The sequence below is a fragment of the Adiantum capillus-veneris genome, chromosome 6 (genome assembly GCF_014529385.1).
Source record: "Adiantum capillus-veneris isolate H3 chromosome 6, ASM1452938v2, whole genome shotgun sequence".
Classification (NCBI taxonomy): Eukaryota; Viridiplantae; Streptophyta; class Polypodiopsida; order Polypodiales; family Pteridaceae; genus Adiantum; species Adiantum capillus-veneris.
In genome coordinates this window covers 139,262,754-139,406,932 of record NC_140936.1, presented here as the reverse complement: position 1 = coordinate 139,406,932, position 144,179 = coordinate 139,262,754, and the positions used below count along the sequence as shown (strand labels likewise).

General features: G+C 42.4%; 1 protein-coding gene and 1 pseudogene across 1 annotated transcript; one reads left to right on the top strand and one right to left on the bottom strand.

The window, feature by feature from the left end:
• Window positions 1–16,672: 16,672 nt before the first annotated feature.
• LOC147456371 (mitochondrial import receptor subunit TOM5 homolog pseudogene) lies at window positions 16,673–16,840 on the bottom strand (annotated as a pseudogene).
• Window positions 16,841–25,732: 8,892 nt separating this feature from the next.
• On the top strand, window positions 25,733–85,767 carry LOC147456370 (putative DUF21 domain-containing protein At3g13070, chloroplastic). Its single transcript, XM_086514884.1, has 14 exons — window positions 25,733–26,513; window positions 55,962–56,059; window positions 56,138–56,231; window positions 56,313–56,390; window positions 56,607–56,710; window positions 56,968–57,049; window positions 61,422–61,561; window positions 61,647–61,725; window positions 61,820–61,883; window positions 62,403–62,494; window positions 62,575–62,640; window positions 83,724–83,840; window positions 83,916–84,089; window positions 85,042–85,767. Exons 1-14 carry the CDS (start codon window positions 25,875–25,877, stop codon window positions 85,627–85,629), a joined length of 2,415 nt encoding a protein of 804 aa, XP_086371010.1. The 5' UTR covers window positions 25,733–25,874; the 3' UTR covers window positions 85,630–85,767.
• Window positions 85,768–144,179: the final 58,412 nt, after the last annotated feature.

Here is a 144,179-nt window from a genome sequence, read left to right as displayed (position 1 = left end):
CGTGGTGTATCCATCTAGAGATGGTGTAGCAGGTGGTCCTTGGCATCGCCCTCACAAGTGGTATTAGAGCGCAGTTTCTATCCTTGGCTAGATAAAGATTTTAGTAGAGGTTTTGTAGGAAGAGAGTGAGGTATGGACAGAAAATTGCATGGAACTCTCAAGAAGAAGAAGTTAGCAAAAACATTGTGCAAGATCAAATGAATATAAAATGGAAAGGAACTCTCAAGAAGGAGTTCTCAGAATTGTGTAAGAGAAAAGGCTGTAGAAACTCTAGAAGAGAAAAGGAGACCATGCTAGAACATTTTGTCCACCTCATCTTTCATGCAAAAGAGATTGTTTCTTTTGAAAACAAAATCAGTGAACACATTTAGTGCAAGGTAGAGCAAGAGAATCTCCCTTGAAAGTACTCAGACCAGTGAGCTTTGGTAAGAAATTTTTGTAGCAAAATCAGAGTCAATAAAACTGTTTTGAAAATTACAATATTTAAGGAATAAAGAAACACAAAAATAAAAGAAGATTGTTCAAGACGAGTTCAAATCTAATTTTCTAATTAAGAGTCTACAACTCGAGGCTCGGCCCATGGGTAAGGAGTTAAGAGCATCATTGGGCTAGTAGGTCCACTATTTTCACAAACAAGGAGGACATAGACCTTCCTTTCAACTTAAAAGATCACCCTAGGTCTCATTCAATTTTGTGTACGCAAGATGGAAAATATATATACAAAATTTTAGGGATGGAGTGGTTGAGAAAAAATCAAGTTATTGCAATCAAGGAAACGTAACATTTTCATACAATTAAAGGGAACGAGATACAAGTACAAAAGAGAAGAGTAGTTAAAGTTAATCGATTGATCAAGAGACTTAACAAACGTCTATTCAAGTGTTTGATCAACTTAAAAAATCCCAAGAAGGAATCACCAAGTTTAGAATCTAAAAGATATCATGATATATTCCCAAAATAGAAGACATATGAAACTAAGAATAAACTTTAGTATATCTGTGAAGTGGAATCAGAGAAAGAAGGACTCAAGAAAAGTAGCAAGACCTTAATGTACGATGAAACTTGTTAAGAGATACAGCAAAAATAGGTTTTTTTACTAAAAGTCAATAAGCACATCCATCACATGATCACAAAAGAAACTATCACAAGCAGGGCACATATTAGTAGGCATTTTATCCATACAAAGAATTCGATGTGAAATTGTTGCATTGATCTCTCTAGTATGAGGTGAGAAGTTAAAGGGCGCTCTAAGAGGTAAACCAAAGTGAGGGTAAAGATATATCTTTCGATGAGGAAGGAATTGTGCAATAAAAAAGACTCGTTCAAAAAAACCCCGATGCATTGACCTCATCACCCAGTAATGTCAAGAACCCAATCCATAGCTTCAATTACCATAGCCAAGTAGACATTGTTGCGAAAGTGATCCCAACCGCAAAGTGTCACCCTTGTTATGCCACGAAACGTCCACCATTTGGTTTGTTTTACTAAAGTTCCCAAGTGAGGAAAGAGCATGCACTCATATCGCTCCATAAAATCTCTTCTTAGAGATTCACTTACTTGTTGAATATGAGGAATGACAAGAGATAAAACAACCTCTTGGCACCAATCCATAAAGTAAGGTAATGAGCAAAGAGCCACCCTAAACGATTAAAAGAGACGATCATAAGAGGTTCTTGACAAACAAATGGGAAGAAAAGAGAAAGATGAAGGTAAGAATATTGTGAGAGGTGAGGATATTTTGTGCCTTATATAGATGAGTTGTCTAGCAAAGACTCAATTAGCGTTACTTAGAAGTTTAAGAGGTAACTTGCGGCTGAAGATTCACCACCTTCCTTTATTGTTCCGAGCTGAGGATAGCTCTTTCTTTTTGTTGGGGAGTTTGTAAGGGCCTCCTCCTAACCTTACGCATGGCCAACACATCTAAGCCACCGACTCAAAAGAAGAAGAAAATAATAATAAGAATATTTGAATAAATTTGGGCTAAGTCCAAGCATCCTAGTCTACTCACAAGACGCTTTTGGTTTACACCATGGGAACATGGGCATAACCAATGCATGAGACGTTAGCTTTTCATCTCAAGAAAAATAGAATAAAGAAAAAGATGATGAAAAAAAAAGGAAAAGGAAAAGATAAGAAAAAAGGAAAACATAAGATAAGGATAAGGTGAGTAGGTAACTTGTTGAAAAAGTTTTGAAAAGCAATATAAGCTATCACCATAAGTAAAAAAAGAAGTTATCGATAAGGAAGATAAGCTATTAAGATAAAAGAAGACACTTATCTGAAATGTGCAAAAAAAAGAGGGCTTCTCTTCTCATTTTACACTTCTCTCCTTCATTTTTCAATGTGCAAACTTGAGAGTAAGCTTGAGAAAGCCATAACTAAGCCTCTTTCACATATACACCTCCTACACACACACCCTATCCAAGAGAAGCCATGTCCAAAACCCTAATCAAGTTTGTCAAAACTTGATCTTCTTCTTGACATTACACTCTCCCTATCCTCTCTCCTAACCCTCAAGCTTTCCATAGCTTGAATCTCGTTTATCTCATTAATTTCTTTCTCTCAATCCAAGCAAAACTGGTGGTCTTCAAGTGAAGGTGAAGAGAGAGAGAGAGAGAGAGAGAGAGAGAGAGAGAGCCGACTACGTCCAAAGCAAGGAGACAACTATACCATACACACACTAAGATAACGTTTTCTTGTTCTTTTTATGCTATTTCATTTGCTTAAAAGTGATTTACCTTTCATGCTTAAGCTTTACAAGCAAGCCTTTTCTTGTTTGCTTGGGAAGAAGAACAGCTTCTTAATTCCTATGGGATTTGATGGGGGATGGGGTCCTTTCTGGCTGGGACTGATAGCCGTTGGTCTATATTTTGAGCTCAGGTTCATTCAATGCACTGGAATTGGGATTGGATGGGAGTGAGTCCCGATAAAGTGGTGAGACTCGCGGATGCGTCTAGAAAACGGCTAGTCCGGGTAGGCTTGATGCCGACGGGAATGAAGGAAGGAAAATTTATCCAAGAAGGGATCAAATAAGGGAGGAAGATGTCATTTACTTAGGAACTCTTCTAAATATTTGGTAAAAAGAAACCTTGGAAAGACTAGGAACCTAAATGGGCTATCCCGCAATTGTCCTCATCAGCCGGACCTTTGCTCTGCTTCTCGGAATATTTATTTAAAAGGTACTTAAGGTAGATTAATTGTAAGTCTTTTTGAAACAACTAAAAGAAAAATAAGAATTGGAAATTGTGTCGTCTCCACACGTGGCAGAGGAAACATGATACTTGAGTCCTGGGACGAGGATAGGGATATGCGTGCAGAAGTATACGTGATTGCTTGAAAGATAACTAGATAACTTTAATATACTAAAGAAAAAAGGAAGTAAAACATTCTGAAAACGAGAAAGGTGGGAACGACCTGATAAATGCACACTTGCAACGGTATGCAACAGTTTGCATGCTGCTTTCAAATGTCTCAAATGTTTTCTTAGTTTGATATTTTTGGAATACAGTTTTTTCTAGTATCATAGTGCTACCTTGGAAAGGTGCATTTACCAAACGGTTTGGTGGGAGGGTGGATTCCAAAGGGTTAATTTGTTGGTAAGAAAGTTGAACCCAATTTTATGTTTCCATTAAACGAGGAAAGGGATTCAGATCTATGGAGTGGGGATCAAACTAAGGTATGAGGCACTCATGTAGCTAGTAAATACACTCATCTTAAGGGAACGCATTGACGGCTGTGCTCGGTCATAAAAAAAAGTGGAAGTGATCTTGAACCGAGGGTAAATTAGAAAACTCTACCATTTGAGCCAAGAAGGTAGAGTATAAATTTAGTCTGATGGCTTCGATTGGAAATTTTTTAATAGATAAGGAAAGATATTTTGGGGTTAAGGGTTCCATATGAGAAAAAATTAATGTTATCACCCCCTTGGAGTTGGCATCAAAGAGCAGGAGGAGTCTTGTCTTGGTGTTGGTCTCAAGCGGGGGAAATGTCAAGAATCATGGTGTATCCATTTGGAGATGGTGCAGTCGAAGGTCCTTGGCATGGCCCTCACATTAACTTTCTCTTTATAGAATTTTTCTCTTGAGGTGAGCAGGTCCACACTATTACCTTAGGCTTTTTGGCCCAAACAAGAGTGTCTCCTTGAAAGTAGCCTTGAATAGTGATTAACTCATTTGATCCTACCGATCCTGTAACCTTTGATTGTCAAGGTTGAGCTTGTGATTGGTGTATCCAAATGGGATCTTTGACTTTGATGTGCTATTTGGATACACACTTGGTTGATTCTTTTTGGGTTCTTTTGGAGGCTCTGTTGCGATGGAAACTTTGATTGATAAAAAATTTTCTTAGGTTTTCATTGCATTGTTGATAGTGTGGCTCTTAATGTAGAGGCTATGTAGGAAGTTTGACAAAGACTCGTTGAAGGTAAAGTTGACTTGCGAGGTTGACTGCTTGAGTGTTTGCTTTTAGCTTTACCTATTTTTGATATGGTTAGTCGTTCCTTTTTTGCTTGGGTTTGAAATCCTTATTGGGAGTATTTCTATTGTTGCTGTCAAAAGAAGATGCTCATCCGGTTGTTTTCCAAGACGAGACTCTCTATGAGTGATGGAAATCGATTATTTAGAAAGTATCCTTGAACTCCGTGACACTCAGCTTGAGTACGGCTTCTATCATACCAAAGCTAGGAATCGGCATTTTAGAACTTGAGTGCACTATTTCTTCTATACCTTTGATTGGCGGTTTCCCCATCGTTATCCACGTGCCATAAGACATTAGATTCTTTGTGGCAAAATGACCTATCATAGCTAAGCATGTAATTTTGAGTCCTGTTTCTCCACGTACACTGAGTTTGATCATTGCAGGAGACAAGAAATATTTTGTCTTGTTCTTGTTTTGATCTTGAGTTTGTTGAGCATCCGATGTGGAACTTGGAAACTCTAGTTATTCATCTGCCTTCAGCAGTGCATTCTCTGGAGTCAGCTTCTTTGAATCAACTACTATTGATTCTCCAAGTATGCCAATGATGACGTATCCATGTGGTTGTTTTTATTTCTTTCTTTGTACTTTTGCATCACGATTCATGACACAGCTATCTACCTTTGGGCACGGATATGTCAACCATTGCCGGCTTCTTGAGCTTAAGCTCTAGTCACCACATTCATAAGAACCGTGTTTTCTACCTAAGATCTGCTTAAAGAAGGTACAACATTCATTGTTGTTTTTCCCTTGTTGTTTGAGTATTTTGGACTATTAGGAATGAGGTGTGAAACATCACATTCTAGACAATATCCAAAGATCTCTACATTCTTCATTCCATGAGGACATATTCTTTCCCAATGATTGCCTTAGTCAAAATCCAGATGTCGACAATGAACAGAGGCCTACAACAACATCAAAGACTCCTATAAACAGGCCCAATTGGGAATCAAATGAACAATGGAGTCTTCACAGTCAAAGAAGGACAACCCAACCAACGCGAATGCAAATTCAAAGATGATAAAATAGTTATGGAAAAAGAAACCTTCAATGCCAACATGGTCCTTCACTAATCCTCTTTTTGAGGATTCAAGCTTACTTTTACCTGAAGAAATGTTTGTAGTAAGCACAAGAATGTGAAAAGTCAAGTCTCCAGGGTGCAAAAGACACTCTTTGGCATAGTCAAAGTCGGGCTGCTGAGCCATAAAATGAGCAAAGCATTAGTCCCAAATCTTCAAGTCATATTAAACTCTGTGCTAAGAGTCATAGTTATTAGGCTTACGCTCAAGCTGTAGAGTTGAGGATATCTAAAGTCATGTTGCTCATGTTGGATGAGATGAGCAGAAGAGTCGAAGTCTATTAACTTACAATTGGTGGAGTGTCGTAGAGTCCAACACTCACGCATAGTGCACAGTAAGATGAGAGCACATATTCTCGTCAACGAAAACCATTCTTAAAGGGGTGCCAGCTTGCAAAGCCATGTCAAATGATTTTATAGCTACACCATCTTTTTGAATAACCCCTCAAAATCATTCTTGCACAACATATTGTTTCCCATGCATTTTTGTGTATGCATAAATAGGATATCCCATCATTGGACATATGCATTAGACACTCTTTTTTTGCTTCCACCTATGCACCTTGAGTGGACTACAACAGGCAAACCAATGTTCCATCATGCTACCCTCTCATATTTGTTGCCTTTTTAATTCCATATCTATCAGCAAATAATCCCTTCATTACTTTATTAATATTTCCCATGCTAATAAGTCCTCCAATAATGCGCGTATCCCAAAGGCACTTTTTTCCCACTAGGTTTTTTCCCTTTGGTCATCCAGGTATTAGACCCTAATTTAGAACCTCATCATTCTACTTCCCTTGTACATACTTTTCATAAATAAACATCAGCCTCATCATTATGCTATTACAACGGACAAATGCTACATCATCTCTCACATCAGACATATTCAGACCAATGAAGATGCTGCAACAAAGTAAACCTCATTGACAAATTCAACGACAAATGAAGAAGATCAACCAATCAAAAACCTTCCACAGCCTCCACGGACACTTTTCGACATTGCCCGAGGACGGGCACTAAAATAGGAAGGGGGGAATGTTAACTGAGTCAACGTCAGTTACAAAAGCTGCTAAAGACCGAAGACGTACGGATGTACATCGAGGATGAATACAATGAAACAATAAAGATTGAAATTACATATTTTTTACGTTTTCCCAAAATGGTCACGTATTGTAAATTCCCGAATTATTTCAAGCCATTGTAATATTTTAATGTGTTACAGGCTCAATGGGAGTTCCAAGATGTAAAGAATAGGTCAGCTACTGTGCCTAGGTTGCAGATTCAGTAAGTGGTGAGCCCTAAAGGCCTTGGGCGGTCGGACATTGCATATTTTTACCCTAGGTACATAAGGCAGTGTGTAAATGAAATTAGGGTTCTCAACTCATTTGTTGAGAGCACTCTTTGGTGAAAGCTCTTGAGGTGTGTGGCTATGGAGTCCTTGAGCTTCTCCTTGCTCATGAGACTTGATTAACACTAATCAATGATTCATTCTCTCTCACTATGCCTCTCTCTTACTTCTTATGATTGCTTATGATGCTTAGATTAACTAGACCTTAACTAATTAGTGGTTAATCCCTCTCTAATCTTGTGTGATTGCCCTCTTTTGCTTGCGTGTGCATGTAGATTTGATTGGAGTGTGGTGCTCGATAGATCTATGTGTGTGTGCTTGTGATTAGTGTGTTGCATGATAGGATCAGTGTCGTGTGCGTTTTGCAATTGTAGTGTGTGTGATTGGGTTGATTGAAGGTGAAGAGAAGTGGATATGGAGATTGCCCTTCATTGTGGCTTAGCTCCTCCATAGGCCAAGAGGCTCACCTCATAGAGTTAACCATTCATGTTGCCACGATTACCTCACTAACCGTGTGAGTGTTTCCATGCCCTAACCGGGTAGCTCATCCCTCCGGATTGATAATTTTGTTGGTCATTGGAACTATTGCAACAATGGGACCCCCAACAGTTGGTTCTTAAGGTGGCTCTCCTTTGTAAGGCTTTAATAGGCTCACATGAAAAGCATTGTGTATGAGCCAATGGCTGGGCAACTTGAGTTGATAGGCCATCTCATTGATTGGCCTAAGAATCTGGAAGGGATCATAGTACCTTTTTGCTAACTTAGCATAGTATTTTTGGTGTCCCGTAGGATTCTTGCCCGTCGTGTGCCTTAATCGAGCCTTAGAAAATTTGAGTAAGACCCAATCATTTTCTTAAAGGCTTGGGCTCTTCTGTGCTTATCAGTAGCAGCCTTTTGCCTTTGCTGTGAGATAGAGATAGCATCCTTAATCTTTTGGAAAGATTCTTGTAGGTCTCGGCTATACTCATCTGCAGCGAAGATCTTCCCATGTACCTTAAGTAGCAGGGGACTTTTTTATCTTCCCTCAATTACCTCAAAAGGTGCTTTTCCCGTGGAAGTATGTACAGTGTTATTGTAGGCATACTCCACTAAGGGTAAGTACTTCTCCCATTGGGATCTTTGATCTACTTCCGTTACATAGGCTTTTAGTAGATCGAGAATTGTTAGGTTAGCTATTTCACTTTGGCCATCCGTTTGCGGGTGATAGGCCAAAGAGAAATTTAGCCTTGTTCCTAAATTCTCAAAGGGATCCTTCCATAAATTACTGATCATTCTAGGATCTCTATCCGACACTATAGACATTGGCAAGCCATGGTACTTGAAGATTTGTGAAATGAAGAGGGTTGCCATTTGATGGGCTTTGATAGTCTTTTTGACAGGTATAAAATGAGCTTCTTTACTGAACCTGTCTACTATTGTCCATATTCCCATATTTCCATGGATAGACTTAGGCAATCCAAAGATAAAATCCATGCATATGCTCTCCCATGGTGAATTAGGGATTGGCAAAGGTTGAAGCAATCCAGGTTGCTTTCCTCTATCAAACTTCGTCTTTTCGCATAGGGTAAAGGGGCCAATAAAAAACCACCCCCCTTTAATGGGACCCTGGACTCCCCAAGTTTAAAATTGTAAAGGTCCAATGTAGGGACACAAGTGGCCTTGTGGTGAGGTGCTTAGCTCAACCCAACTTAAATCATTGCCGTTGGATTTGGGTTCAAGCCTTGTTGGTTGCCATGTCCCATAATAACCCCCTTGTGTGGCTTTCCACTCACGTCCATTTTTGTTACACAAAAAATCTTCGAGGACGTTGTGCGTCGCTGTAGAAGCACCGCTCATGGGCGAGATTTTTACTGTAGGTAGGCGTTGATGAGCTCTTCCAATTGTGCTCATCTAACCTGAAAACGGTGGAGTATGCTGACTGCAATTTGTGAAGCCCCTTAGGTGGCCTTAAGTTGGGGGTTTTACCCTACCACACATTAGAAACATACTCTTCTATGTTTGTTTTCATGGTAGGCCAATAGAAATATGTTTCAATCCCCTTTAGGGTAGACTGAATCCCTCTAAGCCCCGCATAAGGAGGAGCATGAGATTTATACAATACTTTCTCACGAAGTGAGTTAGTAACGCATAGTCTATTGCCATAGAGAAGATAACCATCTTGTAAAGTAAATAGTTCCTCTTTCTTCCCTAGTGCAAGGGTTGAAATCACATCTCTAAAATCGGGATCAATAGCATACTCATTTATCATAGAAGATAGATCATTATGATTTGCTATGGAAACCGCATTCACTCTCGGCCATCTTGAGAGTGCATCGTCTACTTGATTATGCTTGCCAGCAATGTGAGCAATATGAAAATGAAATTGCGAAAGGAAATTTGCCCACCTCATTTGTTTGTTGGAGAGATTGGTCTGCGTCATGAAGTACTTAAGACTTTGGTGATCCGTTCGCAGAATGAAAGGAGTCCCCAATAAATAGTGCTTCCATGAGTCTAAGGCATGTAGAACTGCGAGGAGTTCCTTTTCATATATGCCTAGAGCTTGCTCAACAGCCTTTGACTTTCATAGCCTATGGCGTGCCCTTCTTGGAGCAAAACAGCTCCAAGGCAATCACCACAAGCATCACATTGGACCTCAAATGGTTTTGAGAGATCCAGTAATGTAAGCACAGGTTGAGAGATAAGCTTTTCAAAAGCATTGTTCTCCTTAGCATACCATGTATACCTAACGCTTTTCTTTGTTAGGTCATGTAATGGTTCCGCAATTTGTGAGAACTTTTCTATGAAGTGTCTATAGTATGCACACATACCTATAAAGCTTCTTAGTTCATGAAGATTCCTTGGTTTAGGCCATCCTTTTATTACCTCCAACTTTGATGGATCCATTTGGATGCCATCTTGAGAGATAATGTGACCTAAATATTGGAGCTCTTGTAAGAAAATTCACTTTTCTTTCGATTAACATAAAGTTTATTCTCTCTTAGAACTTGAAATATTACCTGGAGGTATTGCTTGTGTTCGTCTAATGAATTAGAGTAGATGATGATATCATCAAAGAACACTCCAGTAAAGGTTCGATGAGGCCTGAATAGCTTCTCCATCAAGTGGTTGAATCTGGCTGGTGCATTAGTCAAGCCAAAAGGCATGACAATGTATTTGTAAAGACCAAATGTAGTGCGAAATGCGGTCTTTACGAGGTCTTGATCAACTATCCTTATTTGATGATAGCCACTTTTTAGGTGAATCCTACTGAAGTAGGTGGACCCTTGTAGCTTATCAAATAGGTATTCTACCCGTGGAACGGGAAACCTATTTTTGATAGTGATCCTATTTAGTGCTCTATAGTTGACACACATACGATATGTGTTGTCTTTCTTTTGCACTAGTAGCACAGGAGAACAAAATGGAGATGAGCTAGGCCTAACCATGCCTTCTCAACTAACTCATGCACTTGCCGCATAATCTCCTCTTGTTGAGCTTGAGAAACTCTATAAGGAGGTTTGCTAGGCAGTGAACTTCCTGGAAGTAGTTCAATTGCATGGTCATCATTGCCTCATTTAGGAGGTAGCTCACAAGGGATGTCGTCAATTAAGACATCTTGAAACCCCTTGAGAAAATTGGATAACTCTAATTCCTTTTGATTGTATATTTTATTTTGCTAAAACATTAGGTTCATTTTGAGAGTCTTTAACAAAAATCATGTACACGGAAATAGAGCTCTTTATTAACTTATTGAAAGCTTGCGTATGTACAATGGGTATGGTGTTACCCATTTGCTTGGCATCTATGTACATATTTTTTTCCAACCTAAAGGAGATTCTCCTTTCAAGGAATTTAACATTGGTAGCCATGCGATCAAACCATGGTGCCCCTAGGATTACATCCTCATGCTTGAGAGGAGAGATAAAGAAGTCCTCTTTGTCCAAATAGCTTTGGACATGGAGCCTCAATTTCCCAATTGAGGGAGTGATTGAAGCTTCTTGCCCCTTGAAAGCACCGTCTGTGGGTAGGACATCTCCCATCTCGTAAGCTTGTATGCCTAGCTTGGTGGCCAACTCTGTGGATATGAAATTGTGAGTAGAACCAAGGTCAAAGAGAATAAAAGCATCATGTTCTCTTACCTTTCCCCAAGCATGGCATAGAGGAGATCCTTTGTGGTGAGTTTCCTCCTCTTGGATTTCGACCAAGGTAGCTCTAGGAGGCTCATGGCGGGTGTTCTTTTGGGGACAAGCACGGTATGCATGCCCTTGCTCTCCGCACTTGAAACAACGGTTATCCTTGCTATAACACTCAAGCTCTTCAGGAGAGAGTTTATTTTTGCCTTTGTGAACTCCCTTCTCTTTAGCTTTGTTGGAATTGCCCTTAAGAGATTTTTGGACATTGTCCTTCCCCTTAGGCTCATTGGAACCCTTGTTTTCCGTGGCCTTGAAATTTCTTTTAGCCCCCGTTTGGAAATTGATTCAAGAAGCCACCATAGTATGGTGTATCACCGCCGATATGGTGTGTGGCCTTTGGGAGTTGACATACTCCGCCATTTCTTCAATTAAGCCCGCACAAAATTGTTGCTTTTGCTCTCCAAAATCCAACTTCTTAAAGACAGTGGCTTTGAGTTGGAATTCCCAAAACTTGTCTACATATTTGTGAATGGATTCGTAGGGAGAGAGCTTCAAGCTTCGCCATTCGGTGAGTACTTTGTCTTTGGCATCGGTGGCCAAAAACTACTTCATAATGGAAGCTCTTGAAGCTTTCCATGTTCGTGGAGCTTTACCGTTGGCCTGTAGGCTAGACCACCATTGTCTAGCGGACTTTTGAAAGTGCATAGCTATATGGCGTAGCTTAGAGGACTCCGTGAAGCCCTCATCTCCAAACTCCACATCGAATTGTTGGATAAAGGCCAAGACTTTGTCCGTAGCACCAAAGGTGCCATCGTAGGTAAGAAAACAGATGCTCTTCCCTCCCTCTTTCTATACAAAGGCAGGCGCACTGCAAGGCTGAAAAATCCCTATTCTACTTACTCACATGCAATTAATAATACCAACCATTTATAGCTAGCTTGAGGACCTCCCTTCTTGAGCAAGAAAAGAGAAACCTTGTGCTCTGATACCAATGTAACATTTAATGGCCTAGAAACTTGTGTGTAGTAGAAAATAGCATGAACATAGTGAGCATTTCATTAGAATAGATTCCTAATGAGAATTTTAAGAGTGCTTGGGTGGAGAGAGCAACAAAAATCATAACACCTAGTTAGATAGCATGAACAATACTTCAAAAGAGAGACAAATTAAGCAATTGACAACAGTTGAGGACCGGATTTGCATGGAGCCAGTCCCCCCTCCAAAAGGCTTTGTATTATGGTTTCTCCCATCAAGAGAGACATTTTACAATACAATTCTTTGTGTTCCTTCAATACTAGCTAGTGCAATGAAGATGGAAACTTCAAGCACTAAGCACAACATCAATTCCCTCATGGTCTCAGACCCAAGACCTCATACACCTTCGAAGATGGTGAGAGCTAGCAGGGTATGAGAGTAGATTGAGAGGAAGAAGGAGTAGTCTTACGAGAAAGATGTACATCTCCTCACATAATCACTCATATTAGCATAGCTTAGCTTAGTAATTAGCATGGTAGAGGAGATGAGCATGCATTGAAGCTTGGCTCTTGGTTGGATTTGCATCACAAAGCCGAGAGTTGTTGGTGTAGGCCTCCCTTCTCACAAGCTTGGAGTAGGTGGTAAGCTTTCCATTAAAGCTTGAGAAGGAGAGAGAGAGAGAGTCTTCTTGCTCCACAAATAGATTGTGTGAGTGTGTAAGTGAATAATGCCTTTGAAAAATCAGCCCCCTCTCTCTCTTGGTCGACCCCTCTTGCTATTTGTTCATGCTCACTCCCTATTGGACCTCCCCAGGCTCATCCAATGGAAATTAAGCAGCATAAGTGATAGCCTTTTGACATGTGTCCCCCTTTCCCCTTTTGTGAGAGCTTTTACTAATTAATCAATGCAACTAAACCCTCATTGGACCCCTTTGTCTCATGGGCAATAGGAATCAGGCAAGCCATTGGGTTGTTGAATGCTCATTGGACCCCTAGGGAGACTATGCAATAGCCTTCTAGAGAGCTTAATTCTTATTGGTTCTTTTATTAAGTGTTTTTAAATTAATTAAACTAGACTTACTCTAGCCTAATTCTCATTGGTCCAACTCCAAGGCCATCCAATAGGATTTGAGTACACATTGTGGGCATCTGGGCTAGGGAGCTGACATGCGTCCCTCTTTCCCCTTGTGTACAAAGGAAGCTTGTGTTTGTGTGTGTGTGTGTGTGTGTGTGTGTGTGTGTGTGTGTGTGTGTGTGTGTGTGTGTGTGTGTGTGTGTGTGTGTGTGTGTGTGTGTGTGTGTGTGTGTGTGAGTTTCTGTCTCATCCCCTACTTCTTGGGCTCGCCCCCTCCTTTGTAGGCCTTGAGAAAGACTTTTGGGACACACACAAAGAATCCAATTTCCCTAGGCTTTTGACCTTAGGACACCACCTTTGAATCTTGGAACCTTAGCATTTGGAAGTCTTAATGGGCTAAACCTTAGGGTCTTTTAAGCCCATTGTTGCACATTGCTCTTTTGCAGATGCCCCCCATTTCGATCCCTATTTTCCCTCCTTTGGATCCCTATTGTGGCCGGTCTGCTAGCTTAACCAATATTCTAGCTTTTTCTCCCCTGGCAATTCCCCATATTAAATGATTAGTTTAACATGAGAAAATCATTTAGGAGAATTAGATATTGATTATTATGACATTAGAAAACCCTAGTGATGGATGATTTTTCATGGTTAAGACTCACTCAATACTCTCAAGATAGTCTTTGACAAGCGCAACTTGTCTTAGTGCAACTTATCCCTTTTTGTCCCTGGTCAGCAGGTCTCTCAAAAGTTAGGTTTGTGTGACCCCTTGGTCTATGGACACTAATGTTGGGTACCCTAAAAGTTTGAAATTTGGAAACGTGAAAACATTTGGCTCACAAACTTTTATCTTGGCTTTATTTGACTCAATTTGGAGTTGTGTATCAAAAGCTAGAGCAATTTTGTCCAACTGCGCTGACAATATCACTCAAAACAGTCTCAAGACCAGGACACATGAACTTTTTCTTGTACTTTGGTCTCCAAATGGTATCTTTGGCTCAAAATTGAGATATAAGATATACTCAAGTATATCTACAAGCTCATCAAATCAGATAACCCCACTATGAAGAGGTACATGGATCGCGATCCATAACCCTCTATCAATTTTTGACTTCAGATTTGGACAGTAGCTAGACAAGGTCATCTACATGCTTTGTATCAAATTTCATCAATTTTTGAGGTTGGGGAACATGCATCACAATCATGTTTTTCCACTTCTGGACTTGATCTCTAGAGGGCTTGTTACAATCCATGTCTGCAAGCTATATCTCAAATCTTTTTGAACTTAAAATTGTTTTGAAAGATCAAATGCTAAACCATATGTTTGCTCTAAGATTTTTAGTATGTCTTCCATTTTGATGCCTTTTGACACAAATTTGCTCATTTTTTTCCAAAATTGGACTTGGAGATATGTTACCTTATATATGCACTACAAGATGGAAAGTTTCAGATCAAGCTCTCACCATGGGTACATAGATCACGATCCATGTTTGGAGGCCAAATGACTTTTCTTAGTATCATTAGGATTAGCATGATTACTAGATGTTATGGTATCGAACGTTTTGGATTTCGATCTTTGGATTGAAAATTAGGTCAATTTGCATAATTTTGGAATTTTGACTTGGATTTTGATGTTCAAATGAGATAAAAATTTGGGATTAGGCTAGAAATAGCATATAGAACAAAGTGACTAGGTTCTTGCTCAAAAATTTGGGAAAGGTGCATGGATTGTGATCCATGTTTTGAGAGCTTTTGAACCCAAATTTAAACTACTTATAGATGAAGGCATTTCTAAGCTGAGGAATCCTAGACCCCGAGAGAGTTTTCATGAGAAATCCCCAAAATTGAGAAAAATAGGGAAAATTAAGATATTCAAAATCAGAAGGCACTGAGAGCATTTTTAGAGAGAAAACCTTATGGCAGCTTCTTTTGTATGACTACAATATAATTGGAGGTTTGTTTTGCATTGTTCATTAAACCTTGTTTCTTCTCTCTCTCTCTCTCTCTCTCTCTCTCTCTCTCTCTCTCTCTCTCTCTCTCTCTCTCTCTCTCTCTCTCTCTCTCTCTCTCTCTCTATGTCAGCATGTAGTGCTAGAGAGTTCACATTTAAGAACAACAATTTGAACACCACATTAAACATGTTCAAAAGTAGCATGTTTGTGATTGTTCTCCCATTCTAGCTATATGTGTAGTCCATCCAACATAAGCGTAGAAAGGGGACTTTGATTGAGGAAAGTTCACATTCAAACAAAACCTATGATGGTGATCACGGGCCAGCTTCATTCCCATATTGCAAGGAAGACTTTTAAGCTACACGGATGATCTTCCAATAAATAGGAGCACCCAAGAAGTACAAGAAGACAAAAATGCTATCCACTACATCCACAAGAAAAGAGATAATAATTCTCTCTAGTAATGCACGTTGGAAAGGATTGCTAGAGAGAGAGAGAGAGAGAGAGAGAGAAACGATCCAAAAAAACAAGAGCATTCAAAGGCTCATCAAGCTTTCAAGCTAATTTGTGGATTTGAATGGCCTTATTCTCTCTCATGTTTATTGAATGTCATTAGTTTTTTAGCACAAAAAAAGAGAGCAATTAGAATTATGTCGTGCATCACATGCCACATGCATTGCTAGAGGGAGAAACATACCTTGCTAGCTAGATACTTCACAGATTCTTTGCAGTAGTGCAACTAATGGACCTCGTGACAAGAAGCAAAACTATGCAGTTAGTAATCGATCTTTGCCTACACTGACCAAACCTAAGAAATGTGGGCTAACTCAGCCCACATTTCTCAGGTCTGGTCAAGGTAGGCAGACATCGATTACCAGCATTCGGGAAAGGTTTGCCTTAGCTTAGCCTAGAGCTGGTTGAAAATCGAGATTATTCGGTTGCAAACCATGGTAAAAGGAAGAAAAATCGATAAAATATACATGAATAAATACTTCAAAAATCTTGTTAATTTCAAAAATTCTATTGGTGTTTTTGGTTTTCATCCTGACAAGGATCTGTTTATGAAAAAAAAGACTTTTTCGAACACTGACCCAGCTAATTGTCCCACCACCCGTGGCTCTGTCGAGGCATCTTGCAACCATAAGATGACTACACCTTAATATCTGTATGCCAATGGCCACAAAAGCTCCTCTACATACATCTTTGCTACTGCCACTTTACCTATTCTCCTAGCAGTTACTGACTCCTACAATTGGGAGCAATAATTGCTTTCGCAATTGGCAACTCCTACAATCGGCGGCATCTAACCCCTTTTTTTCATATCAACTCTTTTTTTTGACATACTCTTGTGTACACGTGCGGTGCCTTAGAGAGAGAAACACTGAAGCAAAACCAACTACCTTACTTGTAAGGAGTCAAAAACAAATATTGATATTGGTTCCCAGTCCATACCATGTCATACAAATATCTTGTAGACCATCCATACTACTGCATTTGCTAGATTCATTAGTCAATGACCAACAAGAAGTGGGATGTTCATTGGTATAATTGAACCAAGTCCTCAAGGACTTCAAGTCCTCAAGGACTTCAAGTCCAAATGTTTTCCAAGGGCAAAATGACATGGCATCTATTCCTGTGAAAGACTTCACCATGAAGTTGCTCAATTAGACATGAGATCACCATAGTTCCACGTGAGAATGATTCCTCCCCCAAACATTATAAGAGCCTTTAACAGCCTCATGTTGGTGGCAAATTTGTCATCGTTTCCAAACTTGGTTGCTACTAGGTGCTTCAACATTTGTAGCATGTTGAGTTGTGCCTTAGCCATGACACAGACCCCCCCCCTCTCTCAGCGCACGCCGGCATGCGTTGCTAGAGAGAGAGAGAGAGAGAGAGAGAGAGAGAGAGAGAGAGAGAGAGAGAGGAGATCTCCCAATAAACATGATTGTCTAGAGCCTCGTAAAGCTTTAGAGGTTATTTTTTCCCCTTATTCTTGTCCCATATCGTGTAATTTTTTTGGTCTTATTCTTGTGGCGTGTGCTACCATAGAGAGAGAGAGAGAGAGAGAGAGAGAGAGAGAGAGAGAGAGAGAGAGAGAGAGAGAGAGAGAGAGAGAGAGAGAGAGAGAGAGAGAGAGAGAGAGAGAGAGAGAGAGAGAGAGAGAGAGAGAGAGAGAGAGAGAGACGTTGTAGCACGAACGCCATTGGGTTTGCAAGGGAAGTTGCATTCTGGTGCTCTGAGAAGGCACAACATGGTCAGTAGCACGCACAAACACACAAGCGTGTGCAGTTGTTCTAAAACGCCTGGACTTTGGCAGGAACTAGCACAATTGGGGAAGGCCAAGAAGAAGCCTTTAGGCCAACATCTCAACCTTTAAGTCAAAGGCTAGGATGGCAACAAAGTTTTCTTTTGAATCAAGCAGTCAACACAGTTGAGAAAGCTAATAAATGCATATTGTGAAAGGAAGTCTATTGATTTAAATCCTATTAACTTCCTCTTTTATGGGAGGCCATTGATAGGTAAACACTCACCCGCAAAGCTGGAGATGGAAGAAGGAGATGAGATAGATGCTATGCTCCATCAGACTAGGGGTTTCTCTCCGTGAATGGGCTTGTCTTTATCTTGGATTTTTTTGTTAGATTTCAACTACAGTTATCCCGTCTAGCGAGTTTCTGTTAAAGTCTTCATTCGTAATCCTATTCTAATTCTAGAGATTGTAAATATAGATGGACCTCACCAAATGTGATGTAACTGGAACTACCCACTTACTTTTGATGTAAATGTGTATTGCCCATGGAAACTAAGCTTAAGACCAATTTTAAGAAGTCTCAGGTATAAATGTCAAAATGTAAGTGAGAAACCAAAATGTAAGTGAGAAACCAAAATTTTTTAAGCTTTAGAAGAGCTCTCTGTATCTGTGAAGAAGAAAAAGAGAAAAGAAACTTTGTAATCGGCATATCTTGCAATCCGGTAATCCAAATCAAGTTCCGTCAAGTGCATTGTGTTTCTCTCCTCTTGCTCTATCAATTAAACTTAATCTTCTATTTTAGTGATATTTTCAATTGTAAATACTAATCTTTTGGTAGGAGGTTGTTCCTAGACCTTAGGAGGTGATGTTAGACCAATTCTGTTTACTTTTTGTTGATATACAAATTGATAAATCGCAATTTATGTACCCCTCAAAAATGGGATTGCAAGGTTCAAATGTGTTCTATTAGCCCTTTCCTATAGTCTCCTCAAGTTTTGTAGCATTTTGAGCTCATTTAGCTAAGAAACAATCTCGTGATTAGTTGGCATAAGTATTGATCATTTATCTCTAACAAGACTGATTGTTGATTGTTCTTGTGCCTTTTCTAAGAAAGTTCACTTTGTTGGGTATGACAAACTCAATGCATCTCCGTACCCCATCTAGGATGCTTCGTTGAGTATTGACATTGTGTATGTTAGTGTCAGATAGCTATGCTATAGACATCCATCATAGTGATCCACTAACATTGGTGTCGTTACTGAGGATTCAATCTTATGATGGTTGAGTGACCTTGTCTCTATACTTGTGTTCATTTAGGCTTAAAACCCATTCCATTTCAGTAAGCAACATAGTGAAGAAATAGGGTTTTGTCACTTGATATAGAACTTTAGGAGTTGAGGACTAGCTAGCTCTTTCATTTGGTAGCAAAGAGTGTTGTGATTGAATGAAAACATAGCAATTTACTCATCAGTTTTCTCATTGCTTTCAGAGTGTTGTGAATTCAACCACCATTAGCCGTTTTTTCAAGTTTTGTTCATTTCATAGCACTCTATCATTTCAAGTCCATAGAAGTAGGTTGAGTAGATAAAACACCACCAATTTGAGCTACAAAACTTAGAGAAAACTTGGGCCAAACCCATATTTTGGGCAAAAAGATCATAAGTCTCTAAAAGATGAAGAAGTGTTGAGAAACAAGGCAAATCAAATCTAAATTACAACCAATTGATAAAGTTAGCTTCCATATAGACTGCGAAACATGCCTAAGAAGTTTGGTTGCACTCTAAAAAAATGGTTGGAATGTGATTCATGTACCATATAACAAAAACAGAAAAAAAAAATCCAATCATGAATCCTCATCACTTACAAACAAAAAATTCCAGCTTCAAAGTATGGGTTTCTCTCTCTAGGAATATTAGAAAGCAATAGTTATTTCTTATGGAATAGAGTACGAGCACACATTCGCCATAATGAATTTTGGCAAGGGCAACAATCTTGACATTATTTTGGGACGTTTGTTCATGCAATAGCTCAAAACCAAGTGACAACCAAGATAAACCTAAAATACCACTCTTGTAAAGATATCACAAAGACACCAGTTGAGGAATTTGACTCAAGTACCAAGGGTGAATCAAAGATTCTTGAATGGCTACAATCAAAGAAATCCATATGAATGTGTGGTGCATTTGAATGTGAAGATCTAAAAAGGGAAGATTGTATGTTGGAGAGGAATGTAGAGGACAAAGTGTATGTCCGAACACCTTATTTTGAACATATTTTTGAACCCTTTTGGGAGTAGATACTTGCCACACTAAACATATGTAAAAACAAAGTAACTCCTATTATGGTTTGTGACAAAGACATGTATGATCTAATTTCCCTTCGAATGGTGTACACAATATAAGAGAGCCCAAATGACACCAAAGAGAGGAACGTTGAAAATGAAATAAAGTGTAGATGAGTGCAGGATGAAAGAGATCTCTCCTAAGATGATGGTTTGTGACAAAGAATAGTTTCTTGTTTATGTTGAGTGTCTTGAAAGGAGCTAATGAGAACTTTGAAGACAAAGAAATTGGGATAAGCAACTATGTCAAGGATTGTGCTGCAAAAACACAAATCATGAGAGCAGATCAACAACATGAAAATGCCATCATCGATATACTTGAAGAATCAACAACATTAGTTTTTGGAGAAACTAACTCCAAATTCTCTGCAACTGAACACAGATGAAGAAGTAATGTTGCCCAATTCAACACAAGATGTCCAACAAAGTCAAAATCAAGAGAAGAAAAGAAAATACAAAAGATCAATTATTTCTTACATTGATCAAATTCAGCTTATGCAAAAAACAAAACTCAAAGTCACATGTTCAGCTATAATAGATCCTTGTGCTACAAAGAATTTAATGTCTTATAACACTTGGATAATGATGGCAAAACCATCAACCAAAGAGTTGGAAGAAATAGAGTACACAAGTTCTAAGACACGAATTACTAGCTTTGGTGTGGTAGAAGCCATACTCAAGTTGAGTTATGGGGCATTTATTAGACACATTCTACATCATAAACTTCCCTTACATCAAAGAGAGACTAGTCCTAACAAAAAGCTATATAAAATCATCTTTGGACAACAACAAAGAGCATCAACAACAACAACAATGACAGTCCTGGAAGCATCTCAAGTCCATGCAAAAAACACATAACCATTTGTAGCAGAAAAAGGTAAAATTAAATCAAACACTGAAGCAGATCAACTTCGCTGGTCACCTTTATGTTCAACAAGTCCCCATCAAACTTCATACGAAGCCTCATAAAAAACCAAACCCCAATAATGCAATGGAAACCTAAGAAAAAAGTTTGTAAACCGAAATTTCCAACGCAACAAAGCCTCCGAAGAAATTAAAAAAGAGTTAACAAGTGTTGTTATCCACAAGATCACATTAAAGTCAAAGATTTAGTTTGGATACAGTCACAAGAACAAATTCAAAAACCAAAGGTAATAGGGTGGGTAGCATCTAAAGAGTCAATCACTGCTCAAGGCTATTTTTACAAAAACACCTATATTTGGGCCAAAATACCGAAGGCAATAGCCTATAAATACTCATCCCTAGATGAACATTCCACAAAGAACAAGCAGAGCTATCAATGCATAAAAGGCCAAAGAAAATACCTTCAAAGAAAGAAGCAATGAGGCAAATATGGTTATCAAAGTCAGAAGTCTAGCAAAGTACCCAAAAGTCAAAACAAGGTACAAATGCGAGAGTAGGCCAGGCACTTGTGCCCGCCCCCCCGGCTCACTAAAGTAGAAATACCAGTCAAGCTACTTGAAGCACAATGACTCTATGAGGGTAACTCTCAAATGCGGTTATCTAAAGTAGTAGCTCAACTTGGAACCATGAAGAACACTCATGTAGCACAAATCCCTAACCAAGGCAACCAACCACCACCAAGGGTAGCACAACCTCGAGATGGATCCCTTGTCCTCTACTACAAGAGAAAGCAAGGCTTTTACAATAGTAATATGCGCATATGGATACCAAATCCTACGGTCCATCCACACAATGAGATAGTAAGGCACTTGCAAAATATAGTCACACAAAGACCTAGAACAAAGTGGGGTTCCAAACCGATGTTAGAAAGTCAACTTTAGAGAACCAACCCACATATGCAACTTCTTTTGGGATGAAAAAATTGTCAAAAATGGCATTACACACGCTAGTGTGTGTAACCAATAGACAAATTTTGACACAATAATAAGATAAGACTAGTGATGTAGAAAATAGGGAGAAAATAACAATGTCCAATTTAATAACAAGGCTTATGATACAATAATTTGTAATTCCATGGCCATGTTTGCCAATCCCTTTTTCTACCCATAATACCATTCTATGCAAGCATTATCCTTGTTACCTACAACCATCATAAGCCCAAAAACTTAATTAGTGTTCAATTGGATTATAGGCATCTTAGAAATAATGCACTTGTTATTGATGTCAACATAGCTTGGACTATAAGCTTAAAGGAAACTTGATTAGCCACATCTAGAGAGCTCTTGCTGAAGAAGTAAGGGCCAAGCAGTAAATCTTCCAACTGTAAGCTCTGTGGATTTCATACACACGCCTTTAAATAATATAAGAGAGGTGGGTCCATTTCTTACAATCTTGGGTCGGTTTGGATGGAAGCTTCTTTGTGTAAGGAGTGGGGTGATAAAATAAGAATGGAGGAAGACCTTGCTAGTCAAGTAGTTGGAGTAACTCACACATGTGGTAGGCCATGTCAGGACGTACCATTTAGCTTTGATCCCCCAAAAAGAATCCATCTTTGTTCATGATGAGCTACCTATGCCTTGTCGGTCATGCTGATATAAATGAGCATAAGAATCAAAGTATATATATTTTAAATCTAATGAAGTGAAGGAGAAAAGTCCAAAAGAAGTGGAGAAGCTCCTACATCAAAAACCCTTCTTAAAAACGTGGAAATTATGAGATGTCTTTTGCTATCACATGTGCTACATTTGTTCCTTGAAGCATCCATCAACTCCATTTTTCACACTGCATGATTTGCTTGACAATTTTCATATATGCATATAGAGTGTCCAAGAATTGGCATTTGCATTAGACACTCTTATTTTTTTCCCAAGCAATCACCTTGCATGAACATATACTCAAACGACAACTTTAAGAGCACACTTTTTTCCCACCATGTTTTTTTCCTTTGTTCATCCAAGTTTTAGACCCCAATTTCAAAACACTCATCATCATCCTCTTGTAAATTGTACATATTACCTCTACATAGTACATTAACGACAAGGAACTTGCTCCTAGTGCTCAACGGAAAAAAACTCAAATGGAGGCACACAGACTCAAGGTATGCTTTGCCAAGAGAAGACTGAGGCTTCAAAGTAAAAAACATGAGCCCATAAGAAAGAATGGAAAACAGATGAAGAGGCATTCAAGTCAACTTTGAAGAAAAGAAGTGTACTCTAGAGACCTCCAAGCCATCCAAAATTCTTTAATAGATGATGTTAAACAAGCAAACGATTTAACCAAAACCTCAAAAACAAAAACATAGAGCTAACAAAGGCTACAACATTGGTGAAAAAGTCAGAGAGCTAGAAGCAGTAGAAAATGAAGTCAGAATACAACATGATCGAACTAGTCATTGACTCAAAGTGACATCTAATGTGTGTTAGCAAGATCAAGAATCAAAGACGGATGGATTCACTTATAGAAAGTGCCAACAAATAGGAGTACGAGAGAAAAAAACAAAATTAAGTCAATTTTAGTACTAACTTGTGTTCTTGTGATCTAAATTTTCATTGAACTTCACCAATAGGCTTAAATTAATAAGTAGAACCAAAAGCACGAGTCTAACTCCCAACCTCTGAAATGGTTGGATCGAAATCCATGTACCCATTTTTACCTTCTCTGCCAATCTATACACTTGTCCCCAGGGTTAGTTTAAGTCTACCAGTGAAGTTTGGCTTGAAATTGCACTATTTATCTCTAATCTTGTCTTATGATCAATTTATTCTTGTCCATGATGCAAAAAGAGGATTTCAGTCACTTACGTTGTGGTTAGTTTTGAATGTACCTTACACGATTCCTTGACGACAAACAATGTATGGACTAACCAAAACATGCCAAGGTAGACATCACACAAGGAAGGGGGGAGTGTCATCCATTGAAACGAAGTTTTGAAGCTCTTTAGGAAAATTCAACCAACCCAAAGACCAGCCTGCACATGGTCATGCCAAGGGACGACACGAGCTAGGAAAAGGGAACGTTTAAAGATGCCGACCACAAATATCTCATCTAGCTAATTTTTGTTTAAGTCTTCATTTGTAATCCTATTCTGATTCTACAGATTGTAAATATAAATGGAGCTCACAAAAATGCGAAGTAACTAGAACTAACCTCTCACTTTTGATGTAAATGTATATTTCCCATGGGAACTAAGCTTAAGACCAATTTTAAGAAGTCCTAGCTGTAAAGGTCAAATTATAAATGAGAAACCAAGTTTTTTGAAGCTTTAAAAGAACTCTTTGTATGTGTGAAGAAGCAAGAGAGCAAAGCAAATTTCAATTGACATATCTTGCAATCTAGTAATCCAAATCAAGTTCCGTTAAGTGCATCGTGTTTCTCTTGTCTTACTCTATCATTTGAATGTGTTCACTATCAGCTTGATGAAGGTTCATGACTATGCTTTGTGAGTCTTAATTACTATTTTTGTGATATTTGCAAGTGTAAATGCTAATTTTTTGGTAGGAAGCTGTTCCTAAACCTTAGGAGGTGATGTTAGACCACTTTTGTTCACTTTTTGTTGACCTAAAATTTGATAAATTGTAATTTATTTACCTCTAAAAAATGGGAATACAAGGTCTAGATGTGTGTTATTAGCCCTTGCCTATCGTCTCTTAGAGTTATGTAGCATTTCGAGCTCATTTAACTGAGAAACGATTGTGTGATTAGTTTGCATGATGATTGCTTTGATGTGTGTGCTTTCGCATTTGCTAAAGGCAAGTGTAGCAAAGAGTGAGGCCTACATCTAACCATAAAAAGAAGAGCATATAAGAACCCATACACAAGTAGTGGGTTGTGATGCACAAGACCTCCACACTCGTAGCCTCACCAAGTCGCCGCTCACAAGAGCTCTGCACAAGGGCCCACACTTCACGATAATAACGTGTCTCCACTTTCCTCTTGAGGCCCTGTCCCTTCTCAATTCAGCATCACTTGCTCATTGCCCACCTTCAATTAACCCACACCATCAAATCGGTGCCCATTCTATGTATTGCCTCCCCAAAGTCTGAAATTTGAGCTGTCTATGTGTAGAATAGTAGCTAGTGCTACTAAAAGTCCAACTTTCACACCATCTCTATGACTCTTGAGGTCGATGGAGAGTAATAGATTTTACTCTAGAGAGATGACATGCTCTAGGTGGAGACGATCATTCACTGCAATGTAGACTTTTGGCCACGAGAAACGATAAGTTAAGATTTGTACATCTTTGCTTCTTCTCCTCTAAGGTCTGTCTGGCATGTCAAAATGGAAATCAAGTCATTTACCTATGTAAGGTTGTGAAATGAAAAGACTCATGGTGGACAAACTAAAACCCAAAGAATATTTCAATTATTCACATGGAAAGAAATGTAAAATCAGAGTAAATAATAATAAAATTTTGATTGTCTTCCTATGTTGTAAAAAGCCAAAAATTGAATCGAGGGTAGGGTAAAGGGGCCATTAGAAAAAGACGTTTCTCTGTTTAGGGACCCATCAATCAAATATGGACATGTCAATCCCTAATTTTATGAGATGTTTGTCTCTAGTTTAGAGACAAGTGGAGCTAAAGCTTCTGCGGATAATAGAGTGATCTGCACATCTAAAGTGTCCATCAATTTGACCTGGCAATTGTGGCTCCAATGCACACTTGTTGTACATTTGGAAAATTCAAGGCGGTCCACCCCATGTCTTGAACCCACAATCACCCTGTCGCAAGCCATGTGCACTAACCACTATACCTCACATCGTTCAATGAAATATATGGGACTTGAGTATGTCATATTGTAAATGCGAGCAGATTTGAAAATTCGGGGCCAATTTTGTAAAGTCGGTTCACCTCCACGGTGCTAAATCCGATGGGCCCATGATTGATGCCGCCCCGCCCCACCCCCCACCCCCTCCCTTTCCCCCTTTCCCCTCCACCATTGATCCCATTTGAACATGCCCGTGTGTTATATAGGGGCTGAGCCCACAACGAAGGAAAAGAGCATTTTGATGGTGTCGATGAATGGATGGTCCGCTTGCCACGTCAGACCGTTTTCATCTCGCCTAGAGATCGAGAGAGAGAGAGGAGCTTTCCGTCGTATCGTAGTAGCTGCTGTGCCCCCCCCCCTTCTCTCTCTCTCTCTCTCTCTCACACACACACACACACACACACACACACACACACACAGACAGGTGCGCGTTGCTATACTGGCTAGTCATGGGCTGGGTGTTGTTTTCAATGTAGGCTGGATGACAGGTTATGGCCGTGAAAGATTTCGGTGCCTGTGATACTCTTTTTCGCCATGTGCAAGCTTCAGCTCTCTGAATTTTCAGCTCCTCCTTCCAGCCATTATGCAGTGTGTTCAAGCTATCCAGGGCCTTTCCTCTCCAGGAATACCGGTTTATGGCTTCTCTTCACTCGCTTGGATCTCCGCTACCCATGCTCGGGTAGGTTCAGGTATGTACGTGAGCAGAAAACAAGAACATCGCATGCAGGGGATTGTCTTTTCGTTTTTGAGATACCACAACGCAAGCAACTGGGCAAAGATAGAGGGAGGTAGAGAATACGGGAGCGAGCCACGCTCTTCCTGCAAATGGAACCTATCTCTATGCAAAATCACTGGCAGGGGAAGCTCTATGCCCATTACTGCAACACCTTTGAACCGCCAGCACATTGAAGATGGACATGGCAGATCATGGATTGATCAGGCGGGGCATGTGGTATTGAGGGCATCGTTGCTCGCTGTTGCATGTGCTGCATTTATTTTTTCCAAAAAAATGGCACTGGCTGCAGCGGTTGCTGATCCTGGTATGGTGGGGCTTTCTTCATTGCTACAGCAATTCAAGAATGGGCTCAGCTCGCTTTGGCCAAAACTTGTTCAGGTGTTGGAGGTTTTCAGGGATCAAGGAGTGCTGCTGTCTATTTTATTGGGGTTGTCGGCCTTTTTCTCAATGGCAGAAACATCCATTACAACACTTTGGCCCTGGAAGGTTTGTATTTTCTGGAGTGCATGGGATTGTATGCCATTTATGGGTACTAAATCTTGATTTGTCATATTAATAAATTTATTGATTAGCAAGTTCACACTGCTACAATGGGAATTACAATAGCCTGAAGGTGGGGGAGATCTCTTCTGTGAAGTCACGGGCTCTTGGTCCCATTCTAGTGCTTAGCAATTTATTGTCATTGCTTGTAGTGGTCTAGTTGTCCTCGTGATGGTCATTTTTGAAGTTAGCAAGTCTCTCTTCATCTATCAACATAGTGTAGGAAATTTTTTATTGGAGAAACTCGTTTGATTAAAAACAGATATTAGCTTAAAGCACTTTTAGTAAAGGACATCTTTTTAGTGATTCCATTTGTTATATTCCTTCGGCCTAGGTTTCCTGGACGTATTCTTGACAAGATCTACATCTGATATGCACATGGTATACACAGCTTCCAGCAATACTTATTTAGAGTACTCCCCGATTAGAATGAATAGCATTTTTAGTCTCCAGGTGTGTTTCGGTTTTTTGAGGTAACTGGGTAGGGCAAATTTGCCAAGTATCTATAAAAGAAACCTAGCGCTAGCACTTTCTGCCAGAAGAGGCAGTAGAAGCTCCAGTAACTTGCCGTGCACCTTCTAAGCAAGACCGATAGGAGACCTAGCGTTTTCAGCCAACAGAAGCAGAAGAGCCTAACGTTTTCATCGGCAGAACAGCCTAGCGTTTTGCTACAGATCAAGTGGCGTTTTCAGTTTGCAGCACTTAGCCTAGCGTTTACAGATTCCGGCGTTAGATCAGCCCAAGCACATCAACGTTTTCAGTTTTCAGCACATAGACACAACAGATCCAGCCCCTAGCATCGCATCTCGCCTACCCACAGCAGATCATCGCCGTACTGACAGATCAGCCAACGTTTTCAGATTCAGCCCGCTGTCCGCAGTTTTCAGCATCTGCGTTTTCAGCACATTGTTGTCGTGTCGTCGCCATCGCCGTCCTCGCCGACACAATGTCAGAGATCAGCAGAAAGTCAGCGCTTTGCAGATTGCAGATTTCAGTCCCTAACGTTTTCAGATTTCAGCCCGTCCTCATCGTTGTCGTCGACATCATCGGCAAGTTCATTGCATCTAGACCATTGTACTAGATTTGTCCAATCAATAGCATAGACCTCTCTCCCCATAGAGAGGGGGGCCCTTGGAGAGGGTTTGAGAATCGTCTGGTATCGTATTCTTTTCTCTCTCTCTCTCTCTCAGTATCAGCACCTTAAGTCACAATAACATTCACTTTCTTTGTGATCATTGCACTCTTTCACTAAAGGAACGGAAGGCTCTCCCTTCCGTAAGTAAAAGGAACCCTTGAGCACAGTTCGGAGCACTCATCTTGAGCAAAGTCAACATTCACTTCCGTTGCACCTTACACAAAGAGTGGTGTCCCTTTCGGTTTTTATTTTTATATTAACACTTGAGCAAAGTTACAGTGCCCGCGGGTCCTCTCTCCTCGAAAGCTCGTCAGCAATCTAAGCCGGAGAGTGGCCCTGGGGTTCAATTTAAAGGTCCTAAGGGCTCTCAAAAGCAGTTACATGAAAATCTTCAAACTCAAAAGTACTTGGCCCCAAAAGCTGCAAGCGCTATTTGCGGAATTTTCGTACAGTCCCGTAAAACGCAAAGTGTCCGTACGGACTGCCACGTCATCAGCGCAAAACACGGAGCGTTCGTACAGTTGCCACATCATTCGCCTTTACGTGATTTCTCTTTTTTTGATTCCTCTAGTTGTCCGTAGGGCCTCGTCAGTCAACAGTAAAAAGCCATGAGGTGGCGGTTTTATTTGTCGATCAGCTTTACAAGTTGTATGGTCTGCCAGAGGATTTCGTCAGTGATCGAGATATTAAGTTCATTGGCCGATTTTGGTGAGATGTGTTTGCTCATCTTCAGACGAAGTTGAGTATGTCGTCTTCTGACTATTCCATGTCGAACAGACAAACTGAGAGGATGAATCAGACGTTAGAGGACATGTTGAGAGCTTATGTCTCTCATAGGCAGTTTGATTGGGAAAGGTATCTTCCACAATTAGAGTTCGCCTACAATAGTAGCAAGCATTCTGCCACTGTAGCCCATTCATGTTGATGTATGGATTCGAGCCTAAATCCCCGATTGCTATTGGCTTAGAGAAAGTCAAGAAACGCAAAGCTCGTGATTTCTTGTATGACATGCAAGAAATGCTCGAATTGGCTAAGGATAGTATAAGTACGGCTCGTGATCGAGTCACTACTTATGCCAATCAAAAGAGGTCTCCCAGGACTTTAGAGGTGGGATAATGGGTCTGTCTGAAGATACTCAAGGATTCCAAGACCATGTGAACGGGAAAGCATTATACGCTTTCAACTGTCACAAAACGGGAGCGTACACGAGCACTTAGAAATCTGAAAATTATAATACTTTGCAAAAGGGAGAGAAGGGAGAAGATCGACACAGTATTGGGGACCACAAGATGGGCTGGTCCCCCCCGTTAAGAGTATTCTTTTATTCAGGGAGAATTCTTATACAAGCACGAGAACCCGAGGAAACCCCTCCGTTCTGTAATCTTAGACCCGTAGGTCGTGCTTTCCCGTAAAGGGCTTGGGCACAAGGCCGTTCCTTCCCGTGAGGGACTTAGGCGCGAAGCCGTAGTTTCCCGTAAAGGGCCTTCCCGTAAGACGGGAGATTCCTGCAAAACAAATCACACAGAGTAACAATTCTCAATGCGTATCAACACCTTATACCTGTCGCTCCTTGCTCGGAGAATCGACCTCCGTACTCAGTCGTCACGCGAACACTTGCAGTTTCCGTTGCCAGTCTTTGCTCCAGAATCCCCAAACTGAAACGTTGGCTACCCTTTTATAGGGTCTGACACCCGGCAGGAATAGGGGTCCAAAAGCAGAGCTTGGCGCTCCTAGAGAGAGGAGAGAGAAAATTGCGTTTTGTAGAGGGAGGAGAGAGAGAGATCGCAATTCAGCCCCCCCTGCGTTGGTTTTAGCGCTGGCTTTTTTATAAGAGCCTTACTTGCTTTATTTTATTAATAAAGGGACCGGTCACTTAAAAGTGACCGGTCACTTTATAAAATAAAGTGTGAACCTATTCAAACTTTAAAAACTCACTCAGTTAGTGAAAACAATGCTACACGGACACATTCCAGGCGTCCTCACTTTATAAAATAAAGTGTGAACCTGTTCAAGCTTTAAAAACTCACTCAGTTAGTGAAAACAATGCTACACGGACACATTCCAGGCGTCCCCGGGTGCAGGACATGACACAGATGCAATGCAGACACAGACTCCTCGCGGGAAAACATCTGTCCTCCCGCGACTGTTCCTGCTTTTCGTAAAAAGCTTCATTGAACCTATCTTTATTCTTGTGCTTGCGTTCTTACGTGTATTTTCTTACTCAGTTCGGATTTCCTCCTTAGCCTACGGGATGCCCCCTTACTGATGCACCCGTCACCCATCATGTGACGCATGAGGGGCACTCGAAACCCGGCCCTTTCCATTGAACTTACGGAAACTCCTTCGCGATGTTTACCGTCACCCATCAAATGACACATCAGAGTTGTCCGTTCCTGATGGCAGTTCCTGTAGCTACAATCTTTCAACAGTTCACATAATAAAATATCATAAAAAAGAGATTTAATCATTAAAAATAGGAAAATAGTCCAATTAGCAACATCCCTTTGGCTTCTAAACAGTTGACCTCAACTGTAGTGCTTGGACATATACCTCTAGTATCTTGGGATAAGCTGCTAATTCCTCCTGTGTCATCCACTGAGCATCTAGATTCGAATAGTTCTTAAACTTAACCAAATACTTCCGTGTTATCTTTCCGGATTTGAGAGACCGCTCCTGATGATTTACTATCTGCTCCGGTTGGAGTATTTCTTCTGTTTCCTCAACCTCAGGAGGTTCCTCAGCACTAGGCTGGCTCGGAGGCGGTCCCACATACGGCCGGAGTAAACTGACATGGAAAGCATTATGGATCTTCCAATTAGGCGGTAGCTCTAATCGGAAAGTGACATCATTCACTCGCTCAATGATCTTAAACGGCCCATAATAACGGGTAGAAAGTTTTACCACTTTCCCCTTATGAGACGCTTGTTTCTTAAGTCTTGCCTTCTCAAACTTGAGTAAGACTAACTGTCTGACTGTTAAGTCTAGATTCCTTCTGTGCTTGTCTGCAGCTTTCTTATGCTTTTCCTGAGAGCGTAGAATAGCTCTCCTAACTTGCCCGTAGGCTGTGTCCAAGTCCCGGACAAATTCATCCGCTGCAAAGATCTTATCCTTAGTTAAAAGGATGGGTGGAAGCAAAGGCTTACCATAGAGAATCTCAAAAGGTGCTTTCCCCGTCGATGAATGTATGGTATTGTTATACGCATACTCGACAAGAGGCAAATATTTCTCCCAGTCAGATTACCGATCTGACACATAAGCTTTTAACATATCCAATAGTGTGGAATTGGCTATCTCACTTTGCCCGTCCGTTTGAGGATGGTAGGCAAATGAAAAATTCAGCTTTGTACCAAGATTATCCATCAAGGCACGCCAAAAATTTCCTGTCATGCGAGGATCTCGATCACTCACAATAGACTTAGGCATTCCATGATGCTTAAAGATCTGTGCTAGAAAGACCCTAGCCATATGATCTGCTTTGATCGTTTTCTTGACTGGTATGAAGTGTGCTTGCTTGCTAAACCTGTCCACAATGGTCCAAATCGCGTCATTTCCGGTCTGAGTTCTAGGGAGGTCCATGGCAATACTTTCCCAAGGTTCGTTAGGCACAGGCAAAGGTTGTAGCAACCCAGGCGTCTTATGCCGATCATACTTCACTTTTTGGCAAACCAAGCATTCCCTGACATACTTATCAATGTCTGCTTTAAGGCTAGGCCAAAAGAAATATCTTTCCATTGCTAAGGTTGTAGGGAGAATACCCCGATGACCCGCATAAGGCGAAGCGTGTGCTTCATCCATGATCTTCTTTCTTAATGGTTCCGCCACACATATGGCCTGATGGTGGTAGAGATAACCGTCCCGAATGGAATAGGGAAACTCATTCTCTCCACGATGTAGCTTTCCCCAAATGGTGGAGAAGTCTGGATCATTCGGATATAAATCCGGTAGTGCTTCTAATTCTTGGTGATACACAGAAGTGATAGCGTTCACCCTTGGCCGCCTAGACAGTGCGTCTGCGACTACATTCTTACTCCCAGCCGTGTGAAGGATCTGGAAGTGAAACATAGACAAAAAGTTTGCCCACCTTATTTGCTTCTCAGATAGTTTCCTTTGCGTAAGAAAATACCGCAAACTCTGGTGATCACTCTTGATCACAAAATCCGCTCCTAGAAGATAGCGCTTCCAGTTGGATAAGGCGTGAATCATAGCAGAGAGTTCCTTTTCGTAGATTGATGCATGCAACTCTGCATCCTTAAGCCGTCTGCTTTCGTAGGCCACTGCATGGCCTTCTTGGTTTAACACTGCTTCGATGCAATCACCTGAAGCATCGCAGTGAACCTCAAATGGTTTCCTTAAGTCAGACACTATCAAAATAGGCCCATGGCTTAGCAAGTACTTGAGCCGATCAAAAGCTCCTTGTTGTCTCGATCCCCATTTGAAAGGAATCTTCTTCTTTGTCAAATCATGAAGTGGTCCTGCTACATGAGCAAATCCTCGGACAAACCTTCGATAATATGAACATAATCCCAAAAAGCTACGTACATCATGTACCGTAGTGGGAATAGGCCAATCTTCTACCACTCGGATCTTGGCAAGATCCATACTCACTTGATTGTGAGAGACTATATGGCCGAGATAGTGTATCTCAGAGAGAAAGAACTCGCTCTTCTTTGCATTCACATGCAACTCATGCTTTTGCAATTCTTGAAACACTAAGTCCAAGTGCTTCCGATGTTCCTCTTTTGACTTAGAGAAGATGAGTATGTCGTCAAAGAATACTCCCGTAAAAGCTCGATACGGGCTGAAAATGCGGTTCATCATGCGATTGAAGGTCGCAGGAGCATTGGTCAAGCCGAAAGGCATTACCAAGAATTCATATAGTCCAAAGGTTGTGCGGAAAGCTGTCTTATGGACATCCTCAGGGGCGATCCGTATCTGATGATACCCACTCTTTAAGTCTATGCTACTAAAGACACTTGCACCCTGCAACTTATCAAGTATATCATCAATCCGAGGGATCGGAAAGCGATTCTTGATCGCGATCTTAAAGACCTATAGTCTATGCACATTCGAAACGTGCCATCTTTCTTCTGCACCAGTAGAACTGGAGAGCAGTAGGGTGAAGCACTTGGCCGTACTAACCCTTTCTCTAGAAGCTCGTTGACTTGCATCAAAATTTCCTCTTGCTGAGCAAGACTCACCCGATAAGGGGGTTGATTGGGAGGCGAGCTACCCGGTATGAGATCTATGCGGTGATCTTCCGGGCGTACCGGAGGGAGTTCATTTCCGTGAAACAATCCTTGTACTTTTCAATAAATTGAAGACGCTTAATTTCCAGACTAGAGAGAGGGTCCCTACTAGTTTTATCCTTTGCAAAAATCAAGTAAGTAGAAACACACTTCTTCATTTCTTTCTTAATGGAGATATGGCTTACAATTGGGAACTGCCAATCTCCTGCATCAGCTTGAATCTTTATTTTCTTACCCCCATTATCAAAAGTGAGGGTCTTTGCCACATAATCGGGAATAGGTGTCATGTGAAAGTGCCATGGCATACCCAAGATGATATCACATCCCTCGATGGGTGCCATCAAAAATGATTCGCGGTCCTTGTACTCGCCAATCCGAAGATTGAGCTGTCCTTGCACGGGAGTTGCATTGGTTGTCAACCCCTCGAATGCTGATCCGGATGTAACCGGTGTGCCAAGCTGAGCCGGTGTGAGGCACAATCGTTCCGCAGTATCCAGGGAGATGAAGTTATCCGTGGATCCTGGATCATAAAGAATCAGTACTCGCTGGTTGTTCAAAGATCCCCAGCCCTTCAGAAGTTGACGCTTCCCTTTCTCAGATTCTGTGTTTCCTTGAACATCTGGGATTGAGTTCGAACTTGGTGGTGCGGGTTCCTTCCTTGCTTTCTCTTGCCTCGTAGAGGCTTGCTCTTGCCGTTGCTGCCTTAGAGGGCAGTCCGGTTTCATATGTCCTTTCTCGCCACAGTAGAAGCATCTTCCTTCCTCTCTGAAAGTTTGAAGTTGAGTAGGAGAAAGATACTTAGTTCGCTTGCTAGTGCCCTCTGGCTTCTTAGAATGATCATCGTCCCTAGATGGAGGACGTTTTCTTCCTTGGCCCCCTTGGTCATCGTAGACCCCTCTTTGTCTTGCACGGTAAGTGCTATGCTCCATCTTTCTGGGCGTCCCAGTTGAGTGCAAATCCTCAGCAATGATTGCTGACTCCATCATCCTTTGAAGAGTATCATGCGGATACACCTTCATACTCTTTCGAAGCTGCGGTTGGAGACCCGCTTCGAACTTTCTTTTCTTTTCCTCGTCGGCAATCTTCATGAAGGGAGTGATCTTCAGAAGAACCGACCAATACTTGTCCACATAGGTCGTTACTCTTTCATGTTCCTTCTGGGCAAGCTAGTCCCATTCCTTCCGTATGTCCTGCTCGAAGTCAGGTGGAAGAAATTGTTCATAAAATTCAGATTTGAAGCTCTCCCAAGTTCTGGCATGAGAACCTTCCAGAATCTTGGCTAACCACCAATTACTTGCCGTTTCCTTGAGGTGCATCCCCACATGGCGTAATTTGGATCTTTCTGTGAAGTGCCCATTGGTAAAGGCGACTTCAAACTGTCTGATGAAGGACAGTGCTTTGGAGATGTCTCTCTGTCCGTTGTAGGTTTCGAACTTGATGTCCTTGTCGCCCGATTTGAAGACTCTCATGCGATGTTGAGACTTGCGACCATGCTTCTTGAATCGAGGCTTATCTTTAGGTTGATGTAGGGTAGTAGCAGTAGTAGCGGCTTCCTTCTTCTGACGAGATGATCGAGAAGTAGAAGTATAATCAGGAGAGTAAGATGGAGATGAGATAGAGATGTCCTTGCTCTCGTCTAGCAAAGAGAGCGCTTTTTCCTGGCCTTTCCTTGAAGTAGCCCGTTCATTCCGATCCGAAGATCCTTTGTGCACCTCGGCACGTTCTTCTTCTCTTGCCTCCTGTGGTCTCACGCCAACAGTGTTGTCTGGATGCTTGGCTGCATCAGTTCCATTCGTTTTCTTCATTCCGCCCAACAACTTTTGGACGTCCAGCAACAGTAAAATTTGTTGCAACTCCGCAAGCTGAGCTTGCACTTGTTAAGTTCCTCTTCAACGCTTTTCCCTTGGCTCGACATGGTTCTTCCCGTTCTTCCCGGAATCGTCCTTCTTTGCAGAGAAAGAGAGGAGTCCGAGCTCTGATACCACTGTCACAAAACGGGAGCGTACACGAGCACTTAGAAATCTGAAAATTATAATACTTTGCAAAAGGGTAAGAAGGGAGAAGATCGACACAGTATTGGGGACCAGAAGATGGGCTGGTCCCCCCCCGTTAAGAGTATTCTTTTATTCAGGGAGAATTCTTATACAAGCACGAGAACCCAAGGAAACCCCTCCGTTCTGTAATCTTAGACCCGTAGGTCGTGCTTTCCCGTAAAGGGCTTGGGCACAAGGCCGTTCCTTCCCGTGAGGGACTTAGGCGCGAAGCCGTAGTTTCCCGTAAAGGGCCTTCCCGTAAGACGGGAGATTCCTGCAAAACAAATCACACAGAGTAACAATTCTCAATGCGTATCAACACCTTATACCTGTCGCTCCTTGCTCGGAGAATCGACCTCCATACTCAGTCGTCACGCGAACACTTGCAGTTTCCGTCGCCAGTCTTTGCTCCAGAATCCCCAAACTGAAACGTTGGCTACCCTTTTATAGGGTCTGACACCCGGCAGGAATAGGGGTCCAAAAGCAGAGCTTGGCGCTCCTAGAGAGAGGAGAGAGAAAATCGCGTTTTCTAGAGAGAGGAGAGAGAGAGATCGCAATTCAGCCCCCCTGCGTTGGTTTTAGCACTGGCTTTTTTATAAGAGCCTTACTTGCTTTATTTTATTAATAAAGGGGCCGGTCACTTAAAAGTGATCGATCACTTTATAAAATATATAAAATAAAGTGTGAGCCTGTTCAAACTTTAAAAACTCACTCAGTTAGTGAAAACAATGCTACACGGACACATTCCAGGCGTCCCCGGCTGTAGGACATGACACAGATACAATGCAGACACAGACTCCTCGCGGGAAAACATCTGTCCTCCCGCGACTGTTCCTGCTTTTCGTAAAAAGATTCATTGAACCCATCTTTATTCTTGTGCTTGCGTTCTTACGCGTATTTTCTTACTCAGTTCGGATTTCCTCCTTAGCCTACGGGATGCCCCCTTACTGATGCACCCGTCACCCATCATGTGACGCATCAGGGGCACTCGTAACCCGGCCCTTTCCACCGAACTTACGGAAACTCCTTCGCGATGTTTACCGTCACCCATCAAATGACACATCAGAGTTGTCCGTTCCTGATGGCAGTTCCTGTAGCTACAATCTTTTAACAGTTCTTAGTACACATAATAAAATATCATAAAAAAGAGATTTAATCATTAAAAATAGGAAAATAGTCCAATTAGCAACATCAACTAGATATTGTGGTCCATTCTTGGTCACAAAGAAGATTGGCCAAGTTGCCTATAAACTGGTTCTTTCTTCGGATGTTAGTGTACATCCAGTATTTCACGTCAGCCAAGCGAGGCCAACGTTGTTGTGCCTATTGAGTAAAATGTATGGCAAGATATGCAAACTGAGTATATTCCTCGAGAACCAGAGGCAGTTTTAGATCATCGTACCTGTCATTTGCGCCAAAAGGCTTATGACGAGTACTTAATTAAATGCAAGGGTCAATCCGAAAGGTTTGCTACTTGGGAATCAGTTAGAGCTTTGAAAGCTCAGTATCCGCACTTCATTGATGAGGCCATCAATGGTTCTTAAGGGGGGAAGTATGTTTTGTCCCGCTCACAGGAGAGGGGATCTAGCCAGATGCTGTCGGGACGGGTGTCCAGTGTCCGGGCGGACGTAGTGTGAACATAGCCAATGAGGCTGGCCATTATTTTAAAAGGGAGGCCAAGGCTTCATTTGCAGTTATCGACCCCCATTGGCAGAGTGCCAGTGGTTAGCCCAGGAGGCTAGGAGTGCGCGAGGTCACCTCGAGGAGGCCGGGTGGTATGGGACGCTCGGTCTTATAGGTGCACGCCTACGTCCTCGAACGTTGGCCTAACACGGGGGAGCTATCGGATGGTGGCTATGGTCGGGTGGTTCGTCCCACGCGTGTCTGTAGGCGATCCGTGTAGCCGAGAGATCCACTCTGTGCGTTCATTTCAAGTGCTGTGAGTAGCGCCCTCCAGAAAAAGCTATGTCAAATTGCTGAATGAAGGCCAGGGCTATGTGGGCATCTCTAAACCCTGAAAAAGTATCAAATTTGATTGCTTGTCCATCGTCCTTGAATTCTTTGGTCTTCTTATTCTTGACTTCGAGAAAGTCATATTGATTCCCTCTGTAAAAATGCTTCCTCTTCGAATAAAACTTATGGTCCTCGGAGTCCGAACTCTCAGAAGAGGATGAATCCTCGTCAAAATTGTTAGAAAATTGTCGAGATCTACGGTAGGATCTACTTTTCTTGGCCGCCTTCTTTCTTTCCATGTCTGGCTCTTTCGTCGTTTCTTGCCCTTTCTCTCATCACTCGAACCAGAAGAGGAAGAGCTATCCGAACTGTCAGAAGAAGATGATGACGAACTGGACAATCCCTCGAAGCGTACATGCTTCTTCTGTTTTCTAGCATTCACAAAAGAAGATTGACGACCCAAGTAGCCAGGGTAGTCTGTTCCCTTGTTTCGTTTCTTCGGTTGCTTCTTTGCCCCCAAAAGTTGGTTGATTCATCCCTCAACAACATCATCGAGTTCATCTTTAGTAAACATCCGTGGGACAGGAGGTTTCTTGAGGGTTGACTTTAATGGGAAGTCGATGGCTGTCTTCCATCGAGAATGCACTTCATCTATCGGGTGTGGTAAAAAATTTGGCATACTGGGGATCTTTCGAAAACTACAGCATGTGCTTTGCACAATCATCAACCTGCTGTTGATGGTGCATCTCCATTAATTGATACTCCGTAGGCCGAGGTGGCTTGTACTCTTCATCTGTTGTTCCATTTGAATTTCCCGTGCTGTCACCCCTTCCAGAATTGTCGGGTGGGTTCGTCTGATTCTTGCGAGAATCATCTCTTGAATCCATGTGTGTCGTGGAAAAAGGGATCGGCTTCCTCGGTAGAAGAGAAATCGGTTGAGCTTTGATAGCACTGTAACAGACTTGGGCACAACACGACACACGAGAGAATTACTTAAAAACACTTCGCACTTCAATCATAGTTCAATTTGAGTCGACACGGCCCAGCGTAGTTCCATGAGAGATTGGCCTTAAAGACTGGCGCCCTTTTCGGTATTTATTTTTATATTAACGCTTGAGCAAAGTTGCAATGCCCGCAGGTCCTCTCTCCTCGAAAGCTCGTCAGCAATCTGAGCCAGAGAGTGGCCCTGGGGTTCAATTTAAAGGCCATGAGGGCTCTCAAAAGCAGTCACATGAAAATCTTTTAACTCAAAAGCACTTTGCCCCAAAAGCTGCGAGCGCTATCTGCGGAATTTCCGTACAGTCTCGTAAAATGCAGAGCGTCCGTACGGCTTGCCATGTCATCAGCGCAAAACGCGGAGCGTTCGCATAGCTACCACGTGTCACAAATTGATGATGTGGCAACACTGTGCGAATTGCTGACGTGGACAACTGTATGGACACTCCCGGAGTCCGCGCTGACTGGTGCTGACGTGGCTGCCGTACGGAGATACCGCAAAAAGCATTGACCTGTTGATGTGGCTGCTGTAGGATTTTTGCAAATTGCGCTAGCTGCATTTTGGCAGTTTTTGGGACGAGATGCTTTTTGAACAAGTTGCTTTTGAGTTTACAGCTTTTGGGGCATCCCTTGTAAGAATAAATAGACCCTTTGGGGCCTCACTTTGCAGAGCATCTGGACGTAGAGTCTGAGAGCAGAGATCTCCTCGGGTGTTGTACTTTGCTCAAGCATCAATATCAATATAAAAATAATTACCGAAAGGGGCGCCAGATTTTGGGGCCAATACCTCTGGGCACGGAACTACGCCGGGCCGTGTCGACTCTAATTTTAAAGTGTGATAAAGTTGTGGAGTATTTTCAGTGACTCTCGTGTGTCGTGTCAGATTTTCGACTTTGGGGTGTCCGAGTCTGTAACAATGGTATCAGTGCTTCAGGCATGTGCTTTTCTCAAAGCATACCGGTCCTACCAAAGAGTAGACAGAGCACTTGGGCACTTTGGAAAATTGTTATTGAAGAATCTGTGTACCGACCCCGAACTTATTAGCCACTCCCACCCTTACTTCATCGCGCATTGGGCGCGCTCCCGTCTTCATCGCTCTGTCTTACAGGGCATAAGCCATAAAGAATCCCAGATTGCAGATGCGTTCTCGTGGAGAATTTGACAGAGATAACATCTCTCGGTGAGCAGACAAAGAAAAGTTGAAATCTGGTGTGAGAATTGAGGAGCAAAATGAAGAATAGAACAAATTTTTGGTAGGGAAGTTTTCCAGAAGACCTTTAAGAATCTCTTCAACGGTTGAGAATTTGGATATGCGACAGAAGGCAAAGTTGATCCTCTCAATAAGCTCTACGCATTGACACGAATAAATCTTATATCCAACAACTTTGAAAAATAAGGGTTTTGGCACGATGGTATCTGGACTGTTATTGACAGATTTAGCAAGCAAGCTCATTTCATTCCAGTGAAGAAAATAGTCAAGCCGGATCACTTAGCGAGACTGTTTGTGGCCCAGATCTTCAGATTACATGGCATGCCTGAGACGAATGTCTCCGATAGGGACCCCAGATTCACGAGTTTGTTTTGGAAGGCTATTTGGGAGAACATTGGCATACGGTTGCAGTTCTCGTCATCGTTCCACGCGCAGATTGACGGGCAATCAGAGCAGAGATTTCCAATTCAGTGGTACTAGATTTATTAAAGTCTTACATCTCGGACAGAAGACTCAATAGGAAAAGTATTTACCTTTGGTGGAATTTGCCTACAATAACACGATACACTCTTCGACGGGGAAGGCGCGATTTGAGATTATTGAAGGTGCTACGAAGGTTCCACCCTTCCTAAGCACGAAAGATAAGATTTTTGAAGCCGACGATACACGCGTGACTTGGACACGGCCTTTGCTAAGGTCCGTGAGGCTTTGCAGAAATCTCAAGAAAGACAGAAAAAGGCAACAAATTGCCATCGTCGCGATTTGAAATTAAAGGAGAACGATTGGGTGCTCTTACGTGTTGAGAAGGCACGCCTGAGAAAGAACAAGGGAAAGGAGAGGCTTTTTCCAAAGCTTAGTATGCGATACTACGGACCTTTTCAGATTTTCGAAAATATCAATGATGTCTCCTTTAGACTAAAGCTGCTCGATACTTGGAGAATTCACAATGCTTTTCATGTGAGTCTCTTGAAGCCTTTAAAAGGCGATGTGCCCGAAGATGGGGAGCTTGATGAGCAACCTGAAGTGGAAGAAAACGAGGAGATCCTTGTTCCAGAACAGATATTGGCACATAAAGACAGAAAGATTAAGGGTAAAGCGACAAGGCGGTTCTTGGTTAAATTCAAGAACTATTCTGCATTGGATGCGAAGTGGATGGAGGAGAAGGACCTAGCAAATACTCCTCAGATTGTGAATCTTTACCTTGAAGCATTTGGATTAGCATAGTCTATTCTAAATGGAACCCCAAACTCAGCTTGGGTGGAATCTGGTGCAGCGGGTATGCACAAGAGGGGAGTCGCTCCGCTCCTTTTTCAACAGATTGCCTCGATTTTTGATACTAAAGTCACCGATGTCTCTTTGAGTTTCAAGGATATTGTGAGCTGACAGTATTGTGTTGTATGACTTTATGAACTGGAATTCCCGATAATATGATACTAATTTTTTCTGGACTTGTTTGAGTGCAGGAACTAATAGACGAAATGACTATAGCATTTCAATTTGAACGATCTCGATAGACGTGATTGCAATAAGGATTAGTTAATGGGGCATCTATGAGGTCCCGAGCGGATCTAGATGCGATTGCTAAATACGTTGCCGATAAATCATGGTTTGAGATCCGAATGAATTTGTGAATGTGATTTGTCATGTGATGTCCTGTGATGTCGTGTGATGTGACTGTCGATTGGTACATGTGCTAGATGTGTGTTTCTAGTGCGTGGGTACTAACAGTCAATGTCTGCTAAGACAGTTTATGGCTTCTGTCTGCTTTGCAAGCGTAATCGAGGGCGATTACAATGCTTTCAAGAGGGGGGTATGTCACAAACTGGTGACGTGGCAACTCTGTACACACACACACTCCCGCTCTGGCTGGCTGACATGGCAAGAGCGTACGGCCTCCCCTGAAATCGCGGCGCACTCTGCAGAATTCTGTACGGCCTGATGACGTGGCAGCAGTGTACGACAGCTTTTGGACCTGCTTTTTGGCTACGCAAATCAGGGCTGAAAAACCTACGCAAGCTGCTTTAATTTTCTAAGCAAGCTTGTGAGAGGATATGCTTTATTTTTGTAGGCTTTTGATTTTCAGCTTTTGGGGCTTTGCTTTTAGCATCTCTTGTAAAGTTATAAATTAGTGGGTAGGGCTCCCACTATGTAGAGCATCTGGACGCAGAGTTTGACAGTGAGACCCTCCCACTCCCTTGTACTTTGAGTTGCAAATTAATACAAAAAGAAATACCGAAAGAGGCGCCAGTCTTTGGGGCCAATATCGGCAGGGAACTCTGCCGGGCCGTGTGAATCAATTGTGAAATGTGAATTGTTTTGAAGTGAATTCTGTCGTGTCGCGATAGAATCTTGACTTGGAGTGTCCAAGTTTGTTACACAACGTATCTAGCAATCACATCTAGATCCATCCCGGACCTCACTGATGTCGGATTATCTAATTCTTATTGCGATCATGTCTATAGATTCTCAAGACCGAAATTCTGCTGTCATTTCGTCTTTCAATCCTGCACTCAAACAAATCACATGAGAGAGTACACATCAATCAGGCTCAAGTTCGGAAATTCCCATTTTCAATATACATAAAGTCATACAGCAGAATACTCTCAGCACAGTAGTATCCCTGAAATCCAAAGGGAAATCAGTGACTCTATTCCATCCAGGTAATCTGTGACAAAGGAGCAGGGTGACTCCCCTCTTGTGCAGTCTCGTCTGCACCAGATTCAACCCTGCTGATCCGCGGGATCTTTTAGACTAGACGCAGCTAATCCAAAAGCGTCAAGGTAAAGTTACAAAATCTGAGGAGTATCTGCTATGTCCTCCTCTTCCATCCACTTTGCATCCAATGCCAGATAGTTCTTAAATTTCACTAAGAACCGCCGAATCACTTTACCTTTCACTTTTCTTTTCTTATGTGCCAGAATCTGTTCTGGAATGAGTATCTCCTCGCTCTCTTTCACTTCGAGTTGCTAATCAGGCTCCCTATCAATTGACACCTCACCCTTAAAGGGTTTCAAAAGACTCACATGAAATGCATTGTGAATCTTTCAAATTTTGGCAACTTGAGTCTGAAGGATACTTCCAGAATCTGGAAAGGGCCATAATATCTCATGCTAAGCTTTGGAAAAAGCCACTCCTTTCTCTTTCGTTTCCTTAGGCGTGCCTTCTCAAAACTTAAGAGCACCTAATCATCTTGCTTCAACTTCAAGTTGCGTTGATGTCGATCTGCTGTCTTCTTGTGCCGTGCTTGAGACTTCTCTAGAGCCTCGCGAACCTTGGCAAAAGCCGTGTCCAAGTACAGACAGTCACGTCAGCACTCAACACATTATGCGGGAGTCCGTACAACGAGCCGCTTTGAGTTCTTTTATTTTCCCTCGTGTCCCCAGGACCCTATTGGCAAGTGCCCATAAGTTGGGACACTTGTGTGTGCCACGTCATCAGTTTGTGACACTAGTTGTACCTAGGGCCTCATCGGATGGGACCCTATAAGCTTGAACAACTTATAGTTTTAGGTCCTTGGTCATGCCACATCATAATTTTGTGACAGAAAAAGCACACTCTCTAGAGACTCTCTCTCTCTCTCTCCCCCCCCCCCCCCCCCCCCCCCCGTGTCTCCTCCTAGGCGTCCCCACATCAGCCTTATTTTTGCTAAAAAAGCAAAGGACAGCCTCCTATTCCTGGACTTGGGTGGTTGCCTAGTGCCTATAAAAGCATCTCTTCCCTCCTCTTTTGACATAAATTTATGGAGGCACCTTTGTGGTGGAGAGACTCAGAGAGATCTCTGCAAGCTGCTACTTTGAAAAATTGTCGAGTTCACGCGAGGAGACCATATCCGGGGGGTTGTCTTCCTTACCGGAAGCAACATGCGATGTTCTTTGTGAGGTTCATGAAGTTGCTATCGTGTAGTGATTTGCGGGTATACTCTCTCTTGGAGAGTGGAGCAAAAGAAGGATTTGGCCTTTGTTAGTGGGATTCCAGGATTAGACTCTGAATTGTTTGAAGAGCAGGCTGGCTCTGAGATTGGACCGAAAGATATACTAGTTAAGAGCTTAATCTCTAAGTTTCTTAAAGAAGGAAGAAAGTTTCCAAGTACTATTAAATCTGAGATCTAGAACAGAGCGCAGGAACAATCCCCCACTCCCACTTCATGTGCTTGTGAAGATTTTCCCCATCAATTAAAGTATCTCTATAAGGGGGGGCCTAAATGCCTGCCGGGGGGGGGGCGGGCAAGGCATCTACCAGTTCCCAACACCGTATCGATCTTCTTATTCTCTCTTCCCCTTTTGATCTTAGTATGATCATTTATTCGAGCTTATTGATATTTGTTTGCACACATGTTCATGACAACGGTATCAAAGCACGGCTGTCTCTCTTTTCTACAAAAGAGGGCAATTTTGAGGAGATTGTCACGGTGACGGGCACCACGTGCCAATGGAAAAGAACAGACTGAACAACTTTAAGCACTTCAAATAACAATTGAACTTAAAGAGATGCACGACACGAGTCGGGTAGTGGCGGAGTTCCACCGGAGAGGGCACTGGCCTTGGCGCCCCTTTCGGTATTTCTTTATATTGCTTGAACTCAGTTATTGCCGATACTCCATCCTCTGCACCTTCACGTGAAGCGTGCCAGAGAATGAGCCCTTGGCTCATGTTTAAAGGCCCTTGGCCTCTCGAAAGCAGTTACATGAAAAGCATCGAACTCTAAAAGCAACTGGTCCAAAAGCTGCCAGTGCGTTTTGTGGAAATCTGTACAGCTGCCACGTCATTAGCGTAAAACGCGAAAATCCGTACAAGTGCCACGTCAGCATGTCATCACGTTTTGCGGGTTGCCCGTATAGTTGCCATGTCATTAGTAGTTTACGCAAGAGATTGAGTGTGTGTGCGTATGGTCTTGCGTGTGCGTATGGTCTTGCTTTATTTGTTGTCTTTAGGTCACTTGGGCCCCATTGGACGAGGTCCCATAAGTTGGCAGGAATTCCTCTTTAGAAATAGGCCACTCGGCAAGAGTTTGCAAGTGGGTAAAACTTCTTCCGCTTCTTCTTCTTCTTGTGCTGCTTCTTCACTTATGGTTTAGGCCCCTGGGCGGAATCTGTAAGTCGACTCCGTTCTTCAGCAGCTTGACATATCAGCAGTTTGCGACAAAGATACTGAGGGAAGATTGCTCAAGATGAAAGGAATAAAAGTAAGGACAAGGATCTCTCTCTCCTCTCTCTTCTTAATTATAGCAAAATTTTCTTCTTAATAATAGTTTCCTACGACGTTAAAATTCTCTTCTTCTTCTTCTTCTTCCATCATATTTCCCTGGCTATACTGCCTCTACTACCCCTACAATATCTATTTTTGATAAAGCTCCTTCTAATCGAAGTGCTACTCCATAAGTCTAAGGCTAAACCCAAGTTCAAAAAGACAAGCCGCAGACACCACAGTAAGAGGAGAGTCTTCAAATCCGGAGATAAGGTTGTAAAATTTGACAGCTACATTCGACGATGAGATGCTATTAATGCTCTCTCCTTCATCATATAGTTTGAGGTTGCCTTCTTCAACGGCAACTGTCACGTGCACATCTAACCCTATGTGTACGTGGACAAGCTACTTCATGGCAAGTGTTCTGTTCAGTTCAGTCAGCCTAGATTAGGAAGTGATCTGGCACTTTTGTAAGTCTGTTCGCAGACCGTGCATGTCCAGACACTTAGAGTAGATGCATATCCTCTGGTTGCACACAACATAATCATAATTTTTCCATCATAACCCATCCGGAGCATTTTTACAGTGCATAGACCTATTTTCCCTATTTTAGCCAATTTTCACTTATTATTTTTAAGTGACTTCTGTTGGGAAACTGGGTAGGGCAAATTAGCAAGCAAGTATATAAGAAAACCCAGTGCTAGCACTTTCTGGCTGAAGAGGCAGCAGGAACACTTTGTTCATCAGGCACCTTCTCAGCAAGATCCCCCCCCAAAGACCAGCCTAGCGTTTTTGCCAAGATTAGCCAGCGTTTTCATCAACAGCAAAGCCTTGGCGTTTTTGCATTGCAGATCAGCCCCGGCAGTAGTAGACTACAGCAGCAGCCTAGCGTTTTTGCAGCAGGACAACATTCAGCCCTAGCATTTTTGCATCAGCATGACAGCCTAGCGTTTTGCAGATTCTCCGCAACAAGACCATCAAAAGCACCAGAGTTTTTAGTTTTCAACAGTCAGACACCACAGTAGAAGTCCCGAACCTTGCAAATCTCACCTTCCTGCAGCAGATCCTCGCCGCACGGTCAGATCCATCGAAGTTTGCAGTTTCACCCCGGAAAACGCAGATTTCAGCATCTGCGTTTTCAGCGCGTCGTCGTCGCATCGTCGCCATCGACATCGTCACCGACATAGAGGCAGAATTCAGCAGATAAAGATTTGTAGATTTTAGCCATTAGCGTTTTCAGATTTCAGCCCGTCTCGTCGTCGTCCTCATCGTCGGCAAGTTCAAGCATTGTAGAGATTTGTGCAATCAATAGTAGACCGCTCTCGCCATAGAGAGTGGGGCCTTCGGAGGAGCGTTTTGACAACATTCTGGTGTCGTATTCTTCTCTCTCTATCTCTTAGTCTCAGCACCTTCATTCACAGTGTTTATCCACTTTGTTTGTGATCACTTGCACTCTCTCACTAAAGGAATGGAAGGCTCTCCCTTCCGTAAGTAAAAGGAACCCTTGAGCACAGTTCGGAGCACTCATCTTGAGCAAAGTTCAACATTCACTTCCGCTGCACCTTACATTGATATCAGAGCTTTGGCAGTGTTTTGTATCACTCAAGGAAAGAACCACATAAAATTTTTTGCTTGTTGAGGTCGCACGTAACCCAAGTCCTCTTGGGCCTGTCGATTCCTAATCGTGTTTTTGAAGAGTGACAAGAAACCAAAGAAAGAAGGGCTTGTCCAACCTCCCCTTGTTTCTCTTTTCACTCATTGAGAGCGAACCGTGCACTTAGCGGCCGGCCAATCCACGTGAGGTGGGAAAAAGAAACCTTGGTGTGAGCGCAAGGCTGCCAAGGGGTGCGCCCGCGGAAAAGAGTAGAACTCGGGTGAAGAGAAGATCCTTCTCTAACACAGATTGTAAGCGAAAGAAGAACCGCAAGAACCTCTAGAACCTCAAGAACCTCCAGAACCCCGAGACCCTCAAGAACCTCACGAACCCAAGAACCCAAGACCCACAAGAACCCAAGTTCCTCGTGAACTTAAGAACCAAAGATCTTAGTGTATGGTCATCACCCGAAGCGGAATGGATACTTTGCATGAAGGTGATGAGCATGAAGAAGATGAAGAAGAATTTTCCCCACCAAGAGGTTTTTCCGACCCTCCCTCTTCTCCATCTACGTCACGGTTTGCACCAAATCCTATGGAGGCTTTGGTCAAGTCGATGATGGACATGATGGCACAACAATTGGAACGTGAGCGCGCAAAGAAAGAAAGGTTGCCTTGGAGCGTGAGCAAGCGCGCTTGGCGGGCGAAGATAGACGAGCGGCCTTGGAGGGAGAGCGTGAGGTACAGAGAGACCTACGCATGCAAGAGTTGGTCCAAGAGGCTCTCACCTCGAAACCCGAGCTGGCCAAAGATATTGGTGGTTCATCACGTGGCGCAAGCCGCGATTCGGACTCCAACAACCCCGTCACAGAGAAGATCACGTTCAGTATGTATGATGGTAAGATGGATGCTACGATTATTCATTCTTGGTTGCATCAATCTAATGCTTATTTTGCGACAACTAAGAAGACAGGAAATAGTAAGGTTTTGACGGTAGTTATGTACCTTGCCGGTGATGTCATTAATTGGTACCACGCATGGCAAGAAGCACAGTTGACCACGCACTTAGAGGAGCCGAGGAAGGCACGCCCCTTTCTTTCAATTGGGCCGACTTCCAAGACAAGCTCAAGGCGCGGTTTATGTCCCCATAGTACCTAGCACGGTTGAAAGACGATTGGCTCAGTCTCAAGAAAAATGGTATGCCAATTATGTTTTTCTCTAATCGTGTTTTGTAGCTTGGCACCCAATTACGCAAATCGGATGATGAGCGCAAGGAGGCTTTCATTTTCGGGTTGGATGACTATATCAGGTTTGATGTCGAAGTCCTCGACCCAATCAATCTCAACAAGGCGGTAGTGATTGCTCTCGCACAGGAGATGAAGCACAACAAGGGAAAGCCCAAGGAAAACAAGACTTCCACAAGTACCTCTGAGACTTCTCAGAACTCTCACAACGGTAAGAATGGTAAGAACGGTAACTCTTCTAACAAGTTTTCCAATAGTCTCTCAGAAAAGATCTCTCCAAATGAACCTAAGGGTAAAGCTAACACAATTGCTAAACCTAAGCTCACTCCATATGAAAAGGCAGAACAAGGAATTTTAGGAGGATACATCACGTTGGAAGAACAAAGCATTTATTCTAAGGAAGGTCGTTGTTTTCATTGTCACATCAAGGATCACATAAAAAGAACATGTCCTAAGCTTGACTCTAACGAATCTAAAGAACCCACAGAATCCACCCTTTGTCAATGCAATAAATGAGAACACGAGTGTAACCCAAGTTTCTCATGATCCTCCCATTGATGAGTCTCTCATTAAGTGTTATGGTCATGTGAAGGGTCACCGTTTTGTCATATTGTTTGACCCAGGCAGTATGCATGATTTGATTAGTGACTCTCTTGTCGAAAGAGCCCGCTTGGAGGTTAGCAAGACATCTCCTTTCGAGGTGTCAAGCTTCTCTCCCAGTATGGACTCTCTCATCACGCAAGAGTGCCTTGATGTTTTGTTCATTGTTCAACAAGTGTCCTTCCGTAGAAAATTTGTAGTCTCTCCTCTTTCAGGATGTGATATGCTTTTGGGCATTTGATGGTTTCGTGAGCATAACCCTCTCATTGATTGGGCGGAAAATATGTTCACTTCCAATGTCAAAAGTGACTCTCCCATTGTCATTCGTGAAGAGCAAGTTGTTCATTCTTCATCTCTCATTTCTAATGTGCAGGCGAAGATTGAAAAGAATCCGGAGAAGGAGACTCTCTCAGTCTCTTCTTTTCCAAAGCATGACACACATGATTTGCATGATAATGGTAAGCATGATGATTTGCATGGTCAAGACGTGATTATTCACGAGCATGATGATTTGCAGGATAATGCTGTGATTGTTCACAAGGATGATGGTTTAGTTGATACTTTGTCTAGTGAAGCTAACCTCGTTGCAGATTCGATCGATCACGAAGAACCGATCTTGGCTCTCGAGTAGAGGTCCAAAGCACCCCCACAGGAAGTATTCTGTGTTCGAATGATTAGTCAACTCGCATTGTTCGAGTGTTTCATTCGTGACACTTTCCTGTATTTTAGTCACCGTCCTTATGTGATCCCTTTTCATAGGCATGCCATATTGTACGATGAGCACGATTCACTCATGAATGAGCACGGATGTATGCGGTTTAGTCATGAAAAGTTGAAATGTTTGCACCCAAGGAATTCACATTCCATGTCTCTTCCTTGGCATAACACAATATCCGAAAGAGCACAAGAAGGATTGAGTATCAAGCATCGGCATTTCCATTGTGATTTTCCACAGTTGATTGATTTAGATCAGAAAGTCAACATTCGACCCCATTGTTTGCATGTGTTTGATGAACGGTTTGGCACTCCGTCTATATGTTCATCTACATTGCATGTACAATCTTTAAAGAAGACTACAATTTTTCCAGTCACTTTATATGAAATGGGTATGTTCATGTTTTTGTGTTGGAAGTGGTTTTAGGATTTTCATCGTCAGAGATTCTTGAAAAAGGTAGACGCATGACTATAGACGAAGTTGAAGCATTGAAGGAGCCACAGATGACTCTGTGTCGCTTTCGGCGCGGCCCAAAGAAGCAAACGTTGCAGACCTTTATGAAGTTCAAGTATTGCATGACCCACGCATCAGAGTGGGAAGACGAAGAGTCCTTCCAGGACTCCAGACGCTGTTGGCGATCTCCCTCGACGCTATACAATTCGGTACCAGTACCTCACTTTGAAAAGGAGGGGATGTCACGTGCACATCTAACCCTATGTGTACGTGGACAAGCCACTTCATGGCAAGTGTTCAGTTCAGTTTAGTCAGCCTAGCTTAGGAAGTGATCTGGCACTTTTGTGAGACTGTTCGCAGACCGTGCATGTCCAGACACTTAGAGTAGATGCATATCCTGTGGTTGCACACAACGTGATCATCAGTTTTCCATCAGAACCCATCAGGAGCATTTTTACAGTACATAGACCTATTTTCCCTATTTTAGCCAATTTTCACTTATTATTTTTAAGTGACTTTTGTTGGGAAACTGGGTAGGGCAAATTAGCAAGCAAGTATATAAGAAAACCTAGCACTAGCACTTTCTGGCAGAAGAGGCAACAGGAACACTTTGTTCATCAAGCACCTTCTCAGCAAGATCCCCCCCAAAGACCAATCTAGCGTTTTTGCCAAGATCAGCCAGCGTTCTCATCGACAGCAAAGCCCTGGCGTTTTTGCATTGCAGATCAGCCCCGGCAGTAGCAAACTACAGCAGCAGCCTAGCGTTTTTGCAGCAGGACAACATTCAGCCCTAGCGTTTTTGCATCAGCATGACAGCCTAGCGTTTTGCAGTTCCTCGGCGATAGAACCCAGACTAGCATCAGCGTTTTCAGTTTTCAGCATCAAGACACCGCAGAACAAGTTCCGAACCTCTCGGATCTCACCTTCCCGTAGCAGATCCTCGCCGCACGGTTAGATCCATCGAAGTTTGCAATTTCAGCCCGGAAAATGCAGATTTCAGCATCTGTGTTTTCAGCGCGTCGTCGTTGCATCGTCGCCATTGACATCGTCACCGACATACAGGCAGAATTCAGCAGATAAAGATTTGCAGATTTCAGCCATTAGCGTTTTCAGATTTCAGCGCGTCTCGTCGTCGTCCTCATCGTCGTCGACATCATCGGCAAGTCCAAGCATTGTAGAGATTTGTGCAATCAATAGTAGACCGCTCTCGCCATAGAGAGTGGGGCCTTTGGAGGAGGGTTTTGACAACATTCTGGTGTTGTATTCTTCTCTCTCTATCTCTTAGTCTCAGCACCTTCATTCACAGTGTTTATCCACTTTGTTTGTGATCACTTGCACTCTCTCACTAAAGGAACGGAAGGCTCTCCCTTCCGTAAGTAAAAGGAACCCTTGAGCACAGTTCGGAGCACTCATCTTGAGCAAAGTTAAACATTCATTTCCGTTGCACCTTACAACAACTTCATTGATAAGTCAAATCTGAGACATGTCGTGGTGTACCCTAAGGAGACGGCAAGCAACTAGTGGTTGGCCAAGATTCTTAAGGTTACGCAACCCAAGACTTGGACAAGTTCAAGTCTAAGTTCTATGAGCAATTCCTTCCTTCTGATTTTGAGAAGGACATCGAGAAGGAATGGGTCTAGCTTGCAAAGGAGCATGAGAAAGTGTCTAGTTATGTGGAGAAGTTTGGTCGGGACTCGGTTCTTAAAGGTTACACCCTTTATGAAGATCTCGGATGAGGAAGTTCACGCAGACTTCATCCTCCACTTCAGAAGAGTATAAAGGTGTATCCACATGATACACACAATCATAGCTGAAGACTTGCATTCCATTGGGACTCCAAGGAAGATGGAGGAGAGCACCTACTGTGCGAGGCAAAAGGTAGTCTACTCTGGGAAATAACAAGAAGTGCTCTTTTTGAGAGACAGACCATTCTAAGAAAGGAGAGGGCAACAACAAGAGAATTATGTATCTATCACCGGCATACCTTCAGACCTTCAGAGAAGAAGGAAGGTGTTTTCACTTTGGAGAAAAAGGCCATGTGAAGTTTGACTGCCGTGTTCCACAACAATGGATTAAACAAGGCGCTCCTAAAGGTGTTAAATTTATAGAATCTCAAGTGAATAGCTTGTCGGGGAAGGGTTCAATCGGCAATGTGTTGTGCGTTGCGCTCTAAAACGCTATCGGAAGCAACAATCAAATTGCCTTCGCAACTACGTTTTGAAACGCAATAGCACTAGCCCTTGCCACCGCCTTGAGCTTCTTGTGATGTGCGGGCATTGTTTCTCTAGCCCCCTTTCCCAGACTTGTGTTTTGAGACGCTTTGCAGAACCTCCAACTTTCTTCCCCTCTTTTACTGGAGATTTAGTGAGGCCTATAGGCTGCGTATTGAAACGCTTTGGGTATCTGACCCAAGGAACCCTTGGCAGCGTTTTGAAAAGCTAGAGCTTCGGGAGGGCTTGGAAGGTAGCAAGCTTGGAAGACTAGTACCCCTTGGAGACTTGGAACGACACGTGCTTGGGGAGTACTCTTGAAGCTAAAAGGAGTGCAAAAGGCCTTGAAGAGGCTTGTAACATTGCGATGGCACCCCTATCTCAAGCGCTACCTACAAACTGAACGGGGACAAAACTATGCTCATTGGAACTTGATCATGCGGCATTGGTTTTCACGTAAAGGATTATGGGATATCGTTGACGGCTCGGAGGCACGTCCTACGAGGGACACCAACAATAGGTACACCTGCCTTCAGGATGAGGAGCACCTCAAATCATGTGTTGATGATATTATGATCATTAAAACTCATGCATTAACAATGAAGGACACACAAAGGCATGAAGAAGAAGAGACAAGGAGACATAACAAAGACACAAACACAAGGAATGGAGTCGAAACATGAGCAATGCGAAGGCGATGTCGGGCATTGCGGAATCTCTAGACTCTTACAAAGGAAATTTCTTCGGCCATACAGACTTTGAAGTGTGTCGATGCAATGTGGTCCAAGCTCATCGAAATGTTTGATCGAGATTCTACGATGCAAGTAGTCACCCTCCTTGGACAATTATTTTCCATCAAGTTTGAACCCGGAAGTTCCATGCAATCTTCTAATGAAGGCAAAGGTTATTCATGATCAAGTATGTCAAAGGTGCAGCGAAAAAGGGCAAATCGGGTGATGAACTTGTCTGCAACTGTGAGCAAACCTCCTCTCGGGACCGGATAGCCAACGGATCTTGGAGCTATCGCGATAGATCTCCTCGTACTCAAGCCCCTAGTGCGAACTGCCCCATCATACGGACACGGGAACAACCTACAGGCAATAACCTCCTCTGGGGATCGCGATAGATCTCCTCGTACTCAAGCCCCTAGCGCGAACCGCCCACCGTACGGACATGAGAACAACTTGTAGGTAATAACACACCATAGAGGGTGTGTACACCGGTAGGGAGAGGGAGCGCTAGCAAGAGGAAGAGGGATCGTTGGGGAAAACGCCAAAGAGAGAGAGATCAATGGTGGAGAGAGAAAACGTTGGAGAGAGACAGTGGCCACTCACACCAAAACGCTAGAGAGAGGGCGTGTGTCCAAAACACTAGATCTCTGCACTAAACAACATGCCAAAAGTACGAGAGAGGGGGGGGGGGGGGGGTGTCGGCATATATAGGGCAATTGGGAAATTGCCCTACCTGCCTGGAAAACCCCATGATCCCAAAAACTGACTAAAATGCTAATAAATATGTAAACTCTCTAAAAGTGACCTGACACACATATTTAGTAGCACAATTGCCGAAGACTTGAGATTCTAACCTCGGGAAACCCTAGGACGGGTTGGCTGTGACGTGTTTTAGGGTTAGGGTTTTTGCATCGAGGTCATAGAAGCATCTGATCAATGGGTTTGTTGGCCAGTCATAGACTCACTCTCCCTAGAAAGGAGGTCCATGCCAATGTCTCTATCAAAGCTAGAATCCTCTGTGCTGTGATCAGTTTGTCTATGTATTGTATCTATATTTGAAATTATTTGTGTGGCACTAGGAACATCCGAGTGACCTTCGGGTCTTGGACTAACTTGACTGATTTTTGCAGATCTTGGCCAAGGGGCCTAAATCCTAGAATGACATGTAATGAAAAGGCACATTTCTAGACCCAAAGGCCATGACTGCATGTGAATAGTTGCAACCAGTTGATGAAGAGCCATGAGTGAACGGTGAAGGGGCATAACCAATTGTGGAAGGAATGTGGATGTTGGTGAAAAGGCATGTCTTGCTGGGGATGAGTTACAACCAGTCGAGAGCAGGGATCCTCTTGGCTGGTCACTCTTCGCATCTACAACCACGTAAGTCACAAATTGTGACAACGAAGTTGAGATCACATACTGTCAAGTTTGGTTCTTTGCTCTTTGTAGGTTTGTAGTAGTATTCATTTTTCGATTATGTATTTAGCTTACCTGAGGACTTCAGAATGTGTTCCGTTAGAAGTTGTTGTGTGAAGTTAGATTTCTAGGATTCAGTTTTTAAGATGTCTTATCTTTTTCTTTTTTCGCTTAAAGTTGAGTACTTGTTTTAAGCCTAGTAAGTTGCGTCAACTTATTTTACACATGCCTTTTCTAAAAACATTTTTAAGTTAATAATTCTTTCTATATTTTGTGGTGCGTATGCCCTATCAACTACCTTTTCTTTTGTGATAATTTTTCCAATTTAACGCTTCTCTTAGTGCTAGGCTTCATTATGGCTGAGTCTGCCCTTGATCTTCGGAGTCATGACAGAAACTCAGCACGCTGAACTTTGTGTTGATGTATGCTCATGTGTGTGTGTGCGTGTGGTGTGTGTTGTGTTTGGGAGCATATGTTTGTACCTAGTTCTACACCCACTATTGGGCACTGACGACGTTAGTGGGGATGTCGTGGTATTTAGTCAATACTATGCATGATGGAGCTGGTGGTTATATTGTCTCGTGGGTGACTACCATGAGTATATACCTTGCACTTTCCTTCAAGGGTGAATCTTGGTATATCTTGGATTCATCTAGGTATATTTTTTAGTCGTATAGCGGACATGCAGACCTCACATTGTGATGTTTTCGTCCGAGTTACGACCTGTTGATATTGTGCTAATTCTTTCTATCTTTTGTGGTGCGTATGCCCTATCAACTACCTTTTCTTTTGTGCTAATTTTTCCAATTTAACGCTTCTCTTAGTGCTAGGCTTCATTATGGTTGAGTCTGCCCTTGATCTCCGGAGTCATGACAGAAACTCAGCACGCTGAACTTTGTGTGAATGTATGCTCATGTGTGTGTGTGTGCGTGTGGTGTGTATTGTGTTTGGGAGCATATGTTTGTACCTAGTTCTACACTCACTATTGGGCACTGACGACGTTAGTGGGGATGTCGTGGTATTTAGTCAATACTATGCATGATGGAGCTGATGGTTATATTGTCTCGTGGGTGACTACCATGAGTCTATACCTTGCACTTTCCTTCAAGGGTGAATCTGGGTATATCTTGGATTCATCTAGGTATATTTTTTAGTCGTATAGCGGACATGCAGACCTCACATTGTGAAATTTTTGTCCGAGTTACGACCTGTTGATATTGTGCTAATTCTTTCTATATTTTGTGGTGCGTATGCCCTATCAACTACCTTTTCTTTTGTGCTAATTTTTCTAATTTAACCCTTCTCTTAGTGCTAGGCTTCATTATGGCTGAGTATGCCCTTGATCTCCGTAGTCATGACAGAAACTCAGCACGCTGAACTTTGTGTTGATGTATGCTCATGTGTGTGTGCGTGTGGTGTGTGTTGTGTTTGGGAGCATATGTTTGTACCTAGTTCTACACCCACTGTTGGGCACTGACGACGTTAGTGGGGATGTCGTGGTATTTAGTCAATACTATGCATGATGGAGCTGATGGTTATATTGTCTCGTGGGTGACTACCATGAGTCTATACCTTGCACTTTCCTTCAAGGGTGAATCTGGGTATATCCTGGATTCATCTAGGTATATTTTTTAGTCGTATAGCGGACATGCAGACCTCACATTGTGAAGTTTTCGTCCGAGTTACGACCTGTTGATATTGTGCTAATTCTTTCTATATTTTGTGGTGCGTATGCCCTATCAACTACCTTTTCTTTTGTTCTAATTTTTCCAATTTAACGCTTCTCTTAGTGCTAGGCTTCATTATGGCTGAGTCTGCCCTTGATCTCCGGAGTCATGACAGAAACTCAGCACGCTGAACTTTGTGTTGATGTATGCTCATGTGTGTGTGCGTGTGGTGTGTGTTGTGTTTGGGAGCATATGTTTGTACCTAGTTCTACACCCACTATTGGGCACTGACGACGCTAGTGGGGATGTCGTGGTATTTAGTCAATACTATGCATGATGGAGCTGATGGTTATATTGTCTCGTGGGTGACTACCATGAGTCTATACCTTGCACTTTCCTTCAAGGGTGAATCTGGGTATATCGTGGATTCATCTAGGTATATAATAATGTTTTGTTTTATCTAGTTTTGTTTCGTAGCAAACAAAGTGATTTAGTTAGTTTGTTTGTTTGTTTTTGTTTTTGTTTTTCTTTTGTTATCTTGTGTCCCTTGCTTTTATAGTTTTATGAGTGCTTTATTCCCTCTTATAATTCGTGAGTTCAGATTATTCTGAACTTATGAAGGTATACAAATTGTGACAGCATCCCAACTGTGGATGCCAAAATTGCAATTTCTCTGGTTGGCAGGGTTATTGACACCATTGCAGAATTGAGGTCATATTATGTGTTGGTGGTACTGTATGGCTAAATGGTTATGTTATCAACATGGTCTAATGTTAAAGCAGAGAGCTGAACATGTTTAGTTGATGGCATTTTTGTGGTTCAATCATCATCTTGTGTATTGAGAGAGAGTGTTATTCAGACACTTCGCCAAGGCAGAAAATAAATGTGGACATGACGTACACTATTTATGTGCCAAGTTGGAAGCTCTTGCTCCTTTTGAGATGCTTTTTGTTACCTTTAGTGCTGTTTTAAAATGTTGCTAAGTTTTGAGATTCTCTAATGGCTGTAGGTCAGAGAATTAGCTGAGAAAGAAACAGAGAGCGGTGTCTTTCAAATGCTGAAGCAGGATGTGACACGGTTTCTCACCACAATTTTAATTGGCACGACGTATGGATCGATTGCCAGCTTTCAACTTGTTTGATGTTGATGTTGGATACTTTTTGCTTAGTAATTCTGCTCATGTAGTGTCGCAAACATAGCAGCTACTGCTCTAGTTACTGATGCAGCTACAGCCTTGTTTGGTGAAGCTGGAGTAACTGCAGCTACTGGTGTAATGACCGTAAGTGCCTTTGTGAGCCTAATTGCTTTTGTAGTTCGCTCAATTATCCAGAAAGTTGATGTCGTTACCTTGCCTTTACAGGTGGTCATTTTGCTGCTGACAGAGATCACTCCCAAAAGCATAGCTGTGCACAATGCAACAGAAGTTGCACGTATAGTGGTATGTTTGCATTAACCAGACTTACGTGCTATTGATTGGATTTTTTTGGTATTTAGACCTGTGCTGCTCTGTATCAAGCTTTAGGAGCCCGTTAAGATGGCAGTTACAAGAAGGTTGATTCAAAATTCAATTCTCTATTTCCTGTGAGACTTTTTGGGCGTGTCCTAGATCACTGTGATTAATTTTGCTTGTGTACACTGGTTTATGGTGTGGCAGGTGAGGCCTGTGGCTTGGCTTTCATACGTACTTTATCCAGTTGGTCGAGTTGTAACTGCTATCTCGATGGGTTTATTGAAGCTTCTTGGTCTGAAGAGTAGTGGGTAGGTATCCTATTGCTCCTAAAATCTGATGATAAATGACAAATAGCTCACAGACAGGTTCAACTGTTGATTAGACTCGAGAGTTTGTCTGCACTGTTAAAATAGAGTAATAGAATGTGCTGTTATATGCTGTTTTTGTCTCCTTTCGCTTATTGCCTCACCTATTTCATTTTAAGAAGTTTTGACCTGATTCAGAACAATTTATGTACCCTCCAATCAATGTGAAGTTACTGATGATAAGTTATATTGCTCCACAGTGAACCATTCGTCACTGAAGAAGAGCTGAAATTGATGTTGAGGGGTGCAGAATTAAGTGGTGCCATTGAAGAGGAAGAGCAGGTAAATTTGACTCTATTGTTAGTACATACGATATTGGGAAGTGTAGAACTAGGTCTATCAAGCTGCATAATATCTGATATCGTTCAGTAATCAAACCTGATCTTCAAGTTTTAACCTTTGATTGACATAGCACAATCAAAGGTGAAAATTCAAATATGTGTTTTGTTCTAGTTTTCCAGAATTTAGTGACTTTGACGAATTTTAGTGTCAATGACATACATTATTCAAATTTGAAACGTAGGAAAGTATGTTATATATATAGAATGCTCATGCATTTGACATTTGTTAATTTTATTTTTTGTGAGTGTCTCTAATAATCTGCTTCGCGGGGCTGAATCCAACTTTAAGTCCAGATTGATGCTTACTTTTGAAGCATATATGTGAAAAATGAAACGAGATCAATAGAAATTCATATCAAATTAAAACCCAGGAAAAACAAAGAAATCAATGTAGATAGAAAACGGCTTTCCAATGTAGAGATGATTGGGAGTGCTTGTGTTGTACGGGTATTCATCTGCACACATTACATAATGCAAGCTGTCCAAGTAAATAGAAGCAAGACCTGTTCTAGGGTTCATCTTGTACAAGATTTTAAAACAAGGGCAACATTTAAGGACAAGAGCTTAGAACAAGGACAACGTTAAAGGGATGGACATCGAGATACAATCTTAAATGGTGCCTTCCCCGTTGAAGTGTGAACAATGTTGTTACAAGAAAATTCCACCAATGGTAAATACTTCTTCCATTGGGACTTATTTTCAGAGATATAGCACTTCAACGAGTCTAAAGTTTGAGTTGGTAATCTCTGACTGTTCACCCAATGAACTGTTGTTAATGAAATGAAGAAGAGAATCTGAGCATAGTGCCCACATTCCCTCACACTGCTTGCCAAACAAATACGCACAAACTCATCCACATCCTTCTTGATGTGCAGCCATTAGAAGTATCTCTCAACACCCTTAAGTGTTGCCTTTATGCCCCTGTGCCCAACAAATGGAGGATTGTGACACTCAGTCCACACCTTTTGCTGACGTGTCACACAAAACATGGTATTTCGCATAAAAAAATTTCTTTGAGAGAATATCCTGACACTGTCTCTTGCCTCTGTACCCTGTCGAAGATCTCACCAAAATCCGGGTTTGTAGCATACAGGTCCTGCGTTGCATCAAAATCCTGATGATGCACTGAAGTAACAAGGGATATCTGTGGCTTGCGAGAGAATGCATTTGCCACCACATTTTCCTTTCCCTTCAGATATACAATTTGGAAATGAAATGGTGACAATATGTTCGCCCATCTCATATGCTTCTTTAAAAGCTTATTTTGGGACAAGAAGTATCATAAACTCCGATGACCCGTGCACATTGTAAAGTTTGTACCGGGCAAGTAATGCCACCATTGAGTCAAAGCATGAATAACTGCTGAGAGCCCCTTTTCATAAATCTGTGCAACCCTCTTTGGTTTTGACAACATCTGACTCTGGCTATGACATGTCTCTCTTGCATTAAGACCGCTCCTAAATAGCTTTCACAAGCTTCACATTTAACGTCAAAAGCTTTCTGCAAGTCTAGTAACTAATATTGCCTAGTAGTCAACTTCGGCGTGAGTCTCTCAAAAACTGCAAAGGTCCACCCTTTTCTGAGTTAGGGTGTGCAACAGAAAAGCAATCTTTGCATACTGTCAAATAAATTGCTTGTAGTTAGAGCATACTCCCAAAAAGCTCCTTACATCATGTACATCCCTCAAAGGGGGCCAAGCACAAATAGCCACCACTTTAGCTGTATCCATGCTAACGCCTTTGGATCAAACAATGTCCCACAAAGGTAGAAGGGACTCACTTTTTTTTCCTGTTGATAATGAATTTGTCTTTTGTATAAGTATTAGAAGAACAAAAGGGGAGGTATTGTGTTGGATCAAACCCTTTTTCAAAAGGTCCTGTATTTGGCTTATAATTTCTTCCAATTGGGTGGGGCTCTGCTCACTCTGTAAGGGGGCCAATTCAGAGGAGTAGTACTAGGGATCAATTCTATGATGTGATTCTTCGGTCTTTCTCGAGGTAACTCCCCAGCCAAATGTTCAGTTCAGGCATCTCTCTTGATTCGTCCAGTCGGTCCTAGTTTCTCCAAGGGACAAGTGCCAGGGAGTGAGGGTTGTTTTGTGACTATGCCCGGCCAGTGTGAGGTAGGTTTGTCATGTCGGGTTGTGTCTAGCCATGTTTAGCTCGGGTTTTGGGCTTTGTTCCATGGCCAATAGGCTCTTGCAGGCTAGGGGCAATACTTAGCAAGGGGGGCTCTGAGTCTCAGCAAACAAGTGCACCACAATGTGCCTACATCCGGCGGCGTCACATTGAACTTGGCTAAAGGCCAAAGTGTCTGTACCAAATGTGTCACCCGAGGTCCCCTGTGTGGTGTGAGAACTCAATAGCCTGGACCTGAAGCCAGTCAAGAACTGTGGGCAAGTTCCACTCTGTGTGATCCCTAGCGCATAGCGGAAAGGAGAAACCTACCGCTGTATCTAGAGCCTTGGTGCCTCGGTTTGCTAGAAAGAGTGAGCTCGAAAGCAAGCTGCCTCAAGGTGGGGAGAAGGGTCACCAAGGAAACGCGTGAAACTGTAGTCAAAGAAGTCCCATCATCTGCTAATATCAAAACTAGTCAAACCATGGGGGATTGCTGCAATAGGAGAGGTCTGAACGAAAAGTGGCGTCCTCAAGTGGGGTTCCCCCTCTCGAGCCATGCGATTCCTAGCGAAAGCATTACCAAGAGAGCGTCTAGTTGCGGATGTGTGTCCAGTTCCTTGTGTTTGAGGAGGAGTGTGGGATGGGTTGGGTGATGAGGCTGAGAGCCCCACCGGGGAAAGGGGGGGAGCAAGAGTTGGGAGTGAAGGAGGGGGGGGGGGGGGGGGGGGGCGGGGGGGGAGGAGGTGGAGGCAGAACAAAGGAGTCTGAAGGTGGAGGGGGGAAGGAGGTGGCGGTGGTGAAGTTGAGGTGGAGGGGGGCTCTTGGTGTAGGGGGTCAAAACGGTTTCCTGTCTGAACGCAATGCTGCTGGCCTGCAGGAGGTCGGACACAAGGGGGCAGTGTGGCTAGCCCGTCCTTGTTGACGGCGGCCGGGCACCTTCTGCGAGCCGTCAGCTGGCTGATCACTGGCCTTTGTCGAGGTACCAGCTTGTGTGTCTTGGGTACCTGTCTACTGGGCATGCTCAGCTTTGGGAGGCTGCGCATGCGTTGTGGGTCGAGATCTCCTGCGAGGACAGGCCTTGGCTAAGTGGCTCATCTGTCTGCAAATGAAGCACTGGTTTGGGAGTCACAAATACTCCACCCTCTGGCGTAACCATCCCTCACTCGCCCTAGGTAGAAGGACCACATTTGGGAGAGTATGAGTGTCACGAACCAGAATGCGTACTGAAGACACACTGGCAGCCTTGGCTGCAATTGAAGCTGCCGTGCGCGGGGTCTCCAAGATTGTCCCGATCTCGGAACCAATCTTGGAATGAAGCGGTAAGTACTCCCTCCTCAAGCCAGGGAAGCATATGGAAATGGACAAGTTTGCCTCCACGACAAGAACATCCAATGCTGGATCGAAACCATGGCGCCACTGTCGGAAATGAGCTGAATTGGCAGCCATCTTGGGAGTCTCAAACTCGATCTGATAGTATCCTCGTCCGAGAGGCTGGATGTCAATGATCTTCCCCACCTTTGCTAGAAGGCGGGCCTGCAGAAGGTCGCGTACCTCTCCTCGACTGGGAGGATTGCCAATAATCTTGCAGATGACAGAGGTGGCGTGAAGGCGCTCCACCTCTCCTGCAAGGCTCGCTTGCTCTGTTGGCGACAGAGCAAGTCGGATGGTGGGCTTGGTGGCGTCGGACGAGGGGGCTTCATCTAAGTCCCTTTGTGGCTGCCATGCACTGATCTGCCAGAGAGTGGTCCCCTAGGCTCATTTTTAAAGGCTCATGGCCAAAAAGCACAACTACTAAAACGTCTACTTGATACATCTCATTCCAAATATGCATTTTGGGTCCCCCTTTTGTGACCCGTTAAAACTTGATGTTTCGGGAATGTTTTACAGTTAGGGTGTGTCTCTTTGGATGCGGTCATCCATCCAAAGTTCGTGGGGAGCCATCGTAGTGAACATCCTCCTAAGATTCTGATGGACGCATGCCATTTGGCCTTACCATGTCAAAATCTTTGTAATTATGTGCTTCATTTGAATGCTTTTCAAGGTTTCACTCTCAGCTCTATTCATATATGGTTTCTGTGTTTCTATGGAACACTTGCCTTCCTTGCTGTGCTAAACGTAGCAGAACTCTGAAACGTGAGTTTTGGCTTTTGCTATTTCCATTTTGAGTTGCAACTTGATAAGTGCAATTTGGTGCAGGACATGATTGAGAATGTACTCGAGATCAAAGATACTTATGTTCGAGAAGTAATGACTCCTCTAGTTGATGTAGTTGCAATTGATTCGAGTGCTACTGTGATGGATTTTCGGAATTTATGGGTGACACATCAATATTCCAGGTAAGCAGTTCTCTTTCTGATGTACAAGTTTTCCTGTTTTTATCCTCAAAAGAATTTGAGTTGAAGATCTACTTTCATTTGACAGGGTGCCGGTGTTTGAGCGACGTGTTGACAACATTGTTGGAATAGCATATGCCATGGATATGCTTGACTATGTTGAGCAGGTGCATTTTGTGTGATAGACATGCTGAGCTTTGAACCTGGGGCTCTAAGGCACTCTCTTTGGCACGAGGTGATCTTTATCTTTGCTTGTTTTAGGTTGAAGTGTTGCAGAAACTGACCGTTGGTCGAATAGCTCACAAGCCTGCATATTTTGTACCTGGTACATATTTTTTTAAACTCTATCGAATGCTTGAATGATTTGATCATAAACAAGTCTATTTAAGGGGCTTAATTTCAAAGCGGCATTGTCAAAAGGAATCAGCATAGCCTTTTTTCAATCTGTTGTTGGCTCAAGGCTTCTTATTTGATGATAAACGAGTCTATTTAAGGGGCTTGATCTCAAAGTGGCATTGTCAAAAGGAATCGGCACAGCCTTCTTTCAATCTGTTGTTGGCTCAAGTCTTCTTACATCTTTGCAGGGGAAGGTCCTTTTTTGGTAAGTTATTAGCGATTTAGTCGGACCCTCCTATTAAGTGAGGACAAAAATGTATGGGATTGCACTCGAACAGAATTTCACACTCTGCAATGAAGGGCAGAATTTAGTCATGTCAAATATATTATACACGTGACCATTCTGTAGGAATCTAGAAGGACAGTTGGTTATCAGATCAGAGAAGTGATTGCAAATTTTTATTCCATTGGTTGTTGATTGCAATGCTTTGTCCATCTGCTTTTTCAGACTCGATGTCTGTATGGAATTTGTTGAGAGAATTCCGAATCAGGAAAGTGCACATGGCTATTGTATTGAATGAGTATGGCGGCACTGTTGGTGTAAGCAGTTTCTTGCAATTGCCAGCATATTTGTTTGAGGCAGAAGGTATATATTTTTACGTTTCATATTCTTCTTGCAGCTGGTTACCTTGGAAGATGTCGTGGAAGAAATTGTTGGAGAAATCTTTGATGAGAATGACTCAAAGGTCAGAATCTAAAATGCCTATGATAGAAAACATTGTTGTTATGTAATCTATGTGTGTCGTTTATTCAATAATTTTTCTCATTTATTAAAAAAGGTTTATAAGTTTTCTAGTACATGCTCCATATGGAGTACGTTCTTTCCCCACTCTCTTCGCCATTCCAGGGCAGGTGGCCTTTACCTCTTTTTGAAAGGTGGCCGAGACACAGATGGCGACCCTTAGAACGTTGCCTTGACCACCCCTGCAAAAGCCACCATTCGAGTCTTTTTTGTTAGAAGAGAATTTGTGCCTTGCAACAGAGGTTGGGTCATCTTCAAGCTCATTGGCACTGGTCTAGACCAAGGAAGATGCGTGATGCCTTACAGGCTCGTCTCTCAGCAGAGGTGGTCAAGATCATTGTTGTGTAATTATTGGGACACACATATTACAAGTTTAGTTTGATGCTTTCGACAGGGCAGCCAAGTGATTCAGATAAGCCCTCTCACTCTTTGAGCTGCACGCACCTCCAATGTTGGCACCATGGTTTTGATCCTGCCTTTCATCCTCCTGCTGGGAAGGTAGACTTCTCTCACGGTGTGTCCCCCAAATGCGTAGAAAAGACCTCTTCTTACTCAGATTAAAGAGGTACTGGACCGGCGCATCAGTTTTTGCGAGATGTAATCAGCCGTTGGACGAATGATCCACTGGCCCTCAACTCGCTCACAAACTGAAGTCGGAAAACTGTCACAGGACGAACAGAAAATCACACTTCAATACTTGAAGCTGAGATAGGAGGCGGAGTTACCTTCGGAGAGTGTTGACCCTCAAATAGACACCCTTGGTGGTATTTCTTTATTTTATTAATAGAAAGAGAATGACCACTGCTTTGTGCGACCATGCACTTGTTTGATGGTCGCTCAACTGCTTTGTGCTACCATGCACTTAATTTGTTTGTTGGTCGCACTTAATTTGTTTACAACTTGCATTGAAGCCTAAATTTATAGGCACTCTGGCCCCAGTAGAAACTCAATATTGTATGTTATTAAAATCAGTGCTTAAAAGCACTCATAAATAATTTGTGAAAGATAATTGATACCAAAAAAGCAACCCAGCGGAAATTCAGCCATGTCAGCCCCTATTTGTACCTTGACTGCCACATCATCAGTCCGTACAATGTGCTTTTGTGGCCGTGATTTGGGGCGCATTGGACTCAATTTTGGTTCTGTGCTCTGCCACCTCAACTACTGCCTCATCTATTGCTCATCTATACAGTGCCACACCAGTGGTTTGTCACATGCCCCCTCTCCACAGATGTGTAATCATCCTCAATTACACCTGTGTACACAAAAACTCTAGTAACATTGTTAATGAATTCAAACTTAAAGCACATACATTGGACGCAGAGAGAGAATTCTAGAGTCATTCATCTTTAGACAGAGATACTCACGACTGATAGTCACCAAACATAAGAATAATCACATTGCTCCATAGATACCTTGCTCAACCATGTCTACATGCTAACACATGATCGCCTAGTATGCTGGCACAAATACCTTTCACATATCATGCCTTCCACCGTCAATGCATTATAATCTAGTATGCACAAGTTAGCACAACATGCACACGTTTCATGTATCATGACTTATGCTATGTAGCACACCATATGATCCCCTAGGATGCCCAGTACACATACCTCCATGTATCATTATTTTAGGCTGGTTAGATTTTTTTTTTTCAATTTTGCATTATGTCATTATTTCCAAAAAGTGAAGTGCAAAATAAAGACAAGAAGAAGGTGGTTATAAGATTCAAAAAGTGTATCTCAAGAAGTGTCGAGTTTTGGGAATCATTTGATTGTAGATTCACATCCAAAGTGATAAGCTTGCCAGGGGATGAAAGAGTGATATGCTTCTTGCGAACATCAAGAGTTTCAGTAGCTCCATGATTCAAGAAGATAAAAGCTAGTAGCTCCATAAAGTATATCATCGATTCTACGAATCGGAAATCTGTTTTTGATGTTGATTTTGTTGAGAGTAGTACAGTGAAGTACTAGGCTGGACAAGACCCTTTTCCAAGAGGTCTTTCACTTGGTTCATAATCTCTTCGTTCTGGGCTCGGCTCACACGATAAGGTGGCCGGTTCGGTGGTGTGCTTCCAGGTATCAGATCAATGGTATGATCTTCAGGACGAGCGGGTGGTAACTAGCCTAGCAGGCCCTTTGAGAAGCAATCAGCATGAGCGTGGAGAAAATCTTGGTGTTCTTTATCAAGTTCGGTGTTCTTTATCAAGTTCAGACATATTTGTCCTATCCTCATCACTCAACTCTTTCAAAAAGATCGAGTAAACAAACAGACTGGATTTCATTAATTTAGAAATGGCCGAAGCCGATACACTAGGGACAGACTCGCCCTTAAGTTTTACATCGAGTACAATGGTTTTGCCCTTCTCTGTGGTCAATGTCGCTTTCCTCGCTCGATAGTCGACCACGGCGTTGTTCTTGTGGTACCAGGGAATTCCCAAGAGAACATCACAACCTTCCAAAGGCATTATGTAGAAGTCCTCATGCCCCAAATACCCCCGACAATGCAACCGAAGTTTGCCAATGAGAGGTGTAATGGCTACGTCCCTACTGGGTGCCGCTAGAACTGCCTCTGCAAGTAGTCCCATCCGATCGGGAGTGATCTCGAGCCGCGCCGCCAATTCCGGAGAAATGAAGTTGGCCTTGGCTTCTCCATCAAAGAAGATCAGGGCTTCTTGGTCTTTTACTTTGCCCCAAGCTCGGCGAAGTTCTGTACTCTCGTCCATCGAGCTGGGATCAATACCCATGCAATCTGGAACCAGTCCTGTTTTCATCTTGCCTTTTCTTCCACGTTTCTCAGCTGCTCTCGAACTCTCAGGCCTCTCATCGTCCTTGTCATTTTGTTCTTTCTCTGCCTTTTTAGGGCACTTCGTGAAGATATGCCCAGTTTGCCCGCATCCAAAGCACTTCCCCTCCTTGATGTAGAGAGCTCTCTCTTGAGGAGTGAGTTTGGGTCGTGCATTCTTTTCTTTCTTTTCTGGGTTGCTCTTCCTCTTTCTACTTTCATTTGTTCGGCCCTTTGCGTCATGATCTCATATGTGGGGTAGGTCAAACTGCCTGAGTGAATGGCAAAACCCCGTTTCGCATGACTCGTCAACTCCTATATAAAAGCTGAATTTTGTTCTAAGTAGTGATCTCGGATCTCTGTAGGAAGACCAAAGGTAAACCGCTCAATCTGTTCCTTGAACGAGATCTTCTTAGAGGAAGAGGCGGGTAGAAAAGAGCTCCAGAATCTCTCGCAATAAGCCTGCACTGTATCCTTCTTGGTCATCCGAAGATGGTTCCAAGCAGTTCGTATGTCGCGTGCATACTCTCGAATCAGCCATGAAGAAATAAAAATCCATTTAACTGGCGCTCTCTTGTTTAATAGAAGCGTGGACCACCAAGGCATTCCCCTTAAAGTAAGAGGCAGCTCTTTGAATCTTAAAGTGCTCTGAGTAACGCCCTCCTGAGAAAGCTATGTCAAACTGCTGTATAAAAGACAAAGCCTTCGAAGCATCTCTATAACCAGAAAACGTGTCAAATTTAATTGACTGTCCACCTTCCTTAAACTCTCGGACATTCTTGCTTTTATCTTCCAGAAAGTCATACTGGTTGGCTTTATTAAAATTCTTCTGCTTTGCGTAAAAGATGCTGTCATCAGAGTCCGAACTAGCTGAAGACGAGTCCTCTGTAGAACTGTCAACCACGGGGCGAGATTTAGGCTTCTTTGCCTTTTTCTTGCCCTTTCCGAAGCGTTGCCTTTTGCTTCGCTTTTTGCCTTTTCTGTCTTCTTCGCTCGAGTCAGAGGAGCTAGAAGAACTCGAAGAAGAAGAAGAAGAAGAACTGGGTACTCCTTCAAATCGAGCCGATTCAAATGTACACTGACGACCCAAATAACCCAGGAAGTCAGCGCCTTTCTTCTGCTTTTTGTAGTGCTTTTTAGCTTTACTCCTCGCGTAAATCTTCATCGTGATCTCTTCCCGTATCTCCGGATGCAGAGGAAGTCGACTACTCTTTGCCTGAAGCCATAAGTGTCGTGTAAAAAGGATCGGATTTCCCGTAGAAGAGAAATCGGTCGTGCTCTGATACCACTATAACAGACTTGGACACTCCAAGTCGAGAATCTACCGCGACACCACAAATAATCACTTCAAAACAGTTCACAGTTCACACTTGATTCGACACTCGCCCGGCGGAGTTCCGTGCCTAGAGATATTGGCCCCAAAGACTGGTGCCCCTTTCGGTATTTCTTTTTGTATTAATCTGTGTTCAAAGTACAAGAGTGTAGGCAGGCGCTCACTCTCAAACTTTGCGTCCAGATGCTCTGCAGAGTGAGAGGCTTGCCCACTTATTTAAAGAGTTTACAAGGGATGCCAAAAGCAGAGTCCCAAAAGCTGAAATCAAAAGCTCCGTGAAAAATAAAGCATGTTTCATCTTCTCTCTCTCTCAAGTTCTCTCTTGAGCCACAGTAAAGCAAAAGCAAAAAAGCTTCTCTCTCTTTCTCTCTCTCAACTTGCGTAGCCAGTAAAAAGCAAAATCCACGCAAATCTGCCCTGCTTTTGCTGCCGCAAATTGCGCCGCTTTTTACGGGATGCCACGTCAGCAGTACGGCAGTGCCACGTCAGCAGCTTCAGTTGGGGTCATTTTCCTGCAGTGTGTGTATGTACAGTAGCCACGTCGCCAGTTTATGACAGTAGCGGTCAGCGTACAAATTAGGGCTCATGTGGGTGAATTTCTACTAGGTTGCATTTTGAGCATTATAAGCTTTAACAAATGATTTATAAGTGCTTTTGAGCATTGTTTTTAATAACATATAATTTTGAGTTACTCTTGCCACCAAAGTGCCTATAAATTTGAGGCCTTAATGCCAATCATAAGCATATTAATTGTGTGGTCACACAGAGAACTTACCATATTTTCTTCCATCCATGATGCCGAGTCTCAACCCATTCAAAGATGGCACTTCTTCGGTCAAATTCAACACTTCATGCATGGTTAAAGATCAACTAAAAGCATTGCAGTTTCTTCAACAATTTGATCTTGTCTTCCACAATGGACATTGCTCTGTAATGGTGGAGTACCAACCCCGATGCTCCTAAAACATGGCATTAACTCGAGGTTGCTTTTGCCAAACATTATCCCATTGCAGCCTTAGAGGTAAAAAACAATTGATAATGTACTCCACTGAAACCCTGATGATTACAACCAAAAGGTTTGTGACGCCCATCTTCCTACTACTATTTTCAAAGAGTGTTTCTTGGCAAATCAAACCTATCAAAGCCTTCACAATGCAAGAACTTAGGAATCATGCCACAATTGGATGTTGCAAGCAAACCCACTTTCACCAATGGAAAGATCCTTTCCAAGGCTTCACCTCTCCTATCTAAATCCATTACTCGTTCATCCTCTGTACCTCCAAACAATCGCCACGCCTTTCAACCTTTCCAACTCTCGGCTCAACAAACGGAATCTTTAAGCAAGAATAATTAGTGTTACCAACGATTCCAAATTAGCCATACTTTCCACAATTACCCAACATTCCGAGTACCTACTCCCTCATGCAAAAATTCCCGCTCCAAAACGACCTAAACCGTCTAATGGCATTATTGTTGATATGATTGGGACTCCCTCTTACGATGATTTTTGTGAGCTTCGCCCTATTGGATGTGCAGTTCTTCTTCAGGGATCCTCGTGCTTTAGCAGGATCGACTTGAAAAGTGGATATCAATAGATCCGAATCGCGCCTGGAGACGTCTACAAGATAGCCTTTCAGATGACTTTTGGGTTATTTGAGTTTTTGGTGATGCCTTTTGGCCTAACCAATGCTCTTGCGACATTTAACTGGATGATGGACAATATTTTTCGAGAGTATAGACTATTCGTTGGCACTTTCTTTGACGACATCATTGTTTTCTCCAAGGATGAGGCAGAACATAGAGAACATTTGCTTCAAGTCTTTCAGGCATTACGAGATTATAAGTTAGTGATTAATGCGAAGAAAAGGGGAATTTTCCTACCAGAGATACACTTTTTGGGACACATTGTCTCAGCAACGAGAGTGCAGATGGATCCGGCCAAGATAGAGACTATCCGTGATTGGCCCGATTTGAAGAATGTCCATGAAGTTAGAAGCTTCTTGGGATTGTGTTCGTACTACAGGCAGTTCATTCGAAAGTTTGCAGAGGTTGCTTCCCCTTTGCATATCTTGACACAGAAAGGAGTCCCTTTCTTGTGGGACCCACAGAGGTGATTGCCTTTTAGACATTGAAAGAGAAATTGACTACGGGACCAGTTTTGACTTTGGCGGACTTGCAGAAGTTATTTGAAGTATATTGTGATGCTTGTGGTCGTAGTCTGGGTGCAGTCTTAATGCAAGAAGGCCATGTCATTACTTACGAGAGCCGATTGTTTTCAAGGCTGGAATTGACAGCATAGATTTATGAGAAAGAGCTTTTTGCGGTTATTCATGCTCTTACTCAGTGGCGGCATTACCTACTCGGAGCGGATTTTACTGTCTTTACAGACCATCAAAGTTTACGCTACTTCTTGTCACAGAAGCAGTTATCGGAAAAGCACATGCGGTGGGCGAACATCTTGTTACAGTTTCACTTCTAGATTGTCCATGTGCAGGGACAGAAGAATTTGGCGGCAGATGCTTTGTCTTGGAAGCCGTTGGTTCTGGCTATTTCTGCGATACATCATAGGAGCTTCGAGGATATGGTCAATCAATATGCCACAGATACAGATTTTGCAGACATTTTCACCCGGATACGGGATGGGGAGATAGTAGCAAGATATTCCATTCGGGATGGCTACTTGATGAGGAAAACTTTGTTGTGCGTTACACAGCTGTTGAGGGAAAATTGCCCGACACTTGGAGGATTCACAATGCATTTCATGTGAGTCTCTTGAAACCTTTTAAAGGTGATGTGCCGGAAGATGGGGAGCCTGATGAGCAACCCGAAGTGGAAGAAAACGAGGAGATCCTTGTTCCTGAACAGATTTTGGCACATAAGGACAGAAAGAATAAGGGTAAAGTCTGAAGGCGGTTCTTGGTTAAATTCAAGAACTATCCTGCATTGGATGCGAAGTGGATGGAGGAGGAGGACCTAGTAGATACTCCTTAGATTGTGAAACTTTACCTTGAAGCTTTTGGTTTAGCATAGTCTACTTCAAATGGAACCCCGAATTCAGCTTGCAGCTTGGCCGGAGATCTGGTGCAGTGGGTTTGCACAAGAGGGGAGTTACTCCGGCTCCTTTGTCAACAGATCCCTCGATTTTTGAATACTATAGTCACTGATGTCCCTTTGAGCTTCAGGGATACTGAGAGTTGACAATATTCTGTTGTATGACTTTATGAAATGGAATTCCGGATTATATGAAACTGATTTGTTCTTGACTTGTTTAAGTGCAGGAACCGATAGACGAAATGATTGCAGCATTTTGGTTTGAATGATCTCGATAGACATGGTTGCAATAGGGGTTAGTCAATCAGGCATCTATGAGGTCCTCAGTGGATCTAGTTTCTTTTACTAATTGCATTGCCGATGAATCATGGTCTAAGATCCGAATAAATGTTGAATGTGATTTGTCATGTGATGTCCTGTGATGTCAAGTGATGTCCTGTGATGTCATGTGATGTGACTGTCGATTGGTACATGTGCTAGATGTGTGTTCCTAGTGCGTCGGTACTTACATTGAGTGTCTCCTAAGAGAGTTTATGGCTTCTGTCTATTTTGCAGGCGTAATCGAGGGCGATTACAATGCTTTCAAGAGGGGGGTATGTCACAAATTGGTGACGTGGCTACAACACACACACACACACACACACACACACACACACACAGCAGGAAAATGACCCCCGTTGAAGCTGCTGATGTGGCACTGCCGTACTGTTGACGTGGCATCCCGTAAAAAGCGGCGCAATTTGTGGCAGCAAAAGCAAGGCAAATTTGCATGGATTTTTCTTTTTACTGGCTACGCAAGTTGAGAGAGAGAAGCTCTTTTGCTTTTGCTTTACTATGGCTCAAGAGAGAACTTGAGAGAGAGAGAAGATGGAACATGCTTTATTTTTCACAGAGCTTTTGATTTTCAGCTTTTGGGGCTTTGCTTTTGGCATCCCTTGTAAACTCTTTAAATAAGTGGGTAGGCCTCCCACTCTGCAGAGCATCTGGTCGCAGAGTCTGAGAGTGAGTGCCGGCCAACACTCTGGTACTTTGAACACAGATTAATACAACAAGAAATACCAAAAGGGGCGCCAGTCTTTGGGGCCAATATCTCTAGGCACGGAACTACGCCGGGCCAGTGTCAAATCAAGTGTGAACTTTGAACTGTTTTGGAGTATTATTTGTGGTGTCGCGGTAGATTCTCGACTTGGAGTGTCGAAGTCTGTTACAGCTACACCATCAATTTTTGCAGTCCGCTTTTTTGTTGTGATTTATGGCACGGTAGATTCTCGACTTGGAGTGTCGAAGTCTGTTACAGCTACACCATCAATTTTTGCAGTCCGCTTTTTTGTTGTGAGACTTGACTTTGTGCTCTACCGCCCCACTTGATGTTTCATCTGTTGCTCATCTATAGGGTGACAGGTCAGCAGCTTGTCACACGAGGGGGTAGGTAAACCTATGTTAAAGCACTTGTCCTTAGGCTCAGAGGTGGATCGGGTATTGAATGTAGTACACTTCGAGTACATGGTCAACTGATTCCAAGCATGGAGGATTTTTAACTCAAAAGCTATAGTGAAATCGTCTTTGGAAAGAAACAGTTTGGTGCATGTAAGAAGGGGAACCACCGGCTGAGAAAGTATAGGAACATATTGCTACTTGTACTAGATGGTTAAGGTAGTATACAAGAAAAAATCTCGTAAAGTTGTTGGAAATATTTTCGCAGATAAATCATCTCCATTACTTGTGTTGTCTCTAGACATTAGGATGGGTGCTAGAGCTATGTCCGGCCAAGTGTGAACATGGCCCTATGTAGCGTGACATGAAACGTTTCATGGTTTCAACTGTTCCAAGGTTTCCAGGCTTTGAAACGTTTTGTTTTGGAGCAAGAGAAAATGGAAACATAGGTTTCTTTTTTTTTGTAATAGATATGTAATTGTAGGTATTTATGTCTCTTTTCGTATGGCACATCTACCTGTGTGTGTTTATACATATGTATGCATTTATGTATACACACATAGAGAACCATGTACATGCACAAATGAATTTATCATTCATTGGCATGCCAATTTGGTCACAATTGAAGTATGAACGTGAGCAAGACTGAAATAAGAAATAGAACTACAAGAGATAAAACCTGTTGTGTGTGTGTATGTACACGTGTAAGAGCCCCGTACAACTAAGAGTGCTTAAAGAACTTGACAAAATATTAATCACAACACTTCAAAGAGACAAGAGGTAGAATGAGGGTTGAAGATGGCAACCCCCCTCCGGAGGAAATAGATTTTTACTCAACCCAAGTACCTTAGGATTGAGCTTAGTTACAATCAATGCGAGAGTGAGTTTAAGTAGACTCACACTTGTAGATCATGCAAGATGCCATGTGCACATGCATAAAAGTAAACATAAGTAGACTTCTCTAAGATATGTACAAAGATAAAATTTAGCTGCTGCGTATGCTAGAGAAGAGATCTAGTGTCTTGGTTGCTTGTAGGATGAATAGAAGAGGCAAAACTGAAGGGAAAGAGCAGGATTTTCAGATTTATAGGTGTGCTGCCCTGAAAAACAGCAAGCTAGAGAGAGAGAGAGATATGGCTTCTTGAGGATGAAGGAATAGTAAGCGTAGAGAGAGATGGTGATGGTAATGAAGGGGTTTTCTTGGGCTAATGGTAGAGGAAAATTCAGCAACTACGAGATGGGGAAATGAGAGGGAAAGAGGCTTTATTTATAGAGAAGTTGCCTCAAGAGAAAAGGGAAAAGTTGAAGAGGATTGTGACAAGTGTTTAGTAAAAGATAAAGTTGGCATGACAAGTGTCCACACACTTGTCTCTTCCTTTAAAAGCTTTTTGACTAGTATCCACACACTTGTCTCTTCCTTTGAAAGCTTTTTGACAAGTGTCATCTTTTGGAAAGTTTGTGACAAGTCCTCCTTTTGGAACCTTCCTTCTAGAATCTCTCTTCTAGAATCTTCTAGAAGCTTCCATCTTGGAACTGCTAAAAACACACATTAATATGGGTATCAACTGAAAGCTCTTTTTGAGTACAATACGGTTTTTGCTTCAAAACATGGATTTAACATCTCTATGAGGAGATAAAGCATTCAATGCATTCAGCCTACATATGCATAATGAGCAATCTTCATGATCATGCCATCTTGTTGATTGTAACTGTCTTTTCAGGCGGATCTAGCCCACACTCCATGGCATCAACCCTTTCTATGTGCAAGTATAATCCCGATATGCACGAGTTACAAGTCACAGGCACCCAATTGGGTTATCTAGGTGGGAGTGTGCACTATCTATGTTCTAACCCACTGTGGGGGTCCACCTTAACCTATGACTACTCATCGGTGATCATACTACGGTGCACTATTCTAGTTATCTTGTTTTACAAAAGGAAAACACACATGTAAATTTAAGATCAATAGAAAAAGGATACAAGTTCTTTTCTATTCAGGTGTGACAGCCCACTCGCTCTTATTCAACTGTCCTCAGCTGAAAAGCTTCCTCATATTGTTTAAGAATCTCAAGGTAAGCCCGCATGAAATTTTCATCCACCCACTTGGCGTCAGCTGTGGGTAAATCTTTAAACTTCAATAGAAATTTCCGTGTCAGAAGGCCACTTGTTGTAGTTCGATCCTTAAGAAAGAGGATTTGTTCGGGTTGAATGAGTTGCTCTGTGTCTTCAATTTTTGGGGGATCCTCTGTAATATGCTCCTCTGGTATTGGTCCCATGTAAGGCTTTAATAGGCTTACATGAAACGAATTATGTATCTTCCAATGACTTGGGAGTTCTAGCTTGTAGCATACTTCATTAATTTTCTTGATGACCTTGAAGGGTCCAAAGTATCTTTTTGACAGCTTCGGAAAAGAGCTTTTTTTCCTTGAACTTTGCTTTAACCTGTTCTTATCAAACTTTAGTAAGACATATTGTCCTTCTTTGAAAACCAAATGCCTTCGTCGCTTATCAGCTTGCTTCTTTTGTCGTTCTTGGGCAGCTTTGATAGTGGCTCAGACTTTATTTATAGCTGTCTTCAAATCTGAAACAATCTCATCAGCGGCAAAAATCTTGTCTTTGGTACGGATAGGTGGAGGTATTATTCTTCCTTGCATTATTTCGTTTGGAGCCTTCCCTGTAGAGGAGTGTCGGGTGTTGTTGTAGGCAAACTCCAATAGAGGTAAATACTTCTCCCACTGTGACTTCTGCTCACTAACATAAGCTTTTAACATATTAAGTAAAGTGAGATTCATGACTTCGGTTTGCCCATCCGTTTGTGGATGAAATGATGAAGAGAACTTTAAGGTTGTTCCCAAATTCTCAAATAAAGCACTCCAAAAATTACTGGTAAACTTGGAGTCCCTATCAGAAATAATTTCTGAAGGCACACCATGCAACCTAAATATATGTTGTATAAAGAGTCGTGCAGCTTGTGAAGACTTCAATGTTTTATGGCAAGAATGAATGAATTCCATGGTGATAGACTCCCAAGGACCATCTGGTACTGACAAAGGTTGTAATAATCCTGGAGCCTTTTGTCTTTCAAACTTTGATTTTTGACAAACCAGACATTTTTCAATGTAGTTGTGTGTATCCTTTCGAAGTGTTGGCCAATAGAAAAAGCGTTCTAAAGCACTTAGAGTGGCTGCTTGTCCTCTATGTCCTGCATAAGGTGGTTCATGACTTTCTATAAGTACTTTTTGACGAAGAGGGAGAGTGATGCATAGCCGATTATCCATCATGAGATATCCATCTTTGATGCAGTAGTTTGGATGAGGCTCTCCTTCTTGCAACTTCAACCATATTGTTTGAAAATCCGCATCCCTGTCATAGATATTTTTCATACCATGAAAGTCTTCATGATGAGCCACTGTGATGGTTGAAATTCAGGGGACTCTTGAAAGAGCGTCTGCGACCACATTGTGCTTGCTAGGCTAGTTCCTCAACGCTTTTCGCTTGCAGAGGCTCACGCCTTCCTCTGCTCCTACTCCCTCGTGAAGAGGAAGTACACGTGCAAACACACACAAACACGGGACAACAATTCGTATGGAGAATCCACAATTGATACCTCTCGCTCTTTGCGCGGGAAAAGTGACCTCCGTGCTTCGTAGTCTCGTGATCTCTTGCGTCTTCTGGCGGCAGAGTCTCCTCTTGCTGGCGCTTGCAACCCCTTTCTGAGAGAGGACATGTGATGCTTTTATAGCTCCCTGGGCACGGCAAGAATAGCAAAACATTGGCTGCCCGCGTAGAGATCGTGGCCATTTTTGTTTTTTTTGTTGGCTCTTTTGCCAGAGAGAGAGAGAGAGAGAGAGAGAGAGAGAGAGAGAGAGAGAGAGAGAGAGAGAGAGAGAGAGAGAGAGAGCTGGCTGGTTTTTGCTACTTTATTTTCCAGGTGGTTGCCCACTTATTAAGTGGGCGGCCGGCGTATTTTAAAAATGGTATGAATCTGCCCAAAAACTCAATAAAACCTTATAAGTTGAAAACAATGCTTTCACAGCACTTCCCAGGCATCCCTGGATGCAACCACATGCTCAAATGCAATGCATACATAGACTTCCTCGCGGGAAAGCATCTGCTTTCCCGAAAAGCAACGTGCTTTCTTAGAAAGCAACTTTTTTTCCTCAAAGTTTCCTGTGAACCCATCTTCAATTTTTTTTTTCCCCCCGAGAAATAGATCCTTCTATTAGTTAATGAAAACTGCCCATAGGGCTACATCCACCTCTGCGAGAGAGGGCTACAACAAGCATGATGGGGAGACTCTCCCAATGAAAAAACAACATAAATACAATGAGGCTAAATCAAGAGATGGGAGGAGGGAAGAGCCACACAAGTGGACAGTAGTGCCATCTGAGCACCCCCTGGACTATGGTGTAGAAAGGCCCAGGGCGTCAGAGTCGAAAAAAAGCCTCGCGGCGCTCCCGCATGTGGTCGGAGCTGCCCTGTAGTCCCTCAAGCTGTCCTCTGAGAGTATGGATTAGCTCTAGCCAAAAGTCACGAACAGTCTCTGCTGGTGGCACAGGACGAGCCTCAAAGATGCGGAAACAGCGGGCCCGCCAGATGAACCAGAGAGCTAGGCCGCTGATGAGCTCCCAACACTCCTCTCTCACTGCACCACTCCTTTGGAGTAAGCTCTGTAGCAGGTTGGAGTGTAGGTCGCCCCCCCTGTATCACTATCATCCTGCTGGTGGAAGATAGCTCAAACTGAAGTGCTGGGCCCGTGAGGGTGGACCAAGCCGCTGCCCCCCAAGTGTACTCTCGAGCCGTGGAGAGGGCAGGCATCAGCCGAAGAACACGTAGCCACACCTGCTGGGCCGAGGGACAGTCCCACAGACAGTGACGCTGACTCTCCACCAACTGGTCACAGGCTGCACATGCGGCCGAGAGACCACTATGCACAAGCCAGATCCCTATTGCTGTGGCTCTGTGTGCAACCAGCCACTGGAACAAAGTGACGCGCCTCGGCTGTCTGGAGTCCCACAGCCTCTGCCAAAAAGCTGCCAAGAACTCGACTGTGAGGCCCCCCTCCTGCCAATGACGTGCTGCAGCGGGGCGGGCCTCTCTCTGTGCTGCAAGTATATGACGTCCAAGCCGAACAGTGTACTGAAAGAAGGGGACTCCTGGGCGGTCTGCAGAAGAGAAGGGGTCCCTCCATAGCCACTCACCAGGATCCCACTGTACTCGTGCCAGTGGACAACACTCCCAAGCCCATAGCCTCCAGTGTCCAGTCTCAAGAGCTGCTGGGTCAGGGTCTATGACGCAAGTCCTCCCACAGATGCCCACAACTCAGATCCTCTGGAAACAACACTCTGCAACCTGTGGGGCCTCTAGTGCAACTCGCTGTAATCGTCCCCCACCCTGAAGCTCGAAGAACAGGGCTGGGACAGTCTCTGAGCAAGCCCTGACTGAAATGAGAACCTCCAGTCGTGTGAAGGCTCCCATCCACCGGGGTGCTATTGGCTCGAGAGGCATGAGCCACTCAGCTGGAACTGACTCTGAGATGTCCTGACACATGCTCTGCACCCCTCTCATGCCCTGTAGCTGGACAGCCTGCACCTCCTCTGACAAACCTGTGAACTCTAGCCAGTCACCTAGGGAACGCGCTGGACCTGCCGCCATGGGACCCCAAGAAACATGAGGCCGACTCCCAACCAAGTGGCCTCTCTGAGTGCTAACCATGGGGTTCCAGACTAGGGGCTGCCGTAGGCGCTCCTCCGTGCACGTCGGTTGTCTCTGCTATAGGCCACGCCGTAAGAGCTCCCAAGATCGAAGCAAACTCACAGCGAATCTATCCTCCAGTCTCCTGCTCAAACCAACTCGGCGCAACTCTGTAAAGATCCATCAGGTCGAAGGTTGCCAAGGGCCTCCTGACTGAGGCACCCTGGCACGAAGCCTTTGCAACAAGAATTCCTTCCATGGCTCCTCGCCTGGAAGAATTCCTCTGACGACAAACTTCCCAAGAAGGGCTCTGCTCTGTTGTGCAGGATCAATGATCCCAAGTCCTCCCTGAGAACAAGGAAGTGTGATGACCGACCAAGCCACCATGGCTCGGGCAATCTGAGTATCGCGACCTGACCAAAGGAAGTTCTTGATCAGCCTCTCTACCTGGCTGATACAAGAACTTGAGAAGATCCAGCAAGAAGTGATGTACCACATAGTTGCCAACATCACCTGGTTGGAAACTACTACTCTACCAGCCAGCGAAAGTCGTGCTGAGCTCCAATGTAACAGCTTTCTCCTGATGGACAGGAGAAGAGGAGCAATCTGCTGCTCGGGGGACAAGTCCAAACCAACCTGACAACCCAAGTACTGAACTGCAGTCCCTGGAGGAATCCACCTGAAACCCTCTCTTGGCATCCAATCTGGCACAGGAGCATCGCCAACCTAGAAAGCCACTGTCTTTCTCCAGTTGATCAATGCGCCCGATGCACAACAGAAGGTCTCCAAAGCCTGCTCACATCTGTGTAGATTGGCCTCCTGGCCCTCTAAGTACAAGGCTGAGTCGTCGGCAAACTCAGCGTCCAAAAGCTCATCTCCCCGTATAGGGAGTGCTAAGCCTCTCAGACCAACCTGTTGTGACACCAAAAATCTGCTCATCGCCTCCGCATAGAACAGAAAGAGAAAAGGGGCAAGAGGACAACCCTGTCTGACCTATCGTGTGAGCTGAAGCGCTCACCTCTACCTCTTGCCAAAAGCACCTGACTGTGAGCCTGTCTGTACAAAGCTGACACCCCTCTGATCCAAGCATCTGAGAAGCCCATCTTGCGTAGCGTGCCCTCTAGAAAGTCCCAGTCAACTCTGTCGTATGCCTTCTCAAAATCGAGAAGAAGAATCACAAGGTCCTCCCCACGGAGCCATGCAAGGGTAGAAGCCTCCCAAAAAGTGAAGATGTTGTCAAGGATACTGCGTTCCTTGACAAAACCGGTCTGAGTCCCATGTATAAGGCTCTCCAAAAGTGGCTGAATCCTCAAACTCAGAGCCTTGGCAAGAATTTTGTAGATTGAGTTGAGGATGGTGATGGGGCGCCACTGTCGAATCTCATCCAAGGAGCCACCCTCCTTTGGAATAAGGTAAATCAGGCCCTCACTCATGCTATCCGGCATCACTCCTGTGTGCAGAATGTACTGAAAGGCACTACAAAGATCTGGGCCAAGCAAGTCCCAGTACTCCAAGAAGAACCTGGGAGTCAGCCCATCCTCACCGGGACAGCTACCACGAGGGAGGGCCCTAAGAGCCGTGTGCAGCTCCTCAAGCTGAAGAGTCATCTCTAGCCTCTGGCGCATCTCCTCAGTAACAAGACAAGGCATCTGTGCCCAAATCTGCTCCCTGCATGCATCCTGTCACTCTGACTGGGGCTCAACCGACAGTAACTCACGGTAAAAGTCAGTAGCAACTGTACGCATATCCTCTGGCTCACAAGCAACTGACCCATCGGGTCTCCTCAACTCATTGACCTTGGCATGTGAGTGCCGAGGTCCCACTGTCTCAAAAAAGGCACCTGTAACTCTGTCACCCACCTGAGTCCACTGAGATGCCTGTCGGTGAAAGGCAAACTCATGACGCCTCTCCTCTGTGCAAGCAAGCTCCTGTCGAGCCTGCTGTAACTGCTCCTCCAACCATGGACTGTCTGGATGCTGCTCCTGCATCCTCTGTAGTGAAGCAATGCCTCGTCTGAGACGCTGCTCCTCCTCTCTCGCTGCAGCCCGTCGAGCCAGAGACTCCTGGAGAAAAAAGTGGCTAAGCTGAGCTAGGCCTAAGGCCACTCTGTTTGCAGGTAGAGCCTGGCTGTCCATGCCGTCTGTCCAGAGAGCCTCTACCCTCTCTCTGAGTGCTGAGTCCAACAAGACCCGCTTTGGGATGCGAAGCATCGTGCTCCCACTCCTCTGCCTGTCTGGCATTGTGAGGATCACTGGTGCATGGTCCGAGAAGGAAGTCCCTGCCAGGATGCCCACGGATCCCCCCAGGTCACTGAAGTGGTCACTAGTGTAGAAGCGATCTATCCGCGATAGATTCACTCCTCCCACTCTGCGGTCCGATCTAGAGAAGGCAAGACTCTCTGGAGGCCTCACAAAGCCAGAATGCTGCCATGTATCCGAGACCCTCAAAGTCATACACAACCTCTCCCAAGCTGCTAACTCGACTCCAGCACAGTAGCATGGCTGTCTCCGATCCTGTCAGAAGGGTCCTCCAACATGTTGAAGTCCCCTCCTACACACCAATGGTCAACCTGTGGTAAGGACTCAACAATCTGCGACCAAAACTCTGCACGAGCACTCGCCACATTGGGCGCATAGATGTTTAGGAAGCCCACAAGGCCACCCTGAACCTGCATAGTGATCCACTGAGCCCTGCCTGGCACAATAATCCCTCTGCCCACAATGGCCTGTTGCAATGAGTCCGCAATAGTCATACATACCCCTCCCTGGATGCCTCCAGGTCCAAAAGCAGCTGACCAAAAGGTATCATAACGTCTACGCAAAATCTGACCACATCGCCGAATGCGGCTCTCAGACAAATGGTGCTCCTGAAGCATAAGGAGATCAATCTCTCCTCCCACAAGGCAACGCTGAAGCTTCGGACGCAATCGGCCCCGCTGTCGTTGAAACTGGGGCCCACCTAGTCCCTGCACGTTCCACGAGACGATCCTCATGGGGAACGAGAGAGAACAGATGCTGCCGCAGCAGCAAGATGGGCTATCTTCGAGGCTGGCTTGGATGGGGAGTAATCCGCATCCGAGCGTCCTCTAGATAGGCGAGACTGCAGTGAGTGCCTGGCCCAAGCCCAAGCAGAGCGAGCCGTGCGTAAAGCAAACTCCTCTGTCCAGGAGTCCTCATGAATGTATACATAGCAAGGCAAACACTGCGTATCAGCAAAAAAGTATACCACAATGTGCCTACATCCTGCTGAATCTGGGGGTGTCACCGCAAACTTGGCCAGTGGCCACAAAGTCTGCAGCAAATCTGTAACTCCAAGTTCTCCCATGTGGTGAGAGAACTCGAGAACCTGTGTATGCAACCATCCCACCACTGAGTCGAGGGACCACTCTGTCTCGGTCCTACCACAGAGGGGGAAGGAGAAACCAACTGCTGAGTCCAAGGCCTCTGTCCCCCTAGCGGCGAGGAACAAAGCATGGACCCTGAAGCAGGCTGCTTTGTGGTCTGCTGCGGAATCGCCGAGAAAGCGAGTGAACCCGTAATCGAAGAAATCCCAACGGCGTCGGAGGTCAATGCTCGTCAGACCCCGAGGGATAGCTGCAAGGGAAGATGTCTGAATCTGCAGAGGGGGCCGCAAGAAAGGCTGACCCTCTCTCGCTAGGCGACTCGTGGCAAAAGCGCTGCCAAGAGATCTCCTAGCCGTCGGTGAGGGACCAGTCTCCTGAGTCGACTGTGGTACTGAAGCAAGAGGAGGGGGAGAAGGAGCTGGGGGGGGGGGGGGGGGGGGGGGGGGGGGGGGGGGGGGCGGAGGAGAAGAGAAGTGGGGTGGGGCGACAGAGGCAGGGGGGCGAGGTGGGGAGTGGACGGGAGCAAAAGGCGGGGGGGGGGGGGGGGGGGGGGGGGGGGGGGATGAGGAGGAGGAGGGGAACTCTGAAGGGGGGGCGGCTGGCGAGGGTGAAGCGGAGGTGGATGTTGGTGTAGGGGGCTCCTCCTGCTCAAGAGGACCCAAGCGGTTCTTCTTGGGAACCCACTGCTGAGTAGGCGCCTGACGGCTACTCTGAGTGCCAGGCTGTTGCTGTGGCCCCTGGCGTCGACGGCCACGGGCCTGCTGCTACCCCAGGCTCGGAGGGTGGCTCTGAATCTGTGCGCTGTGCCGTTGGTTGTGGCTGCGGCCCAGCCTTGGCAGGCTGGGGGCTGGGGCTGAGGCTGAGGCTGAGGTGCAGGTCGTGGCCTCCTCCGTGGACAGGCCTTCGCTAGGTGGCCCATCTGTCTGCAAATGAAGCACTGGTTCGGGAGACCCGAGTACTCCACGCTGTCTAAACCAACCCCCACTCACCCGAGGCAGAAGGATGACCTTTGGGAGCGTGTGGGTATCTCTGACCAAAACTCGAACTGAAGGGATGCCAGCCGCCTTGGCAGCTACTGATGCTGTCGTACGAGGTGTCTCCAGGACTGTCCCGATGGCGGAACCAATCTTGGAGAGAAGTGGAAGGTACTCCCTCCGTAAACCCGGAAAGCAGACTGAGATGGGGATGTCTGCCTCCTCTACTAGCACATCCGAAGTCGGGTCAAAACCATGTCGCCACTGTCGAAAGTGGGCGCGTGATGCTCGGATGGCCAGTGGACTCATAGCTATGACCTTGGGGGCCATCTCGGAAGTCTCGAACTCAATCTGGTAGTACTCCCGTCCGAGAATCTGGACATCCAGGATCTTGCCCACTTCTGCGAGAAGGCGGGCCTGGAGAAGGTCTCGCAGCTCTCCTCTGCTAGGTCAGGTGCCGAGAACCTTGCAGATGACCAAAGTCGCCTGTAAGCGCTCTACCTCTGCGGCAAGGCTCGCTTGCTCTGTCGGCGAAAGAGCAAGTCGAATGGTGGGCTCAGCGGGGTCGGGCAAGTCCCTCTGTGGCGAAGCTGGAGCCTCCATGTGTGTCTACTGCTGTGGCGTAAGAAGAGGATGGTGGGTGGAATCTGCAACTTGACACGCCAGGCACTGCCCCAAAAACGGAGTCAATGCTGAGAGTACCGATGTGCAGGATGCAACAGTGAGGAAAAAAAAAGCAGGCGGGTCAGGGGGGGGGGGGAGACGGCTACTGCGAGAGCGCGAGCAGCAACGGGCGGGGGCAATGGCGGGAGCGGCTCCAGGGGGGGTCGGCAGCGGATGGCAGCGGCGGCAGTGGCGGGTGGGGCTGCAGCAGCGGCAGTGCCGCGAACTGCCACAGCTGGGGAGGGGCAGCGCGCGGACACGCAGGGCAGCAAAGGGGCAGCGAGGGCTGGGGGGGGGGGGGGCAGAGAGAGGGCAGGCGGGCAGCGATGGGGGGGGGGGGAGGGGGGGCGCAGCGCATGGGATACAGCAGCAGCGAGAGTCGGAGAGGAAAGCTCGTCAGGTCGTGGTCTTAACAGGGAAGATGCTTATTTGGTACTCTTTGTCTTCATTCAAGTGCTTGCTCATCCTTGTGCACAATTCAAACACAGTTCGGAATTTCCTCTTGACTATGGATATTCCCTTTCCGATGCACCCGTTAGCCACCTTGTGATGCATCAGGGATACCCATACGTAGTCTTTTCCTACCGAACTTACGGTACAATCTCCTTCACGATGCTCTATGTCACCCATCCTATGACGCATCAAAGATGTCCGTTCCCGGATGGTCGGATACTTCTTCCCGATGCTCCCTGTCACCCATCTGATGTGACGCATCAGAAGTTCCCGTTCCTGGTGGCCTTATAGATATTCCCTTTCACAGTGCTCTCGTCATCACTGTGAATGACGCACTAGAAATATCTGTACTCGGATGTCTCAAGTGAGAAACCCTCTCACTTAAAATTCCAATAACTCATTTAGAATTATTTTTCTTTGTGTTCCAAGCGAGAAAACCCTCTCACTTATAAATCCAATAATTCATTAAGAATTATTTTTCTGTCAGATAAAGCCAATTTAGCAACACAAGCTCTTCTCCAACAGGTGCCCTATAAGCACCTCAAGCTTCTCAAATAAATTTGCTTAGTCAGAAATTTGTGACACTCCCTCCCTAAAATTGAGGCCAATATAGTCACCTTCGAGACAGCTCACTGTATGCAGCCTTTGTAAATGCTTGTTGTGTTGACCTCTCCTTGACAGAGGGTGGCTCTCTTTGCTGACTACAGGCCACTGATGTGGCTCTTTGAGATTTATGGTGCATCTTGCTGTTGTCCTTCGCAGTGGCCTGATGCCATTACTGGTGTAAGGGCATGCTTGTAAGCTGTTGGATGCTTTTTAACTAATAGAACAATCTTTCTTCTTTGAAGACAAATACTATTTAGCTGTCATCAGATGTCATTTGAGTTAATCCATCTTTTTGTACAATGTATAATGTATTCTCCCTGTTTAACTTATGCGTAAAGTTCTCCTTTACTGTGTCTTGATGGGTTGACCTCTAAATGAAAAGTTGATCACAGAAGACCTTGTACAACGATGCTCTGTATGAGTGTTCAATTCAATTAGAGAGTGCATCATCAATGTAACAGTTAGTGTAACATGGATGGCTATGGCCAACGTGTATGTTGTGACCATTTTTAAATGGGATATATTATAGATTTTCATTTGCTCTCATGCCCGGAGGTCTGCGATAATAGTATTACCAGAAAATTTGTCGTGTAGATTGTTATAAATGCATCTCATTGTAATCAGACATGAGCATTGTATCTGTTTTGAATTCAACTTCATGATTTCTTACTGCTGATAGACCTAAATTACAGGAAGAGATTCGTCGGAAAACAGGGTATATCGTGCAGAGAGCTGATGGTGTTTTTGATGTCGATGCTAACACTTCAATTGAAGATTTGACCGAGGCATTGGAGGTCAAACCTCCTGAGGTGCGTCTGCTAGTGCATTAGTAGCCCAAAGTTTCTTTTTAACTTCCCAACTTAAAAGTTGTCTTATGTGGGCAGGTTCCCTATCACTATGAGACAGTGTCGGGGTTTGTTTGTGAAGCTTTTGGCTATATACCACGCACCGGTGAGAGTATTAAGGTGATTTTGAGAAATTCAGAGGAGGAAAGCCCCGAGGGAGATTCTGATAACGCAGAGGATCGAAAGGAGAAGTTTCAGAAGTACCGTTTAGAGGTGATGTTTTTACAAGATTCGACCTTATAATTTATCGAGTAATTTGAGATCTACTGCTGCAGCATTGTTTATTTTATGAGATCTGCAGCATCAAAAAACACCTGTTCTCTAAGCTTGTAACTTCTCTCTTCAGTCCATTGCTTCCAACTTTGTCTTTCCCCGAGGCCACTTTGATCTTGATTCTGATCACCCTTAACATCCAGGTTCCTGTTTTTTGTCCATCTTCACTCTTTTGCACTTAAGACCACTGGTATGAGATTTTGTGACTTGGGAAGGTTCTTTACTTTCTTTCAGCATGTGCTTGGTCCTTCAAATTGAAGATGTACCATGATTTCATTATTTCAGAAGCAGTTAACTTTTGGATTGAGGTTTCTTATTGAGAATTGTTTGAAGGAAATGGTCTGAGAGCTATGAAGCGAGCCTTATGATACAAGGAAATTATCAAATTGCCCCTGAAAATTCCCAAAAGATTCCCAAAATACCCTTGCGCCTTCTTTTAGATGGATTGCTCTGATTTCCACATATTTTACTCTTGTTGTTGATAAAGATCCTCTTTAAGTGTCTTAGACAAAAATTTTCGCAAAGGAACTCACAAATAGTGGCATTTCTGTCCGACAAATATGTAACTTTTTCATCCTCAGAGCCCACAATACCATAAAAAATCCTAGTTCTATCATTTTTCATTGAGGGAAATCTTCCTCTGAGGAGTCGTAAAAAATAAAGTGTTAAGTGATGTTTGTGACATTGACAGGGGGTATTTTGGGATTTTTTGGAGAAATTCAAAGCAACGTTTGGAAAATTTTGGCAAACGTTGCTAAAAATATGAGGGGGTATTGTGAAAAAAATCAGGGGCACTTCCCTATTAAATAACTCGAATTTTGATATTTGGTTTTTTGAGGTAAAGAACGTTAATACAGCCATTTTGATGCTACATTCTTGTATATGCCTACAGATTCTGGCAGGCAATGCACGAAAGGTTGGCTCTGTACGCTTCGAACGTCTGAATGCATCCGAAGACCGGGCTGCCCTAGGTTTAGAGACACGCAGTATTCCTCCATTATCCAGACCCCGCTGGGAAGAAAAGCGGGATGTTGATTATGATGAAAGTGAGAGTACTCCCTCTTGGGAGTTTGATGGGGATTCTGAAGCTTCTGCATCGGAGGATGATGATCAGGAGAACCCTGCAAAAGCCCGAAATCTTATCGCAGAGAGTATTGATGTAGACAGTATTACTGATCCAGAGGTTTCTAGCTCAGCTGGTCTCTCGGTTATTGGTGATCAGGAATGTGACGTGACTTCAACCGAAAAGAGAAACTGTGGGCTAGAGAGTGATGGTATAGATGTCAGCACCGCAACGGCGATTGATACTTTATACACAAAGTGGGAGGAGCACCAAGTGTTTAAAGAGAAGAGGAGGCAGCGTAGAAGAAAGCACTCAACTGAAGCAACTGTGGAGCTGGACAGGAATCGAAAGTTTTATGTGAAGCGCAAGGAAGTGGAGTCCCAAGTGAGGATAGTTCGAAAGCAGACAGAAGAGTAGCCGCTGCTGAAATTTAAAGAAAAATACATTGGGTAGCCTTCTTACATGATTCTGGCATATACAATGAGGGTTTACTGATGAATGCGTAATACTACAGGATAAGGAGGATTACGATTCTTCCTGTTTACTTGTACAGTCTTCTTGAGCCATCAAAAGCAGCTTGCTAAATTCCATAGCTGCACGAGGATTGTCAGTTGAGATCGAGGTTTGGAGGTTATGTTGGTGTATCAAGTAGCCACAGGGAAATTGGATATGAGGAGGTGAAGATCTCATATCAAGTGCCTGGTGAACATAAAGCAAAGAACAGAGTCCTCAATCAGAATGAGGATCCAAGTTTTGTTTCTTTCTGCTGAATTTCTGCTGATTTTCACCATGTTGGATCTTGTTCAGAGGGTCATTGGCACCCACCTCTCCATTTTTTGTAGCCCATGTAAAAATGAGAGCAGTTGTTATCAGTTCATGTATAAGTAGGCCTGTTTTAATGTCTAGTGTTGGCTTACGTGCTTATTGATAAAAGAGGTAGGGCTTGTGTGAGATGCTTTTACAAGAATTCTTCAGGTTGTGTCTCCATAGATTAAGAGAGAATTTATACAGACAAATGTAATCTCGTTGCCTGTGTTTTCCTCGAAGCTCATGCTTTTGGACGTGGATGCACTTCGAAGTTAGCGGACACTAATGGGGATGCTTATTTTCCTGAAGCTTTCCTGTATCTCGAGATACACGTCATTATCCTACTGTGGTATATTCCCTTTATCATGCCTCTGCCCATGGAAGACCTTATATATTTTGCCGATGTTTACTGTCAAGCTCCCTCATGTGTTTTAGTGATGAGGTTCCACCCTCCAGTCGATGATCATTCCCAGGACTTCTCATGGACAAATGGAATTTTTTATGCCATGGTGTACTCAATGCTGATGCCCTTGGAAGTGGCAGTAGCCTGAGGAATGTAATTTCTTATCCCATGCTTAACTTGATGCTCATGCCCTTGGAGAGTGAACAGTAGCTGATTTTGCCCATTTTCTTGGTTCCCTCTAGCAGGGAGGTTTTGAGAGAAACCCACCACCATGAGTCCCGCGGATTTGGGTCATGCCATCACTTTAGATACACGGGTTGTTTTTGTGGACTTGCCACACATGCGTGCAAGTAGGATATGCTAAAATTCAAGCATGCTGCTTCCTATGGAACACTACATTCCTTTTGCCAATATTGACCCTCAAATCATCTCATGAATATTGGATTTTGTCCTCGGTTCATTGCAAGGCCTTGGTAACAGACAAATGCAAGATCTGACACCAGGCTTTCCTTTATGCGCATGCTTTTGAAAGCGGATGTGATTGAAGTGGGTGTTGAGTGTGGTTGCGCATGTTATTGTGAAATTCTTTGTATCAGGGAATTTTGTCATTATCCATCCAGGATATGTTTGGTTGCTCTTCATGCGATTTGGGTGTGCCCACTTTCTTAAGGTTATGTTATGTGGGGATGTACTACCATTAGAATGCATAATAATTTTGCCAGGGTTGAAAGATCAAACTGCCTCATTTGTATTAGCTGTCAAATGTGGCAGGGATTTTACGAAGTACTCACTTTGAAGACATTTTTTTTGGCTTGTCTTGCATGTGTGGCATGCATGAGTTAATTGCATTCTTTTCATTTACATGGTATTTTTTATGCAAGGTTTTGTCTCTATAATTTGTTAACACTAAACACATTTTAAAAAAGCCATTTTTGCGAGTTTTTAAGGGACTTTTGTTAACTAGGTGAAAAGCCACAATGAGTGACCCACTACTGAATGTCTCTTTTTAATAATAGAAAAAGACAATGTCAACTGCATTTCACAAATGGCCTATATATACAAAAGACAACGCTAAGGTAATATTTTCTTACAAGAAAAACGAAGAAAATTAGTTTGCCATCATTAACTTGCAATGTGGCACTAATCGACAAGCTACATCCAATGGGCTACAATTGCTCCTGAGAGTTTTATGCTTTACGAAGGGCTTATGTGGGCCAAAAATTGCCTAGACAGTGTCCAAGCTGTCTGGACAAAATATACAATGAATAGTAAGATTGCTGTCCAAGGTAGCTCAAAATTCTTTTTATTAGCTTAAAGAAATCTGCTAATGGTATGTAATAAGCTGTAAACGTGTGTGATGTTGGTACAATATAAGGTTAGTGTTAAGACCCTAGTATCAGATCAGGGTTAACCACATGCAATACAAAGCTATATTGTCATATGATTTTTGTTGATGTTGTTTCACACTGAAGTTGTACTACATCAGCTTGATAAATAGAAGCTATATTCGTTGCTGATGCATTGAAAGAAAATCTAATCCGCATTTTTAGTGAGGGAACGCTCTTCTTGGCTCCCTTCTATAAGGGATAGAGGATATACATGGCTGCATTTACAAGTACATGATTGTGTTTCTTGTAGGTAGTTCTTTGAATAGTAGCTTTCAAAGTTTTGAGTTATGCTATTATCATATGGATTTGGAGGGGTTTTGAAGGTACACTTGACCGGTTATGTAAGGGGTGTTGCCATGAACCAAGCTTAGGGGCTTGCAAGGTAATGTACATGGTGTCTCTCTCTCTCTCTCTCTCTCTCTCTCTCTACTCAACATGGTATCAGAGCTCTCACGACGACGATCACACGACAGTTCAATTCATGGTGAAGAAACAGAGTATATGTATGTGGGTCGCTTGTAAGATTTATAATTACTACAAATTTCATTTTTGAAGATTGACACGCTTGTTCATAGTGATTGTTTTGTGTTAAGAGGAATATAATTAATGTTTTGTGTAGCGTTTACTGTTAATTGATGTGGTAAATCGTTGATTACATCTACTTATTGATTTTTATTTTGACATCTTCAGCTTTATCTCAATTTTTGAGGGTCTTGCTCAAAATTTGAACAAAAAAAATTTAAATTGAAGCTTAGTGCAATACAGCTTTTGGGCGAAACTTGTTCATCTACTTGTGCTCTTTGATTTGAGTCCTAAATTGTAGAAAACGGAGTTCTGCTATTTTTAGTACAATCGATCTTGACACAAGTTTCGTCTTCGTGAAGCGTCGTGATCGTTTTACTATTTTTAGCGTCAACTTATTTGAATAAATTTAGCGTTTTACTATTCATATTGTGATCGCCAATTTTGAGTCTTGCGTCACTCTATTTTGGTTTTATGTCACTCTATTTTGAGGACTCTTATTATTCACGTGTCCCTTTATCTACCTTTTTGGGCGTCGTCTCTCATCATCTTTGAACTTTCGTAGATTGAAAAAGTACTATCATGATATTTCTCTTTGGTCCTTAATTGCATGTGCAGATTTTGCAATCTTATTTTATACATCTTCTTACAACCGGATATGGCTATGACTACTCTTATGAATGGTTTTCTTTCTGTTCCTCCTTTTCAAGGTCAATGATTTCTTGGCTGAAAAGCAAAAATGTTAATTCTTGAAGGTGATGAACTCTCTAATGTTGTTCTTGAAAATCTTGTATGCCCGTCTTAGCGTATTGATCCGGATCTTGATAATGTTCTTATCATTGAAAAAACTGTATTTGAAGAGTGGCATCTTGCGTATATAAATTGGCAGCCGCGGTGTGATACGGCAGCTCGTCGATACATTCTTTCTGCTCTCACTAATTCTCTTCTACTTGATGTGTGTGAGTTTCTTACTTTCTACGATGTACGGAAGTATCTTATTGCAAAACTTCAAAAGAAATCTGTGACATGAATACTTTACCTGAGAGGTTTTCTTAAGAAGTTACAATACGAAGTTGGTACTGCTATGATGGGACATATTGAGTGTTTTTAATCTATTATCAATCAGCCAATCAGCTTGCTGTTGTCGGTGATCCTGTTCCACAAAAATAGTTGATTACACTTCTTCTTGATATGATGAAGGACTCTTCTTATGATAACATTGTTATCATTGTTTCTAACAAGGACGGTTTAGATTTTGAAAAACCTTGTATATCTTCAATTAAATACTCTCAACATTAAGAACAAAGTAATGCTGATCATGATGCAATTATGATTTCACAAGAGGAGATTGAGTCACAATAGATGGAACGTGTTTCTTATGCTCAAAGGCATTTATCCACAGAGGTGCACATCAGGAAAATAGTCTCTCATCTCAAATTTCCTAACAAATAATGTTCTTACTGCAATAAAAATTTCTATATTGAAGATGATTGTTGGGCATATCAATATGATGAAGAACGCAATATTATCACTAAACAACCACGTTTATTTAAAGATTCTTCTTCTTCTTCTTCTGATTATCATGGACGATCTGATCATTTCACTCACATATGCTTTAAGTGTCGATTCGATATAGATTGCAATAGAGCTTAAGATAATTAAAAGTGAAATATCACGTATATAAAGTATTCTGTTTAGAGGAACCGAATATAAAACACAACTTAATTATGGTATAATATTGTATCAATTTCAGTGCTATAAGAAATATTACATATCAATCTAAGTGGCTACATAACTATCATCCACTACCGGTTCAACGTGTTGTTTATTTTGTTGATGATATGATTTGTCAAGTAAAGGGTATTGGAGATTTATATCTTGGTATTTTATCTTCTTCCACTCAAGTTTTGCAAGGGGTGCTACATGTTCCCAAATCTTCAACGTAATCGTTTTTTAGTTACCAAACTTGTTGATCTTGGTTTGTTTGTTGGATTTTATCATAGCAAATGTCATATTGAGAAAGATGGATATACTCTTACAATTGATCCTCCAAATGGTATCCTGTTTGAACTCTCTCTCAATGATGTTGTCGTAAATGTTGTCATTGTTCCATGTGATCATAATTGCAAGGTATGGCATCACCGTTTTGTTCATATTGATTTCTCAAAGCTCCTTGATCTTTCTCATTGTGATCTTGTTCATGGCATGTATCTTAAATCTTATCTCGAGATGGTAATGTGTGAGTTTTGTGCTCTTGGGAAACACAATTGTAAACCTTTCCTCTCTCAAATATAGCTTCTTCTTATGATATATTGGATCTTGTTCATATTGATATATGTGGATCTCTACCTTCATTAAATTCAGAACATCATTACTTCATTACGTTTATTGATGATTATTCATGATACATCACTGTTTTTTTGCTTAGAAAAAAATTACAGGCCTTATCTGTTTTCAAACAATTTCACATGGCTGCAGAACTTCAGATCTGTCATTGCCTCAAGAAGCTTTGCAGTGACAATGGAGACGAATATGCTTCTCGAGATTTTGCGAGTTACTATACTGAAATTGGCATTCATCATGAACACATTATTCCATATTCACTTCGACAGAATGACATTGCTAAACGATTATTACACTATTCTTAGTTCTGTAAGATGTATACTGATTTATTCTGGGATATCTCGTGTTTCCTGCAATGAAAGTCCTTTGATAACATTGATAACTTTTATCTCGTGTTTCCTGCAATGAAAGTACTTTGATAACATTATTTATTAAGAATCATCTTTCTACTACTGCTCCTTCTAGTAAAATATCCATCACAACATGAACATGTGACAGTTCTTCTATATCTCATTTTTGAACCTTTGGATGTATTGCTTATATTTATATTCCCAAAGAAACACAAAAAAAACTTGATTCTCCTGGTATTAAAGTTATTTTTATTGGATATTTTGACACTTCCAAAAGCTACAAATTCTATGACCCTTCTTCCAATAAAGTAATCGTGAAGCATGATGCTACTTTTAATGAACAACTTATGGGAGACTCATGGTCCATGGATGATACTGATATTACTAAATTGTTGCTTCATATTTTTTCATTTCTTTTAGATGATGAACCTCTTCCTAAAAAGCAACCTCCCTTTGCACAATCATCAATTATGAATGTCACCAATGATGATATTAACATTTTTGTTGATCTACCTATTGATTTTGAACATGGTTCATGTCATGTTTATGATGATGATATTGTTAATAATATTTTCTCTACTTTTAAAGATTCCATTATCTATTGTGAAGCTATCTGTTCTCCACAAAAGGATCAATGGAAAGAGGCTATGGAATCAGAGTACAATTCTCTTATCTCTAAAGGTACATGGATACTAACTAAATTGCCTCTTGGTCATACAATTATTAAGTGTACGTGGGTGTATAAGACAAAAGTAAAAGATCTTTTGGCAAGTTCAAAGCATGTTTAGTTGCCAAAGGTTATTCCCAAGTTACTAGTTCTCATTATCAAGAGACCTTTTCACCAGTTGTTCCCATTACAAGTGTTCGAGTTTTATTAGCATTTGTTGTTCAATTTGATTTAGAGGCTCATCAAATGGATGTGCAAACTGCTTTTATGAATGGTGGTTTGAATGAGAAAATTTATATGGAGCAGCTAGAAGGGTTTGTTATTTCAGGTGAGGAAGACCTTGTTGCTCAGCTTCATAAGGCATTATATAGTCTCAAACAAGCTTCGCGAACCTGGTATACAAAGTTTGATATTTTTTTCATCTCCAAATTATTTATCTCTTGCTCTTCAAACCCCAACTTATATATAAAGCGTCAAGGTGGTAGTGTTGTGATTCTTGCTCTTTATGTGGATGATACCATCCTTGTTTTTGATGATTTGAGATTTCTTGAGCAAGTCGCAAAGTTTTGTCTTCAGCATTTGATATGGTGAATCTTGAAGAGCTTCACTCGTGTCTCTGTATTCAGATTCAAAGAAACTGCACAAAAGGTATTTTGTTCCTTCGACAATCAAAGTTTATTGCAGATACTATTTCAAAAATCTAGTCTGGAACCTGTACATTTAGTCAATACTCTTGTCTTGCGAGTTCTACGCAAAACACTTCTGAAAGTGACGATCAACTTGTCACAAATCAACCTTATGCTAACTTGATCGGGAGCTGATCTGGCTTTGACAAATGCTGGTTGATATTGGTCATTCTCCTCTTTCTAGCACACCCTTGCGGTGTGATAATTAGATTGCTATTAGTCTTGCAGAAGACTATGTTTAACATAACAAGTCAAAGCATATTGATGTGCATTATCATTATGTTCGATATGAAGTACGAACAGACAATATCATGATTGAACATTGTCCAAGTGACCAAATGATTGCAGATATTCTTACCAAAGGTCTCGAGTCACAATTCATCCTCTTGCACTCGGAACTTGGAGTTGCTTTAGCCTCACTCTTTCCAGATTAGACTCTCTTCTACTATGGTGGCTTTGTACATTTGACATTGTATTTCTATAGCTACCATGCACTATGCACACTCCATATTTGCACACTGTGACCTCTTGGTTACTTGTATATTTGTACATAGATATACAATGCACTTTGACGTCATTATTGCTGGTTTATATTTTCACATTTGTATAGGGGCTTGGGTTTTTCCCGAACATGTAAGCTTGAGAGATCTACCATAATGGGCAGAAGCGCCTCCTGTCCATAAAGTAGATAAAAAGGGGTGAATTGGGTAGATACTTTGAAAGATGTCCTGTATGCCCAAAGCCTCGACAGTCAAATGGAGATCCCAATCATTAGGCCGATCTACAACCTGCTTAGAAATGGTCTTACACATCATGCCATTAACAATCCATTACATTGAGGATAGTAAGACATGGAATGCAAGTGTTTCACTTTTGATCTCCTCAAAAGATCATTCAAAAGATCAACCCTAAGACCTGGTCCTCGATCTGATAAGGTTTTTAGGGGTGTTCCAAATCTACTACAAATATGATCAAAAATGATTTTTGATACCTCTTCAATAGTGATTTGGGTTGTGCTTGATGCTTTTTCCCATCGGTTCATGTAATCAACACTCATGATGATAAAGACTTTCCATGTAGAAGTGTGAGATATGGGACCTATTTCATCCACACCCCACTTTTCAAAAGGGCCATAGGACATTATTGGGACTCGAGGCTCATATGTTAGTCATCTATTCCTAGCAATTTGGCATTTCTTGCATGCCTTAAACCAATGTTGGACATCACAATGTAAGCTTGGCCAAATAAACTTTGCTTGTAAAATCTTCCTACTTGTAATATCTTGAGAAAAATGACCACCGGAAACGTCATCATGAAGTGAAAAAAGAATTTTCTCTATTTCACCTGCACACTTGGTACTCTCCTCAAGACCAAATCTTTCCCTTTGTGATACAAGTCATCCCCAATCAATTGGTAAGGTGTGGACTTCTTAACTAGTCCTATATTTGCACCTTATCTAAGTGTTTCGGATACTCAACTGCTTGTAGGAAGGAAACAATGTCTTTTAGCTCCTCTTGACCTTGATATTTGGACTCATAATGTTTCACACCTCCTATATTATTTGAATCTTTTCATTTGCGAGCAAGTCTACTTCCTTGTACGTTCTCACAAATGTTTTGTACTTGTGTCGCTTCAAAACTTTTCATCAAGGCTCTTACACTTTTAAGCCACCCAAACAATGTACGATTTTTGCACTTCCAAGTCCCTTGGATTTTGCTGATCACTAGCAAGTAATCACCTTTTTTAATAAGTTTTTGTATGCCTAATTCTCTAGCCAAATGTTTTGTACTTGTGTCGCTTCAAAACCCTTCATCAAGGCTCTTACACTTTTAAGCCACCCAAACAATGTACGATTTTTGCACTTCCAAGTCCCTTGGATTTTGCTGATCACTAGCAAGTAATCACCTTTTTTAATAAGTTTTTGTATGCCTAATTCTCTGCATTCTTCCAATCCAAGGGTTAAAGTAGCATACTCGGCCTCATTGTTAGAATGAACTTTTGGTAGAGTGATACCTCTCTTGACCATTACCTCCTATTGTGGGTTCAAAATGATGACTCCCTCTCCTGATTTGTCCTGTTGACATTGATGATAAGCATCATCGAAGCACAAAGTATGGGCATTGTCAATCTCCTTCTCTTTGAACTCCCTTTGAACTATTTTGAGCCTTCCTCTCTTTGCAGTTGCAATCCTTCCCTTCCTCTCGCATTGTAGGTGAGATTGTGTGCAAGACTTGGCCTTGTGCTACCTTCGTGATCACACACATTTGGGTTTCACCATCAACATATACATTATATACCGTTTTACCCCTTATGTAAGCATCCACAATGGGTTCCACATCTTTTTGTAGCTTTGAGGCTACGACCTTAATGGAAACATTTGCTTTCTTCTTTGGAATTCCTGTACTTACCAAAATGGAAACATTTGCTTTCTTCTTTGGAATTCCTGTACTTACCAATTTTGTCCATTTTCTTTTGACTTCGTTGATAAATGTAGATGATGATGATGGTAATGATAGTCCCACCTTCTCCTACAATGCCTAGTTTGGCAATAGGGGGTTACCAGGCTACTGCTACACGAGACACAAATGGGAACGATGGTAAACTTGTTGACACATTGTGTTAAGACCCAACGAGATGATCATCAAGAGCCCACCAGGAAGAAAAATGTTCAAGAAGCTCAAAGATTAGAAAAAATAAAAGAGTACTCTAGTTGATATAGATTTAGATACTATTCTACTGAGTGTTTAAGCTTGATCAAGGGCCTACAGAAGAAAAATGCCACTCAATTTCAAGAATTTCTTTATGAGAAAGATGCATATTCAAACTTGAAAGACTTTTAGATGCTTTTTGTAGGGGCTAGAAGGATGGTATAGCAATGGCATATGATTAGCTATCACGACCAGACTACTTGTCAATTACCTCCTTATCCCTACACCATTCAACTGCTAGAGCAAGTTCCAAAATATATTCTTTCTGTTGATGATGTAATGAACCAATTGTATTTGCAGAGTTTGAGATTGAAATTGGAAATGGTCTTGGGTGACCAACCATCCTATAGCTGTATGAAGGACATTAGGATTGAGATCAAAGCCATGTTGGTCAAGCTATAGATTGCTAGAAATCTCTTGGATCAGAAAGTTAAAATATTTTTGATCACAGTAGAGGACCCAAAACCAAAATGAACCTACGGGAATAGGAAATGGATTTGAAGAGACTCTTTCATTTTGTTAGAATTTTCAAGATGATGTTTCTACAAGGAAATCAAATTGTCATAAATTTTATAGAATTTGTCCATAATTTGCCTATTTTACTATATGCTTTGCCAATGAAAGATGAAGAATTGCCAAAATTTTACCATGCTTTGTATCCTAAGTACAATGAACTAGTAGATAATATAGTTGACCACTTAAGAGAGTGGTATGAGCACAACAAAGCCGACTAGGTTGCAAGGAAGAATGTTCTCAATGACAATGAACAAAAATCTATTGTGTCATTAGGAAGAGGATGGGGTCTAGGAGGGTCTCTTTAGTTTCCATGAGCTTATGGAGGTGATTAACATTTTGACGAATAGGTGTATGCCATGTGTGCAAGAATGGTGGGGGAGTAAGAGTGGTCAAAGGATGCACTTTTTCCTCCAAAAAGGAGGTGGAAAATTTTATGAGTTTTGGCCTTGCATAACTCCCACATATGATCTCCCATTTGAGGAGAGATCATAGATATACAATCTATCGTCGCGCTCTCTCCATAGATATGCTACATGATATGGTTTTACTTGATGGATTTTAAATTCCATTTTGGGGGGGAAATTTGAATTCAAATAAACTAGCCATTTTGTCTGTTTGAATTCAAAAGCCATCCTTTGATTACTTTCTTAAAACTAAAGTTTTGACTTCCTTAAACTGCCAAATAAAGAGGCCCTCCTAGACCCCGTCCGCTTCCTAATGCTAAGTTGAAGGAAGATTTGAATTGCTTTTGTGCAAACATGAATAAGCGACATGATCAAATCTAGCAATTGATTCACTTAACTAGTGGACTTCTTCAATTTTCGGTGGAAGCCTCTAAAATCCCTAAAAAGTTGCTGGCAAACAAAGAAGCATCATAGTCATAGATTAGAAAGTATTTTTTAAAGCATGGATCAAGGAAAACCATCCATTACCAGTGGGTTAAGTTCATACAGCTTCGGTGTGTTGCAAATTGCTCAGAGCTAGACTTACTAGGGGAATGTGTACTTTGTATGATGCTAACACACACTTGAACTGCTCTCACACCATATGAATTGGAGATGATGACTAATTGCAGGGAAAAGCTAAAGTAGGAAGCTATTTTTTGGCTTATTCAAAAGCAGAATGCTAGCACCCCTTCTCAAGGTACGGATCAACTGTTGGCAATTGAGGCTTCGCCTCAGGCCATGCCAAAGTCCACAAGGAAGAAGGCTCTAGATAAGAGGAAACAATGATATCAAAGAGTGTGTATGGATATGTAAGCCAATGATAAGCATAGAAAGCCAATGCATAAGCATAGATAGCCAATCCACAAGCATAGAGCTGGCAAGAAAGTGGGTGGATTTAGACCACTTCCTTAAGAATATCAGTCATTTTCAGAAGCATACCTAGAATTTTGGAAACATTCCAAAATTCAAAGAAAAGGGGGAAGGAAATGTAGATAGTGGGAATAGACCCTAGTCGAGGATCAAAGTAGTAGTAGAAACTGGTTATTAGTGGGTGTAAATTTGTGGTAATTGTACATAGCATAGTCAGTCAAAGGGTCAATCCGACACCTATAAATAGGTCCCATTACTTATTTTGTGGGATATAATCATCATTGTGGTTGTCATTTTTCCTTCAAGAGTCTAGTACATATACATTCGGGACCCTTAGTCTCTTGCTCCATTTCTAGTTAATAAGGTAGAGATGATCTTTTCTTTGAGCATGCACCTTAGGCTAGAAGTTACAAGGTGAAGTTTCAATCGAGAATAATCTGCATGCATGATTAGTGCAAGGGATGGTCGTTGCATCATATGTGGAGAAGCTATGGTGGTAACTTGCCCACATGTACTTGAGATTGCCATTGCCAGTGAACTATGATGAAGGTGATATAGGCGAGTTCTCAACACAAACTATGAGGCACGCAAGAAACACAAAGTAGGTCTTAACTTTTGACTTGCCCATGGGCCATTGCCCATGGGCAACACCTACTATTAAACTACCAATTTACCCATTGGTTGGTTTACTTCAAGAATTCCAACCTTTTGCAAGTAGTGATGACCTCATTTTTGGCTTTTCTAGGGGGTCCCAAGGGAGATGCATCTTTTTCCTCTTGACAGCCTTGTGGTTGGATCAACCAATGGGAGTAAGCAACTTTGACAACATCATTGGCAATCAAGCTGCATTTTACATCTAAGTGTTTTACATTATTGAGGCAAATATTATGGCACTAGGAAAAAATATTGCAAAAAACCAGAGGTGATGATCTAGAGAGCTGACTCTCTACTCATGAGGCAAGGATGTCCGCAATCGCATGCACCAATACTTGGCTGATCACATATATGTGAATCAGACTATGTGAGCATATCACTATGCTCGTTCACCTACTGGCTGTATAAATTTTCCTGACTATCCCTCCATGCTCTCTCACACTGAGTTTTCATTGATTATATTGGGATACACTTTTCATGTATTAAAATTATTATAGCTATCCTCTTACTAGTATTGACAATTTTAGGTTACTTGGCATACTTCCAAATTCGATAAGTTACTTTGAAACTCAAGTTAAGAAAGAATCCATTTCAAGCATAAATGAAATAAAAGAGCCTTTGCTAAATTTGTGAAAACACCTTAGTTTTCAAAAATCAGACCTTGAACTTTTTAAAGATGTAGGTCCCTTTTAACATTAGGGCTTCCCTCTGGCATTGTTCTTAAACTTAGTTCAACAACTGATGGGAAGAGAGATTAGGACTTTTTGATGTCCTTTTAATTTCCATCTTCTTACTCTTAAAACAATCCTCTCAAAAAATATAACTCTCTAGGGGGCTCTATCTTTTAACGAGCGAGGGACAAAAAACAAGTGAAGAAAGCAAGAGATGCAAAAATTGAGCACAATGTATTGTTTCTAGAAATTTTGTGGGAAATCGATGTTCATTGTATGCTATGTCTTCAAGTATGAGTTACGAGAAGTATTTTCCTTCCTAATTATACTCTCTAATACACGGTATGAATTTAAACTATTAAAAGGATATTGTTTTCTTGAAATAATACGATTACATTTATCTCATCTTTCAAATTCAAAGCTATTCAACACAAGTAGGTAAATGATTATATGCATTTTTAGGGGTCTTAGCACCCTTGTTTTGGGTGATGGGTATCACCATTATCATAGATAAAAAGATAGCACTCTAGAAAAATACACATGGCACTAGCCAAGGTGTTAATCTCTAAAGATTTTGATTAGTTGTCTCAAAATTGGGTTAATTTGGGGATATGCATGGGCATTTTAGGAACATAAATACATTTTTAGTTGCATTAGTGAAGGTCGTGATGATGGCTTCTGTCAGTTTTATTTCCACATTGATAATGCTTGTTAGTTTAGTTTCGATATGTTGCTTGTGATGGATACTAGCCTAAACCTGTAGCCGTAGTACTAGATGCCAAGGATTTTGGAGTAGGAATAGGTAGTATACCTTAATAAAAGTCCAAATTCGAGAAGAAGGTTGCTCTTAACATGAGAAAATAAGGGTATATTTTAACTTTCCAGGATTTATGACAAGTTAGAAATTTTTGACGATTTTCTCCTATCAAGCTCAAAATGTAGCGGGATTTACAATATGAATGGCTAAAATCCAAAGACCTACATATCTTTATGCATGGGAGCGGAAGGTTTTGTGAGAAAATTCAAATAGCTTGTTAATATCTGTCTGTGTAGATTGATCTCAAGACTCACCTTGAATAAATCTTTAAAGTTCTTTGGGATTGTCTTGATGATGATATTAGAATTCATTTTCTCATGAGTGAGTGCATGAACAAAGGTTAAAGATGTGATTTTTTTTTTCATGTTTGGTAATCACCAAAGAGACCTTTCTAGAAGTTACTGGTCATTCTAGGATCTCTATATGACACAATGGATGTTGACAATCCATGGTGTTTGAAAATCTGGGATATGAAGAGGGTTGCCATTTGGTGTGCCTTAATAGTCTTTTTGACAGGAATAAAGTGTGCTTGCTTGCTAAACCTGTCAACTATTGTCCTTATTTCCGTAGTCCCATGGATAGACTTTGGTAATCCAAAGATAAAATCCATGGATATACTCTCCCATGGTGAATTAAGGATTGACAATGGCTGGAGTAATCTAAGTTGCTTCCCTTTATCATACTTGATCTTTTAGCATACCATACATTTTGAAACATACTCTTGTATGTCCACTTTCATGGTAGACCAATAGAAGTATATCTCTACTCCTCAAAGAGTAGGTTGAATGCCTCTATGCCCCACATAGAGAGGAGCATGGGATTCATCAATGACTTTCTCACGAAGGAAGTGAGTAACACATAGCCTATTTCCATGGAGAAGATAACCATGGTGCAAGGTGAATGGTTCTTCTTTCTTCCCCAGTGCAAGGGCTGACATTATGTCTTTAAAGTCAAGGTCAGTAGCATACTCATCTATCATAGAAGATATATCATTATGAGTTTCTATAGACACCGCATTGAATCTTGGTCATCATGAAACTGCATCTGCCACTTGATTATGCTTACTAGCAATGTGAGAAATATGAAAATAGAATTGCGGTGAAAAATTTGCCCACCTCATTTGTTTGTCGGTAAGCTTGGTTTGCGTCATGAAGTACTTGAGACTTTGGTGGTCCATTCACAAAATAAATGGAGTCCCCAATAGATGCACTTCCATGTGTCTAGGACATGTAAAAAAACTAAAAGATATTTTTCATATATGCCTCAGATCTGCTCATCCGTATTGAGCGCTCATCCGTATTGAGCCTTCGACTCTCATATGCTATGGCATGCCCTTCTTGAAGCGAGACTTCTCCAAGGCAATCACCACAAGCATCACATTGGACCTCAAATGGCTTTGAGAGACCCAGAAGCATAAGGAATGGTTGGGAGGTAAGCTTCTCTTTGAGCTTGTCAAAAGAAGTTTTCTCCTTAGCAGTCCACGAGTACTTAACATTCTTCTTTGATAAGTCAGGTAATGGTCCTGCTATTTGAGATAATTTTGCTATGAAACATCTAAAGTATGCACACATACCAATAAAGCTTCTTTATTCCTTGGATTAGGCCATGATTTTATTAGTTCCAACTTTGATGGATCCATACGGATACCATCTTGAGAGATAATATGACTTAACATTAGACCTATAATTGGACATGTAAGTGTCCTAAGACAGTAAAGTATCTTATTTTTCTACCAAGTTTTGAGAATTTATTTGTCAAGCTGGAAAGAATTTTTTTACACCTTGCTTCTTCCATAGTTGGTTATGAAGGAAAGAAAACATTGGATTTTTCTCCATGTGAAATTACAATCCCTATGGAGAAAATTATGATAAGCATTGCGTAAAATTTCAAGTTGTTTTACCAAAAAAAATAAAAAATTCTTATATCTTTTTATAGAGATGGTCTTTTTTTATGATTATAAAAGACAAGCGTTAGTACTTAGTGTTACAAAACAATGGATTGCCCTTCAAAGACTAGTTTCCAAGTCACAAGCAAGTTATAGACATAATTTCATACTTGAGCAAGTGCTGAATAAGAGCATAATTTTGGTCTTCCAAAGGTCCCATCATGGAATTGGGGCTATTCTAGTGTAGTTTGAAACTACAAATGACTTTATATATTGAAACTAAGAAAATAATTATCTTTTTGGCTTCTTAACTCAGTTAGATCTCGTTGCTTGAACTCTATCTTGAATTTTTTACTGTGCAAAAACTCTTGAAAATCTTGAGTTCTCCATAATAACATTGAAACCAAGGTTTTAGGCACCCCAATTGTGTATGTACTATGTACTTTCATACATTTAGTTGATCTACGTGAAAAGTTTGATATTATTTAAGGTTTTGAATGATTACATCTGAAGAATAAAAATATCAAAGTTTTCTCTTACGCAATTTTGAATATTTTAAATGATCCAATAACTGTTGCATATGAAAGCCCTTCTACTTGACATCTTAAGTCCTCAATGGACAGGAAAAGAAATGTATTACTTTCTAAAACTCACAAACACATAAAAAACACAGTTCTCTTTGTACACAACATTAGGCTTGAAATGGCCATATCAAACACGCAAAACTTTCCATTTTTTTATATAATCTAAAGTGAATTTTTTTCACATGAAAATTTCAATTATTTATAGAAAAGTTGTGGAAAAGTCACATAAAATTTTCTACAAGGTCACTTTATTTTTTCTTGAGCTTATAAAGTCGATTTCTTCAAAGCATCAATTGCAGTCTCACGAGGGTCAACTTGATGAGTATAGTTCTTGATCATGGTAGATTCTAAAATACAAGGTTATATTTTTAAAAGACCCTTTGGCTAACATATTTGATCATATCAAGAGGGTTTTTTTAAACACACCGTCTAATACAAGTAGCATGTAATTTAAATTTGTAAAAAAAGGACACTTAAGTGTCTTATATTGATACCAAACTAGTGCTAAGTATTGAATCTCTTGAAGGAAAAATCCACTCTTCTTTTGATTGATAAAAAGCTTGTTCTTCCTTAAAGCTTGAAAACTTACCTGGAGATGTTGCTTGTGCTCCTCCAAGGACTTGGAGTAGATGATGATCAAAGAACACTCCAGTGAATTTGTGGTAAGGTCTAAAGATTTTCTCCATTAAATGATTGAATGTGACCGGTGCATTAGTCAAGCCAAAAGGCATGACTAGATATTCATAAAGACCAAACGTTGTACGAAACGCGATGTTTAAAATATCTTCATTCACTATCCTTATTTGATGATAGCCACTTCATTCACTATGCTTGTGCTCCTCCAAGAACTTGGAGTAGATGATGATATCATCAAAGAACACTCTAGTGAATTTGTGGTAAGGTCTAAAGATTTTCTCCATTAAACAATTGAATGTGGCCGGTGCATTAGTCAAGCCAAAAGGCATGACTAGATATTCATAAAGACCAAACGTTGTATGAAACGCGGTCTTTACGATATCTTCATTCACTATCCTTATTTGATGATAGTCAATTTTAAGGTCAATCCTACTGAAGTAGATCAAACCTTGTAGCTTATCAAATAGATCTTCAACCTGCAATATGGGAAATCTTTTTTTGATAGTGATATGGTTTAGTGCTCAATAGTCCACACACATACGGTATGTACCATCTTCTTTTGCACTAAAAGGACTGGAGAACAAAAGGGAGAGGAGCTAGGCCTCACCACCCCTTTGTCTACCAATTCTTGTACTTGCCTCATGATCTCCTCTTGTTGAGCTTGGGAAACTCGATAAGGAGGCTTGCTAGGCAGTGAGCTTCCTAGTAGGAGCTCAATTCAATGGTCATCATCCCCTCATTTTTGAGGTAAGTCCATAGGGATATCATAGATAAAGAAATCTTGCAATCCATTTTGAAAATTAGACAAGTATAACTCTTCTTGATTCCTACTGTTTTCATTTGATAAAAAAATAGCATCATTTGGAGACTCTTTGACAAAAATCATGTATACAGACACTGAGCTTTTCATTGACTTATCAAAAGCAGGTGAATTTACAAGTGGTATAGTACGACCAGACTCATTAGCATCTATATACATGCTCTTTTCCCTGTAGGTGAAGTAGATTCCTCCTTTTAGGGAACTTCATGTTGGAAGCCATGCGATTGGTGCCCCTAGGATAACATCCTAATGTTGGAGAGGAGAGATAAAAAAGTCTTCTTTGTCGACGTAGCTTTGGAAATGAAGCCTCAACTTCCTAATCAAGGGAGTAATGGAGGCTTGCTGTCCCTTGAAGGCTCCATCGGCAATTACATTATCTCCCATCTCGAAATCTTGAATGCCCAACTTAGTGGCGAACTCCATTGATATGAAGTTGTCAGTAGAGCCAGGGTCAAACAAGATGAAGGCATCATGCTCCCTTACCTTTTCCCAAGCATAGGAGAGAGGTGATCCTTTGCAATGAGTATCCTCTTTTGGAGCTTGCACCATGGAAGCTTTAGGAGTCTCATTGCGGGCATTTCTTTTGGGGCAGTAATGATAGCCATGTCCTTGCTCCCCATACTTAAATCATTTGTGGTCCTTATGAAAAGTTTCTAGCTCTTCAGGAGAGAGTTTATTTTTACCTTTGTAAACTCCCTTCTCCTTGGACCGATTGTTGTTCTTGTTGTTGTTGGAATTTCCTTGGGAAGAGTTTTGGGCATTTTTCTTTCCCTTTGCATCATTTTGAAAGTGCATAGCTACATGACATAGATTGGAGGACTTTGTGAAGCCATTGTCTCCAAAGGCCTCATCAAATTGATGGATGAAGGCCAATACTTTGGCGGTAGCACCATAGGTGCCATCATAGGTGAGAAAAGAGATACTCTTTCCTCCCTCTTTGAATTTCTTGAGCTGTTGAGACCTTTGCCATGCAGGGTAGGATTTGTGATGTCCTCTCCTCTTGTATTCTCTAGGAGAATATCTATTGATTTCTTCAGAAGAGGAGGAAGGTGAAGAAGAAGGAGAAGAGGGTGACCTCTTTTTGGCCTTTTTCTTCCTTTGTTTCCTCTCTTCCCTTTTGGAGTGACGAGGAGAAGGACTATGGGTTGACCATTTCCTCTTGGGAGGAGTTGGAAACCATCTAGACCACCATCTTTGTGGAGCCACATCTTCAGAGGAACTTAATGATTTGCTTCTTTCTCGTTCATTGGATTCCTCCTCTCTTATGGGAGAGAGTCTTCTTCTGGGATTCTCATCAAGAGGCCTCCTAAGCTCTCTCTCCTCTTGGAGAGAGAGGGAAATCCACGAGAAATCCCATAAGCATGAGTTGTTGAGTAACTTTAGCTTGCAAAGCAGGATTGACCATAGCTTGTTGCAACTTAGTAACAAGATAATTGAGAAACATGGGGACATCATCATTAGCACCTTCATGTGCAAAATCAAAGTTGCCAATATTCATTCTATTCTCTTGGTTATTGTCAGCCATGCTAATTAAACTTATGTATGACTTACTTTGTGCTTTGGTACCCTCAAAAACCTTAGTCTCTACTCTTCTTTACCTTTAAAAATTAGTTCTCAAGCAGCCACACCCGTGGTTTATACACCATTGATTGCAAAGACTAGTGGAGAGGGTCTAACATTGCTCGGTTGATTATGGTTCGTGTTGAGCTTGCTAGTAGCTCAATAATTGTTAAGGCGAAGGCAAGCCCCAAGAGACTCCATTATTAGGACTATAGTTCCCAACTATGTACCTCAAACTAAGTCCTTTTCAACCAAGATAATAGATCCCTATCCCACTTACCCTATTGCAATGAATATGCCCAAACTTTCATGGACAACTTAAGGACCTCTCTTCTTAAGCAAGAAAAGAGAAACCAAATTTTTGATACCAATGTAATGGAAATGGCCTATGAACATTGAGAATAATGAAATTAAAAGAATTATAGTGAGCATCTTTATGAGACTACTTTGAGAACATAGAGGGTGAACTTAACTAGAGATAGCAACACAACCAATATACTTAATTAACTTGGCATGAAAAATACTTTTGCAAGAGAGAGAATTAGAAAACATGACAACAGTTGAGGACCAAATTTACGTGGAGCCGGTCCCCCCTCCAATAGGCTTTTGTATTATAGATTCTTCCATAAAGAGAGACTTGGTTCTATACAATCTTTGTGTTGCTTGCGACCTAGGGGATGCTATGAAGATGGAAAGCTTCATGCATCACAAGCATAACATAAACTTGTAAAAGCATTAACCATCCCCGTCCTCAATCCCAAGGCCTCAAACACCTTTGAAGGTGGAGAGATCTAGTGGGGAATGAGGGTAGGGAAGAGGACGAGGAAGTAACATACCACTCAAGCCTCATCTCAAGGAATAGAGCTGAAGCATAGACTTGTCGCCATCAAGGCTCAACTCACCACAGTGGAGAACCACAAAAAAGAAGAGATGGAGCATATGGAAATTAAGCTCAATAACACAAAGTTGGAAGTAGAGACCACCTTCACAAAGGAGGTCAAAACCCAAGTGTAGGATATCATCTTTTGTAACGTTGAAGAATGTGTAGTGTCCACGCTATGTGAATGACAATGCCAAGAGGATATGGCCCTCAATGCTCGCATTGGCGGGCTTCCAAGCAGCTGGAAAGGGAATGGGGACCTCAAGCTCAATAACACAAAGGTGGAAGAAGATACCACCTTCACAAAGGAGGTCAAAACCCAAGTGCAAGATATCATCTTTGGTAAGGTTGAAGATTGTGTAGTATGTCCATGCTGCGTGAAGGAAAATGCCAAGAAAATATTTCCTTCAATGTTCCACTATTCCTTTTCTCACATCCAAACAATAGTCCACATGGTACAATGGGATCAGCCACAATCACCTCTCTTACACATGAACATCACACCAACCATGCAATCCTCACTTTCAAGACCAAGGCGGATCAAACTTCTTGAGCAATTGAGGCTTCTCAAGGACACCAAATTTTGGTTTGTAGAAGATCGAACACCCATCTAACTCAAACAGAAGAAGGAAGAACTCCAAAATATGTGAGAAACACACACAATAGGGAAATGGTCAATTTATCAAGAAGGTAAAACCATTATCCAAGAGTTTTGAACTCCCAAATTGGCTCACCCTCACCTACCCCTTCTTAGGTTTTGTCCATTTCATTTTATCTTCCCTTTATTACACCTCCCAAGACCCTTAATCTTTAATTGAGATGTATCCAACCACCCCTTTATTCGGAAGGAACTTTGTAATGTTTTTTTTTTTGTTCCCATAATTCATATCTAACCTTTGTGGATGATAATTCAATCTATTTCTCTATCTATATCTACCTATCATAGATGTCAGAATGAGCAGAATGCATAATCTTTAAGAATGCCAAATGGAAACTAGAACGCATAGATAAAATATCCCAGTGACATAGAGAAGTAGGTCCCATATGAAATCCACCAAAGGGGAGATCCAAAAAGATTTAATATGCAGGAACAAATAGAGAGGACCTTCACATATACCAAAAGGTCAAAGCATATAAGTGAAAAAGGCTTGGAGTCTTTTTTGGAGCTTAATAGCAGGTGCAAGTATCCTTTCATTCAAGTGTTCTTTTCCCTAGGCAACTTGGAGGCAAGGAGTAGCCACATGCATTCAAACTTGTTTGAGACCAAACATGTTGAAATGCATGCATGTATTGAGGAGAAAATGAGCTTGTATGAGGCAATTGGCACAAACATGGCAATGAAAATGACAATGCTACAAAGCATCAAACCCCCTGACATAGATAGAGCCCCCTTGTTAGAGAAGAGTATTAAGAAGAAGCAAGCAATATTTTGATGATGTGAACTATGTGCTTGAAGAAGACTAGCATAGACCACATGACTTTATGCAAAAAGAGAGAGAGAGAGAGAGAGAGAGAGAGAGAGAGAGAGAGAGAGAGAGAGAGTTGGTCTCAATTTATGCTTGGTGTATATCAGTATATGGGTACTTTCATTTAATTGGCAAGCCAAGAATGCTACAATTTTTTATAATCATTCTAAAGCGTTTTGTTTACCTCGTGGATGTCATGAAAAACAAGATTCTTGAGGATTTTCTATCATTGCCTAAGCCTTTGCAAATGTAGATGAAAAGGTACATTGATGCATTCTAGGAGAGGTATTGTAAAGATGTACAAACATAAAAGAATGTAATGTAGACCAAAGTTCTCCAGAAAAACTTAATTGAGAGAGTGAGAGAGAGAGAGAGAGAGAGAGAGAGAGAGAGAGAGAGAGAGAGAGAGAGAGAGAGAGAGAGACTTTGTTGAACCAATCAACTAGTCAATGAATTAGTTACTATACAGTGGGGAATAGGTGCTACTTATATACTATCCTCAATAACCCCCTTAGCAAATTGACCTACCCAGAACTTAGACAATAAGTAAAATATATTCCTTAATAAAAAATAAGTATTGGGATCACAATGGGTGCCAATTCACTTGATATGCTATAGCTTTAACACCCTTTTTGTCTATTATAGTAGAAATATGTAGGAAGACCAAGTCGATGAAGAAGCTACCATTGACACCCTAGCAGCTAATCATGAAACTTCTTCCTTTTCTATGCCCGTCAAGCTTGCCTTTGCCATTGTCCTCTTACGAGCCCTTGCATTTGCCTTTGAAATTACACTCCCTAGCCAAACAAACCCCATTGTGTGGAATTCCCGGTGGCCAACTTGGAAATGCCCTTTAGAAGGTTATCAGTGCTCCCCTTATTGCTTGCATGTTTGAACGCTCTGAGAAGAGATGACTTGCCATTCCCACCTTTCTCTTGCCACCTTCAAAAAAGCTAGCCAACAATCCTCCTCTTCTCAACATTGCAAGATCTCTCTAAAAGCTCTTATACCATGTCAAAGTCAACGATACAAAAGGGTACAATGAGAAAGGGAGAGAATACACGAGATAGAGAAAGAAAAAGAGAGACTCTATTGAACCAACCAACTAAGCAATGCATTAGTTATTATACAATGGGGGCTAGGTGTTGCTTATATAATGGACTAACAGTATAAGAGGAAAATTCCAAAACCGCTAGCATTGCTGTGGATTAACAAAGGAAAATAGAAAGAGAAGATATTGTGTGTGAGGAAATAGCAACGACACAGGATGCGGTAGTGGTTTAACAACAATATACGCGATAATAGGTGCGGTAATATAGTAATCATTATTATCATAAATATTACCACAACTATTACCGCACATATTACCTCATATATTATCGTGCATATTACCTCGTATAGTACCGTGCATATTAACGTGTAAATTATCGCCATGCAGATTTTCAAAAATAAAGATGCTCATCTGGTCCATCCAATTTGGATGGCTGAGATGAACATCTTTATTGTTGACCTGGGCTCTCTCTCTCTCTCTCTCTCTCTCTCTCTCTCTCATCGTACGCTTTCGCATTGTCAACCTTGATAGCTACTCCCCCCAAGGGCCTATATATATGGCCCTATCCTAGATTGCCAACCTAGACCACCAGCCCCACAACAAAATTCTAAGCCAAATAGAATAGATTTTAGTCTGTAGATTCTACTCTCACATTTCAAATTCTAGAACTATAAACATTTTAATTTAATATGATGTGTTATTTATCTAAGACAAGAGTGAAAACTACAACCTTTGATGTTTTAACTATGTCAGTAGCTACCATAACGTTTTTGAGGTTGTGCCTCCACCAAACCTCTTCACAAATGTAGCACATAGTAAGTGCCATGTATCCTTGGTAGCTTGGGGAAAAGCAATGTACCAAGACTTGGCCTCTACTTTCATCAGTAGGGGAAAGATTCGTAGTTGTGAGGTTCTTCATCCTTGTTGGAAACCACACAAGTGATGTCAAAGTTATCCAAAAAATTGGCTGTGACGTCTTCTCCCTTCTTGACAGTGAATGTGGGAAAAGAGACACTTGCTATGGTAGAAAATTAATAAGCAGACAATCACAAACCCTTTTTTCTTTTTTTGGAATGACTTAGTGATTCATAAAGGTTTATACAGGGTTGGAAAATTGGAGCTGGAGCTAAGAAGAGCACAAGGCTAGAATAGAATAAATATTCTTACATTAAAAGAGTGGTAGTAATAAAGAATGGTCAAGATGATGGGATGTTTGGATTTAAGGATTTCATCAAGCATATCTGTTCTAAACAAGAAAACAATCTTTTGATGGTAGAATATCTTCTTATCAATGTACATATTTACACGCATGTGATGCAAGAAACAAAAAGGGAAGACTTCTGGCCTATTTTTATTATCCATGTTGAGTGTAGGGCAAGGCTTTGAGCACTAGAGTTTCATATCTTAAGTGTTGACCAGGTGCCACCTTCACCACAGACCTCTACCTCTTGTCAAATCCCACATAATCCTCCATACTAGGTTCAAAATAAATTGGGCGAGAAGAGTCTACCTCAATCGGCTTTTCATTTTGCATGTGGTAGCAACGCTTGGGTGGTCGTACTTCACTTGAACTCTCTAGGCCTAGAGAGAGCGTAGGCCCACTTTCTTCCACCAAATGCTTTAGGCTTTGTGGCTTGGACTTCATGGTTGATGTAGTTGATGGCTCTTCTTTGACCGTTGGAGAGAAAACACTTGGTGCTACACAAAATCTGACTGATGTGAGAGTATAGATGTGGTTCTCAAAAGTAAAACTCACTATCTTTTCTTCACCTCCTCTATCGGCACTCATTTACAGAATGCTTTGGTTGACAGCAATGATGACATCCCTTAGCCCTCCCTCTTAATGCTGTTGATTTGCAATTGCACAAGCAATGCAAGATGGGGATCTGACCTCTTGGATATTGTTGACTCTACAACCTGGCAGTAGCACTTTGATGAAGGTATTTAGTGCTTCTATAGTCTCCTCTTCTTCAGTCTTCTAGTTTGAATATTCCCGTAGCCACTCATCCATGAATGATGACATGCATCGCTACTCTTTGTTAATGGAAGGTATTTGCAAAGACCTCCTTAGTGGGGGCACCAAATGAGACACGGAGATGCAAAACACACTCGGTGGTATCTACACCAAGACTATGCATGATGGTATCATCATGGGAGGTACACAGGCACTACTTAGCTTGGAATGCGGCTAGGAAGCATGGTAAGGGGTCGGCACATAACACAAGGAAAATTTTAGAGAAGGAGAGAGAGAGAGAGAGAGAGAGAGAGAGAGAGAGAGAGAGAGAGAGAGAGAGAGATCATTAGAGCTCCATTAACATGGACTTCATAAACACCATACAAACATTCACGAGGAGAATTTCACATAATCAACATCTCACAAACTCATGTGTGCATGGTAACTCAAACCTCCTGGCCATTCAGAAACTTATACACACACACGTACGCGCTCCCGCGCGCGCGCGCGCGCACACGCACACACACACACACACACACACACACCAAAACAAAAGACCATAGAAAATACTATGCCATAGTAGAACTATTTGTGCATAGATGTGCATACACAAGGATGTACATGTGAGAGTGTAAGTGCTAGAGCTTGATTGTGGCTGTTTACAAAAGAGGAGGCCTCCTTTTATAGGCTAAGAGAGTGATTAGGGGAGAGATTATGAGAAAGAGTGACTATTACAAAGTAGTCTCAATTCAATGAGAGAGGTCCATGAACCTTGTTTATTGACCAATTTTCTCCTGATTGCCTTCATCATGACAAGATTTGTCTCCATGCCACCTTCCATAGCTTGATTCCAAGAGCTTCTGTATAATATTTGAGAGAATCTTGATAAAATAAGAGAAAATCTAGCAATAATAAAGAGAAACCTATAAGAAATTACAAATTTTGATGGAAATTAAGCATAGTTAAGGAGTGATTATGAGAGAGGTCCTAGGTTTTTCCTTAAGAGAGAGGTGATAGAAGAAGAGAAAATCCAGAGGCTAATGATTGATTTGATAGGGACGATCAATGTGAAAGGGTGTGTGTGTGTGTGTGTGTGGTCCAGGGAGGCTTGCTAGAGTATGCCACTTACAAATCCAAGTTTGTGACTGGGAGCAATGAGTTGCAACTATGGAGGAAGGTGTGTGTGTGTGTGTGTGTGTGTGTGTGGTCCAGGGAGGCTTGCTAGAGTATGCCACTTACAAATCCAAGTTTGTGGGTTACTGGGAGCAATGAGTTGCATCTATGGAGGAAGGTGAAGGAGCGCCTAATTTTTTGAAGAAGGATCGTTTCATTGCTGGCATGTGGTCACCGCTTAAAGAGAAGGTGAAGGGGAGATTCCCTGCAACGTATGAGTTTGCAATGGAAGTAGCCCATCTTAAAGACAAGAAGCTGTACATGCAAGCAAGAATCAATGAGTCATAAGAATCAAGCATAGTTTAACTAACCCCAGTTACTGCAATAGCCACTCAAAGGACCCAACCACAAGAGGCATCAAAAGAGCAGCAAGACCTATTGAGCAACATCACTACTCATCTAGAGTATCTGTCTATGCATTCGGTGCAACAAGGGCATGCACACAACCACAATCAAGAGCAAGGGAGAGGACAACGAAGGCAATACCACTGCTACAATTGTGGAGAAGATGGCCATGGCATGTATTATTGTCCACAAGCAATGAGGCAAAATTTTAATAGAGGAGCAAGACAAAAGGAACTCTCTTCACCAAGAGCAAGGCCACCGCCACCACCAAGGTCATTACAAAAAGCACTACTTGTGAAAATCCTACAACTACCCATTCAACCATATCCACATCCACCACCACCACAACCTCTCATTCCACCCTTAAACCCCCCCCCCCCCCCCCCCCCCCCCCCCCCCCCCCCCCCCCCCAAAAAAAAAAAAGAAAAACCAGTGAGAAACCAGGTAGTAAATGTCATCAGTCTTGAAGGTAAGGGAAAGACGAAAGTGGAGAAGGATATCAAAGGAGTGGAAAAAGGTAAGACCAAGGTATAAGGGGTAGAGGCCATGGGGGTAAAGCATGCTAGACATGGTCAATCTTCCCAAAAGAAAAAAAAAGATGAAAAACAAGGGGGGATCTAGAAAAAAGCCATCCAAGTCACGATGTCAAATTGACATTATATATTTTTTCCTGGGTGATTTCCAAACCATATGATTTGGTTCAAGATGTTTCTGTGTAGGGCCCAAAAATCACCCAGCTTGAGTTACTCCACCTAGCACCTAGGGTGAGGTGACAATGGACAAAGATGATTAGCATGAGAGGACCAAAGCCAAAGGTAGTTGGGGCTATCTCTGGGAGGAATCTAGATGACATACTACCGAGGTGATGGATGCTCACATCAAAGGGCAACACATCTCCAATATCTACATCAATGGTGGTGCACAAATATGCATCATGAGTGAAAAAATGATGCACCATTCGGGTTTAGATGTGAGTAGGCCGGCACCATGCCGAGCCAAAATGGCAAATAATGTAAAAGTTCAATGTGTTGGTGTTATGCATGAAATTAGGATAAAGGAATTCAACACCGAGGTAGGTGTGGGCATCTTCATCATGCCACACAAAGGGGAGGGATATCCTATTATTCTAGGGAGGCCTTCGCTTATGGCTATGAGAGCTAAGCTAAGCAAGATTGGGACACCAGCATAATCCAGATGAAGGATGGAAAAGGAAAGCCAATACTTTATGACATGAAGATAGGATGACAACATGAAATGGATCTAGAAACCTCTGAAGATGAGTTTTCTAGTGAATCTTCAACCACTTCAGAGGAGGAGTCAACAATGACTGAAGAAAGCGACAATAGCATTGAGGTGACATGAGTCATTCTCAAGGACCCTAAGAAGATGGAGCAACCTAATGTATCATCATCAAAGCAAGGGGAGCCACCAATATTATATTTTGATTCTAAGTAAATTTACCACATTGTTCATTGATAAATATGATAAAATCACTAGCATCACAGTAGTTCAATATCACATTAAGCTCAAGGAGGGAAGTAAACCTGTAGTGCAAAAGCTCTGGAGGCTAGGAGTAATTCAACAAGAGGCCTTGCTCAAGGAGTTAAGGAAACTACTATAAGCAGGTTTCATTTGTCCTGTTGAAGACTCAGGTGGGTTTCTCCAGTGGTAGTCACAAGAAAAAAAATGGTAAGTGTTGGGTTTGTGTTAATTACAAGCCCCTTAATGCAACCACAAAGAAGGACCATTTTTCTCTTCCTTTCCAAGATGAAATTCTCAATGAGGTAGCACGACATGAGCGCTACACGGTATGTGATGACTACTTAGGCTACTTCCAAATTAGCATTGTTGAAGAAGATCAAAAGACTTTTGAAACATGTTGATTAGAGTTTATTCCAAACATGGCTTTGGAAAGGAGGCTCTAAATTGTCATCAGAGATTCATAGGGAAGGACTTTCTTTAGATACAATCACCTAGGATTGTACACATGACATGCAGATGAGTGAGAGAATTTGATGGTGAGTTTTTGGGTCACAACTCACAGGATGTTGGGGAGAGATATTGTGCTTGGCAAGGATGCTGGGGAGAGATATTGTGCTTGGCTGATCTATATGCTAGTGGGGTGCCTTTGAAAAGCATAAGAATATTTGGACAAGTATCTTGTTAAGATGTTGTCACTTGGAGTGTCGTGAATTCAGTATATGTCCATCACGACCGTGCCATGGAATCCTTGGACTGTTACCAGATGCAAAGTTCTATTTCTTGCTGTGATTGATTATCCTTACATTCTTATGCCTTGAAGAACCATTAAGAAAAATATGAACCCTCTAGGGGTCCTTTGGGATTAAGGTTAATTAGAGGCCAACCAATAGGAAGAGGGTGGTGGACACACTCTATACCCTCAAAAAAGTAGGGGGACAAGGTAACCTTACACCTCTTAATGGCCTCTTACCTAGTGAGAGCGTAAGGGAGGTGGCTAGGGAAAAAGGAGGGGGTAGGGGGGGAACCACTTTGATCTCTTTTCCCACACTTTTTGGCCCGGATTTAAAAATACAAAAAAATTTCAAATTTTCAAAAAAAAATCAAATTTCAAGTTTTCCCTCCTTTAAAGGTCTCCAAACCTATTTTATGGTTCAAAAAAGCATTTTTGACCTCCAAAAGACAAGAACATGCAGTAAAAAATCCAAAAATTTGTTTTTTTTGAAAAAAATTCAAAACATCATTTTCCACCCTCCAAAGTCTTTCCAAACCTATTCTATAGCTAAAAAGTGATTTTCTCTCTCTACAAACCCTTTTTCAAGCTCTCCATTGCTGCAACAACCACATGCACCCCCATAGTCCAACATTATCTCTCTGCTAGGTTTCTCCTACCTCCATTGTAGCACCAAGCAAGCTCCTCCCCCATCTCTTCCCCTTGCCCACCACATAGTTTCACACCAAGCTAGCTCCTCTCCCTTCTCTCACCTTCATTACCGCATGAAACAAGATTCTACTTCTTCTACTTTCATTCACTCACACTACATGGAAACCTCTACTCCTGAAGGTGGGAAAAGTATGATCTCACATGACTTGCATACCACAACAATAGGAGGTGTGAATAGTGCGTGGGCATTGCAAGGGTTCACCTCCAACATAAAGATAGAATGCTAAGAAAACTACCCTTGTAGCTTACATTCAAAGCTTAACCTCATCTCCATCTTTAAGTTTATCATGCTGGAGAGAATTAACCTCTTTATGGATTTCAATGTTTAGGCTTCACACCTCATAACATTGGGGTGTGCTATTTTGTTGATGGCTTTGGTGCGCCATCTATAGTTGTGTAGCATGTGATTGAGTCTCACAATGCAAGTAAGTTGTGTTATCTATGGAGAGTCATCAAAGATTTTCCTTCTAATTACTTCTTTGTATAGTTGTCAGTGTAAAGATGGAAATCACTCTATTTTTGGTCCATGAGGAACCTTTCACTTCCATGTTAAAAGATTTTGATATGAATAGTAGGATTTGTGTAGAATCTTGAACCAATAGGTACTCTCTAGGAGTTCTTAGAAAAGCCATCCATAAAGTACTACTATATTTCCTAGTGTCATAGACACACATATACTCAAGTGCATATGAATCTCTAGATGAGGAAGACAAATACTTGTAAGAGAAGCCTGACATCAACAACATTGTCTCCGTTTGTAATCATTTTCATGAGGTTGGATTCCTCTATAAATGCAATATAAATATGTTTTTTTATTGAATAGTGTCGCATTGAGTGAGAGTATTTAATTTAGATTACTGGAGTTTCATACAGATTTGAGAAATATTCCTTTATGGATATTTTGATTTTCCTGTAAGATGTTTCAAGTATCAAGTCTTAATCACTCCATCATGAAGAAATTCAAGCAATATTTTGATTTCAGTTTAATCATTAATGGTTATTCTTATTAAAGTGGATCATAACCTTTGTCAAGATGTCCTCATTTGAGGATGTGGAATATATATCATTAGCAACATTTCATAAGTTGAGAAAGCTAAATTCTTGCTTTCCAACATGTTATTGTTTCCATACTATGACTATGCCAAGCTTGACTTAGAGAAATAACAACCTGAGATGGAGGTGTCGATGTATAGCGATGACTTATTATTGATTTGTGTTTTAGCATACATATATTGTAAAGCCTTTGAGTTTCCACCATTTTGAGTAGCGTCGACAAGTTTGGTATCAAATCTTCTTAAATATCCCTATTCATTAGCTATTGGTAGCTCTATTTCTTTGGTATTGCTAAAGATGATACCAATAGCTATCACCTTTGAGAACTTAACCATTTAATCGTGGATTTAACTTTTACTATGTAGCTCATTTGAGTAGAGAAAGTGTAAGCAAAAATTATAGATACATGCATTGTTAACATAGAAGATATGTACCACTCGAGCCTATGTAAACTGCTGATCAAGAAACCTTTGGTTCGATACTATAACAATAGGGGTCACATGTGGTTTCAAATACCAAAGAAATGGCTTACCAAAACATTCCCAAGAACACAAGGTGGACACAAGGAAGTAAAAATTGGCTCCTTGTTTGGTTGATTTCTAGTGCTGAATGCTTAGTGCATAGGATTTGTGAGGCCTTTGACCCGGGGAGTTCACTAAAGTATATGTAACATAGCACATGTGTTCAACAAAAGGGATTTTATATTCTTTTAAAGTTACAGAAACATGTGTAGAGAAGGCCTATAAGGGTTACATTTAATCCATTCTGGTGAGCGCATGTGGTATAGGAAAATTTTACATAGTGAATGCTCAGGGCCTTCGAACATAGAGCAAAAAGAGGGGGGGGGGGGGGGGGGGGGGGGCGGGGATTGCTCTGAGTACCTAGGGACCCTCAAGAAGAGGGGCCACATGGACGTGCAAAATGGCTAAACAAGGGAACCTATTTGGCCATTTTGCGCGCCCTTATGGCCCCTCTTGTTGAGGGTCCCTACGATTTTAGTTTTTTGGCCATGCCTTTACCAAGACATTCCCAAGAAGAGGAGGTGGCCACAAGGAAGTAGAAACTGGCTCCTTGTTTGGTTGATTTCTAGTGATTAATGTTAAGTGCTCAAAATTTGTGAGGCCTTTGACCTACCTTTGAACAGAAAGCAAGGAAGGGGTGGGGGTGGGGGGTCTTGCTTTAAGTACATCAAACACTACACCTCTATGTCATGGACATGCATTAAAAGAAGCCTATGTTTGCCATTTTAAGGCCCTAGGGACCCTCAACATGTTTGGCCATTTCACGTGCCCTTGTGGCCCCTCTTGTTGAGGGTCTCTAGGGACTTAAAATGGCAAACACAGGCACATTTTACCTGTTTGGTAGTGATTCAAGTAGTAAGTACTGAACTTTTATAGGCTGTTTTCAATAACTTGTAGCTTTCAATTGGCTCCAAACCTATCCGGGCTTGTCTCACATAAATTTGTTCATCTCGTTGCGCTCTTCAACCATTGTGTGATGCAAAAAAATCATATCTTGATCGGATTCTCCAAAAATCAATGTGCAAGTTGGCAATTTCTAAAAAAATGATGTAAAACAAACATTTCTTACTTTTTTCTTAATCTAAGAGCTCCAACGAACATTAAAACCATGGAAGTTGAAAATACTCAAAGAACCAATGTTTTTCATTATGTTAAGGACTGTATTTCCTACATACAAATATTTCCCAAAATCTCGTCCTAACACCTTCATAAGTGGCTTCCAGGGAGTGCCCTCGATCAAAATTTGAAACTGAAGGCAAACAATCAGAATGAACTCCTATATAGTGTGCAAACTTTAAAACAACCAAAATTTCCTTTAGAAAAAAAGCTATTGCTAAAAATTTGAAAATAGGCCCCCCTTGGAGTTCCCACAACAATAAAAATCAAAGGGTTCAAGGAGAGATATGGTGTCTCAAGTGCATGGTAGGAATCTCATCAAGGTTTATTCCGTAAAGATCTCTTGTATTTTATCATATATTCTCATGTACAATCTTACAAGAAAAATAAAAAAAAAACTTTAAATGACTACAAATCTTATTTAACTTATCAAACAATCTAAAATACGGTAGACCTAGAGTGCTCTTACACATCAACAAACAAAAAAGTCCAAATTTCTTCTCGTTAACTTTGATAAAACATACATTCATGAAAAACTTCCAAGAAAGTACAAAGCAAAGAATATGGACGTCTATCAGGCACCACTTATAGAAGAGATCCAAATCTTGTGGACAGGGATCAATGTGGTTGACATGTTCCAACCAATCGACTGACAAACTGCACATATGAAAGGATTTCTCATGTGGATCATGCACGATTGGCCAGGCTTCAATGAGTATTCAGGTAAGTATCTTTGAAACCCTCATGTATATGCTATTCTTGGATGTGCCAATGATTTTATTTTATTTTTATAATTTTTTAGGCTTGAGTTACTCGGGCAATCATGCATGTCCAAAATGTGGTCCGCGACTTGGCTTCTGTTGCTCTGATCATTTGAGCAAGACAATTTACGAGGAGCATGGTAGATTTTTGCTCGAAGGACATGAGCTACATGGACCAAACATATGCAAACACAACATGCATCCACTAAAAGCGAGAAATTGAAAAACATATGGATAGATAGGGGAGATTTCAAAGCCACCCCCCATGAAAATACTTTCTATTTTCTATGAACTCTTGTATTGGAGTGACCTACTGACTCATCTTTGTCTCAACCCAATGCACATTTTAAGAATGTGGGGGAGATCCTATGGAAAACCGTCACTGGAAAAAGGGAGAGCAAGGCCCAAAGAGATGACCTACAGGCTGTGGGTCGAATGCTAGAGATGTGGCCTTGAATTAAACCCAATGCAAAGTTTTCTATACCAAAAGGTCCATGGGTTTTGAGTCGTGCAAACTAGCAACAAGTGAAGAAGAATATATCTTCATTCAAGACTCCCACTGGGTGCATGCAATGTTTGAAAACGGATCTTACTAGAAATGACAATCTTAGAGGTCTTAAGCTCCATGATTAGCATAAATTTTTACAATTTATCTTACCAATTTCCATAAAGGATTGTCTAACAGATGACATTAGAAGAAAACTCTATAAAATTAGTGAGTTGGTATGTTGGGTCAGTAAAAAAAGAGATAAGAAAAGAAAACATATATGCAACTCACTTAAATGCTATTGAAGCAGTGTGTATGGTGGTGAAGTACTTCCCAACAAACATTCTTACCATCAAAACACATCTACTTGTGCATGTGGTCGATGAAGTTTCAATTGCTGGGGTAGTCCACACTAGCAGGTGGATGTTCTTCTTCAAGAGATTCATGAAGACTTCAAAAGGGTTTGTTCATCAAGGGCTCTCGCCCTGAGGGTAGCATGGCTGAAGGATGGCTTGCACAGGAGTCTTTTGTTCTCATCAGTGAGTTTCTGGGCTCAATTGATCCAGTGATGCCTCGAATGTGGAGAAATGAGGCCAACATCAAGGTGACAAGGACGAACGGTAGGGACAAGGCATCATTAGAAAGATGGATATCACAATGCCAGAAAAGGTTATGAGATTTTGTCTTCTCAACTCAGAAGTCATGCAAAAGTGTCTAGAGAGGTACAAAGGAGAAAAGTAGCAACACTTGACAGATCTCTTGCAATTCAAGTACAATCGTGCCACTAGAAACCTTCCTTTTCCAGATCATCTTCAAAAATTGTTTGAATTTTCTACTGGGCGATGGCTAGATACGGCAATCTCGGAGGCAAAGAGGAACGAAGTGTTGATTAAGTACTAAAGAAGAAGAAGAGATGTCAAGAGGCTGTGATTGGTGTATAAATATTTTCACAACTTCCTTTTGTAGGTCGCATGATCACATTACTTTGACTATAAGTTAGTTTCATTTTTGTGGCTTTAGTATCACAAATATGGAGCTTTGCAGTCGCATGGGAGACACTTTAGAGTACTCAAAAGCTAGCTAAGTTATTTGCTGATAGTATGTTTAGGCTGCTCCAGGGTTTCCCAACAATATTGTGAGTGATCATAACCCAAACTTTAACATTCATTTCTAGAGGTGTGTGTTTAAACAATTGGGTACCAAGATCAACATCATTTTACTACAGATGATCCTAAATGGATGGTCAGAGTCAATGTGCTGATCAAGTGCTAGAGGATATGCTAAGAGACGTACGTTAACAAAAGGAAATTAGATAAGGAAGATTATCTCAATATTTTAGAGTTTTCTTACAATAGTTCCAAGCATGTGACAACTAGTTTTAGACCTTTCATTTATACTACTCTATTAAGAACGCCAATATTTTGATGGCCATGTGGCACAAAATACCCTCTCCACCTAAAGGTTGAGAAGAGATGTTGTGTTCCCCTGAGTGGTGAGTGTGCACTGCATGTGATAGAGGGGATTCTTTTGTAACGGTTGCTTCAACGTTGCACTATTGAAATCACAACATGGTGCTCACAGAAGAAGCTCTACCACAAGAAGGACGTGCCTGATATATGAGCGATGCTACCCACTGCTACCACTCATGCTACCTTCGCTAGCACTACGTCAAATGTGGTGTGCTTTTGAGAGCACAATTTGGTTTTGATGAGCTTTTGGCTCAAGATGTGGGCCCTTGGCATAGCAGGGACAATATGTATGGCTCTGGTGCTAGAATGGCTTCTTCAATTATTTGCACCTTATCACTCATGCCTTCCACAAGAAGTTAGAAAGGTTGATGGAGGGCTTCTCAAGCCTCCATGAGAAGGAAAAGTGCATCTCGCAAAGTTCATAAAGTTATTTCATGACATATATTATACCAATGAAAATGGCTAGAATATATGATGTATAGTAAATAATAGTGTGGAGAGTTGTTGGATATGATGTGTTGGATATGCAACTTGATCAGGTATAGGATTTTTCTTTCCATAGATTGGGTTAGTCCACAATAGAAACAAGGGATCTTGGTTGAGATACAAGAGTGTTTCTATTGCTATGCAAAGGGAAGCACCCAAAAAATAAGGAGTTAGGAAGATTGTGGTGTGATAATAGCGGAGAAAAATTCTATTGGCAAAGAGAAGAGCATAATGACCTAGAAGGGGAAAATGAAAGATTTGAGAGAGAGAGAGAGTCTAAGGCCACAACAAGATAAGGGATATGAAACCCATGATTTGGATTGAATTTTCATTAATCTATTATGAGAAAAGAGAAAAATAGAAGAGGATACAAGTGGTTTGTTTCACAAGGGAAGCACCATTATGAGGATCTAGGAACAATGGTAGAGATATACTCAGCTAGCCAAGACAAATGCAAAGTAAGAAACAAAGGGTGTACTGAAAGTAGTGGAGGCAGATATAAAGCCCATGACTAGTCTCTAAGAATAATAACTATGGGCCCCATTTGCTACCATTATATTTATACTTGGAATGACACTCAGAGCTAGCCCTTGAGTGATCTCTCTGCTAGATCCCACCTCTAAATATAACAATTTGAATCCTAGATTGATTTTGTCCATGTCAATTTATTTAGCTTTCATAGATATATAGTTCTAGCCATTTCAAAGTATCCATTAATAGAGGCCCATTGGTAAGAGTGAGTGGGACCAACCATAGGTGGTTCATGAAAGCTTGTGCTTTTATATGGTTTTCAACCTAGGTCACCTTTTATAATGGGGTTGGAAACTGCGAAACTTTAGTAGGTCAAGGATTTTCTCCAGGACCACACGGACATGTTGAAACATGCTCATCAAAATGTACAACAAGCTTAGGATTGTTATAATAGTATGCTGATGAGAAACATTGGCAAGTAACCTTCACAGAAGGGGAAGAGGTGCTTTTAGGTGTGCCAGAGCCTTTGAAGAGTTTGGAGATTGGGCTAGCACCTAAATTACCTTGGAGATATTGTGGGCCTTCTAAAATACTCAAGAAAGCTGGCGATATGGCCTACAAACCCTTGTTACTTGTGCACTCTCATCTTTATCCAAAGTCATTTACAAAAATATTTGCATACGGGCAACAATGTTATTGACCAGCAGATTTTGGTTGATTTGATTGAACTTCCAACTCAATTAGTCAAGTAGAAAGACCAGCTTGAGAAAGGTGTCACTTGAGAAAACATAAGTGTTCCCACTTTTGTTTTTGAGGACGAAAATGGTTCTCCAAGGGGGGAGTAATGCCAGGGCAAGGGCCAAAGGCTATGGTTTAGTCTGAACAGTGTTCATGTGGTGTTGCCTTTATATATAAGGGATAGAGGCTAGAATGTGAGACATGTTATAGACTCCCTAGTCTCACATGTTAGGGGATGCATGTCTCATATAAACAACTTTCTCAAAATCTCCCCTTGACACCTTCAAAAGTGGTTCCAAAAGGGTCTCTAGGGTTAAAATGTAAGATTGAAGGAAAACAATAAGAATGAACTTCTAAACTATGGACAAACTTTAGAACAACCAACTTTTCTTCAAACAAAACGTTTTGCTAAAAAATAAAAAATAAATCCTATTACAAGCCAAAAACTTGTTGTGTACATGTATCCACTACCTAGAGGCTCCTGACAAGCACAAGCACAAGCACAAAATGGACCCCATCGGCCTCTACGCTAGGACCGTGCATGCAAAACTCGTCACTGGGAGTGAACAAGGGGGGCACCACCTAGCTTTGAGCGGCTAGGATGCTGACAACAGCGATTCAAATAACACAACACAACACACCGCAGAGAGAGAGAGAGAGAGAGAGAGAGAGAGAGAGAGAGAGAGAGAGAGAGAGAGAGAGAGAGAGAGAGAGAGAGATAGATGATGAACACCCCTCAAGATGTGAGGGCAAACTTGATTTAAGGTGGTATTTACAAAAACCTTCGTTCGACAAGATTGAGACCGTGGTGGTAGAGAGAGAGAGAGATACATAGAGTGTGTGAGAGAGAGAGCCTATAGTGAATTCTCTAGGGAAAATTCACGTGAGTGGTCTTGTGTGTAGTGATCCTTGGAGTCAGTCCATGGCTTCCCTCTCAAGTGCGAACCCCCCGACAGTGACCTCTCAGTGCTCTTTTATAGGTGCGGGCTGAATTAGTTTGACATAAATTGATTAGGTTCAGGGCCCTAAGCTGGAGAGACAAAGCAGTCACCCGAGTCTTGGATGGTTGACTGGTGCTTTGTTTTGGGAGGAATTAGAAGATGATACTTTCCTAGGTAGGCCTTTGTGACCATCACCTAGAGAGAGGTGGAATATACAAATGGTTTTTTTACAAGGTTTGGCTTGAAAACAAAAAATGGAGTACCCTACGGATGTTTACTGAGAAAGTACATGTAGACAAGATGCTGGTGAATCGCAGGTTTTACTGGTGCGCTGGTGTAGCGCGCTCGTCAACTTTGGTGCCGGTTGGGGCATGCCTTCGATGTCTTTCTTTAAATTGTGGTCGCCATCACGTGTTTTTGGTCCGTTTGGCGATGCATCATCATCCGTTTTTTGTTGCTTTTTTTGCTTCAGTGCGTGCCGTGTGTGTGTGTGTTGTTGGTGCGTATGGTGTATGTGCTCATGCGTATAGTGTATATATATGGGTGTATATATATTCGCGTGTGCTTGTGAGTGTGTGTATATGTTTATGGAAAGAGAGGGAGAGAGAGTTTTTCTTACATAGAACGAGAGATGGAGAGAGAGGGGCTGAACGAGAGTGTATGTGTGTGTGTGGGTGTATGGAAAGATAGAGAGAGGGCTGAAGTTAGAGAGAGAGAGAGAGAGAGAGAGAGAGAGAGAGAGAGAGAGAGAGAGAGAGAGAGAGAGAGAGAGAGAGAGAGAGAGAGTCTCTAGGGTCTCTAGAGACTCTAAACTAGGGTCTCTAGGGTCTCTAGGGTCAAAATGTAAGATTGAAGGAAAACAATCAGAATGAACTGCTAAACTATGGACAAACTTTAGAACAACCAACTTTTCTTCAAACAAAACGTTTTGCTAAAAAATAAAAAATAAGTCCTATTACAAGCCAAAAACTTGTTGTGTACATGTATCCACTACCTAGAGGCTCCTGACAAGCACAAGCACAAAACGGACCCCATCGGCCTCTACGCTAGGACCGTGCACGCAAACCTCGTCACTGGGAGTGAACAAGGGGGGCACCACCTAGCTTTGAGCGGCTAGGATGCTGACAACAGCGATTCAAATAACACAACACAGCACACCGCAGAGAGAGAGAGAGAGAGAGAGAGAGAGAGAGAGAGAGAGAGAGAGAGAGAGAGAGAGAGAGAGAGAGAGAGAGAGAGAGAGATAGATAGATAGATAGATAGATTTTATTATCGTCCTTGGAGGTCAAATATGACCTATGGGACCAAAGTTACATGTGATGTAGTATGTGTATGGCTGATGAGTGACTCTCGATGCTCCAAAATTTTAGTGATGAGAGTCGCAATGGAGAGCCCACACTTTGGCTGGGAGAGGAAAGTGTGTAGGTCTAAGTTATGGCTGAAAATGTGAGAGAAGCAAGTTCGGATGTGATCAAAAGCTGAGCACTCTAGTAGTGTGTGGTACTCAGACTCTCGAACTTGTAGTGAGCATAATGTGCACAATCGATTTGACTCTTCTCCATTTCCCCAACACCCTATCTCGCATCGAAGGAAATGGGAGCTAAGCCGATTTGCTGCGATAGTGCGTATCGCGGACAAGGGAATAGGCTCAAGCATGTAAGTGTGAGTACGGTTTCCTCTCTCAGCGAAGAACATGGTTTTGTAGTTGGGGGCAATATAGGTGGTGTAATGTATGAAGCGTGACCCACCGGATTTCTCCCAAGCCGTAATACATTGGTGTTGTAGAAAAGCTTCATTCACTTGAGAGTCAATTGAAGCATCATGTAGCAAGTGTAATGCATCCCATCTCCCAAACCACTTCTTTATGTCTTGCATCCATCCCGTGCTCAAGATCTTGCTTTTATGCGTCTTTTGAACTTTTTTGCTTGCTTCCCATGCAATTGTAGGAAGTCAATGTGAGGGGTTTTGACGCATCTTTATCATGTACTCCACAACCCTTTTCATGCCCATAACCTCAATTGGAAGAGATCCTGACTCAAGAAGTAGGAGCATATATGGTGTTTGTGTCTTAAGTTGGAGAAAGTTTGTAAGAAAACACTTTTGGACATTCTCAAACTCTTTCCAAGTAGACTTTGAGATGCTCCCACCCCACAATTCAACTCCATAAAGAAGAACCGGTGTCACTAATGCATCAAAAAGATACTTCTTGAGAACCCAACACTTGATGTTTCCCGCATTACACATGTTCTCAAATGCATAATATGCTCTCTTTCCCGCTTCCAAACGACGCATAGCACATTCATGCCACTTGTGATTGGATGGAACCTCAAGGCCAAGGTACTTAAAGCTCTCAACAACTTCAAGTGTCTCGTTGTTGTACACAATGCATGGCTTCTCCTTATGGTTGGTTTTCACAAGCATAACCTTTGTTTTGGATTCATTTACAATCAGCCCACTATGCAAGCAAAAGTTCTCAAGGACAACCATAAGCTTTTGTGCATCTTCTAAAGTGTGTGCTAGAAGCACTACATCATCCGCATACAACAAAAGCATGATTACCGCATTGCAAATAGTGACCTCTTCAATGCCTTCTTCTTGCATAAAGTCAAGTACCATTTGTTCCAATTGATCGATGCATAGACCAAAGAGAGTTGGTGACAATGGACATCCTTGTTTAACCCCAATAGTGCTTACAAAAATTTCTGAAATTTCTCTTCCCATGCGCAATTGACAAATCACCTTCTCATAGATTCGAGAAACCGCAAGCATAAACTCACTTGGCACTTGGAGTTCTTCCATCCTTCTCCACAAATTGTTACGTGGAATCATATCAAAGGCTTTCTTAAAGTCCACAAAACAACAATACAATCGCTTGCCTTTCAACCGACTTTCCTCCATGAGAACACGAAGAGTGACAAGATGATCAATGGTGCTATGGCATCGACGAAAACCCGCTTGTCCCTTTGCACGCTTGTCATTCTCTTCAGCCCAATCACTCAATTTCATCTCCATTATGCACCCAAATAACTTTGCCATAAGAGACCCAATCATTATAGTCCGGTAGTTGCTTACATTCTTTACATCCCCTCCTTTATGCAAAGGCTTAACCCAATTAGTACTCCAATCATAAGGCATACCATGTTGAAGTGCAAGGTTGAACATATCACACATCCACTCATGGGTAAAATCTCCCGTCCATTTGATCATCTCCGGCTTGATACCTTGAAGATCTCCCGCTTTGCGAGTGGCCAACTTTTCAAGCCCACCGCATACATCCTCAATAGTAAAAAAAGACGGCATACATGGGAGTGAACCATAAAATGGCATTTTTTCAGTATTTTCTTGCTCATATAATTGCCTACAATGTGTGTACATATCCACTAGAATCAAGTTACCAAAATTCTCAACCCGCTTGCCTCTCAAGTTTCTCCAAAATCTTCCACATGCATGTGCCTTTTCTTGGACTTGAAATTCTTGTTGCTTTACTTCCCATCTTCTTCTCTTCTTTTGAATCAATGCCTTGTATGTATGCAAATGACTTTGATAGTTTTCTTTGTCCATAGTTGCATCAAGCTTTATCAAGGACTTTCGAGCATCTTGACATTCTTTATCAAACCACCTTTTGCGTGATCTATCTTTGTTGATACCATGGAGATGCTTTATGGCAAAGCATTCTTCCGCACAAGAACAAATAGCTTTCTTGAAAGCTTCCCATTTAGTTTCCAATGGTGCATCACATTGAAGCTTTGTCATCCATAATTTTTGCTCAACCATTTCAATGTACATTGGTGCCCGTTTGAAATCCATACATAGTGATAACTTCTCTTTCCTTTGGCTGAGATTATCATGCTTAGTTGCTTCTCCACATGAAAGGTCAATACATAAGGTGCGATGGTCGGATTCCGGGGTCCATTGACCAAACATAAAACTCTTTATGCGATACATGATGGCTTCAGAGAGTAGCATATAGTCAATCACACTATCCCCATTATGTCTTCTACATGTAAATCCATTGGTTCCACTCCACAAAGATACACCATTGGCAATGAGCATACCCGTGCTATTACACATGTGTAAAAGTAACTTTCCATAGTGATCCGGCTCTTTCTCATCCATTGAAGTACGATCATACAAGTGAACTTCCTCCAACTCCCTTGAAATGTATGGCATATCAAATTGTTGAGTATCATGTTGCAATGTTTTTGTGCGAGCATTCATATCCCCAAATACAATAACATCACCTTCACCTTTGAAATAAGCAATGTCCTCTTCCAAATCAGAAAATGGTTGATCTCTATCCATGCAAGCATAAAAGGGAGAATCATGATGAGGAATGTAGCAACCGGCTACAAAAATGGGTGCTCTTTTTGGTGTCATAATTTTCAGCCATACATAACGTTTGTACTTGTCATCTTTCACAATTGATACAAAATCTTCCAATCCTTTCTTAACCATACATGCTAACCCTCCTTGTCCTCTTCGTTGCTTGAGATTCTTTGACCACATCAATGAATGTACATTGTAATCCTCCAAGCCATTAATCCTTTGTGTATCATGCTCCCAAGTTTCAACAAGAAGTACAACATCGGCTTTGCTTGTTAGTTCATCAATGCCAACCCCCGCATTCCATGGGTATCCATTACAATTCCAAAAGAATATTTTCAATTGTAACTCGGTCTCATAGGTCACGCATCCCTATTTGCTTGAGAGACTTGCCTCCTCCTTGGGCACATTTTCTTCATGAGAGATTTCCTTGTTTTTATTATTCTTTTCCTCATATGCCTTGCGACGCATATTTTGTTGCTTAATAGTGCGATCTTCACATACAAAACATTTTGTATTCCTCAAATAGATCCAACTATTATCAAGGATAATCTTTCGCTTGGTCTCATCCGGCATGGTGCACACAATTGGCCGTTCTCCCGAGCGAGGAGCTCCTTGCTTCCCCACTCTATGTGCTCCATAGACCATAACTCCGGACATGCCAAAGTGGGTTTTGAAGAAATATTCAATAACAATGGCAAGAGAAGGAGGTGTCTCTAACTTCTCTTCGGGAATTCCACGAATAACAATGTTCTTGGAACGTCGCTCCCGTTCCTTCAACTCCTCCACATCTACATTCTCAACATTCTTTGTTTGAACCATAGCTTGCATGAGTGAGGAATTAGAAACCACATTGCTACCACATACATCAGCCCAAGACTTGTTTGTGCATACATTTTTCATGTCGCATACATCCCGGCTCATAGTGTCAAATTTCTCCTCTTTCAATACATGGTCATGCTCTACTTTGCTCATCCGCTCCTTCAAAGCATTCAAGTCCACAAGAGAGCGTTTACATTCCTTGACTTCCTCTTCAAGTTGCATCAAACGTGTTGTTTGCATCTCAAGTATCCTCTTGAGATTCTCATTCTCAACCACAAGTACCCTTAGTGTGCCATTCTCCATTGCAAGTGCTCGTAAGTCTTCGCCTTGTTTGTTTACGGTCTCTTGCAATGATACCAAGTACGCCATGATCATGGTTTCCGATGTCGTTGGTTGGGTGGTTGTGTTGCTATCTCCACACTTAGGAGATTTTGGATCATTTTCCACAATGGTTGTGGACCTTGTTGAAGAAGAAGAACCCTTGCGAGTGCCGGAAGACATTGTATGTAAAATAGGAGATGAGAATCAATTTTGTTGAACCTGTTCACTTCGAAAATGCTGCTACAGAAACGCCTTCCATAACTCTGAAAATTTCTGTCTTTACATCAATGCGTAGAGGACTTTGTGCTCTTCGATTGAAGCTATAGATCACCCAAATCGGAGTTCGGATGAAGAAGTTATGATCAAAAGAGTGGACTGCTGTCTACTAGGTCAAAAAACGGCTGCAGAGAGAGAGAGAGAGAGAGAGAGAGAGAGAGAGAGAGAGAGAGAGAGAGAGAGAGAGAGAGAGAGAGAGACGTAGATGATGAACACCCCTCAAGATGTGAGGGCAAACTTGATTCAAGGTGGTATTTACAAAAACCTTCGTTCGACGAGATTGAGACCGTGGTGGTAGAGAGAGATAGAGAGATAGATAGAGTGTGTGAGAGAGAAAGAGCCTATAGTGAATTCTCTAGGGAAAATTCACGTGAGCGGTCTTGTGTGTAGTGATCCTTGGAGTCAGTGCATGGCTTCCCTCTCAAGTGCTGACCCCCCGACAGTGACTTCGCAGTGCTCTTTTATAGGTGCGGGATGCATTAGTTGAACATAAATTGATTAGGTTCAGGGCCCTAAGCTAGAGAGACAAAGCAGTCACCCGAGTCTTGGATGGTTGACTGGTGCTTTGTTTTGGGAGGAATTAGAAGATGATACTCTCCTAGGTGGGCCTTTGTGACCATCACCTAGAGAGAGGTGGAATATACAAATGGTTTTTTTACAAGGTTTGGCTTGAAAACAAAAAATGGAGTACCCTATGGATGTTTACTGAGAAAGTGCATGTAGACAAGATGCTGGTGAATCGCAGGTTTTACTGGTGCGCTGGTGTAGCGCGCTCGTCAACTTTGGTGCCGGTTGGGGCATGCCTTCGATGTCTTTCTTTAAATTGTGGTCGCCATCACGTGTTTTTGGTCCGTTTGGCGATGCATCATCATCCGTTTTTTGTTGCTTTTTTTGCTTTAGTGCGTGCCGTGTGTGTGTGTGTTGTTGGTGCGTATGGTGTATGTGCTCATGCATATAGTGTATATATATGGGTGTATATATATTCGCGTGTGCTTGTGAGTGTGTGTATATGTTTATGAAAAGAGAGGGAGAGAGAGTTTTTCTTACATAGAACGAGAGATGGAGAGAGAGGGGCTGAACGAGAGTGTATGTGTGTGGGTGGGTGTATGGAAAGATAGAGAGAGGGCTGAAGTGAGTGAGAGAGAGAGAGAGAGAGAGAGAGAGAGAGAGAGAGAGAGAGAGAGAGAGAGAGAGAGTCTCTAGGGTCTCTAGAGACTCTAAACTAGGGTCTCTAGGGTCTCTAGGGTCAAAATGTAAGATTGAAGGAAAACAATCAGAATGAACTTCTAAACTATGAACAAACTTTAGAACAACCAACTTTTCTTCAAACAAAACGTTTTGCTAAAAAAAAAAAAAAAAAGTCCTATTACAAGCCAAAAACTTGTTTGTACATGTATCCACTACCTAGAGGCTCTTGACAAGCACAAGCATAAAACGGACCCCATCGGCCTCTACGCTAGCACCGTGAACGCAAAACTCGTCATTGGGAGTGAACAAGGGGGGCACCACCTAGCTTTGAGCGGCTAGGATGCTGACAACAGCGATTCAAATAACACAACACAGCACACCGCAGAGAGAGAGAGAGAGAGAGAGAGAGAGAGAGAGAGAGAGAGAGAGAGAGAGATGATGAAAACCCCTCAAGATGTGAGGGAAAACTTGATTCAAGGTGGTATTTACAAAAACCTTCGTTCGACGAGATTGAGACCGTGGTGGTAGAGAGAGAGAGAGATGGATAGAGTGTGTGAGATAGAGAGCCTATAGTGAATTCTCTAGGGAAAATTCACGTGAGCGGTCTTGTGTGTAGTGATCCTTGGAGTCAGTGCATGGCTTCCCTCTCAAGTGCTGACTCCCCGACAGTGAGCTCTCAGTGCTCTTTTATAGGTGCGGGCTGCATTAGTTTAACATAAATTGATTAGGTTCAGGGCCCTAAGCTGGAGAGACAAAGCAGTCACCCGAGTCTTGGATGGTTGACTGGTGCTTGGTTTTGGGAGGAATTAGAAGATGATACTCTCCTAGGTGGGCCTTTGTGACCATCACCTAGAGAGAGGTGGAATATACAAATGGTTTTTTTACAAGGATTGGCTTGAAAACAAAAAATGGAGTACCTTATGGATGTTTACTGAGAAAGTGCATGTAAACAAGATGCTGGTGAATCGCAGGTTTTACTGGTGCGCTGGTGTAGCGTGCTCGTCAACTTTGGTGCCGGTTGGGGCATGCCTTCGATGTCTTTCTTTAAATTGTGGTCGCCATCACGTGTTTTTGGTCCGTTTGGCGATGCATCATCATCCGTTTTTTGTTGCTTTTTTTGCTTCAGTGCGTGCCGTGTGTGTGTGTTGTTGGTGCGTATGGTGTATGTGCTCATGCGTATAGTGTATATATATGGGTGTATATATAGGCGTGTGCTTGTGAGTGTGTGTATATGTGTATGGAAAGAGAGGGAGAGAGAGTTTTTCTTACATAGAACGAGAGATGGAGAGAGAGGGGCTGAACGAGAGTGTATGTGTGTGTGTGGGTGTATGGAAAGATAGAGAGAGGGCTGAAGTTAGAGAGAGAGAGAGAGAGAGAGAGAGAGAGAGAGAGAGAGAGAGAGAGAGAGAGAGAGAAGGAGAGGTGTGTGTGGTGTGTAAGGGAGAGAGAGATCTTCTTTCGATAATGGAGGATAAAGAGAGAGAGAGATATGGCGGCCCCTTGGCTGATGATGAAAGAGAGAGAGAGAGAGAGAGAGAGAGAGAGAGAGAGAGAGAGAGAGAGAGAGCCTAATAATGGAGGAGAGGGAGAGGGTCGTGCCAAGGGGGGGGCGGCCCCCTGTGTGAGCGCCGAGACAGGAAGGGTGGCGGCAGCCTGCAACCAATAAAACATTTATATATATATATATATATATATATAAACTTATAATGCTCCCCTGAGTGGGGTTAGTTCCCACGACGGCTTCTTCAAAATTCAACCATCATTAGCCCTTCCATTTTTGGCTAGAGGCATTCATGACTCTAGCTCTGCTTATGATTCTCTAATGGTGGAGTTGGAGGGTTCCCTCTCCTGTGGAATATGTACCATGAAGTCCGGATCAAACCTTAAGAAGCACCTTTTTAGCCTCCATCCATTGACTCCAGTCTTGTGAATTTGACCATTTGCCTCCATCAATTTGTAGCTACCATTGGCGTATCGCATTTTGACGATGAATGGCCTTTCCCATCTGGGTTGAAACTTCTTATCTTTCCTAGTGTCGAATATGTTGCCGTATCTCAATACTAACATGCCTTTCTTCAGGCCCTTTTCCTTAAGCCCTTGATTGAATGTGAGTCAACGTGGTTGTGCTTGTGTGGTATAGTAGTTGATTGCATCTTCCCTGTCTAACTGAAGCCTTTCTAGATCCAAGATGTGGTTGCAGAGATGGGCAATTGGGCACTGCAGCTGGCTAGCCATGACTCGCAAGAAGCTGGCTATCTATACCTCGATGGGTAGAATGGCCTCTTTTCTATATACCAGATGGAAAGGGCTGAAACCTAGTGATGTTCGGAATGTTGTGCGGTAGGCCCAAAGAGCAGCCATGGATGCTTATCCCAATCACTTGTGTGGTTATTCACCTGCTTTGTGATGATCTTACAGATCATTTCGTTTACCTTTTCCACTAGACCATTGCACTGTGAATAGTATGGAGTGGAGTGTCCACGTGTGATACCCAGCTTCTTCATGAGTTCTCCCACCAAGTCACCTCTCAAACCTGTCCCTCTATAAGATATTATCTCCAAAGGTGTGCCAAAACAACAACAGATGTGCTCAAATATGAACTTCGTCAATTCCTAGGCTGTAATACGTGTGGTGCCTGTTGCTTTTGGCCATCAGGTCATGTAGTCTACATCAACTAGAATGTACAGCTTACCTGATTGGGTCCTTGGTAAAGGACCAATTGCATCTATCTCCCACTTCTCAACCGGGTCATATGAGATGATAGGAGTCTGTGGCTCATAGGTTAGTGTCCGATCACTGTATACTTGACAAGCTTTGCATGTTTTACACCAATGTTGCACATCCCTGTTCAGACTAGGCCAAGAGAATCCTGCCTATAGAATCTTCCTACTAGTACTATCTAGAGAAAAGTGGCCGCCGCAAACACCATCATGGAAACTTGACATCACCTCCGTGATTTCACTGGAGATTGGCACTCACCTGAGAATCTGGTCCTTGCTCTTGCAGGACAAGGTGCTATTTATAAGGCGGTATCTTGTCCGATCATAGGTTGGTGTCCACTCATTGGATACTTGACAAGCTTTGCATGTTTTACACCAATGATGCACATCCCTGTTCCGACTAGGCCAAGAGAATCCTGATTGTAGAATCTTCCTACTAGTAATATCTAGAGAAAAGTGGCCGCTGCAAACACCATCATGGAAACTTGAGATCACCTTCGTGATTTCACTGGATATTGACACTCATCTCAGAATTTGGTCCTTGCCCCTGCAGTACAAGGTGCTATTTATAAGGAGATATCTTGTTGCCTTTCAAACAAGCCATTGTTTTTGGCCCTTGGTATACCCTTCAAGACATTCTCTTGTATCTAAGAAGCTAATGATATCAGGCATAGCATTGCTACCTTGAAAGAGGGACATCTTTAGTTTGATTGCTCCTATGGGAACATCTTGTATTCTTTCCTTGGCTAGAGCATCTGCTTCTTGATTTTCTATCCTAGGGGCATGAAATAATTTCACTGCTTCAAACTTTCTTAAAAGATCCTTAACTTGGCATAATTGGCCAAACAAAACCTGATTTTTACAAATCCAATTGCCATTTATCTGCTTTATCAAGAGCATGGCTCACCAAACACATTTAGGCACTGAACCCCTTGCAAAACACATTGTTCTAATCCAAAAAATGAGGGCCGCATACTCTGCTTCTTTGCTGGAGTGGGAGGGTAGTAGCTGCCCACTAGAGAAGACCTTTTCCCTTTGCTCATTGAAAATGATGATGCCAGCTCATCTTGGTCCATTGTCCTTTTGTAAGCTCCATCAAAGAAAACAGAGTGAGACCCTTCTAGCTTAGGAACTTCTACCATTGGTGTCACTCCTTTGCCTTCTGTGTTGACCTTTAGCTTCTTCTCATAGTGATGATGAGTAAGAATACCTGCTAGAATAGCTCTCTAGGCCTAGATGGTGCATCATTTTCTCACTCATGATGCATATTTGTGTGCTGCCATCTATGTAGATGTTTGAGAGACATTGCCCATTGATGTGGGCATCCATGATAGGTAGGATGTCATCTAGATTCCTCCCAGAGATAGCCACAGCTATCCTTGGCCTTGACTTCCTAGTACTTACCATCTTAATCCATTGTCTCCTCATCCTTGGTGCAAGATGGAGTAATTGAGGCCAGGTTATTTTTGGACCCTACATCAAAACATCTTGAACTCGGTTATATAGTTGAGCATACTCGCCCAGCCAAAAATCCACAATGTCGATCTTCCGCCAAGGCTTAGATGCATGCTTGCTAGACTCTCCTTTTCCTTTCATCTTTCCCTCCCTTTGAGAGGCCTCTTCGTGCCTAGCATGCTTCACTCCCATGGCATCCACTTCCTCTACTTTTCCTTTTCCTTTGTCCTTCTCTTTGAAGCGCTCTTCTACCTTCACCTTTCCTTTAGCTTCAAGACCGATGACACTCACTGCGCTTGGTTTCCAGCAGGCGGTGAATGTAGCGGTGGAATAAGAGGTTGCGATGGCGGTCGAAGGATTTGGACGATGGAATCGGATCTGGTTGCCTGGGCGGTGATGGCCTCACCCTAAGTGGGGAAATCTGATTCTGCCTTACGCCTCTATTGAAGTTCTACCTTCTTGGATGAGGACAATAGTACATGCCATGGCCATCCTCTCCACAATTGTAATAATGGTAGTCCTGATTCTTTCTTTGCTACCCTCTTCCTTTCTCCAGATTTTTGACTGTACCAGATGTACTGAAAGATTCTCTAACTGGTTGGTGATTCGGTTGAGCAGGTCTTGTTGATCTTCAGCCAGTTCTTGTGGTTGAGTCCTCTGGATGGTTGCTACAAGTGCGTCTAGGTGTGGTTTGGGTTCTACCCGGTTCCTCTTCCTTGGTAGTTCTGGCTTGTAGATGCAATTTCTTATCTTTAAGGTGAGCTGCTTTAACTGCTACCTCATATGTAGCAGGAAACCTTCCCTTCACCTTCTCTTTAAGAATTGGCCATAAACTAGTCACAAAGCGGTCTTTTTTTAGGAGATCAGGTGCTCCTTTGCCATCCCTCAGCAATGCAACCCATCATCTTCAGAGGTCCACGAACTTTGATTCGTATGCTGCATATTCAACCATACTTCCTTGCTTCAACTCCACCAGCAATTGCCACAATTTTTGAGATGTGGTTTCTTCTCCAAAGCGCCTTAGAAATACTACTCTTAATAGGCCCCACCTCTCCTTGGTGGCTGACATGAAGGCATTGTATCATGATCTTGCTTCTACCTTCATTAATAGTGGAAAAATATGCAGACGCGAAGCATCATCATCCCTTCTAGAGGAGATGATACATGCTATTTCAAGATTATCTAAGAAATCCAAAGCATCTTCCTCCACCTTACCCGTGAAGGTTGGGAAGGAAATGTTTTCCATTGTAAAAACACGATTTTCAAACTCTTTTTCTTTTTTTCCCTCTTTTTCTTAAACACAAGTAGCTTAGTGGCTTATAACGGCTTCTTACAAGGTTGGGTGGATAGATGAAAACATGATGAAAATTAAAACATTAAAGGAGTGATGGTAATCCAACACGGGAAGGATAATGGGGTTTGGGGAGCTAACAATCTCTCCTAGCACCTCAACACCAAATAAGAACACAATCTTTTGCTGATAGAAGATCTTCCTATCTACATATATATGTACGAGTATGTGTTGCAAAAATCTAAATAGAAAAGAGGTTGGTCCGTTATCCATAGTGTAGAGAGTGTAGAGTACTCACTTATACCCTTACCATGCCGGTGTTGACAAGTCGGCACATCCACAGGAGGTCATTGCCCTTCATAGATTCCACATGCCCTTCATTGCTCAACACGTATGGGGTGATGGCGATGTGTTTGACCACCCCTAGAATTTTAGCTAGCAACAGTTGCAAGTAGTTACCGTAATTAGCTTTTTGCATGAATTCCACACCATTTAATTATAGCTCATCTCCGGCCCACTGGGTTTCACGTGTGGTAGATAGTTTCTCTAGGATGAGTTGTACGGGGAGAGGAGGAAGGCTCTCTACCCGCCTTCCAAAACAGCGAGGACAATAGCCAAACCACTCCTAGGGAATGGGAACCTCCTTATCACCTCCGCTTCGGGGTTGTTGAAGTGAAATGGTAGCACTCGCATGAATGCCATGAATTGATAGGCGATCTTCCGCCTCTTTGCTTTGGATGACCTTCTTTTTGGCAGCCTAGGCACAATTCTGCTTTCTGAACTCAAAGGACTCACGTGGCCAGGTGTTTCTCCTTCCTTGGGGGTCATGTGATTTAGAATCGGCCTAGCCCTTCTTTACCTTTGGCACGAGTAGCCCCTTGAGGCCACTTAGGAGCAGAGGCTACACTTTTATTTCAAATTCCTTGGGGAAGAGAGGCTTCACTAACCTCTTTCCTTCCTTAATATGGATGATTTGTTCACAGTGGACGTTGATGTAGAGGATTTATGCTTCTTTACTTCCGTTGATGGAACTCATTGATAGAGTGCGGTGGGTGACAGCAATGAGAGTCGCCTACTGCCCTCCCTCTGGTGGCTCTAAATTTATGGTTAGAATGAGAGCTGCGAGATGGAGAACTTACTTCCTGAATGTTGACGATGGTGTATTTCGACAGCAGCACTTCGATGAAGGCTGTTAGTGCTTCTTAAATTTCTTTCTCCTCCGTTCTCCAATTGGAGAATTCCCACAACCACTCGTCCATGGTCGATGACGTCCATCATTTTCAACGTTTTAACTTGAAGGGTTCCAAGAAGCCCTCCTCTGTAAGGGCACCGAATGACAAGCGCAAGCACAAAACCGACCCCAGCGGCCTCTACACCAGGACCATGCATGCAGAACTCGTCACGGGGAGTGAACAGGGGACACCACCCAACTTTGAGCGGCTAGGACGGGGACAACAACAATTCCAATAGCACTAACACAACACACCGCAGAGAGAGAGAGAGAGAGAGAGAGAGAGAGAGAGAGAGAGAGAGAGAGAGAGAGAGAGAGAGAGAGAGAGAGACGTAGACATAGATGATTAAAACCCCTTGGGATGTGAGGGAAAACTTGATTCAAGGTGGTATTGACAAAAACCTTCATTTTGGTGAGATGGAGATCGTGGTGATAGACAAAGAGAGAGAGATAGAGAGAGAGAGAGTGTGTGTGTGTGTAAGAGAGAGAGCCTATAGTGAGTTCTCTAGGAAAAATTCACGTGTACAAAGATCCTACTCTTGTGCGTAGCGACCCTTGGAGTTAGTGTGTGTGCATGGCTTCCCTCTCGGTGCTCTCTTATAGGTGGAGGCTGCATTAGTTTAACATAAATTGATTAGGTTTAGGGCCCTAAGCTAGAGAGACAAAGCAGGCAGCCCGGTCTTGGATGGTTAACAAGTGCTTTGTTTTGGGAGGAATTAAAAAATGATACTCTCCTAGGTGGTCCTTTGTGACCATCACCTAGAGAGAGGTGGAATATACAAATGGTTTTTTTACAAGGTTTTGCTTGAAAACAGAAAATGGATTACCCTATGGATGTTTACTAAGGAAGTGCATCGTGGATGAGATGCCGATGAATCGTAGGTTTTACTGGTGCATTGATGTAGTGCACTCGTCAAATTCGGTGCTGGTTGGGGCATGCCTTCGACGTCTTTCTTTGAATTGTGGTCACCTTTGCTTGTTTCTTGTTCGTTTGTCGATGCATCGTCATCTCTTTTTGTTGCTTTTTTTGCTTTTGTGCGTGCCGTGTGTGCGCGTTGTTGGTGTGTATGGTGTATGTGCTCATGTGTGTAGTGTATGTATGTGGGTGTATATGTACATGCTCGTTAGTGTGTGTGTATGTGTATGGAAAGAGAGAGAGAGAGAGATTTTCTTACATAGAACGAGAGATGGAGAGAGAGCAAGAGATGGAGAGAGAGGGGATGAATGTGTGTGTGTGGGTGTATGGAAAGAGAGAGTGAGGGATGAAGTTATATATATATATATATATATATATATATATATAGAGAGAGAGAGAGAGAGAGAGAGAGCACGCAAGAGAGAGAGTAGGAGAGGTGTGTGTGATGTGTAAGAGAGAGAGAGATAGCTTCTTTTGATAATGGAGGGGGGGGAGAGAGATATGGAAGCTCCCTGGCTGATGATGAATGAGAGAGAGAGAGTTGGCCGCTTGGATAATGGAGAGAGAGAGAGAGAGAGAGAGAGAGAGAGAGAGAGAGAGAGAGAGAGAGAGAGAGAGAGAGAGAGAGAGAGAGAGAGAGTGAGCCTAATAATGGAGGAGAGGGAGAGGGTGGTGCCAAGGGGGGGGCGGCCTCCTCTGTGAGCACTGAGACGAGGAGGGGGGGGGGGGGGGGATGGTGGCAGGCTGCAACCAACAAAACGTTTTTATTAAACTAATTTTTTAAACTTATATAATGCTCCCCCGAGTGGGGTTAGTTCCCACGGCCACAACTTCAAAATCCAGACATCACTCCTTTCAACACAAAATATAGGGCTAGACATACAGATGGGGCACTACCAGATAGGGAGTTGAGTGTAAGAATGATCAAGAAAATCCACTTTTTGTAGGTCCTCTCCAACTGTGACACTTACAATGTGACTTGAGCCGCATATCTTGTCGAGAAATGTGGCCTCTCGAGCCTCCAAATGATGTACGTGATTTCTTGAAAAAACTCAACGAGCAACGTGGACTTTCCATGTGGCATCGGGCTCGGTGCCACATAACTCACCATGCCATGTGGACCCTCCATGTGGCACGAAGCTTAGTTCCATGTGGTATGGCCACATAACTCGTTGAGTCACCTGGATGTCCTGTGTGGCATCGAGCTTCATATGGCCACGTAACTTGATGAGTTACATGGACGTTCCTTGTGGCATCGAGCTTCGTATGGCCACATAACTTGATGAGTTACGTGATTGGGCTGCATGGCACTAAGCTCGGTGCAACCCAGAGAGTCCACATAACTTGTCAAGCTACATTGATGTCCCATGTGGCACCAAGCTCGGCGTGCCATGTGGAGGGTCCACGTAACTTGTTGAGCTACATGGATGAACCTTATTTCAAGCATGTAGAGACAAAGAGAGGTGAGACTTGTAGAGATGATTGAAGAAGGACGCACATGCATGCAAGGACATTTCGACCAAAATCTAATTGAGCTTCCAACTGGGAGAATGTCTCGATCAAATCTCTGTCACTCCTTCTCTGTATTGAGACTCTTCCTCCCTCTTGTTCTCTCTCTCCTTGTACAATGTGTATAAGAGTCCCTCCACCACATGATAAACATCATACCATTTTTTATAAAATTATATATAAATTCATATCCAAAAATGCATCTATTTCCAACCTTTAAGGGCGCTACCCCCAAACTCCCCCACCAAGAAGGGACTGAATAGTTATCACCACCCCCCCTTGGATCCCACTCTAGTGACATAAATAAATAGATAGATAGATAGAGAGAGAGAGAGAGAGAGAGAGAGAGAGAGAGAGAGAGAGAGAGAGAGAGAGAGAGAGAGACATAAAGAAAGATTTTTCTTTTTAAATTTTAGTCCTTCCTCCCATTAGATCCCCCTGGCGACAGAATTAAAGATATAGAGAGAGACAAAAGGAGAGATAAAGAAAGAGTTTTATTTTTAAATTCTAGTAGCCGCCCCCCTTGGATCTCCCTAGTGAGAGAAATAAAGAGATAGATAGAGACAAGGAGAGTTAAGAGAAGAGTTTTCTTTTAAATTTTAGTCGTCGCATCCCCTTGGATCCCCTTGATGATAGAGTTGGAGAGAGAGAGAGAGAGAGAGAGAGAGAGAGAGATAGAGAGAGAGAGAGAGAGAGAGAGAGAGAGGGGGAGGAGAGATAAAGAAAGATTTTTCCTTTTGAATTTTAATCCTCCCCCCCCCCCCCCCCCCCCCCGGCCTTCCCTCGATCCCCCTTGAGACAAAAATAAGGAGGTAGAAGGAGGAAGAAGGAGAAATAAAGAAAGAGTTTTCTTTTTAAATTTTAGTCGTCACCTCCCCTTCTTGGATCCCCCTGGCGATATAATTAGAGAGAGAGAGAGAGAGAGAGAGAGAGAGAGAGAGAGAGAGAGAGAGAAAGAAAGAGTTTTCTTTTTAATTTTAGTCACCGCCCCCCCCTTTGATCCCCTTGGCGATATAAATAAAGAGATATATATAGAGAGAAAGAGAGATAAAGAAAGAGTTTTCCTTTTGAATTTTAGTCCCCCCCCCCTCCCTTATCCCCTTGGCGGCAAAAATAAAGAGATATAGAGAAATAAGGATAGATAAAGAAAGGGTTTTCTTATTACATTTTAGTTGTTGCCTCACCTTGGATCCCCTTGGAACATAATTAAAGAGAGAGAGAGAGAGAATTTTCTTTTTAAACTTTAGTGTCGACCCCCTTCGACCCCCCTAGCGACATAAATAGAGAGAGAGAGAGAGAGAGAGAGAGAGAGAGAGAGAGAAAGAGTTTTCTTTTTAAATTTTAGTCAACCCCCCCCCCCCCCCCCCCTTTGATCCCCATGGCAATAGAAATAAAGAGATATATAGAGAGAGAAAGAGAGTTAAAGAAAGAGTTTTCTTTTTTAATATTAGTCACCACCCCCTTTTATCCCCTTGGTGGCAAAAAAAAAGAGATATAGAGAAATAAGGATATATAAAGAAAAAGTTTTCTTATTAAATTTTAGTCGTTGCACTTTCTTCTTGGATCCCCTTGGCAACATAATTAAGGATATATATATATATATATATATATATATATATATATATATATATATATATATATATATATATATATATATATATATAGAGAGAGAGAGAGAGAGAGAGAGAGAGAGAGAGAGAGAGAGAGCCTATAGTGCGTTCTCTAGGGAGAATTCACGTGGGCGGAGATCCTACTCCTGTGCGTAGCGACCCTTGGAGTCAGTGTGTGTGCATGGCTTCCCTCTCAAGTGCTGACCCCCCGATTGTGACCTCTCAGTGCTCTTTTATAGGTGCAGGCTGCATTAGTTTAACATAAGCAAATTAGGTTTAGAGCCCTAAGCTGGAGAGACAAAGCACGCAGCTGGGTCTCAGATGGTTGACTGGTGCTTTGTTTTGGGAGGAATTAGAACATGATACTCTCCTAGGTGGGCCTTTGTGACCAACACCTAGACAGAGGTGGAATATACAATTGGTTCTTTTACAAGTTTTGGCTTGAAAACGGAAAATGGATTACCCTACGGATGTTTACTGAGGAAGTGCATCGTGGATGGGATGCCGCTGAATCGCAAGTTCTACTGGTGTGTCTGTGTAGCGTGCTTCTCAACTTTGGTGCCGACTCGGGCATGCCTTCGATGTCTTTCTTTAAATTGTGGTCGCCATCGTGTGTTTTTGGTCTCTTTGTCGATGCGTCCTCGTCCGTTTTTTTACTTTTTTTGCTTCCGTGCGTGCTGTGTGTGTGCGTTGTTGGTGCTGATGGTCGGTTTTCGAAACCGTGACCGTGAGAACCACACCCTAAGGAAGGGAAGGCTTATTACCAAAAGAGAAAAAAAAAACCAAGAAAAGCTCTTTACCATTCACCATAACCCCCCCTCTAAGGTTAACCACTAGCGGGGCGCCATCAGTTTTGCCACACATCTCTCCATTATCACTAGAAGACGAATCCCTCTCTCTTCTACTGCTCGGCTCCACCAATATTCTCTCTCTCTCTCTCCTACTCTGCCGCTGCATCACCCAGCCCGATGGGCGCATAAGACACCTATGCTTCTGTCACACCCTCCGACGGGCTGCCACAGTTATTGTATATCCTCTCTCTCTCTCTCTCTCTCTCTCTCTCTCTCTCTCTCTCTGCTTGTCCACACCCTAGCCCCGGCTGGCCGCTCCACACGCTCCCCCCTCGTCCACACTCCTTTCAGCCTTACTATTCCCCCCCCCTGTTTTCTTCCTGGCGGACCACTGGCCTAATATTCCCCCCCTCCCCTATCTTCGCCTAGCTCTAGTTCCCTCTCTCTCTCTCTCTCTCTCTCTCTCTCTCTCTCTCTCTCTCTCTCTCTCTCTCTCTCTCTCCCCTTTAGGAGCGGCCCTGCGGGCCTTAAGGGAAGCCACACTCTCCCTCCCTCTATCTCTCTCACTCTCTCTCTCTCTCTCTCTCTCTCTCTCTCTCTCTCTATTCTCTACCCTCCCATCCTTATTCCCCTCAAAGCCTAGCCGCTCAAAGCTAGGTGGTGCCCCCTGTTTGCTTTATCGTGATCGGCTCGAGGCATGCCATCGGTCCCCGGAATTTTAGAGGCCGTCGGGGTTTGTGTCTCACTTTGCTGCCGTCATTAGGTGCCCCCATTGAGGAGGGATTCTAAGAAACCTTCAGTTTACAATGCTGAAAGTGACGTAGGCCATCAATCATTGACAAATGGTTGAAGGAATTTTCTAACTAGAGGATGGAACAGGAGGAGACTAAGGAGGCACTAGCGGCCTTCATCGAAGTACTACTGCCAGACTGTAGTGTCGTCAGTATTCAGGAGGTAAGCTCCCCATCTTGTGTTGCTCATTCTAACCACAAGTTGAGAGCATCAGGTAGGAGGTCTATGAAGTGCCATCACTGTTGTCAACCAAAACACACTGTCAATGAGTGCCAGCAACGAAGGCAGCGAAGGGGCTGAAATCGTGTACATCGACATTCATCGCAAAGAAGTCATCCACATCAAAGGAGGAAAGAAAACGGTGAGACTCTCTTCCCTAAGGAAACTGCAACCAAAGTTATAACGTTTACTCCAAAATGGCCTAAAGGGGTTGCTCGAGCCAAAGGTAAGGAAAGGATAAGCCAGTCTAGAAACACATGACCCCGAAGGGAGAAGCATCTGGCCAAGCAAGCGCTTCAAGCTCAGAGAGCCGGGTCGTATCCAACTTGCCAAAGAAGAAGCCATCTGAAGCTAAGCGGCAGAAGGTCGCCTACCAATTTGAACGACGCATACGAGTTCTACCAGTCCACTTCGAAAATCCTAAAGAAGAAGTGGTAAGAAGATTCCCATGTCCTAAGGAAGAGTGGTTCTGCTCCTGCTCTCGCTGTTTTGGAAGACGGGCAGAGGGTCTTCCTCCTCTCCCTGTACAACTTATCCTGAAGAAGCTCTCCACCACGAGTGAAACCCAGTGGGCTGGAGACGAGTTGCAACTGAATGGAGTGGAATTCATGCAACACGCCGACTACGATAATTATTTGCAGTTGCTGCTAACCAAAAGGCTGGGAGTGGTCAGACGCGTCACCATCACCCCGTACGTGCTGTGCGACGAAGGAAAGGTAGAGCCCATGAAAGGAGATGAACTCTTGTGGATGTGCCGATTCATCAACGCTGGCACGGTAAGAGTATAAGTAAGTACTCCACCCTCTGTGCATGATGAAAGACGGGCCGACAGCATTCCCGTTCAGATTCCTGCAGCATATGCATGTGAATATCTATGTAGATAGGAAAATATTCTACCAGCAGAAGATCGTGTACCTATTTGGTGCGGCGGTGCTAGGAGAAATCCTTAATTCCCCAAACCCTATCATTCTCCCCATATTGGATTACCACCACTCCTTTAATGTTTCTATCTTTAGATTGTTTTATTCTATCCATCCAACTCTGTAAAAAGCCGCTATGAGCCGCTACTGTTGTTAGTATAATAATAATAAAAGGTTTTTAGTTTCCTGAGTCACTACCATGGCAAGTGTTTCTTTCCCCACGTTCAGTGGAAAGAAGGGAGAAGATCTCACCACCGACTTTTTGGATGATTTCGACATTGCTTGTGTCGTTTCCAACAAAGATGACGACGCTTCACGACTCCGAATTTTTCCTCTACTAATGAAGGTAGAGACCAAGTTCTGGTACAATGCATTGCCCCAGGCTACCAAGAATGCATGGGAGGTGTTACGGGCTGCCTTTGTAAAGAGGTTTGGTGGAGGCACAACCTCGGAGAAGCTATGGCAGCTACTAACGGAATTGAAGCAGGGAAGTCTGCTAGAGTATGCCACCTACGAGTCCAAATTTGTGGACTTATGGGAGAGATGGGTTGCCTCACTAGAGGAAGGCGAAGGAGCGCCTAATTTCCTAAAGAAGGAACGTTTCATTGCTGGTCTGTGGTCGCTGCTTAGAGAGAAGGTGAAGGGAAGGTTTCCTGCAACATATGAGTTGGCAGTAGAAGTAGCCCGCCTTAAAGACAAGAAGTTGCGCATGCAAGCAAGAGTAAACGAATCAAAGGAAACAAGCTCAGTCCGACCAACCCCAGTGACTGCAACAGCCAGTCATAGAGCCCAACCGCAAGAGGCATCAGAGGAGCAGCAAGACCTGCTGAGTCGCATCACCACCCACAACTAGAGAGTTTATCCGTGCATCTGGTGCAACAAGGGCATGCACCTGTCAGGAATCCATAACAAGGAAGAGGACAATGAAGGTAGAACCAAGAGTACCACTGCTACAATTGCGGGGAAGACGGCCATGGTATGTATTATTGCCCACATCCAAGGAGGCAGAATTTCAATAGAGGGACGCAATTTTTGGGCGAGCAATTTCTGGCGAGCGCTTTTCAAGAATCGGGCGAGCGGATTCTCAAAAGAAGGGACAATCTACCCATCTCTCTCTCTCTCTCTCTCTCTCTCTCTCTCTCTCTCTCTCTCTCTCTCTCTCCAACTAAAATTTGATTGTCATTTCACGACCAACTTACATTCAAACAAAAAACATCGGCGAATCATTCAATACACTATTAATAAGAGAAATAGAAGTTCCTTACACACAATTATGGTCTATTTCAAATAGCAAACCCCAAATCTATGTTCCATTGCATCCAAAGTAAATACATATGGGGGGTGATACATCATGGGTGACGTGGAGGAAAGAAGGGCGGTGGGGGGCCATATCCTCTGGGAGGAAACAAAGGTCG

Bases quoted from the DNA above. Each gene is read 5' to 3' on its own strand.
- LOC147456370 (XM_086514884.1), top strand. From the start codon at position 25,875: ATGCAGTGTGTTCAAGCTATCCAGGGCCTTTCCTCTCCAGGAATACCG. The intron at 56,391-56,606 runs GTATGTTTGCAT...ATGGTGTGGCAG, and splicing joins CAGAAGTTGCACGTATAGTG to GTGAGGCCTGTGGCTTGGCT. The intron at 61,726-61,819 runs GTGCATTTTGTG...TGCTTGTTTTAG, and splicing joins TGCTTGACTATGTTGAGCAG to GTTGAAGTGTTGCAGAAACT.